The sequence below is a fragment of the Lathyrus oleraceus genome, chromosome 5, assembly GCF_024323335.1.
Source record: "Lathyrus oleraceus cultivar Zhongwan6 chromosome 5, CAAS_Psat_ZW6_1.0, whole genome shotgun sequence".
Taxonomy (NCBI): Eukaryota; Viridiplantae; Streptophyta; class Magnoliopsida; order Fabales; family Fabaceae; genus Lathyrus; species Lathyrus oleraceus.
In genome coordinates this window covers 465,715,006-465,859,184 of record NC_066583.1, presented here as the reverse complement: position 1 = coordinate 465,859,184, position 144,179 = coordinate 465,715,006, and positions in this window count along the sequence as shown.

Sequence of the window (144,179 nt, the reverse complement as noted above, 5' to 3'; positions counted from 1 at the left end):
TCTGCAAAATTCCTGTCTGTGCAGAATTGGATGTCATAACAACCCGTGTGACATCTAAAGTCTGATAACTAGAATTTCAATTGGTATCAGAGCAGGCACCCTGCCTGTGAATTTCTGGGTGAGATCTAGGGAAGTTACTTTCTAGTACCATGGACAAGGATTTAGGACACTCAAATAGACCACCCATGTTGGATGGCTCTAATTATGATGACTGGAAGCCTCGTATGATAGCCTTCTTAAGGTCTCTAGACAGCAAAGTCTGGAGAGCTGTCAACAAAGGATGGGAACATCCAATGAGGACAAGTGAAGATGGAGTCAGTGTGCAGATTCCTGAAGAAGAGTGGGACAAGGAACAAGAGGCACTAGCTCTTGGAAATTCCAAGGCCTTGAATGCATTGTTCAATGGAATCAGTAAGAACATCTTCAGGCTGGTGCACCACTGTGAACTAGCTAAGGAAGTTTGGGACACCCTCAAGGTAACTCATGAAGGTACTTCCAAGGTGAAGATGTCCAAACTTCAGATGCTGACCACCAAGTTTGAAAATCTGAGGATGAAAGAGGATGAGACTATTCATGACTTTCACATGAATATTCTTGAAATTGCAAACGCCTCTGGTGGACTAGGTGAGAAAATGGCTGAAGAGAAACTTGTAAGAAAGATTCTCAGGTCCTTGCCTAAGAGATTTGCTATGAAGGTCACAGCCATAGAGGAGGCGCAGGACATCTGCAACATGAAGGTGGATGAGCTCATTGGTTCTCTCCAAACCTTTGAAATGGGCTTGGGTGAGTATGCTGAGAAGAAGAACAAAAGTATAGCTTTTGTATCTAATGCCGAAGAGGAGTCAGAAGCAGGATATACTGGAGGTGATGAAAGTATATCAGAAGCCTTAGCCATGCTTGGAAGATAGTTCAACAAGTTCGTGAAGAAGATTGATCAAAGAGGGAGACCTAATGTCAAGAACATCCCATCTGACATTAAGAAAAGATCAACTTCTGATGAGAAGTTCAACCACGACAAGGGAATCCAGTGTCATGGTTGTGAAGGGTATGGACATGTCAAAGCTGAATGCCCTACTTACCTCAAATTGCAAAATAAGGGGCTAGCCATCACATGGTCTGAAGGAGATTCTGAAAGTGAATCCGAAGGAGAATCTGCCAAACATGTCACTGCACTAACCAGTGTTTGTGCCTCTGATGATGACTCAAGTGCAGATGAACTGACCTTTGATGAACTTGCTACAGCCTATAAGAAGCTGTGTTCCACCAGTGCAGAAGTGCGTGCACAAGGAGAAAAACAGAAGAAACTCATCAAGGAACTGGAAGATGAGAAACAGATGCAACTGTCTGTCATAGAGGGTCTAAATGGTGAGATAGCCCTGTTGACCTCCAAGCTAAATCAGATGACTAAATCCATCAGAATGATGAATAAGGGAACTGACACCTTGGAAGAGATTCTAAAGGTGGGACAGCAGTCTGGAACCAAATCTGGCCTTGGATTTGGGAAAAGATCCTCAACTGAACACAAATGCCCAAAGGCTAAAGTTCAGAAGTTCAAGCGGAAGTCAAAGCCAATGTCTCAACATCGAGGAACTAGGATGAATGATCATCAGAAGAGGAAATACCTGGAGTGGAGGTGTCACCACTGTGGTAGGCTTGGTCATATAAAAGCCTTCTGCTACTGGATTCATGGTTTCCCTAACCACTCCTCGCATGTCAGGCCTAAGCATAAAACACATAAGCGCTATGTTCCCATTAAGAAGCAACAATGGTATGCTAGGATAGCACACACTGCTCTAAGGGCTTCCACCAGAGAAGACTGGTACTTTGAAAGTGGATGCTCAAGACATATGACTGGTATGGAAAATCTACTGGTAGATATTCGACCTCACACTACCAGCTATGTGACCTTTGGTGATGGTGCCAAAGGAAAAATAAAAGGTGTGGGCAAACTGGACTGTTCTGGAGTGCCAAAACTGAATAATGTGCTATTAGTAAGAGGACTAACTGCAAACCTCATCAGCATAAGTCAGCTGTGTGATCAAGGGTTTCATGTTCAGTTTACTAAGGAGCTATGCATTGTGACAAATGGTGACACTCAGGAAGTTATGAGAGGAACCAGGTCCAAAGATAACTGCTACCTGTGGGAACCTGAAGTCTCTAACTTTTCCACAACATGCTCCTCAGCCAAGGAAGAACAGGATGTGAAACTGTGGCATAGACGTCTTGGACATCTCCACTTACGGGGAATGAAGAAGATTATATCCAAGGAAGCAGTCAGAGGAATACCAAAGCTTCTGATTGATGAAGGAAGAGTCTGTGGAGAATGCCAGGTGGGCAAGCAAACCAAGATGTCACATCCGAAGCTGGGACATCCCACAACCTCCAGAGTTCTGGAACTGTTGCACATGGACCTAATGGGACCTATGCAGGTTGAAAGTCTTGGTGGGAAGAAATATGCGTACGTGGTGGTGGATGACCATTCCAGATACACGTGGATAAGCTTCATCAGAGAGAAGTCCGATGCATTTGATGTCTTCAAAGACCTGTGCATAAGACTTCAAAGGGAAAAGGACAGTTGTGTGGTCCGGATTAGAAGTGATCTTGGTACGGAGTTCAAGAATTCCAAGTTTGATGAGTTTTGCTCGTCTGAGGGAATAAGTCATGAGTTCTCCTCCCCTATAACTCCTCAGCAGAATGGAATAGTTGAAAGAAAAAATAGAACTATTCAAGAATCTGCCAGAGCAATGATTCATGCAAAGAAGCTCCCCATGCACTTCTGGGCGGAAGCAATGAATACCGCATGCTTTGTTCACAACAGAGTCACCTTGAGAAAAGGAACCTCCTCCACTCTATATGAAATATGGAAAGGCAGAAAACCCACTGTGAAGTACTTTCATATCTTTGGAAGTAAATGCTACATTCTCACAGATCGTGAACAGAGAAGGAAGCTAGATCCCAAGAGTGATGAGGGTATATTTCTGGGATACTCCACTAACAGCAGAGCCTACAGAGTGTTCAACTACAGGACCAATGTCCTGATGGAATCCATAAATGTTATTGTGGACGATAAAGAGGAAGGAGCCGATGTCATGGAGGATGTTGAAACATTCCTTGACAGTTCAACTGACAGTCCAGTCAAGTCTGAAGAAGTACAGGAACCTCCTCCTGAATGTGAAGTAGATGCAACCACCAAAGTGCCATCTATCAGAATTCAGAAAGACCACCCTAAGGAGCTTATCATAGGGGATCCCACCAGTGGTGTAACTACCAGGTCACGGGGAATAAACTCAAATTCCTGTTTTGTATCCAAGGTTGAACCAAAGAATGTGAAAGAAGCCCTGACTGACGAATACTGGATCACTGCCATGCAAGAGGAACTTGAGCAGTTCAAAAGGAATGAAGTTTGGGAGCTAGTTCCAAGACCTGAAGGGACCAACATCATTGGTACCAAGTGGATCTACAAAAACAAATCTGATGAGAAAGGAGTAATTACTAGGAATAAAGCAAGACTAGTAGCTCAAGGATACACTCAAGTTGAAGGGGTAGATTTTGATGAGACATTTGCTCCTGTGGCCAGGCTTGAGTCCATCAGATTGCTGTTGGGGGTAGCATGCATCCTGAAGTTTAAGCTATTCCAAATGGATGTGAAGAGTGCATTCTTGAATGGCTACCTGAATGAAGAAGTATATGTGGAACAACCAAAAGGGTTCTGTGATCCTAACCAACCTGAGCATGTATACAAGTTGAGGAAAGCTTTGTATGGGTTGAAACAAGCACCTAGAGCATGGTATGAAAGGTTAACCGAATTTCTGACCTCAAATGGATACAGAAAAGGTGGCATAGATAAAACCTTGTTTGTGAAGGATGAAGAAGGCAAAATCATGATAGCTCAAATCTATGTTGATGATATAGTCTTTGGTGGAATGTCAGAGCAAATGGTTCAAAAATTTGTTCACCAGATGCAATCTGAGTTTAAAATGAGTCTAGTGGGAGAACTGACCTATTTCCTTGGAATGCAAGTAAACCAAATGGAGGACTCTATGTTTCTCTCCCAAAGCAAGTATGCCAAGAACATAGTGAAGAAGTTTGGTATGGATAATGCTAGGCACAAGAGGACTCCTGCTCCTACTCATCTGAAGTTAACCAAAGATGATGGAGGGCCTAGTGTTGATCAATGCCTGTATAGAAGCATGATAGGTAGTCTGCTATATCTAACTGCAAGTAGACCTGACATTTCTTATGCAGTTGGAGTGTGTGCCAGATACCAAGCAGAGCCTAAGGTGAGCCACTTGAATCAAGTCAAACGGATTCTCAAGTACATCAATGGGACTTGTGACTATGGGATGCTGTATTCACATGGGTCTGAGCCTGTCCTATCTGGGTACTGTGATGCTGACTGGGCTGGGAGTGCTGATGACAGAAAAAGCACATCAGGTGGATGTTTCTTCTTAGGAGACAACCTCATATCTTGGTTCAGCAAGAAGCAGAATTGTGTTTCTCTATCCACTGCAGAGGCTGAATACATAGCTGCTGGAAGCAGTTGTTCCCAACTGGTTTGGATGAAACAGATGCTCACTGAGTACAATGTCACTCAAAATGTCATGACATTGTTCTGTGATAATCTCAGTGCCATCAATATCTCCAAGAATCCCATCCAACACAGCAGGACCAAACATATTGACATTAGGCACCACTTCATCAGAGATCTGGTGGAAGACAAGGTGATCACTTTGGAACATGTAGCCACGAATTTTCAACTGGCTGACATATTTACAAAGGCTCTGGATGCTACTCAGTTTGAAAACTTAAGGAGCAAACTGGGAATATGTCTCTCTGAGACCTTATAGCAACCACTGATGTTTGGGATAAATTGTTTAATATCTCTCCCTATTAAACAATTTGTACTAGACTATGATTGGTCAACAGATCATAGCTATGCTACTTGCAACAAGGGTGGATACAAGAGGGTAAGGAGACACCCTACTGAGAGAAGGCCAATGTACCTGCAGGAGTTCAAGGATGCTGTTCATGCAGGAGTGGTTCTGGATGTCAGAAAAAAAATCATGGCATCTGATATGGTGGTACCTACTGTAAAGCAAAAGTGGGTGTTTACTTGATCAAAGCTGTGGATGGTAACTTGGTTGAAACTGTGAAGTCAAACCAAGTCTGTAACTCTGTCATTGTTCTCTGGTTTTGTTGTTGGCTTTGGCAACATTTTTGACAAAAAGGGGGAGTAATAACCACCATCCCTGACAAACAGAGTGGGTCTCTACAACAGACTCTCGTGACAGATTCCCTCCCATGCAGCTGCTGTGTGTTGAAGTTTAGATTTAACTTCTGTTTGTGTGTGCGGCTGTGTGAAGTTTTATTTAACTTCCATATGTGTGAGTGTGCTGCCACTCTAAGTGTTTTAGCTAGTATTAATTCCTGCTAGGTGTGTGATTCCGCTGCTATGAACTCTGTTATGGGGATCAAAGTGTTTTAGCCAAAAAGTTGCCAAAGGGGGAGTTTGTAGGTGTTTAATTGGCTGCATTATATGGTAAAACACTAGATGGTTACTAATGTCTTGACTGATGTCATGACATGTATGTGTGACTACATTGTAGTTACTGCAGGACTAGCTAACACAGGATTTAGTGAATGTCAAACTGGATGCTGTGACATTCATACCTGTCAACAGATACTAAGGAATAGAACAGCTGGTGTTCTGTTAGAACTTAGTATTCATTTGCAGTCTGGTTATCAAGGAAGAACCAGACCTGGCATAAGGCCTACTGACTGAATGTCAAACTGGATGTTATGACATTCATCATTGACAGCAGCTACTGAACATTAGACAGAGGGATGTTCTGCTATACTTCAGCATGGAAATTAGTTTGTTCTTCAAGAGAATAACAGAACTAACTTAAGGCCAAATGTGTAAATGTTAAGTTGGACACTTTGACATTTATTAATGTAAGCTGTTACTGTAGTATGGTCATTTTGATCATGTACAGGTCAGCAAAATTGTACAGTCTGTTTTCTGGAAAAACAGACTCAGCATATGGACCTTGATGTCAAGCTGAATGTCGTGACATTCATGCCTGACAGCATATGCTATATTGTAGGTTGTTCAGTTTTCTGTTTCAGCTTTTTCTCAGGCTATTCTTTAGGGATTCAACAGCTGAGAGAAAATCCAGGAAATCAACAACCAAGCTACATTCAATGAACCTAACAAATAGCCTATTTGTTAGTAACCTAAATGTTGAATTTGTGGGAACTCGTGTGACCTTAAATTCAGGAGAATACAGGTGCAAAAGCCCAGGTACTGCAATATAAAAAGGAAGGCGTTCCTTCATTCAGTTTCAGGGATTTTGAGGCGTGAAGATTAAGTGTGTCCATCATACTTCACTGCTGTATTTTTGTGAGTCTTGTATTAGACGTATCTTGTAAGCCAAGCCATTATCAAGTAGATGATTGTTGTGGCATAGGGTGTTCATTGAGTTGTAAGTGTTGTGTCACTCAAAGCTTTTAAGCGTGAGTGTTGTGTATCTTGATTAAAGCTGTGAAGCACAATCAAGAGTTGTTTGAAGTGTGACTTCAAGTTGTCTTTAATATTGATTAAAGGTAGTAATCACTGAGGTGATTGAGGGGGAGTGAGTAGGAACTCTGATCTTAGTGTAAGATTGAAATTGCATTGGGTAGGGATTAAGTGATAAGTTGTAAACGGGTGAGTTTAGCTTTGAATTGATACTACTAATAGTGGATTTCCTCCCTGGCTTGGTAGCCCCCAGATGTAGGTCATGTTGGACTGAACTGGGTTAACAATTACGTGTGTTATTTACTGCACTTACATTTAAGTTCTGCAAAATTCCTGTCTGTGCAGAATTGGATGTCATAACAACCCGTGTGACATCTAAAGTCTGATAACTAGAATTTCAGCTTCTTCTACTCAGCAAAAGCCACCTTCTCAAGAGCAACGGTCTCGAACGCCTGGCACAGAGTTTCATGGATCTCGCTATCCACCTCCACATACTTGAAAGAGGATAAATGGCTCACCAGAATGTCCTCCTCACCACACACAGTTACAATCTGACCATTCCAAACATACTTCAGCTTCTGATGGAGAGTTGACGAAACTGCCTCAGCCCCATGTATCTAGGGACGCCCTAATAAGCAACTATATGCTGGCTGGATATCCATCACATAGAAGACAATATCAAATACCTCCGGGCCAATCTTCACTGGCAACGTGACTTCACCAAAAACAGACCGTTTGGATCCATCAAAAGCACGGACAATGAGATCACTCGGAGTGAGGACAACCCCTTCAACATCAATCTTGCTCAGAATCTTCTTGGGCAGCACATTCAAGGACGAGCCAATATCCACCAACACATGTGACAAAACTGCGCCTTTACACTCCATGGTGATGTGCAGGGCTTTGTTATGGTTACGACCTTCAGGTGTCAGATCCAAGTCTGTGAACCCCAAACCGTGCCTTGTACTGACATTAGCAATAGCACCCTCCAACTGGTTGACAGAGATCTCCTGAGGCACGTAAGCCAAATTCAACATTTTTAGCAAGGCATTACGATGTGCCTCAGAGCACAATAACAACGAGAGGATAGAAATCTTGGACGGAGTTTGATTCAACTGATCTACAATCTTGTAGTCACTCTTCTTAATAATCTTCATAAACTCCTCCACATCCTTCTCAAAAGACCCCTCGGGCGCTTCCTTCTGCACAGGTTCTTCATCAACCATATCTTGCTTTCCCTTTGCTTTGGCGAGAGCCTCAACAAGGCTATCCCTCAAAGTCTGCGGTGCAAACAGACGACCGCTTCTTGTAAAACCTCCAGGTCCCCCTACATTGTCCACAGCAGGACCAACAGTCACTGGAGCTCTTCTTGGCAAACCAATAGTTACAGGGGTCTGATTCACCGGTCTGGTCTGACTTTCTGCCCTTCTGTTATTGCGGTAAGCGTTATCATACTTCCACAGCACTGCCCTACTATTCTCAACAGACCTTCTATCAGAAGCCACAATAGTAGCAGGAGCACCGACAGTTACTGGAGCAGATATGGTAACAGGAGTACCAACGGTTGTGGGTGCATTGACAGTTCTTGGCACACGTCCAGGACCCTCAGACGGTTTGAAATAAATGGTGACAGTTGACACCACTCCACGATCTTTCACAGCCCTAGCAAACTGTAAACAACCCTCGTCAATCAGTCCCTGGATACCATTCTTCAACTGCATACAACCATTCTCTGAATCTTCACAGTCTGAACAACCCTTATCACAGCCTGGGAACACTCCCCCTTTCAACAAACGCTCTTTCACAACAAACAACGATGTCTGAACCTCATCCACATCAACTACCAAGTCCACAGCTTCTCCATCTTCCACATTATTTACCTTGGGCCCACCATGCTGAGGCATAGGGTTGTTCACAACATTCGGAACAGGAGCAAAGTTGATTGTTTTGGCGTCAATCAAATCCTGGACCTTATGATGGAAAGCCCGACAGTTCTCAATATGGTGTCCCGGAGCACCGGAATGAAAGTCACAACAAACATTGGCATCATACCCAGCAGGTATCTTTGTCAACGGAGCCATTGTACGCAATTCAACAAACCCCAATCTGAGCAATTCGGGCAGCGACTCAGCATATGTCATAGGTAACGGGTCGAAACGACGATCCGGCATTCTCTGTCTCGGCTGAAATGGACGTTGCTGTTGTTGTTGTTGTTGTGGATGTTGGTGTTGTCTCTGTTGTTGCTGAGGTTGATGTTGATGTTGAGGTGCTGGAATGGTTACAGCAGCAATCTGGCGATACTGGCCTCTGTTCATACCTCTTCGATGTTGCACAACATTAGTCTCCCCCTCCCTCCTCCAGGGCGCCCCAGAAAATGGCTTCTTTGAAGACGAAGAACCAGCATCCTGAATCTTTCCTGCTTTAATGAGGCTCTCGGTTCTCTCTCCACAGATTACTACATCAGAGAAACTACCGAATGGGCAACTCCCCATCCGGTCCATAAACATGCCCTGCAGCGTTCCAATAAACATATCGGTCAACTCCCTCTCCAGCATCGGAGGTTGCACCCTTGCAGCTAACTCACGCCATCTCTGGGCGTACTCCTTGAAACTTTCCCCAGATTTCTGACACAAGCTCTGTAACTGAGTTCGGCTCGGAGCCATATCCATGTTGTGCTTATATTGCCTCAAGAAGGCTTCACCAAAATCTCTCCAACTTCTAATGGATTCTCTTTTCAACTCCATGTACCAATCCGAGGAAGCTCCAGACAAGCTGTCCTGGAAAAAGTACATCCACATCTTCTCATCGTCAGTGTATGCGGAGATTTTTCTGTAGTAAGCCTGCACGTGGGTGCGAGGACAAGAAGTGCCATTATATTTGTCAAAGGAAGGCGCTTTGAACTTATAAGGGATCCTCAGCCCTTCAACCAATCCCATATTTGTCACGTCAAACCCCAAAGAGTTCTGACACTCCATGGCTCTGATCTTCTCAGCTAGGGCATCAACCTTCCTATCCCTCTCTTCAATTCTCCCCACATCGTCTTCATCACTGAGCAGGGTGAACATATCTTCCTGCCTGTCAACCAACGGAGCAGGATGGCGCACTGGAGCACGGGTCACTCTGGCATTAACAGTCTCTGCAGCAAGAGGCTGTCCATTGATTCTTATACCCCTCAACTCATCACCCACAACATAGTCATTGACGGGAATAGTAGCAGCAGCAACATTATTATTAACAGGGACACCCACTGGTGAAGCACGGCTGGCAGGTGGAATCACCTGTCTCTGGGCTAAGGCACGCAACTCCTCTTGCCCTTGAACAACTCCTTGCATCATGGTCATGAATTGGGCCATGTTAGCCCTCATCTCAGCCAACTCAGCTTGAACTTGATCCATATTCCTCTGTTGATTCAGTCTGGTAGCGTAGCGATGCGGACGTTGATCAGCAATCCTGCCTAAAACAGGAACCAGAGTGAGAAGTCTCGTTCAAGAACACCTGTAATGCAAAATGATATGTGTATGATGCTTATGATGCGTATGATGCACATGATATGTTCATTTCTCGGGCATTCAAGAGCCTAATTCATCTTTCAAGAAATGGCAACCTGCGACAATGAACAACAAAGAAGCAACCTACACAGGATAATGAGCACAAGGTGAAACATCAACAATCCCATCTATAAACATGAGCAACAAGAATCATACAACATTATTCAAGCAAAGATCCAACTGATCAGAGTACAACAAATGAATCCCATCCAACAATCCTGGAGGTGATTCTCAACATAAACAACAGACATAATCTAAGAAAAATGTCCTCCAGGAATGAGAGTCTTCAGATACTGGCACTGGTCTATCAACAGGTCACACTCTGAACACTCAGGTAGAGGGGTGAGCTTCTCCTTCAGTTGTCTTCTGAGCTCCACAACTTCTCCTCCAAGTTGGCTCTCTGATGCACGTCTCAGGTCTACTTCCTTCTTCAACTGAATGTCTTTGTCCCTAAGCTGCTTTTCCAAGTCTCTTATCTTCTTCTGGTAATTAGCTTCAGCTTTCTGCAACCTCAAGCACTCATGGTGTTCTTCATTCAACAATGTCTCTATCTCCTCATAAGACCTCTTCTTGCTCTTCAATCTACTAGCATCCTCACCTTGTATGCCTTTGAGTTGATGAGCCAAATTCAACTTATCAGCTTTGGCTTTGTAAAGCTCCATCTGAGTATCTTGTTCCTTTTCTTTCAACCGACGATTCTCCATCAAGGCTTGTTTGTAATGCTCAGCAGGCACATTCTCAGAAAGGATCAGAGGCGGTTGCTCTTGCAATGACTCCATCCTATCATAGGGTAACAACAAAGTCTCAACTCTATTCCTGACCCAATCAATGTAATCAGGCATAACAAGGATTAACCCTCTAGGGAATGAAATAGGGATTACAACTACCTTTTTACTGGGTAGAAAACCACAAAGGAAGAATATCCGTCATCGATTAGGATGAACATATCAAGGATAGAGTGCTCGGGGAAACGTGAAAATGAATCCAATAGGGAAAATATAGGAAGTATATTATTTTTACCGAGTATTGGGCAAAAGTAAAGTACTCACAAATTGAGAAGAATATTACCAGTTACTGGGTAATAGACTCTCGGGGGACCAAAAGTATCTATCTAGGTAAGAGCTAGAAAGAAACAGTCAAACAAGGACTCAACCCAATGAGGATATAACTGTAGCGGTAAATTCATGACCATTAAACTATGGATAAACTTAACGTAAATAAAACCAGAGTCGCCACCGCGCTTTTATTGTTTCCAAAGGAAAAGCGAAAAAGTATGAACAAAACCCAAAGATAAGAAGTTTTCAAATCAAAACTAATAAAATGTCAGAGATTACAGGTATGGGGGTTGGTTACACAGAGGGAAGGTGTTAGCACCCAAAGTGTCCTAGGTACTCCTAGGGAGCCCTTTTTTATGTGTGTACATGTTTTTGGTATAAAATATGTTTGCAATAAGTAGAGTGTGGGGATGAGAAAAGAATTCATTAATTATATTTTTGTGTTTGACAAGACCTTCAGACTTATGCATACATACCGACATAAGAATGAGGGATCAAAACCTCGTAGTTCATGGTAACAATTTCAAAATGAGTGAATTTATTTTTAACAAAAATTTAAATTTAAAAGAGACACAAACGGAAAGTGGGTTTTATATATTACATTCTTGTTTATTGGATTGCATCCCATTGGTCAGATCTTTTCAACTCTTAACTTTTAATTTTATGCTTAGGATTAGTCTCTTCATCTCCTCCCACTTCTTAAATTTCAAAATCTCTTCCCCTTTTCAAAACCTTTCTTTGCTTGTGATTTTAAAACTTCGACTATATTACAAATTAGAAACTGCGGCCTTATGCCATTGCATTTTTAAACTCTTTTTTTAATCAAATTTGTAAATGAACTTAACCATATTGACTTAAAATTTCAAAAGACAAAAAGAACTAACACTCATTCAAACTCTTTTAGACTCCTTTATGCCTCTTTTAAACTTAATTTTTAATTAGAAGCAATCCACTCATTTTGAAATTGTTACCACGAACTACGAGGTTTTGATCCCTCATTTTTATGTTGGTACGTAGGCACAAGTCCGAAGGTCTTCTCAAACACAAAAATATAATTAATGAATTTTTTTCTCACCCCCACACTCTATTTTTTTCAAACATCTTTTATACAAACACATATGCACATATAAAAAAGGGCTCCCTAGGAGTACCTAGGACACTTTGGGTGCTAACACCTTCCCTCTGTGTAACCAACCCCCTTACCTGTAATCTCTGGCATTTTATTAGTTTTGATTTGAAAACTTCTTACCTTTGGGGTTTGTTTGTACTTTTCCCTTTTCCTTTATAAACAATAAAAGCGCGGTGGCTACTCTGGTTTTATTGACGTTAAGTTCATCCATAGCTTAATGGTCATGAATTTACCGCTACAGTATTGAAGTTGGTAGGGAGAATGGTGATCATTGTATTCAATGTAGCCCTTTTCCATGTAAATTACCATTTTTCAACTTTTGTAAAGATCTATGGAGTCTTGTCATTTACAGACTACCATTCTATTAAATAAAGTTGAGCTTTTTATCCAATTGTTTCTACTCTTATTAATTTTTCAGCTAAAATAAAATTGAATTTTTATGATGATAATTTTGAAATAAATTAATAAAAATCATTTTTTCTTAAAATAATAAAAGCAATAACTTTAAAAAGCAGTTAATTTCAGTAAGGAATATCAACATCAGTTTGAGAACAGGTAACTCTTGACAATGCGGAGCCTTGTTGGTCTTCCCCAAGCAGTTGTTCTGATAATTCCCAAAGCAGTTCATTATTTGTACCCAGTAGAGTTAAACTGGTGATCAGTCCATTCTACAAATCATTTTCCCAGCTGAGTTGAAGGCCCACATCCTTAGCGGTTTGCCTAGATCCCCCGAGCAGAGTTTCATCTCTTGTACTCCCCAGCGGAGTTCATCTTCAGATACGACAATTTTGATTCTGAGCAGTATTTGATTTGGTCCCTTGTGAGGTTGTCTCCCATTTGATATGGTGTTGACCTAAAAATCCCCGCAGAGTTGGCAACTCGAATCCTCAGCAGATCTTATCTCTTTCCCCTAGTCAGGATTGAGATATTCAGAGCCAGATTATTTGTGTTCATCCCCGGCATCTTCTCCAGTTGGTGTTTTCATCTTATTGAGATTATCCGAGTGTTGCAGCGATGATTCAAATTTGTGATAGTTGTATCATTTGCGATGGTTTTGCCAGCATAATCATCAATCATATATATACATATTCACGCATAAAACACAACATCAGATATTTCATTGTGTATTTTTATTGCATTTGATTCCTTATGTCAGATTCCCTTCTTTGGTGATATTATTTCCATATGCAGAATTGGTGTTTGTCCTCCTTCAATTATAGAGTGTTTGCCCCCTTAAGCAGAAAGAATTTAAGCTTTCTCATTTCCCCACTAAGTTATCTCCTCGTGGGTGATTATTGTTTCAATTTCCGCCCTAGTTAATTATCTGGATGGAACCACTCCCCTTGAGTCATGTCCTCATTGGGTTGAGTCCCTGTTTAACGGTTTCTTTCTAGTTCTTACCTAGATAGATACTTTTGGTCCCTTGAGAGTCTGTTACCCAGTAACTGGTAATTCTCTTCTCGATTTTTGAGTACTTTACTTTTTCCTAATACCCGGTAAATGTAATTTACTTCCTTCATTTTTTCCCAGTGAATTCGTCTTCACGTTTCCCCAGGCAGTCTATCCTTGATATGTTCATCCTAACCGATGACAGATATTCTCCCTTTGTGGTTTTCTACCCAGTAAAAAGGTAGTTGTAATCCCTATTTTCATTCCCCAGAGAGTTAATCCTTGATATGTTTATCCTAACCGATGACTGATTTTCTCCCTTTTTGGTTTTCTATCCAGTAACTGGAAGATATAAATCCTACTTCTCCCCTCAGAGTTAATCTTTGATATGCTTATCCTAACCGATGACAGATTTTCTCCCTTTGTGGTTTTCTACCCAGTGAAAGGTATATATAAATCCTGCTTTCCCCTGTTGAGTCTATCCTTGATATGTTCATCCTAACCGGTGACGGATATTCTCTTTTTGGTATTCTATCCAGTAACTGATAGATATAATTCCTATTTTTCCCCGACGGTCTATCCTTGATATGTTCATCCTAACCGATGACGAATATTCTTCCTCTGAGTATATCCTTGATATGTTCACTTTAACCAGTGACGAATATTCTCTCTTTGGTCTTCTGCCCAGTAGCCGGTAGTTGTAAATCTTATTTGATATTTCCCCCAGCAGGTTGTTCTTACCCAGTAACTAGTAACGAATACACATTCTTTTTTGCTTAGTGGGTTATCCATGATATGTTTACCCTAACCGGTAACGGATGTCCCTCTGTCAAAATACATTATCTTCATACCCAGTAACCGATATTAGATAATATATTTCTGGTACTCCTGTGTTGAAATTGTTTCTTCCCCAGTTGAGTTTGGTTCGAGTATCTCAAATTTGTTCTGATCTACCCGCTCCCCTGCAGATTTTCCCCTTATCCCCCAACCGAGTCCTTCCATTGATTTATTTTCATGGAATTCCCCTCCTGTCTCCAGCAGTTTTTAAGTCGTAGCCTGGCCTATGCATAATCTGTTTACCCCAGAGTCTCTATCTCCCTAATGAATGTTCCTTATCGAATGCATTATACTCCGGTGGACTTTCAGTTTCTCTGAATTCTTTTCCTTTGTGGCAATATTTCCCCACAAAGATTATTTTTAGCATTCATATCATATGCGTCATGAGGTCTCTTAGGGACCAAAATTTGTTTCTATATGTTGTTATTTAAGTCCATTCTACTGAGTTGATACAGAGATTTTAACCTTCACATCCTCAGTTAGAATGTTCTTAAAGAGGGGCAGTTGTAAGACCCCAATTTTGACCCTAAGATCCCCCATGTTATCTCATCATATGCATTGGTTTTAGGATCACACCTTGGCATCCTCCTTACCCCTCATTCATTGGGTTTGCATTGGGAGAGGTTACCAAGCACATTTGATTGTATCATACTTTGTTTTTCATTATTTACTAACCAAAATACCCAAAAATATGTTAATGTATAGTTTGTTGCTTTTGTAGGTAGTGTGTGTGTTCACCCATGCTCTATCAAGCTCATATCTAGGGTTTAAGACCCTTAGTGCAAGGATACTAATCAAGAGATGGTTTACATTGACTCTAGACATCATATATGGATCCCCATTTTCTTCATATATCATTTTGATCAAGAATCCATCAAGAGATTGAAGCTTGTTTGCCTTGGAAACCCTAATTCATCTGGGTATATTGTGTGATTTCTTCAACAAGTTTCCTCATCAATTGATCAAATATTTCAAGGGATACTTCATATTACATCACCTTATTCATATATGATCCTCCATGAGTCCCAAAAATCAAGATAATGTCAATCTAGCAAGATGGTTCATGGCGGTTGACTAGAGAAAGTCAAATGGTCAAAACTGGGGTTCCCTAGACCCTATATCCTACAATTTTTGTCATATGAAAATTATTCCAAGATAAAAGTAACTCCTTATGACATTTCAAACAACTTTCATGTTGAAGTCAAGATCTAGTTTGGCTTGGAAAGTTATTGTTTATGATATGAAAGCCATTAAATTTCCATGATCAAATTCAAGGTGTCCTTCTCAACTTTTATGTTTGGAGGAAGTTCAAATTCAACTTGCAAATGCATGTGCCAAGAGGAAAAATTATAGGTCATTTTGGGTAATTACCATTGAACAAGTGATTTTCCTCAACTTCTAAAATGCATAACTCCTTCATGCCAAATTCAAATGAGGTCAAATTTGTCACCAAATTGAATGGGTTTGAAAGAGATACAACTTTGATGAAGGAACGATTTCCATTTGAAGTCCATAGCAAAAGTTATCCAAGGTGGAAGAAGTGAACATTTGACTTGGTACTTAGAAAATTTTCAAATATGTTTGATTTTCCAAACTTCCACCTCAAAATTCATCATGATCCAAGCTTAAAATGGAAACGTGTTCAACATGAAAGCTTTTCCCCTTGATCTCACCTTTCCAAAACGTCCAAGATCATCTCATTTGGGTCAAAATTGAAGGAGTTGCGCATGGGTGAAATGCATGGCCCCATTTGGAATATTTTCATGACCAATTTCCATTCCATATTGCATGGCTTCATGAAATGCTTTCAGCATCACATGTGCATGATTTTGGACCCTTTGACATCATTCTTTAGGCTTTGCACATGCCCATACAAGCATGCATGAGTTCATTACTATTTTTCGAGTTTGAATGGAAGTGTGCAAAAAGAATTTCAAGAGCCTACAAATACAAGTGCCATGAGTTCAAAAATGCATCAACATCTTGCCCAAGCTTTGCCAAGACACCCCAGACCCCTCACTCCATAAAACTTCTTGAGGATTTCAGTGAAGTCGAGTTTGAATTTCACCTTCTGTTTTGAAGTTCAAACTCCAATAATTCATTGCCCTTTTCATCTCAATTGATCACTGCAAGCAAGAGGAGGAAGAATCAAGAAAATCCATATCAAGATCAAGCTGAATTGAAGTTACTCGAAGGTTAAATTTCAGAAACTTCATCTCTTTGATTCTCTCTCAATTCTTCACTTTTCTTTATCACTTTTGGTTGGATGAAGTCCTATAAATATAGGCAACAAGATTGAGTTACTTTGAGGTCAAATCGAAGCAACTCAATTCATGATCCTTAAAATTCAAATCCTTGTATCTTTTTAAATACTTGGAATTGGAGAAAATTGAGGCCAAATTCGTGATCTTGAGCATTTTCTCTTCAAATTAGTGTCCTTATTTTCCATTTTTCATGAAGTTTAGGTTGGACCAGTCTGGTGGTCCTCACCGGAGAAGATGACCGGAGTTAGGGCTCTGGTGGTGTGTTGGCAAGGTTTCAACCATCTGATCTTGGTCCAGCGTTCTAATCTTGGCCATTGGTTTTGATTACCACACGTGTGGCGCTTTGACTAAATCCACCATGGATAGCGCGTGCGTGACCATCAAATTTGCCACCTCAATTAATGTGGAAGATCTGATGGCCCTTATTTATTTTGTATTTTCTGATTTTTCATTTAATTGCTTTATTTTGTTTACATCATATTAATTTCATTTTTAATCTAAAAAATATGGGCCTTTCACCAAAAATATTTAAATATTTTTCTCTTTCATTTATTGAACTAAAATTATTTTTTGTGTTAATTTAATATTTTTCTTGAATTAAATGTTTTTGTGCGTATTTTTAATTGTTTAAGAATACTTCTGACTTTTCAAAAATCATGACATTTTTTGTATAAGGTCCTTTGACCTTGTTTGACCTAGGATAAATCTCTTGGCCATTTATTTGGTATTTTGAAGAGATTTTAGGTTTTGACCAAATTAAATTGAATTTTAATGTATTTTTAATTGATTAATTGTGTAAAAATTATGTTGAGCCATTTTTATGGTCTTGTGATGTTTGACTATTTGTTTGGGCCTTGGTCAAGGTTGATTTGAATTTTGTTAAATTAAAATCATTGGATTTAGGGGATTGATGAAATATACATTTCATCTCCCAAAATGAATCAATGATTTTAATTTGATAAAATTCCTCCCATGACCAATTTGTGTTTCTTTCACTTCCCCTCCCTCTTCATCTTCATCCCTATTCTTTCCCATTCCTTTCATTGACCAATGAAGTCTCAATATCCTAAGGCTAATTGGTTCATCAATGACTTTGTGTCAGATGAACAAATACAAGTATGGATGAGATAGGTCCATCCCTTTTGATCTTTTCTTTTAGTGTGTGGAATGTTTTATGAGTTTGGTTCATTATACCAAATCTCTAACATACACTAACACCTAAATTTTTATTGCCCGATCTCAGATAGTTGTGACTTCTACATAAGTCCAATTATGATTGCTTAACATAGAGCTAAATTTGACCCTAAAGGCATAGCATTCTAGTAAGTGAGATTGTAAGTCTCCCATCTTTCATGGTATCGTGTGGAAACTTAACTTTTTTTCCTTCCTATGGAAGATGTCTTGGTTCAAGGATTCATGCTTGTGAATAGATGGTTGAGTGTTCTCCAAAGAATGACTTAATCAATTGAAAAGCAAAACCCTAGTAACATCCAATTAACTTTGACTAACACTTGACTAACTATTGTTAATATTTCTTTACTTTCAAGTCATTTACTTTATGCAATTTAATTTATAGTTATTTATCAATCATTGCCATTTACATTTCATTTAACTTGTTTATATTTATGCCATTTTCATTTTTGCTCGTTTGAGCCATATTTTGTGATTGTAAATATTTTGTTTTTGTATTTTGATTGTGTTTGTGGTCTTAGGACCTTAAAATACTTAATAAACAACAAAAACCCTAAAAAAAATGTTTGGTGGACTGTTGATCTTGATCTGAACTTTTGGACTTAGAACTAGGCAACATTCCTTGTGCAAAAAGGACTTGGCCAATGCCAACATTTTGACACCAAGTTATTGAGAATTGAGCCTTCTTCTAATGCAAGTATTGGGATTCATTTAAGCTGATCTCCTACATGGTCTTGATGTAAACTGTTATTTTGATCGTGTATCTAATGCTTCATTCTAAGTGGATCAAAGAGTGTTTCATCTGATACATGAGAAGACAAAGAAGACTGCTAGCTATGGGATTTGCTTGCTTAGATGTGGCTATATTTATTTGATGCATTTCTCTTCATATTGCTAATTGCTTGATGATTATTGCTTGATTCCAAGTCCAAAGGGAAAATGGGTTTTCTATATGACACTCTTGTTTGTTGGATTGTATCCCTTTGTTCAGATCTTTTCAACTCTTAACTTTTAATTTTATGCTTAGGATTAGTCTCTTCATCTCCACCCACTTCTTAAATTTCAAAACCTCTCCTCCTTTTCAAAAAAAATATTTCCTTGTGATTTCAAATTTAGACCTATTTCAAATAGAAACTTTGGCCTTATGCCATTGAATTTTTAAACTCTTTTCTTAAATCAAACCTGTAAGTAAATCTACTCATATTGACTTAAAATTTCAAAAGACAAAAAGAATTAACACTCATTCAAACTTTTGGGCCCTTTGTGCCTCTTTCCATTTAAATTTTGTTAAAAGCAACTCACCCATTTTGAAATTGATATCACGAAGTACGAGGTTTTGATCCCTCATTTTTATGTTGGTACGTAGGCACAAGTGTGAAGGTCTTGTCAAACACAAAAATATAATTAATGAATTCTTTTCTCATCCCAACACTCTATTTTTCTCAAACATCGTTTTATACCAAACACATAGACACACATAAAAAGGGCTCCCTAGGAGTACCTAGGACACTTTGAGTGCTGACACCTTCCCTCTGTGTAACCAACCCCCTTACCTGTAATCTTTGGCATTTTATTAGTTTTGATTTGAAAACTTCTTATCTTTGGGTTTTGTTCGTACTTTACCCCTTTCCTTTGGAAATAATGAAAGCGCGGCGGTGACACTGGTTTTATTGACGTTAAGCTTATCCATAGCTTGATGGTCATGAATTTACCGCTACAACAAAGCCTTCTCTTCACGAACAACGACAAGCTTGTCATTCTGGTGAAGAGTAGACGTCACTGCTCCAGCTTCATGAATCCATGGCCTTCCCAATAGACAACTGTAGGCCGGGTGGATATCCATTACCTGGAAATTAATTTGGAAATCACTCGGACCTATCTTCACTGGAAGGTCCACTTCACCAATGACTATTTTACGAGAACCGTCAAACTCTTTGATAATTACACCATTATACCTCATTGGGGCGCCTTGATAAGAGAGTCTTGACAAAGTTGATTTTGGTAACATATTAAATGATGACCCTGTATCAACCAACACATTGGACAGAGCATCCTCCTTGTAATTCATAGAAATATGTAATGCCAAATTATGATTTCTGCCTTCCTCGGGAAGCTCTTCATCACAAAAACTCAGATTGTTACAAGAAGTGATGTTGGAAACAATGTGGTCAAACTGATTCATGTTAACACCATGCTTAACATAAGCCTATTCCAATACTTTCTGCAATGCTTCTCTGTATGCTTCGGAATTCATCAGTAGTGACAACACGGAGATCTTCGACGAAGTCTGGAGCAGCTGCTCTACAACATTGAATTCACTTCTTTTGATTAGCCTTAACACCTCATCATCATTGTTAGTCTTCAACTTGTTGGACTCACCAGAATGACACGTTGGAGCACTAACAGGATTCGCTATAGGAATCTCTGCCTTCTTACTTACTGACACATCTTCTACTACTTTCAAAAATACTGGAATGAATACACAACCACTACGGGTAACCTTTGCTATATCTGCAATGTTTACTACTGAGTCTGCAACTGGCAGAGGAACCTCTTGACCATTTTCAATCATTGTGGCATTATACTGATATGGCACAGCTTTATCGAATGACTAGGGGGCAGGGCCCACCAACCGCATAACCAACAGTGATACCGATCTATTGACATTATTATTGTTGCTACTATCAAACTGAATGACTACCCGCTCAGGGGTCTTGAACACTGGTACAATTACATTCACATCATCTCCCATATCCCTCGACTGTTGAATCTGAATTACATTCTCATCCATCAACTTCTGGATATATCTCTTGACAACCATACACCCGCGAGGGTTCATGCTACAGATCACACAACCACCATGGTCATGTTCACAGTCATTGATTAAGCATAAAGTCTTATGCATCTCCACCATAGATCTTCAGATACGTATCACGTCAAAAAATCTAAAATTCCCTAGACAGCCGTCAACCATGTTGACAGAAGCGTTACCATGAGCAGGCAACGGATTGGCTTTCACATTTGGCGCTTTGTCCTCAAAGGACACCATACCACTCTTTACCAGCTTCTGAACTTCATATTTTAGAGGATATAATTTCTCTATATCATGGCCAGGGGCTCCCTTGTGAAAAGCACAATAAAGATCAGGCTTGAACCACCATGGTGGTGGCTCAGGAATTTGGGGAGGATTTCTTGGCTGGATTATATTCTTGAGGACCAATGATGGGTACAACTTTGCGTATGTCATAGGAATAGGGTCAAAGGAGACCTTCCTCTTAAAATTTTGTTGGTGATGATTGTTGTTGTTGTTGTTGTTGGTTCTTTGTTGCGGTTATTGATGTTATTGTTGCTGAATTGGAACTGGTTGATTAGAATTGTTGGAAAAAACCAGAATTACTGATGAAACTTGATGTTAATGTTGACGACGTTGAGAACTCTTTCTGACATGAGGCCTCCTCTGCCTCCACACTCACACTGAGTTAGTTTCTCCTTCCTTCCTCTTGGAGAAATTCCCACCATATTTCTTGTTGGCTGATGCTTCTTCTTTAGACAAACGTCCTTCACAGACTCCTTCTTCTAGCCTCATCCCCATGTTTACCATTTCGGTAAAATCATTGGGGGAACTTGCAATCATGCGTTCGTAATAAAACAAACTCAATGTCTTCAAGATCTTCGTCATTTCTTTCTCTTCAAGAGATGGACTTACCTGGGCAGCCAGTTCTTTCCATATCTGGGCATATTCTTTTAATTCCACCTTATCCTTCTGAGACATAGACCTCAACTGGTCTCTATCATGCACGATTTCCATATGGTACTTATACTGCTTGACAAAGGCCTCGCCTAAATCATTGAAAGTACGAATGTTTGCATTGTCCAAACCCATATACCACCTCAAGGCAGCTCCAGTTAAACTATCTTGGAAATAGTGAATCAGTAACTGATCATTATCAGTCTGAGTAGACATTTTTCTGGCATACATCACAAGATGGCTCAGCGGGCAAGTATTCCCTTTGTACTTTTCAAAGTCTGGGACCTTGAATTGCACCGGGATCTTAACATTGGGGACCAAGCAGAGTTCAACATCGCTCTTCCCAAACAAGTTTTTCCCTCTCAGAGTCTTCAACTCTTTGCGTAGCTCGAGGAATTGATCATTCATCTCATCCATCTTCTCATATACATATGGGCCCTTAGATGGATCAGAGTGGTAGATAGTATTCTTAACATGAGGCATAGTGTGAACTACCAGAGGTGGCACTAACATGACCGGGCTAGATGCCAGCAGAGAAATAAATATGGGCGCATACCCTTCTGGCATAAAATTTGGTGGAATTCCCCAAGGGAACCCAACAGGCATAGAAGGAATGGATTTACTGGCAGCAGCAACAGGAACAATTGAGGTAGCAACCTCAGAAATGACAGTCCTCTAGAGAGGAGGAGTTGCAGGAGTTGGTGATGACTGATTCTGGGCAGCAATCACAGATTCCATTAGTGTTGTTAATATGGCGATCTCGTCCTTCAGCTCTCGATTCTCTTGCTCTAGATTCTCCATGATCTTTGGTTGATTAGCGCGAGTATTATAACGGTGAGTCAACTTGGTTGATGCACAGAAGAAGAACTAATAAGACATCTGGAGGAAGAAACCTCTTATGCAAATGATGCATGAAATGCAATGTTTTTTTATTGTTTTAAATTTCAAGGAGCATATGAAGTCCTGTTTGCAAATATATGTATTCAAGTAATAATAATAATAACAATTTGATTGACCATAAAATCTCTTTTTATTCATAAAATTTGGAAGGATTATATCGAGTACAATTTCAGAAACCAAAGTACAAATACAAGATAAAAGGAAACTATCATCCTAAGGATCCCTAGAAGTTGCATCAGATGATCTGGATATGGGTGCATACTTCCTTCGGATATGTCGAATATCAGATTCAAAGGATGTCTTCATCTGAGCCTTCTCAAGAACTAACTGATCAACAATCTTCATCCAAGCACCGAAAGGATGATGCATACTAGAGGAAGGTAAACCATTTGGCTCTCTCTGTATCTTCACTGCACGGTCTTCAAGAATCTCAATAAGTGCATCCTTGTCTTTTGACTCAAGCTGCAATTCTTCATGCTTTCAGCTCAAAGCACGAAATCGCTCTTCCCACATATCTTTTTCTTGTTTCATCTTGGTGAGTGTGTCTTCCAACTCCTCTATATCTTGGTTAAGGAGAGTTGATGGGTCATCCATAACCATATACATAGGTCTTTCACAAGCATACAACATCTTGAGATCCAAAGCTCTCTTCTTCACCCAAATAGTGTAAGCTTCCAAAGCTACACAATTGTGTGGACCAAGCTCGGATCTTTCTTTCCTATACATATTATGCCAAACATGTATCATCCTCTTCTTCAAGTGTTAGGGATCTTTACCCTCTTGATAAAATAGACCTTTTAACTGAGTGTTATTAGGTTTATCTCTCAATGGGAACCCCAGTTGACGACGGGCCAAAGCAGGGTTGTAGTTGATTCCTCCTTGCGTACCAATGAGAGGAACATTAGAGGACTCACCAAAACTATCAATAATGTCCATACTACTCAATGCCGAATCATACCAAACAATATCATCATTAGTGAGAGACATAAGTCTCTAAGACCATCGTAAACATTGTGTGTTCTCCAAAAAAGCAGGCGTCTGAGGCAAGTGCAAAATAAACCACTTGTACAGAAGAGGAACACATCACACAATAGTCCCATCACCTTTAGAATTCTCAAATCCAAAGAGAAATACATGTCACCCAAAAGAGTCGGAACAAGATTCCCAATCAAGAAGATTTTAATGGCGTTAACATCAACAAAACCGTCAATGTTAGGGAACAATGTTAAACCATAGACGAGCAATACAAAGATGGCTTCAAAAGCATCCATGCTACCGGCTTGAGCAAGGACATTATCTTTACCAATGAGGAACTCAGAAGTCAACCCAAGAATACCTCCATTCTTCACCAAATGAGCACCAGTCTCAGATTTCTTCAGATGAAGAGCTTCAGCTATGATATGAGATCTGGGAATTTCCTTCAATCCACTAAAAGGTACCTTATCAGATACGGGTATACCCAAGAGATGGACATACTCTTCCAATTTAGGCATAGACTGATAATCAGGAAAAGTGAAGCACCGATAGAGAGGATCATATAATTGAACCAAAACACTTAGAAGTCCTTCAACCACATCAGCAGATAATACAGACAAGATCTCCTATGACGTTGCTTGAAGTCCAAGGGATCTAATACAAAAGATGACAACTTCCTTAGCTTTTTCAAATCAGGACATCTAAAACTGTACTTCTTAGTGTTCCTTCGTCCATAATCCATGGTATGAAAATATTTACAAACAAGACCTCAATTTCCTTGATATTTACTTTTCTGTGATGAATGTTATGATGTGCATGTATGCATGAATGCAACAATCGCACACAAGGGATCACACATAAGGAAAACACAAACAAAGGTCAAGGGATGGATCAAGTTATCATCAAGATCAATCATCCATTTTGGTGGATTATGGTTTTCACCTTATCAACATCCAATTTCCATTGATATTTATGAAACTTAATCAGATCAACCGAGAATCAAAGGGTTTGTTGTGAGTCACGAGCACAGATTCAGGTTAAGAACCATCCCAAAGGAGTGTACTAAGAATAAAAACATGTAGATCATGTTCTAAGAAGTTCCCGGAGTCTTAATGTAATACCCCAAAATTTACCCTTCACTTTTTCATGGAAAGCATGGGATTGCATTAGCATCATACTAGGTCATACTCATTGCATACTGCATCAATGACTTGGGAAATCAGGGTTTGATTGACCACTCCTTAACCAGAAGGAGCCCACATAAGGCAAGACTGAGAATTGAACTTCATTCTCCAATTACACAAGTCTCAAGGAGTTCCATATGTCCTATTATGGTCCTCAGTTCATCAGTTGGAAGATTCAGAGCTCTCAGAGTGTGCATATGGATTTAATCAAAAATCAGGGTTTTAAGGCTACCTGCAACATGCAAGGTTTGGTTGGAGGTGAAGGGGTTCATTCATGTCATGATTATAGAGGAATCTTGGCCTAAGAAGATCCACAATTATCACAAAAACATCCATTGGCAATCAGTGCAATCAGATCCTAGTCATTTTTGCCCTAAAACTAGGGTTTGGTATAAAATCGAATTATTTCTGATTCCTTGAGTGAAACTCATTTCCATGGCCCTCCACATGTCCACAAGGATCTACATCCAAAAAATCAGCTCTTTATTTGAGCCAGAGGTGCTTCAATTGATCAATGGAATCGGAAATCAGACAGATTGGAAAAAGTCAGCTGTGGGGCCAGAAAAGTCAACTCCCGACATTTTGAAAGTGGAATCTCAAAATTCATGTCTAAGGAAGCCTACATGTGAAATTTGATCAAGGTTGGATCATGGATTCATCATTTAATCAGGAGTTGGAAAAATTACCAAATTTGGAAATAATTGACTTTCCATTTAAGGCAAGTTTTTATGGTTTTTGCACCCACTTTAAGCCTATATTCCATCAAGATACAAGCTCCATTTGAAAATTTCTCCAACATGAAAGTTGTTCCTCTTGTTCCAAGCTTTCTAGAGATATAAAGTTTGTTTCATTTGGATTAAAATTGAGAAAGTTATACTTGGTCAAAGTAGGGCTTTATTTTAGGACACTTAGAAAATTTTCTAAGTCCAAAATTTGCAAAATTTGTCAAGACTTATGGGCCATATTTCTTGAAATTCAAGACATATTTTGAAAACACTTTCTTCATAACAGTTGTACCTTGATATGTCCTCTTTCACACCTTTTTGGAACCACCCCATTTGGATCATTGGTTTGGAAGATACACTCATCTAAAGTTGGTATCATAGGCTGAATTTTTTGACAGCATTTAGGCCAAACTGGCCCAACCATTTTGCAGCCATGAGACCTGAACTTTATGGCCATTTTCACCTCTTTCCACTCACCATTTCAAGATGTGTTCAACATGAAAAATGTTAAGTTCCATGCCCTCTTTCTACTGTTTGCATTGCCTTGCCATTTGGACATGTATTCATCAAGATACAAGGTCTTAAAGTCACCCTGTTGGACCATTTTTGTGCTGCACAAGAAAATCAAGTCTAACCAAAAACGACCAACACACCAATTCTTACCTCATTTGGCCATTTGCTTTTGGTTCACTCACTAAAGCTTTGCCACATTTAGCCATTTCTTTCCACACCTCATTTTTGCACACTTTGTTCATGACTCAAAACCAACATTTCAAGCCCATTAGTCACATAAGACCTACATATATAAACTTCTAAAACCCTAATTAGAATGGAGGTTGCAGAACTTTAGGGCAAGGCAAGCAAAGGCAAACTTGGTTTTCATTTCAAGATCCATTCCTCACTTTTCAAGCACAAGCGTCAAAAGAGCATTTCCTTTTTCTTCCACCCTCTCCATCAACAAGAAGCAGTGGACTTTCTCCACTAGGTAATCTCTTTATTCCAACCTTCCATGACCATATTCCATGTTTGTTCACCATGTTTTTCATGCTATTGTCATATTCATTCATGTTTACTTCATCCTATTTTCCACTATGCCATGCTTGTTTCATTCAAATTTTTGTTGTTAATATCATGCTATGCTTGTCTTATGGACCCTTCATTGAAGCATGTTCATTAAACTTTAATTTTGAAACATTGAATTTTTGCCAAATCCTCGCCTGAAGCCCCCTTGTTGTTCACTTTTCTACATGTTAGAGTAATTATTTTTAACGAAACAAAGCACCATTGTGTTCTTCATGTTCCAAACTCAAACTTTGATTTTTACATCACCTCATTTGGAGCCCTGTAGCATTAGTTATGTTGATTTGAAAATGGAGGAAATGGGTTGCGTTTTTCATGTGTGCTGAATTTGGGTGCATGAAGCCCCCTTGTTGTTCACTTTTCTACATGCTAGGGCCACTATTTTTCATAAAATAAGACACCATTGTGTTCTACATGTTTCAAACTTGAACTTTGATTTTTACATCATCCCATTTGGAGCATTAGAGAGGGAGATATGCTAGTTGGAAGGTTGGTAGAAAATGACTGCATTTTTCGTGTCCTATTGCTGCATGCTGCATTTTTTCGTGTACTGTTGCTGCACGCATGGCTGTAGGGATTTTTTTCCATTTTGCATAAAAAAATAACATAGACATGGTTCAAACCCACACGCGTCCAGCCGTTCGCCCCTTGTTCTATCCGCTACTGCATAAGTGCGAACTTGTCCAATTGATGCACCACGTTAAATAACTCATTAAATTAAATGTTCAGTTTTTTTTTTATTTTGGTCATGCTGGGATTTTCGCTGGGTTGGGCCATAATATTTTGTTGTTCGCCCCCCACCTGCAAAGCCTTTTTTTTCCATTTCGTTTTATTTTCTTTTTCAATTCATTTTATTTTTCCGTTTTCATTTTTAATTAATAAAAATATTTTATTTATTCATAAAAATACCAAAAAATGTTTTTACTTTCCTTAATATTTTATTTAATTTATTTAATTTTTATTTTCATATTTTATTTAATGTTAATATTTTATTTTAATTAGTTATTTCAAGTGGTTCTTTTAAGCATACATTTTTTCATTTATTTTATTTTCTCGACTTAAAATTATTTTTAGGTTCTGATTTTTGGGATGAGAATTGACCAATGTCTCATGGTCAACCTGACCTTTTATTGGAATTTTATTTACCATTTTCAATTTATTTTGGAATTATTTTTGACCTAGTTTTCTTGGTTGACTTTTCATTTGACTTCTGTTTTATTTCATTTAATTTATACACTAATTTTCATTATGTTTAAAATCTTTTCGGGGGATGATGATGTCCTGACCCCACATCTTTTAATTTATTTTTTCATAATTTATTGAATTAATTTACTATTTATTTGATATTTTTAAGTTGACTTGACTTTTCGGTTGATTTTTCTATGATTGATGTTTGACATAGGGAATGCTTAGGGCAATTGAAGAGATCTTTTGATCCTCCCTTGTTCATCTCATGTGCCACATATTAGAGGCCTTTCATCTTGATTTTTATTTGATCCTTGCATCATTTCCCGATTAAATTATTCATTGATTCTTTGTGTGCATAATTTCACTTGTCTTATTCATCTGATATTTTTTATACTTGTTTCTTTCATCGATGTCTTTATTGTTTGATTGTTTAATATGTTTATACTTCTCATACATTGTTTAATGTCTTATTATTTCATTCTTTGATTATTTAATTTGACCATATGCATGTTTATTTACCTGACTGATTAATAACTGTTGCCTACTTGTATGATGTATGAGGCATTTATTCTTATTTGTTTGATTGCCATGAACAATCCCCATTCATAACAAATGTATCCCTCTCCCATGAAATGTATAATATTTATTCTTTCATTCTTTATTCATTTGTTAATACAAGAATTAAAATGAACATTCGATAACCATTTCAAAATAAGATCAAAACCTCGATTCAACGTCGAGTAATCATTTTTCAAAACTTAATAGAACCAGCACGTATTCATCCATTTACCTTGTATGTCGATTGCTTTATGCATCACCATCAACCTTGTAAGTCGATTGCTTTATGCATCGCCATCAACCTTGTAAGTCGATTGCTTTATGCATCGCCATCAACCTTGTAAGTCGATTGCTTTATGCATCGCCATCAACCTTGTAAGTCGATTGCTTTATGCATCGCCATCAACCTTGTAAGTCGATTGCTTCATGCATCGCCATCTACCCTTATCCCTAGCACCCCTCCTTGCTCCATTCGTCGATTCTTGTTCCGATTAGGTAGCACTCATTAGGTAGAACCCTTTGTATGATAACATAGGTAGGATTCCCATATCCTTTTGTATGATAACATATGCAGGATTCCCATATCCTTTTGTATGATAACATAGGTAGGATTCCCATATCCTTTTGTATGATAACATAGGTAGGATTCCCATATTCTTTTGTATGATAACATAGGTAGAATTCTCATATTCTTTTGTATGACAACATAGGTAGAATTCCCTTATTCTTTTGTATGATAACATAGGTAGAACTCCCTCATTACTTTGCATGCTAACATTAGGTAGATGTTCCCATTTGTAAATCCTAACATATAGGTCCACATTGCATGACAACTCTAGGGCAGAGCTTCCCCATCTTTAGACCTTTCCGAGCGTCTTCGATCTTGTGGCATGTAGTCCGTTCTATTGCAAAGAGGTAACTGCCTAAGACTCGATTCAGCGAGCTGCAACACCTGCTGCTAGGACGTGAATACAATGCCCACTCTCCTTTGACACAACTGGTGTCCTCCTTTTGTAAGTCCATGTTCAGATGGCAATCCCTATGTAGCCGAACTACGGAAACTCTGATTCTCATGTTCAGATGAGATACGTAGGCACAAGATGCGATGTCTTGCCGAGTTTGACTGACAACTAACAACTAATCCTTGTTTGTTTTCGCCCTCGTTGCGATTCTTTTCTCTCTCCCTCGTTGCGATCGAGAACTTCCCTTTCTCTTGCCCTAGTCGCAATCGAGACCCTTGTTCCCGTAGTTAGCTGAACTACGTTTTGCTCTGATTCTCATTCCCGATGAGATACGTAGGCATAAGACGCGATGTCTTAGCGAGCACACTTCTCTTTAACCCATAGGTAGCCGAGCTACGAAGACTCTGATTCTCATATTCAGATGAGATACATATGCATTGGATGCAACATCCGTGCGAGTCATTTTCTTTTGACCCCTCTTTTAGTAAATAGTACATTAGATAAACACACACCCTTTAGACAAGAACAACAAGAGTGGATCTCGTAGAGTACTACGGATGCGTAGGGGTGCTAATACCTTCCCTTCGCATAATCGACTCCCGAACCCAAGATTTGGTTGCGAGACCTTGTCTTTTCCTTTCCTTTCTCCAGGTTTACTTCGAGCGTTTCCTTTCCCTCCTTTGGGATAAATAACGCACGGTGGCGACTCTTCTGTCATTTCTTTCTCGCCGGTTGTTTTTTCGCATACTATATTTTTTAGGCTGCGACAGCTGGCGACTCTGCTGGGGAGTGTATTTCCTTAAGCGAGTCCCTCCTAGCTTTTGTAGGTTTCTTGTTTGTTGGGTGTTTATTTCTTTTGTACATTTATTTATTTACCTGCTTTACCTTATTGCATTCATGTACATATGTTTGTTGTATCTGTGGGTTCTATTGGGTTGTTTGTTTTTTGGGGTGGGATGTTCTATGAGATAAGCCCACTGCCCAGGCTTGAGCGTACACACAGGTTTTAGAGTGGATAATCATGAGGCTTGTGTGGCATGTTGCTACGTTAAGTCGTTCATGAGACCCACATTCCAGACGAGGTTTCTGTTGGATATATTTTGTCCTATGGGTGTTCCATAACGACAGATATTCCTTTAGAAATCATCGACTCTGGTGACCATTTCCCGAGAACTCAGTCGAGGCCTCTCCTCCGAGACGTGATTATGTTAGCTCTGGTGGGCGCATTCTCGCTGCTCAATCCGAGGACCCCGAGACTGGGAACTTGCTTTAGGATGTCCTGTTGAGGGGAGTCAGTGGAAGTCTTTTATTCCGTAATAATGCCAAACCTTCAGTGGTAAACGTATTATTCTCGACTGAAGGGCTGAAGCTAACAAACTTCTGTTCCTAGAACCTACCAGTGCGGGGCGGGCTAAATTCAGGGAACCTTAACCTCCAACCAATCCGGATTTCTGGAGCGGAGTTTTGATCTTGTATTATAATCCTCAGTGGGTTTCTTTTCAGACAGTGCAACCCGACAGATGTTTAAGCAGATACAGCAATCCTGATTTCCATGTCACTGCATTGCATCACATCATTCTACATTCATATCATTTAACACATGTTTATCCATTTCTAGGGGGTTTACATCTTCTTCTTGATTCCGGTCGGGGTTTTCTGGTTCTCCTGAGATGGATATTGGCGGAAAGAGACACGTCGCCTACAAGTTTCATGTGGTTTGTTTGGAGCCTATTCAACAACTGATGAAGTTAATGAATCACGATTATCTAGAAGGATTCCGGAAGGAGTACGGTTTGATTCTAAGTTTCGTCACAGTTCTTTCAAAGGATCGACATGATGCTCTCTTCACACTACTGCAGTTCTATGACCCTCCATTGAGGTGTTTCACATTCTCGGATTATATTGTGGTACCTACTTCTGAGGAGATTGCCAGTTTTCTCAGAGTCCCTATCAAGTCACAGTTGTTGTTCTACAATTCTGAGTTTCTGCCCGATCTCAGCATGGTTGCTTCGGCCACATATTTGGGGAAATCAGTCTTGAAGGCTAATATGTGTCAGAAGGGAGGAGTCAGTGGTTTTCATTTGAGTTTATTAGTGGGAGAAGCCAAGAAGAAGCTTGAAGATGGTGACCAGAGGGGTTTCAATGCTGTGTTGGCTCTTTGTGTGTATGGGATTGTCCTGTTCCCTAATGTTGCCAAATTTATGGACATGGATGCAATACACCTCTTTGTGTTGGGAAATCCAGTGCCGACCTTGCTAGGAGATTTCTTTCATTCGGTGCACCACAGGAATGAGAATAGAAAAGGAGGATTGTTGAATTGTTGTGCGCCTTTGTTCTATAAGTGGTTCAGTTCTCACCTACCCAAATCAGGAGCGTTCATTGATGTCGAGGACTCGTTGAGTTGGTCGAAGAGATTGATGGGGTTGAGAGCTGAAGATATTTCTTGGTGGTCTGACCGGAGCTTGCTTCAGGAAGATATTATTCACAGTTGTGGGAACGTCCCAAATGTACCGTTGGTAGGAAGAAGAGGAGGAATCAACTATAATCCTTCTCTAGCAGTTAGACAGTTTGGATATGCTTTAAGAACTCCACCTTTGGAAAAGGATGTGGAAGAATCTTTGTTTTTCGATTCTTCGCCTGATTTGACTGTATCCCGTAAGGCAACTGAGGCCTGGCTCAAGGTGATCAAGAGAGGAAGAACTGTGCTTGGAAAAGGAGATTCTAGAACTTACCCTCAGTATGAAGAGTGGCTTCAGGGAAGAGTCGAAGAGTTTGGTCTGCCGTTTCCTATTGAAGAACCTTTGTATCCACCTACTCCTGAGCAGTCAACAATGGTGAGCCGAGACAAGTATGACAAATTGAAGAAAGCCATGGAGGAACTTCAAACTGAAAACTCGGAGTTGAGTGTGAAATTGCAAGACTGTATGCATCAATTTCATGAGGGAGAATATCAGAAAGGGGAAGCCGTCAGATTGCAAGAGGAAGCGGAGAAGAAATTGGCTGTGGAGGTGGACTTCTTCAGGAAGACTGACAAAGCCTTGGGGTCATCCAGTTCTGAGTTGAGACGAGTCAAGCAGCAGTTGATGGATGCTCATGGCAAGTTAGCAGGGTGGCAAGAGCAATGGGATGCATTTTCAGCTTCTCGGAAAGCAAAAGAGGAGGAGATAATAGCCCAACTGACTGGTCAGATGGAGAAATTGAAGACTCAACTGAAGGAGAAGAACAATGAGCTTCTGTGCGCCCGTTCAACCAATGGTTACATCACGGATCAACTCAATGAGGCTCAAGAACAGATTGAAGAACTCAAGGTGCTGGCAGGTTTGAAGAGGTCTAGACTTGAAGAGGTATTCGAAGAGGATGATGGGAGTTACTACATAGAGCACATCAACAAACCGGATGGAGTTATTCACAAGAGGAATCTGCTTATCCGGCGTTTGATAGAGTTTCCAGATCATCCCGACACGGTGGCATTGCTGGCTGAAGTGAGGCGCAGTCCTTATGGGTTGTATACAGGAGGCTGATTCCTGATTTTTGTTCCTCTCTTTACTTTTTATATTGTTAATTTGTAGTGATGATCCACAAGCATGTTGTGGAGATCCTCTCTTGATGTACTATTGGCTAAGGCCTTTCTCCTTGAACTCGTTTATATGATGGTTTTCCTTATTGTATCTGGATCTCAAAAGCTTATCCACGACTCGGTCTTCTTGCACTTTTATCTGATGTGAGACTGGAATCAAGGGGATAGAATACCCTTTTGAATTGATAAACATGTCATTTCATTTACATATTCATTTGAATGTTTTGCATAGCAGGTACCGCAGCGGTGTTCTCATTTTGTTTGGTGTGCCACTAGTAGGATAGCTGATTCAGGAATTCACCGGTACGGTACCCGCAGAAACCAGCAGAGAGCTATGGAGGGCCTACAAGCAGAACTCGCCGAGATGAGGATCCGCATGAACCAATTCATGGATGTGGTTCAGGGAGTAGCTCAAGGACAGCAAAAGCTCAGACAGATGATGCAAAGGAATCCCTCCACTACTCAACCAGAGACGTTGACTGATCCTTCAGCTGGAGAGGTTAACGGACCCAGTCGACCGGGGCCTACCCCAATTCCACATGTCAACTCCGGTCAACAGCCCGTCCATGATGATCAGGACGATCAGTTCACCCAGATGCAGGAAGACTTTGGCATGGGCCATGGCATGGACCCCATGTTTAGAAGATTAGAGGAGAGGCTGAAGGCAGTGGAAGGACAGAATCCTCTGGGAGTAGACGTTCATGACTTGGGATTGGTCCCAGGTGTGAGGGTGCCACCGAAATTCAAAGTCCCAGTCTTTGACAAATACAATGGCAGCTCTTGCCCAAAGACTCATGTGCAAGCCTACTTCCGTAAAATGGTTGCATACTCTGACGATGAAAAGTTGCTTATGTACTTTTTCCAGGACAGCCTAGCTGGGGCATCCCTGGAATGGTATATGAGGCTGGACAGAGCCCACATCCGTTGCTGGAGGGATTTGGCTGAGGCTTTCGTGAAGCAGTATCAGTATAATGAAGACATCGCTCCGGACAGAACCCAACTTCAGAATCTGTCTCTTAAAAGCAATGAGTGCTTCAGGGAATACGCTCAACGCTGGAGGGAGACAGCTTCCCGTGTTCAACCTCCTATGTTGGAGAAGGAAATGGCTAACATGTTCATGAACACTCTTCCCAGACCTTACTTGGAAGGTCGGGTGGGTTGCAATGCCTCCAACTTTGCTGACATAGTCTCTACCGGTGAGAGGGTGGAGAACTACCTGAAGACCTGCAAGATCCAAAGTGGAGGTGGATCTTCATCAGGGGTGAAGAAGCCATTTATTGGAGGACAGAAGCAGAGAGAGGGGGGTGTGAATTATGTGTCTTCATATCAAAACAGAGGTGTCCGGAGGAACAGTTTTCAGAACTACCACCAACAACCGTATGTTGCAGCTGTGACTATTCCGGCTGCAGCACCACTACAACAACAACAACCACAACATCAACCAGCTCAGTACCAACAACAGCAACAGGGTAACAGACCCACCTACCAACAGAGGCAAAAGGCGATGGACCGACGTTTCAACACTCTTCCAATGTCATACGCTCAATTGCTTCCTAGCCTTCAACAACTACAACTTGTGCAGTTACGCACTCTGGCTCCTCCCGTTGGCAGACTTCCGGTGGGTTACGATGGCAACGCTAGGTGTAACTTCCACTCTGGGGCACCTGGCCACAATATTGAGAACTGCAAAGCTTTTAAGCACGTAGTTCAGGACCTCATTGATTCGAAGGCCATCAACTTTGCGCCCGCTCCTAATGTCGTTAACAATCCCATGCCGTAGCATAGTGGTGCAAATGTTAATATACTGAAAGGAGAAGCCAAGTCCATCAAGGATGTGTTGAAATTGAAGACTCCGCTGTTGGAGATTAAAGACTGCTTGCTGAAGGCCGATGTTTTCCCCGGTTGTGGGAAGGGTTGTTTGGATTGTGCTTCCAAGAGTGGAGGTTGTTTGAAGCTGCAGCAGGGTATCCAGGCCTTGCTTGACAATGGTATCCTCCAGGCTGAAGACTTGTCTGTCGAAGGGGTTGCTGAAGAGGCATTTGAAGATGCTGCTGAAGAGTTCACAAGTGATGATCCTGTTGATTGTGTAATTCCTGATAATGTATTTAATTTTGCTGATGTTGTTGCTGATATCCCAAACTATATGGTTAATTCTGATGTAATTGAACTTGATTCCGATGTTTCGGATGTTTATGTTTCAATGAATGAGATCTCTGAGTACGACTGTGATGTTGCTACTATCACCATTTTCTATCCAACTGCTCAGATCAATGTGCCAGAAGCGCAACCAGTGCCACCAGTGCGACCATCCACTATGACCATCACGACCCCTGGTCCTTTACCTTTCACCAATGAAAGGGCCATTCCTTGGCATTATGGGGGGAGTGTGTACACGCACGATCATGGAGTGGAGAAGCCACTGAAAATAGAGGAGAAGTCTGAATCTGAAGTGGAAATAGTAGATCCCGCGGTGGACAATGTTGGGGGAATCCGGCGATTCACCAGGAGTGGTAGACTGTTCTCACCACCCGTCACCCAAACTGATGATGCTGACGCCGCGGCGAAGACCAAAGGCAAACAAGTTGTGAATGAAGGTACCTCTGCACCCCAGGCTGGTTCTGAGCCTACTTTTTGCGAAGGATGTGGAAGAACTTCTGAGGATCATAAAGAAGAGCGACTACAAGGTGGTTGACCAATTGATTCAGACTCCGTCCAAGATATCCATTATCTCACTCATGCTGTGTTCGGAGGCACACAGGGAGGCACTGCTGAAGGTTCTTAATGCTGCATATGTGCCTCAGGAAATCTCGGTAAACCAACTAGAAGGGATCGTTGCCAATGTTCATGCAAGCAACGGGTTGGGTTTTACTGATTCTGACTTAACACTAGCTGGACGCAATCATAACAAGGCTCTGCACATCTCGATGGAATGCAGAGATACCGTGTTATCACATGTTCTGGTGGATACAGGTTCCTCTCTCAATATGCTACCCAAGAGAGCCCTGTCAAGGTTAGAAGTAGAAGGTTTGGTCTTGAAGCCTTCTAATATCGTAGTGAGAGCCTTCGATGGTTCTAAGAGGTCGGTGTTTGGAGAGGTAGAATTGCCAATTTAGATTAGATCACAAACCTTCAACACCGTCTTCTATGTGATGGATATCAGTCCCTCGTACAGTTGCCTGCTGGGTCGTCCTTGGATCCATAATGTTGGGGCAATCTCTTCAACTCTACATCAAAAGATCAAATTCCCAGCCAATGGAAGAATTATCACCGTCTGTGGTGAGGAGGACATCCTGGTAAGTAACCTGTCTACTTTCAAGTATGTAGAGGTAGAAGGTGAAATTCATGAGACTCTCTGTCAGGCCTTTGAGTCAGTTCAGATCAAGGACGCAACTCCGGTGGAAAAGGTTAAAGCATGTGCCTCTATCTCATCATTCAAGCAGGCACAGGCGTTGGTGGATTCAGGTGTTGCTCCCGGTTGGGGACGTCTGTTGGAGTTACCGATGAAAGAAGACAAGTTCGGGATTGGGTATCAGCCATCTCTGACTTCTATAACTTCAGAGCCTCAGACTCGTCAGGGGCCGATTACCTTCTCCAGCGCTGGCATCATTCAGTATGGCCAAATATCAACAATCAACGAAGAGGATGGGGATAATGATTGTGACATCGACAACTGGGTGCGTCCGAGGATCCCGGGTGAAGTCATCAACAATTGGTCTTCTGAGGAGATTGTCCAAGTCAATTTTCTGGAGGAGTAATTTTTCTTTGTTTATTCATGCATGTCCAAGTCTTACGTTCCACCCAGGGCGTAATGACTCATTGTAGGGCTCATCTATGTGATAACTGCATTTTTATCATAAATAAAGGACGTCTTTTGCATTCAAAATTTTGTTCACTGTCTTTCTATTTTTGCAATTTTCAAAAATCAAAAATATATTTGGCAATGTTTGTTTAATTTTCACTTTTTCACACTCATAAGCACATACCATCACTCGTGCAGATGCACATCACCGGATCCTATTGATAATGGTTCTGCTATGGCTCGCTTCGACTTCGAAAATCCAATCTTCCAAGCTGAAGAAGAGGGTGATGAAGACTGTGAACTCCCTGAAGAACTTGCCAGGTTGTTAAAACAGGAGGAAAGGGTCATTCAACCGCATCAAGAGACTACTGAAGTGATTAATCTCGGCACCGAGGACGTCAAGAAAGAAGTCAAGATAGGGGCTGCTTTGGAAGATGATGTGAAGAAGGGGCTGATTGAACTGCTGCAAGAGTATGTTGACGTCTTCGCTTGGTCTTATCAAGATATGCCAGGGCTTAACACAGACATTGTGGTACACCGTTTACCTCTCAAAGAGGGTTGTCCTCCGGTCAAGAAGAAGCTCAGAAGAACAAGACCAGAGATGGTTGTCAAGATAAAGGAAGAAGTGAAAAAGCAGTTGGATGCAGGGTTTCTAGCAGTTACCAATTATTCGCCATGGGTTGCAAACATCGTTCCAGTACCTAAGAAGGATGGAAAGGTACGGATGTGTGTTGACTACCGGGATCTGAACAGAGCCAGTCCTAAAGATGATTTCCCATTACCTCACATCGATGTTTTGGTGGATAACACGGCTCAGTTCTCGGTATTCTCCTTCATGGATGACTTTTCTGGCTATAATCAAATCAAGATGGCACCAGAAGACATGGAGAAGACAACTTTCATAACCCCATGAGGCACCTTCTGCTACAAGGTGATGTCGTTTGGCCTGAAGAATGCTGGGGCAACATATCAACGAGCTATGGTAACTCTTTTGCATGATATGATTCACCATGAAATCGAGGTTTATGTTGATGATATGATTGCCAAATCTCAGACAGAAGAAGAACATTTGGGGAATCTGCAGAAACTGTTCGAGTGGTTGAGGAAATTCAAGCTGAGGCTTAATCCGAACAAGTGCACTTTCAGGGTGAGATCTGGAAAGCTGCTGGGTTTCATTGTTAGCGAAAAAGGGATTGAGGTGGATCCTGACAAGGTGAAAACAATACAAGATATGCCTGAGCCAAGAACAGAAAAACAAGTTCGTGGTTTCTTAGGGAGGTTGAACTACATTGCACGGTTCATCTCTCACCTAACAGCCACGTGTGAGCCAATTTTCAAGTTGCTAAGAAAAGATCAGGCTATCAGGTGGAACGATGATTGTCAAAGGGCTTTCGAGAAGATAAAGGAGTATTTGCAGAATCCTCCTATCCTTATGCCTCCAGCCCCAGGGAGACCACTGATTATGTACTTGACAGTACTTGACAATTCTATGGGTTGTGTTCTCGGTCAACACGACGAGACAGGTAGGAAAGAGCATGCCATCTACTACCTGAGTAAGAAATTCACAGACTACGAGTCGAGATACTCAATGCTTGAAAAGACATGTTGTGCACTTGCATGGGCTGCTAAGCGATTAAGGCAATACATGCTGACTCACACAACCTTACTGATCTCCAAAATGGATCCAGTCAAGTACATATTTGAGAAGCCATCTCTCACCGGAAGGGTTGCTCGTTGGCAAATGGTTCTGACAGGGTATGACATCCAGTATACATCCCAGAAAGCCATCAAAGGGAGTATTCTGTCAGACTATCTTGCTCAGCAACCGATTGAAGACTATGAGCCAATGAAGTTTGATTTTCCAGATGAAGACATCATGTACCTCAAGATGAAAGACTGTGAAGAGCCAGTTGTTGAGGAGGGACCTGATCCAGATGAAAAGTGGACTTTAACATTTGATGGGGCCGTCAATGCCAAAGGAAGTGGAATTGGTGTTGTCATTACTACTCCGAAAGGTGCCCACATGCCTTTCACCGCTCGTCTGACTTTCGAGTGCACCAATAATGAAGCTGAGTATGAAGCCTGTATCTTGGGTATTGAGCAAGCCATTTATTTGAGAATCAAGACTCTGGACATCTTCGGAGATTCAGCTCTGGTGATCAATCAAGTGAATGGTGATTGGAATACTCTCCAGCCTACTCTGGTCCCCTACAGAGACTACACGAGAAGACTGTTGACTTTCTTCACAATAGTAAAGTTGTATCATATACCTCGTGATGAGAATCAGATGGAAGATGCTCTTGCTACTCTATCCTCCATGATCAAGGTGATTCGGTGGAACCATGCTCCCAGGATCGATGTTATGCGCCTTGATAGAGCCGCATATGTGTTTGCTGTTGAACTGGTAGTTGATGACAAACCCTGGTATCACGACATCAAATGCTTTCTGAAGAGTCAAGAGTACCCTGCAGGGGCATCCAACAATGACAGAAAGACCTTGAGAAGATTGGCAGGCAGTTTCTTCTTGAACAAAGACGATGTGCTGTATAAGAGGAACTTCGACATGGTTTTGCTCAGATGCGTGGATAGACACGAAGCCGACATGTTAATGCAGGAAGTTCATGAAGGCTCCTTCGGTACTCATGCCGGCGGACATGCAATGGCTAAGAAATTGGTGAGAGTGGGTTATTACTGGATGACCATGGAATCTGATTGTTTCAAATATGCTCGAAAATGACATAAATGCCAGATTTATGCTGATAAGATGCATGTCTCGCCAAATCCTCTGAATGTGATGTCTTCACCATGGACGTTTGCTATGTGGGGCATTGATATGATTGGAAGGATTGAGCCGACTGCTTCCAATGGGCATCGCTTCATCCTTGTTGCCATCGACTATTTCACCAAATGGGTCGAAGCAGCGTCATTTGCAAAGGTCACTAGACATGTGGTTGCCCGATTCATTAAGAAAGAAATCATTTGTCGTTATGGGGTTCCCGAAAGAATCATTACTGATAATGGTTCCAATCTCAATAACAAAATGATGAAGGAGTTATGCCAGAACTTCAACATTCAGCATCACAATTCTTCCCCTTATCGTCCTAAGATGAACGGTGCTGTTGAGGCAGCAAATAAGAACATAAAGAAGATTGTGCAGAAGATGGTCGTTACGTACAGAGATTGGCATGAGATGCTACCCTTCACCTTGCATGGGTACCGTACTTCAGTACGTACGTCGACCGGGGCAACCGCTTACTCCCTTGTGTATGGTATGGAAGCAGTCCTACCTGTTGAAGTGGAGATTCCTTCTCTAAGAGTCCTGTTGGATGTCAAGCTAGACGAGGCTGAATGGATTCGAACAAGGTTCAATGAGTTGAGTCTTATCGAAGAGAAGAGGATGGCGGCCGTTTGTCATGGGCAGTTGTATCAGAGTCGGATGAAGAGAGCCTTTGATCGGAAAGTGCGTCCTCGGTGTTTCCAAGTTGGAGATTTGGTGTTGAAAAGGATCCTTCCTCCTCAGACAGATCACAGGGGCAAGTGGACTCCTAACTATGAGGGATCGTATATTGTCACCAAGATTTTTGATGGTGGGGCCTTAATGCTTGCAACTATGGATGGTGAAGATTTCACTTCCCCTGTGAACTTAGACGCAGTTAAAAAATACTTCGCATAAAATAGACCCGCTGGACAATAAAAAGAATGGTCCAGGCAAAAATGGGCATCCCGACGAACCAAGAAAAGGAAAAAGGTTCGGGCAAAATTAGGGTTTAAAAATGAAAAGATTGTACACCCGGTAAGTTGAAAACCTGAAAGGGCAACTTAGGCAAAAATGGGTATCCCGGTGGATTGAAAACCCGAAAGGGCGACCCAGGCAAAAGTTAGGGATTAAGCGAATGACTGCGTTCTGAGTAGTTCTGAATCTCATCTCATGTCGATAACTGGAAACTTTCGAAAGGTAGGAAACATTCCAATCACCCTTTTCAAAAAGTCGATCATCTGGAGGATCTTGAAGACGAGTGAGTCATAGCAGAATTGGAACCCGATAGAAATCCATTTCACATTGCCATTAGATTAATTTCTGTTTTATCTTTTGTGCGATTACCTCTTTTCAGGGATTGCTTCCTGATGTAAATGCCTATTCAGAGGCCATTCAATCAATGAAATCATGTTATTCAGAATATCTCAGTGTTCATTTTCATTTTACTGTTTTGTTTGCAAAAATGACGTCCAGATTTTTTATAAACATTGCATCATGAAACATAAGAGCTTTACAGGTACATGCTTAATAAACATTTAAAGTTGCTGTAAGTTTTAAGTGCTTTGGATCGTCCATTCAGAACATGTACACTCGGGGCATTCCCTTAAGGTTCCCGACAGATGATCGCGGATGTTTGTCCTCAATAGTTTAGTACCTGGTACCTTATCCCTGCAAAGTTGGTCCAAGCATTGGATTCTTCAACCCCCAGCAGGTTCTCACTACTATACTTCCCCAAGCAGGTGTTTCAGACTATACATTCCCCCAGTAGAGTTGACAGTGCCAGACTTTATATCCCCAGCGGAGTTGACAGTGCCAAACTGTATCTTCCCAGCAGAAGCATTTGCTCCTCAGAGTTCGATGTCAGATCGATAATCTCGACGCCAGACCCACGGTCTCTTTCCTTGAAGCAGGGTCTCGGTACCGTATCGGTGTTTGCTTCCCCTATTGAGTCGTCTCTCTCGCAGATTATGGTTGCCAGAACCACTGTCGCTTTCCTCAGTAGCAGGCTTTCAATGCCATTCTCTCCCCAATCAGAGTCTCGTTATTATGTTATTGCCAGAACACTGCATGACCGGTCATTTCCCCAGCAGACTTCCTTGTCTCGGCTTGGCATTCTGCCCAGCATTTTGCATCCCTGCATGTAGAATCATATTGCATTACATCCTCCCAAATCGCGTAGCATTTCCATTTTCATGGAGCATTACACCATTGAAAAATTCGAACATACGCATGTGAAGCATAAAACATTCTCGGTATCCCAAGTGATAAACCAGAAGCTTGTTTCCAGTACTCAGACTGAAGGTTGTTCATGACTTATTATCCCCAGCATAGGTCGTTGGCCCACGTGCCGCCTCAATTATCATTTTTCCTATTTCTGCCGATGCTGATAGGCATGAAGTTTCCGGTATTCAGACCGAAGTGGCATTCAGGCCAATTTTTCGATATTCAGATCGAAGAAGTTTCCGACGTTCAGGTCGATGCAACTTGTGGCATCTAGGCCAATTTTCCGATATCCAGATCGAAGAAGTTTCCAACGTTCAGGTCGATGCAACTTGTGGCATTCAGGCCAATTTTCCGGTATTCAGACCGAAGTGGCATTCAGGCCAGTCTTCCGGTATTCAGACCGAAGTGGCATTCAGGCCAATTTACCGGTGTTCAGACCGATGTTAATAATCTCATATCTTTCGATGCTCAGATCAAAGTCATTTCCGGTATTCAGACTGATGAGCGGCATTCAGGCCATTACTATTTCTGTGATGCCATTTATTGTGGTATCCAGGTTAACATTCTTTTCCGGTGTTCAAACCGACTCTCACCGTACCAGACGGATTCTTTCTTTCAAGACCACATCTTTGCCGATCCTGACAGGCATTGTTACTTCACTTCACTTCAGTGTAAATTTCCGGGTTTTTGTTGTATTCAATCCCTTGATACCTCGAAAGTGTGAAAGTCGCTGCTATCTTCCTTTCGGGTCTCCAATTGATTGAATAGGGGCAGTTGTAATACCCCAAAAATTACCCTTCACTTTTTCATGGAAAGCATGGGATTGCATTAGCATCATAGTAGGTCATACTCATTGCATACTGCATCAGTGACTTGGGAAATCAGGGTTTGATTGACCACTCCTTAACCAAAAGGAGCCCACATAAGGCAAGACTGAGAATTGAACTTCATTCTCCAATTACAAAAGTCTCAAGGAGTTCCATATGTCCTATTATGGTCCTCAGTTCATCAGTTGGAAGATTCAGAGCTCTCAGAGTGTGCATATGGATTTAATCAAAAATCAGGGTTTTAAGGCTACCTGCAACAGGCAAGGTTTGGTTGGAGGTGAATGGGTTCATTCATGTCATGATTATAGAGGCATCTTGGCCTAAGAAGATCCACAATTATCAAAGAAAGATCCATTGGCAATCAGTGCAATCAGATCCTAGTCATTTTTGCCCTAAAACTAGGGTTTGGTATAAAATCGGTTTATTTCTGATTCCTTGAGTGAAACTCATTTCCATGGCCCTCCACAGGTCCACAAGGATCTACATCCAAAAAATCAGCTCTTTATTTGAGCCAAAGGTGCTTCAATTGATCAATGGAATCGGAAATCAGACAGATTGGGAAAAGTCAACTGTGGGGCCAGAAAAGTCAACTCCTGACATTTTGAAAGTGGAATCTCAAAATTCATGTCTAAGGAAGCCTACATGTGAAATTTTATCAAGGTTGGATCATGGATTCATCATTTAATCAGGAGTTGGAAAAAATTACCAAATTTGGAAATAGTTGACTTTCCATTTAAGGCAAGTTTTTATGGTTTTTGCACCCACTTTAAGCCTATATTCCATCAAGATACAAGCTCCATTTGAAAATTTCTCCAACATAAAAGTTGTTCGTCTTATTCCAAGCTTTCTAGAGATATAAAGTTTGTTTCATTTGGATTAAAATTGAGAAAGTTATGCTTGGTCAAAGTAGGGCTTTATTTTAGGACACTTAGAAAATTTTCTAAGTCCAAAATTTGCAAAATTTGTCAAGACTTATGGGCCAGATTTCTTGCAATTCAAGGCATCTTTTGAAATCACTTTCTTCATAACAGTTGTACCTTGATATATCCTCTTTCACACCTTTTTAGAATCACCCCATTTGGATCATTGGTTTGGAAGATACACTCATCTAAAGTTGGTATCATAGGCTGAATTTTTTGACAGCATTTAGGCCAAACTGACCCAACCATTTTGCAGCCATGAGACCTGAACTTTATGGCCATTTTTCACCTCTTTCCACTCACCATTTCAAGATGTGTTCAACATGAAAAATATTAAGTTCCATGCCCTCTTTCTACTATTTGCATTGCCTTGCCATTTGGACATGTACTCATCAAGATACAAGGTCTTAAAGTCACCCTGTTGAACCATTTTTGTGTTGCACAAGAAAATCAAGTCTAACCAAAAACGACCAACACACCAATTTTTACCTCATTTGGCCATTTGCTTATGGTTCACTCACTTAAGTTTTGCCACATTTAGCCATTTCTTTCCATACCTCATTTTTGCACACTTTGTTCATGACTCAAAACCAACATTTCAAGCCCATTAGTCACATAAGACCTACATATATAAACTTCTAAAACCCTAATTAGAATGGAGGCTGCCGAACTTTAGGGCAAGGCAAGTAAAGGCAAACTTGGTTTTCATTTCAAGATCCATTCCTCACTTTTCAAGCACAAGCATCAAAAGAGCATTTCCTTTTTCTTCCACCCTCTCCATCAACAAGAAGCAGTGGACTTTCTCCACTAGGTAATCTCTTTATTCCAACCTTCCATGACCATATTCCATGTTTGTTCACCATGTTTTTCATGCTATTGTCATATTCATTCATGTTTACTTCATGCTATTTTCCACTATCCCATGCTTGTTTCATGCAAATTTTTGTTGTTAATATCATGCTATGCTTGTCTTATGGACTCTTCATTGAAGCATGTTCATTAAACTTTAATTTTGAAACATTGAATTTTTGCCAAATCTTCGCCTGAAGCCCCCTTGTTGTTCGCTTTTCTACATGTTAGAGTAATTATTTTTAACGAAACAAAGCACCATTGTGTTCTTCATGTTCCAAACTCAAACTTTGATTTTTACATCACCTCATTTGGAGCCCTGTAGCATTAGTTATGTTGATTTGAAAATGGAGGAAATGGGATGCGTTTTTCATGTGTGCTGAATTTGGGTGCATGAAGCCCCCTTGTTATTCACTTTTCTACATGCTAGGGCCACTATTTTTCATAAAATAAGGCACCATTGTGTTCTACATGTTTCAAACTTGAACTTTGATTTTTACATCATCCCATTTGGAGCATTAGAGAGGGAGATATGCTAGTTGGAAGGTTGGTAGAAAATGGCTGCATTTTTCGTGTACTGTTGCTGCATGCTGCATTTTTTCGTGTACTGTTGCTGCATGCATGGCTGTAGGGATTTTTTTTCCATTTTGCATAAAAAAATAACACAGACATGATTCAAACCTGCGCGCGTCCAGCCGTTCGCCCCTTGTTCTATCCGCTACTGCATAAGTGCGAACTTGTCCAATTGATGCACCACGTTAAATAACTCATTAAATTAAATGTTCTGTTTTTTTTTTTTTTTGGTCATGCTGGGATTTTCGCTGGGTTGGGCCTCAATATTTTGCTGTTCGCCCCCCACCTGCAAAGCCTTTTTTTTCCATTTCATTTTATTTTCTTTTTCAATTCATTTTATTTTTCCGTTTTCATTTTTAATTAATAAAAATATTTTATTTATTCATAAAAATACCAAAAAATGTTTTTACTTTCCTTAATGTTTTATTTAATTTATTTAATTTTTATTTTCATATTTTATTTAATGTTAATATTTTATTTTAATTAGTTATTTCAAGTGGTTCTTTTAAGCATACATTTTTTCATTTATTTTATTTTCTCGACTTAAAATTATTTTTAGGTTCTGATTTTTGGGATGAGGGTTGACCAATGTCTCATGGTCAACCTGACCTTTTATTGGAATTTTATTTACCATTTTAAATTTATTTTGGATTTATTTTTGACCTAGTTTGCTTGGTTGACTTTTCATTTGACTTCTGTTTTATGTCAATTAATTTATACACTAATTTTCATTATTTTTAAAATCTTTTTGGGGGATGATGATGTCCTAACCCCACCTCTTTTAATTTATTTTTTCATAATTTATTGAATTAATTTACTATTTATTTGATATTTTTAAGTTGACTTGACTTTTCGGTTGATTTTTCTATGATTGATGTTTGACATAGGGATTGCTTAGGGAAATTGAAGAGATCTTTTGATCCTCCCTTGTTCATATCATGTGCCACATATTAGAGGCATTTCATCTTGATTTTTATTTGATCCTTGCATCATTTCCCGATTAAATTATTCACTGATTCTTTGTGTGCATAATTTCACTTGTCTTATTCATCTGATATTTTTTATACTTGTTTCTTTCATCGATGTCTTTATTGTTTGATTGTTTAATATGTTTATACTTCTCATACATTGTTTAATGTCTTATTATTTCATTCTTTGATTATTTGATTTGACCATATGCATGTTTATTTACCTGACTGATTAATAACTGTTGCCTACTTGTATGATGTATGAGGCATTTATTCTTATTTGTTTGATTGCCATGAACAATCCCCATTCATAACAAATGTATCCCTCTCCCATGAAATGTATAATATTTATTCTTTCATTCTTTATTCATTTGTTAATACAAGAATTAAAATGAACATTCGATAACCATTTCAAAATAAGATCAAAACCTCGATTCAACGTCGAGTAATCATTTTTCAAAACTTAACAGAACCAGCACGTATTCATCCATTTACCTTGTAAGTCGATTGCTTTATGCATCGCCATCAACCTTGTAAGTCGATTGCTTTATGCATCGCCATCAACCTTGTAAGTCGATTGCTTTATGCATCGCCATCAACCTTGTAAGTCGATTGCTTTATGCATCGCCATCAACCTTGTAAGTCGATTGCTTCATGCATCGCCATCTACCCTTATCCCTAGCACCCCTCCTTGCTCCATTCGTCGATTCTTGTTCCGATTAGGTAGCACCCATTAGGTAGAACCCTTTGTATGATAACATAGGTAGGATTCCCATATCCTTTTGTATGATAACATAGGCAGGATTCCCATATCCTTTTGTATGATAACATAGGTAGGATTCCCATATCCTTTTGTATGATAACATAGGTAGGATTCCCATATTCTTTTGTATGATAACATAGGTGGAATTCCCTTATTCTTTTGTATGACAATATAGGTAGAATTCGCTTATTCTTTTGTATGATAACATAGGTAGAACTCCCTCATTACTTTCCATGCTAACATTAGGTAGATGTTCCCATTTGTAAATCCTAACATATAGGTCCACATTGCATGACAACTCTAGGGCAGAGCTTCCCCATCTTTAGACCTTTCCGAGCGTCTCCGATCTTGTGGCATGTAGTCCGTTCTATTGCAAAGAGGTAACTGCCTAAGACTCGATTCAGCGAGCTGTAACACCTGCTGCTAGGACGTGAATACATTGCCCACTCTCCTTTGACACAACTGGTGTCCTCCTTTTGTAAGTCCATGTTCAGATGGCAATCCCTATGTAGCCGAACTACGGCAACTTTGATTCTCATGTTCAGATGAGATACGTAGGCACAAGATGTGATGTCTTGCCGAGTTTGACTGACAACTAACAACTAATCCTTGTTTATTTTCGCCCTCGTTGTGATTCTTTTCTCTCGCCCTCGTTGCGATCGAGACCTTCCCTTTCTCTTGCCCTAGTCGCAATTGAGACCCTTGTTCCCGTAGTTAGCTAAACTACGTTTTGCTCTGATTCTCATTCCTGATGAGATACGTAGGCATAAGACGCGATGTCTTAGCGAACACACTTCTCTTTAACCCATAGGTAGCCGAGCTACGAAGACTCTGATTCTCATATTCAGATGAGATACGTATGCAGTGGATGCAACATCCGTGCGAGTCATTTTCTTTTGACCCCTCTTTTAGTAAATACTACATTAGATAAACACACACCCTTTAGACAAGAACAACAAGAGTGGATCCCGTAGAGTACTACGGATGCGTAGGGGTGCTAATACCTTCCCTTCGCATAATCGACTCCCGAACCTAAGATTTGGTTGCGAGACCTTGTCTTTTCCTTTCCTTTCTCCAGGTTTACTTCGAGCGTTTCCTTTCCCTCCTTTGGGATAAATAACGCACGGTGGCGATTCTTCTGTCATTTCTTTCTCGCCGGTTGTTTTTTCGCATACTATAATTTTTAGGCTGCGACACTTAATCCCATCTATTGGATATTATAAGTTAGGATGACTGACTCATCAACCCATAATATTCTCAAGAGAAACTTGTCTGAGTGTAGTATCACGTAACAACTATTATTAGGTATACACCTAAACAGTCTCCGCGCTACGTCCTAAATAGGCCAAGTTGGGTTAAATGTTCTACGGTCCTCAGTTTCTCGGACCCCAAATCAGAGAAAGTAATGCCTATCCAAAAATAACATGTGTGACATCAATAACTCCAAAGAGGTCTCCACTAAGTAGATGTATCTCAAGCCAACTTGTTAAGGACTACTCCACACAAGTTGAACATGACTATACCATCCTCCTATCTTAATTGCACTCAAGTTCGGGTTAGAACTTATCTCATCACTCAAAGATCACCAAGCATAACAGACAGATTATATCATACAAACAATATACAAACATCAAATATACAAATATATACACATAAAAAAGTAGGCTAAACCCACTGAGGACTACTCCCCAGTAGAGTCGCCACTTAATTTCTGTAGCTGTAAATTCATGACCATCAAGCTATGAATAAGCTTAACGTCAATAAAACTATACTCACCGCCGCGCTTTTATTGTTTCCAAAGGAAAAGGAAAAAGTACGAACAAAACCCAAATATAAGAAGTTTTCAAATCAAAACTAATAAAACACCAGAGATTATAGGTAAGGGGGTTGGTTACACAGAGTGTGGGGATGAGAAAAGAATTCATTGATTATATTTTTGTGTTTGACAAGACCTTCAGTCTTGTGCCTACGTACTTGTAGCGGTGTATTCATCACTTTATGATTTATTGATTAAATCAAAAGCAAAGCATACAAAGATAGAGTCGCCACCTCACTTTTATTTATCCGAAGGAATGGCTAAAAAGCGAACAAAAGCCTAAGAAGTTTTACACATAGAAAACTAATGAAAAAGGTACAGAGATCTGGGTAAGGGGGTAGTTATGCAAAATGAAGGTGTTAGGCACCTAAAGCATCCTAGGTACTCCTAGGGAACCCTTTTCACAAATTGTTGCAAAAGAATATTGTTTATGAACATATTTATTGTGCAAACATTGATTGGGAGGATGAGAGAAGAATATACAATTTTTATTATTTTTGTGTTTGGATAGATAACCATTGCCTACGTACCTTTACAGGATCAAAACCTCGTAGTTCGGCTAAAAGATTTCCAAAACATGGGTGAATTCATTTTAAACAAAAGCACTAATGTCTTTCGTTATCCACGGGAGAAAACTCAACCTATACAACCACAAGTTCACCATGTGAGAAAAGCTTCAACTTGCTAGTGAGGGGTTAACCCTATAATAAGCAAGGAAGTCTTACAATTCAATCACTAAGGACAAAAGGTGAGATTAACATCAACCAACTAGGATAAATCAAACCTATGGCTAATGTATGAAAACTTATCAAGAAAGTGGACTTGAGCCACAAAACAATTGAATGAGTGGAATTAATCAATTAGAATTTATTCATAAAAGATGGTCAAAGTATGATTAGAATTCAATTCAAAATAAGTATTATGAAAATGAAACTTGAAAATCAAAGGCTTAAGGCCTAGGTTTCTAGTTTGAAAAGAAATGAAAATGTTTGCACAATATTTTTTCTGGTTTGAGTTAACATGCAAATGGAGGTTTAAAGAAACAAAAAGGGTGGGATGTTAAGGGATGTAAAACTTCTTAGATGTTCACCTCTTGAGATCATATGTAGATGATCCAAGTGATTCCTTTGGAAAAGGCAACAAGTGAATGACAGATAAACAACATAAATGGATACCGGATGCCAATCAATGGACTTACACCAATCTCACAAAACAAAATGGATACTGGATTCCAATCAATGGACTTATTCCAATCTCCTAAAATAAAATGGATACCGGACGCCAATCAATGGACTTATACCAATCTCACAGAACAAAGAGAAACATGGATACCAGATGCCAATCAATGGACTTACACTAGTCTCACAAAACAAAGAAAACAAAGGCAAGAAGCAAGAGGAAACAAGTTGCCAATAAATGGTCTTACACTCGACTCCAAAGAAATGGGATGCCAATCAATGGTCTTAGTCCCAACTCCCACCAAATCATAGGAAACAACTGCCAATAAATGGACTTACAATTGACTCCTCAATGGACAAAACAAAATGTCACAAAGATATGAACAATGATCATGAAATGATATACAATTAATACTCAAAGATGAAAACAATGCACAAAGGCACACTCAAACAATTATGCACATATGTGCAAACCAGCAAACAAGAAATCAATTAGCACACACTATACACAATCAATAGGCTCAAGCAAGGTTAGGCTTTACAGCCAACTGGAATGGGGTGTTTTGAGCTCTTAACCCTAACATTGAGAGTTAGGGTGAAGCAGATGAAATGGAGATGAGGGTTATGCCTCATAGCTCTTATCACTGGCCTGGGAGAGCTTTAAACAATAGAAAGTGTGTGAGTTCAGAATGTAGGAACTCTTCTCCACTAATGATTGACTCTATAAGATCTTGGGTTTTTATTCACAATGCATCAACACATGGTGTGAGAAAAGTGAATGACACAACTGAATAGCAGGGGATGTATTACACATCCCTTTTATCTGCCAATTACCTCTTAAGAGGACTTTACCTGCTTGGCACAAAAATTAAACAAACAAAAACATGGCCTCTTAAGGAGGGCTTCAGACAGGTGCCTGCCAAAGTAACATGACAGGTCTTCCAGACTACATGAAGATTAGAGATTATACCTAAGTGGTATGCCAACCACAAGCAAAAGCAAAGCAAAGTTCAAATGAACTTAAAGCAACTTAGGTACCTGTGGAAACAGCTAAACCAATCAGTACAACTTTCAGACAAACAGACAATAGTTAATAACCAACAGACAATCCCAATGCACAACACAAAAGCCATAAGGAAAACTCAAATGAGTTATCAACAACCTACAAAACAGAAAATGTTAGCAATCAAAAGAAAATATCATCATCCAAATGATGAAGCATCATTAACCATGGAACTTGGATGCTTAAACCTGAAATTCAAAGCTCACATGTAAGCAACAAATCACTAGGTCAAAGCCTAGGGTCAAAGATGAAGAAAAAATTCAAAACAGGAGCTGAAATTCAACACATTGCAACTTCAAGCACATATTAACATGTCCTAAAAAGGCTCACATAAAAATCAATCATCAAAGGCATTTCATGATCAAAAGAAGTCAAAGGCAATTTCAAAGCTCATATATGGACATCATGAATGAAAATTCCAAATCAAAACAGAAATGATTCAAATAATTCTGGAAAAATTCATGAACATTCAACACATTCAACATGATCAACATACAAAAAATCAGAAGCATCCAAGATCATTTGGCATGGAAATTAAATGGTACAAGTTGAACAACCAAATGTGTGACACAAATTGTTACACCATGCAAACACAAGCATAAAACAGAAATGGTAAATGAGAAAAATACCAAACCAAGCCTAAAACATCCAGCAATGTGTCTAGAATCAGCATGTAAAATTTCAAGTCCATTGGATTAAAAACAAGCATTTCATGATAGAAAGAGTAAGGCAATGTGACAAATGTACACATGATCAATCAACCTAGAGCCAATAAAATTCCAGCCATGCACAACTTTTGAACTCATCATGAAAAAATAATAGACAAACAGAGGATCATTGTGCAAAAAATTGGGAGTGATTTGATGCATTTTTCAATTTATTATGATTTTTCTAAGTTAGCATACCAAATGAAATTCAAAAATGATCAAGCATGGCAAAAGAGGAGGGAAAACATGAAAATGGAATGAATATTTGAATATTGCACTCGGCAGGAATCGAAGCATGTCCAAATTCAAAAGTGAGCGCGCGCCAATACACAAAACGACACCGTTCCCTAAAACCCTAAGCCTGCGTAGATTTGGACGGTTCAAACCGACGCTATTTGCCAAAACCGACGCAATTTTTCCAGAAACCGTCACAATGCATGCATCTTCATCTTCTTCATGATGAAGATGATGAATGTTCATCCTCAAATTTCCAGAAATTCCAGAAACTTCCAGAAATCCACAAAAAGCATATCATTCAAATCCTTATTCCATGTACATCATAGATCAACTAACAATTCATTCTAAAACATCATAACAAGTGTGAATCGAGCATGAGCATTTTTGGATGCAAAACTTCAAATGCACATAACTCAGTCAATAATGCTCCATTTCACACGATTTTTGGCTCAGAATTATCAACAAACAAAGATCTACACGAATATACTCATGAATTGAAGAATTATGAAGGTCGAAAATCATACCTCTTGAAGAGCAGGTTCTTGTTTTGCATGTTCCACAGCTTGTAATGATCCAAATTCACTCCACAATGCTTGCAATGATGTTTGATGAAGAAAAGGAAGCTTGGACACGTGTAGATCTAGCTTAATCTTGAATTTCCATTTTCAACTTCATGAGCTTCAACCGCTTGATTCTTGCACGAATTCAACAAACCAACATTTAATCTGCACTAAATCAAAGCTAGGGAACAAGAATATGAAGTAAAATTGGAATGCTATTTGAAGAAAAATTGAATTATGAATGGAAGAAAATTTTGGAGGGAGAGAGAATTTTGGATCTAGAAATGTGAATTGTGATTAACCTCCTTCAATTCTGTTATGATTAGAGTATATATATGCCTTCTTAATCAACTTGCTAATCCATAATTAACTTGGCTAATGAAAATGAGGTGTTTTGCAAAAAATCAAAATTTGCATGGTGCATGTACCAATTACACGTGAACAGTACCACTCTGTCGCATCCGCGAAAAACAACCGGCGGGCTAAAAAACAAAACAAACAGAGCCGCCACCGTGCGTTATTTATCCCAAAAGAGGGAAAGGAAACGCTCGAAGTAAACCTGGAAAAGACATGGTCTCTCGACCAAAGAGAGATGGGATCGGGAGTCGGTTATGCGAAGGGAAGGTATTAGCACCCCTACGCATCCGTCGTACTCGACGGGATCCACGCTCAGAAAGATAGAAGAAAGGTTGCTAAACGCTGCTCAAAAGAAAGCACACACACTGGAATAACACAGGTGGAAAGAGGGGGAAACGGGCTCGCTAGGATATCGCATCCTATGCCTACGTATCTCATCTGGAATGAGAATCAGAGCTACCGTAGTTCGGCTCACGCACGCCGAAACAAAACACACACAAACAGGCAAACATGGAAACCGAATGCCAATCGCTGGACTTACATCAGACTCCGAACCAACAAACACACACAGGAAACCAACTGCCAATCGCTGGACTTACGTCGGACTCCACACAACAAACACCAATAGGATACGGAATGCCAATCGCTGGCCTTATATCCATCTCCTGACACACACAGGAAGGTTAACAAACAAACAAGTTAATAGGGAGTCTGGCACTCGAGCCTAATAACTGTCAAGCAAACACACACAAAAAGAAAAAAAAGTGCCCGGAGAGATCTCGTACGATCTCCTGCCTACGTACCTCATCTGGTATGAGGATCAGGGCAACGTAGTTCCCCTTAATAGGGGAGAAACTTTCTCCTAACCAGAGACCGGTAAATGACAAACTAGAAGGGAGACTGACTCGAGCCTAATAGTTATCATGCAATCCACAATGGTCCTAGGTTGAGGTTTCTATCTAACTTGCACAGGCAGCAAGCTATCCTAAACATCACAAGCAAACATATACAAGCACAATAAACAATCACACACACTATATGCAATCAATTGGGCTCATACAAGGTTAGACTGTGAAACACAAGCCAACTGGAATCGGGTGTAGTTAGCTCTTAACCCTAACATTGAGAGTTAGGGTGAAGCAGATGAAATGGGAAGTGAGGGTAAGACCTCACAGCTCTTATCCCTGGCCTGGGAGAGCTTCAGACAAATGAAAGTGGGAGTTCAGAAAGTTGGAACTCTTCTCCACATATGACTGACTCAACAAAGATCTTGGGTTAATATCCACAATGCATCAACACAAGGTGTGTGAGCAAAGTGGATGACACACTGAATAGCAGGAGATGGGTTACACATCTCTTTTATCTGCCAATTGCCTCATAAGAGGACTTTTCCTGCTTGGCACAAAAATAAACAAACACAAGCATTGCCTCTTAAGGAGGGCTTCAGACAGGTGCCTGCCCAAGTAACAGGACAGGTCTTCCAGACTACATGAAGTCAGAGATATTATACCTATGTGGTTAAGAAACCAAGCAAAAGCAAGTTCAAAATGAACTTAAGCAACTTATGTACCTGTGGAAACATCAGACAAATCAGTACACAGCTCAGACAAACAGACAATCATGAATATCATACAGTCAAACCCAATGAGCAAAGGCATAAGCCAACAAGTCAAACTCAAATGAGTTAACAACCCTACAAAACACACAAAGTTATTAGTCAAAAGTCAACATCAAAGGCTTAAGTGATAGAGCACCAACAACTATGGAACTTGAGTGCTCAACCTGAAATCAAAGCTCAAACATGAGAGGCAAACCCCTAGGTCAAAGCCTAGGGTCAAAGATGGAGAAAAAATCCAAAACAGAACATGAAATTTCACATGAATCAATTTCAATCAATCAAGAACACAATCCAAAAGGTCTCATGTCAATATCATTCACCAAATTCATTTCATGAACCAAACATGGCAAGGTATGCAAGTTGTAAGCACATTGTGACATCAGAATGAACAAATGCACATTAAATCAAAAATTCCTCAAATAATATTCACAAAATTCATGGGTAAACAGAATATACAACATGATCATCACACAAAAAATTAGAGCATTTGGACAACATTAGGCATGGTAATCAAATTGTATAAGTCAAGGCAAGCATAACAAGCACATGTGTGACATCAAATGTCACACCAACTTAGCATAGGCCTAAAACAGAAATGTTAATTGGTAAAAACCCCAAACCAAAGCCAAAACACCATTCAACATGTCTAGAAATAGTGTGCAAAATTTCACATTCATTGGATAATCCACAAGTATTTCACAATCAAATGAAATTCAAGACAATGTAGAAGCTCAAATGTGACCAACCAGAAAGAAAAATCTCAATAAAATCATAAATTAATCCAAAAATTCCACCAAAACACATGAGCATTCACAACATCCATATCAAGCATCATACAAAAAATCACATCAATTGGAATTCATTTGGCATGGCAAATTCATCAATCAAGTTGAACATCACAAGGTGTGACCCAAATTGTCACACCTCCCTTAGAAAAATCATAAATCAGCAATGGCAATTGATAAAAATGCAAACTCAACACCAAAATGTCCAGCAAAATGTCTAGTTTCAACATGTAAAATTTCATGAGCACTGGATTAAAATTGAGCATTTCACAAATGAAGAAGCAAGGCAATGTCAAGATATGATACATGTACACAAACCCTAGCACCAAATACAATCCATCCATGCACAATTTGCAAAATAATATTCATAAAAAACTAGAGAGGATCAGGATCATCATGCAAAAAATCTCACAATTTTTGGATCATTATTTAATTTGTTATGAATTTCTAAAGGTGAAGAAAAAATAAAAAAAACATGAGAGAAGCATGTGGACATGAATGGAGGGAAATTGGAAAATACACAAGGCATTTGAAAAACCAGCATGGCTGAGGATCGAACTAGGTATGATTTCAAAATGGAATTGCGCGCCAGGCTGCTAAATGCAGTGTTTCACTAAACGCTGGTGAGAGCCAATGGGAGCGCTGCATGGCTAATGTTCATAACCAATCAGAATAGATCCCTAATAGAAACACATGAGCAACGAAAATGCGTGGCCTATGGAATCAAAACCGTTGCCAAAGAAAAGCTTCATCGTCTTCAACACGCGTTCATGCATGAACAGTAGGTGTTCATCCACCTCAAGAACATTTCTCCCAGAAATCAAAAGTGAGCAGATCAACATGTAGCACGTTCATCATAGATCACGAATCTAACATGGAAATGGCATGGATCATCACATATTGATGGAATCGAGAAAAATAAAAATCATTCATGAAACTTGAATCTACCATATCTCATTCAATATAGCATGGATTTCAGTGATTCAAAGCTCAGAACAACCACAACAACGAGATCTACAACATTAGCATAAGCAATTTGAGAAAAGAGAGAAACGATTTCGTGACCTCTTGAAGTGCAACTTTGGAATTTGCTTGATTCAGGCTGTGCAAAGCTCCAATGATCCTCTATAATGCTTATGCAAGTGAATGGAAGAGAAATTGAGGCTCTATTGCACACGATTCAACAAAATTTTTGAGTTGCCATGGATGAGTTTAAGCTTCAAGCTGCTCCAATCATGCACGAATTCATGTGATTCTTCCTTCAAACTTGCTCACAAATGCTACCAGATGATGAATGGATCAAGAAAAGTGCAAAATGTTTGAAGAAATTTGGAAAAAAAAGTGAGAGAGAATTTTTGAGATTTTGAGAATTCTAGATCTAGAATTGGGAATTGTGATGAATTCTGTTATGATTAAGCTTATATATGCAATGCTAAACATGATTAATTAAGCCTTAAACCAAATGCTAATGGAATTAACAAATATGAGGTGTTTTGGCAAAAATGAGTTTTTCATCCTATGCATGAAAATGCATGGTGAACAGTACGAATTTCCACTTAATTTCACTCAAAATGATGTTTTGGAGCCAATGGTGATGGTCACATGTGCAAATGATGTACAAAATTTTAAATTCACATTTTCCCTCCAAAAATCAAGTGAAATATCAAATGTCCATGTGATCATAATTCATGAAATGCAATGCATGATTTGGTAAGTAGAGGTCAAGAGAAGAATGTACAAAAAAGAGCCATCTCATTTGGATTTATGGTTAAGAAGTTATGCACATTTGAAGTTCCATGTTCACTTGGTCAAGTTTGATCCATATCTCCTTAACCACACATGAGAAATTGATGATCTTGGACTTTTTGGAAATGGGAGAGAAATATATACAACTTTCATATTCAACAAAATTTCATTTGAAGCTTTCTTAATGATGTAATCTTGAGTTGAAAACCTTTCCATTTTTGGCAATTTCAAATTACAGGTCACTTACTATTTTTGGAAAGTTTTGACCTGACTTTATTTTCTTCAAAGTTGATGTTTGAAATGTCAAATGAGACTTGTTTGAACATGAATTAAGTATTTCTAATCACTTCCCACCTCCAAATCCAACAGTTGACCATGCAGTTGATAGATGACTTGGCCATGCACAAATGATTTTGAACCTCAATCTCTTGATGAAATGGCACCAAAATGAAACCCTAGCTTATACAAGCTCACCAAAATCACATGATGATCTCCATCTCAATAAAAACCTCATCTCCTTGAAAAACCCTGATTGGCATAATGCAACTGATTAGGGTTGACCAGAGGTCAAAACCCTAATCCCAAGGCACATGATCAGAAATAATGAACCTCTTGGTGATGATAAAACCATGATGATGGTGATGTATCATTCCAACCAAAATAATGACCAATCTCCTTGAGGAACCAAGAACCCTAATTGAAGCACAAACCTCAGATGATTAGTGATCAATTCATGAGACCCTCAAGCTTGCATCTCTTAACCTCTTTATCTTCTGAGAAAGACCTTAAGAGGATGACTTTCTTATTGTGTCCACATGATATGCAAAGATGTAATGCCTAATGTCCTTAAAAGATGAAATGCAATATGCTAAGATAGTCCCAAAAGAGGAGGGCAAATTTTGAGGTGTTACACACTCCCTTCATCAAAGTCACTTAAAATGATCTTTTAAACACATTGGCAATGGTAGAAAATCCATACAATGCACCATTTTTGAATTTTGCAATTTCCCTCCAAAAAAGGCATGGAATAGCAAGTGATTATATGATGAGATTTTATGTAATGTTATGCATGATTTGGAAATTAGAGGTCAAGAGAAGAATATTGCAAAAAGAACCACTCAATTTGGAGCTTTAGTTCAAAAGTTATGCTCATTTGAAGTTCTATGCACACTTGGCAATGATTGGATCATATCTCCTCAACCATTCATCAGATGCTCATGATCTTGGACTTTTTGGAAATGGGAGAGAGAGATCTTCAACTTTCATGTTGGACAAAATTTCATTTTAAGCTTCTTTGATGTTGTAAAGTTGATTTGAAGTTGGATCAAAAACTTGCCATTTTTAGAAAGTTGAAATTATAGGTCACTTTCCATTTTTGGAAACTTTTGACTTGACTTCAAATTCTTCAACCTTGATCTTTGAAATGATGAATAAGCATGATTTGAACATGAATGGGATGAAGAAACTCAATTTCTCAATTCAAAACCCACAGTTGACTTTTCAGTTGACTGCATTGGCCCTTAGATGACCTGAAATTGTTTTGATGAATTTGGGGACTTTGCCACTTGGGAACTTGCTCCAAAATGAACCTATAGCTCAAATAAGCTCAATGAAATGATCACATGGTCCATAACTCAATGAAGACTTCATCTCTTGCACACAAGATTCACTTGAATTGCCTTGACTGTTGATTGCTTAAGCTGCAAGTAACAAAGATTAATGACATATTTTTGTACATTTTGGTTAGTGATAAAAAGAAAAACAATGATATACAAATGCAAGCAATGCTTGGTGATCAATAACCACTCTCAAGAAAGATCCCACCCACAGGGAAGGAAGCAAGGTGTCCAATGATCCTTGAGGCAATGCTATGTTATGATGTGATACCATGAGGGATCTTAGGGACAAAATTGGGGTCTTACTGCCCCTATTTAAGGTCATTCTAGCCGGAGAAGTGAAGGTTAAAATCTTCATCTCGACGCGGCAGAATGGGCTTAATAAACAGTAATGAGACAAATTTTGGTCCCTAAGAGACCTCATGATGCAAATGTATGCATGCAAAAGAAACAATCTCTGTGGGGAATACTGGTCCACAAAGAAGAAAAGACGATCCATCTGAGTAATACACTCACCAGGAACAGAGACTCTAACAGGACTCTTGTGGGGATAAGAAAAAAATGCGTGAGCAGGACACGACTCTGAATTAGGGGAAACAAAGAACTAGACACAGCGTGAGCAGGACACGACTGGGAGACTTTACCGGGGAGTAAAGGACTCAAACTGGGGAGAAAAGAGTTCCAAAGGAAGACACATCCATTGGAAAGACTCAAGCTGACTCAAACTATCCACGAAGGATACTTCGGATAAAACATCCGGACTCGGGCTGGGGAAAGATTCACACAGAAACTCACTGCCGGGGAAACTGCATATATTGGGGAAAACACCAATACAGCAAAAGGGTAAAAACACAACAGAAACTCCACTGGGGAATGTCTAACAAAGAGACTCCTGGAGAAAATCTGCAAGATGAGGTGTTACCGGCTACTGGGTAACAAACTCAAAGAGACATGTGATCTGAACACCGGTTACTGGGTGAAAGAACAACAAGCTCAGGAAGAAAGAATATCCAAGACCGGTATAAGGGTGAGAGATATCAATCAACCAAACATCTGAGAAAGACCTGAAAACGGTACATCAACTCAGGAAAATCTGACTCCACAGGGGACCAAAGTCATAATAGGGAGCAGAAAGGAAGGAACACCAGGGATACCGGTTACTGGGTATATAATAGGTGACCGACCAAAGCGTGAATTGGTATATATGCCAAAACACTCATCATCCGAAAGGAGGGCTTGAAAAAGCAAATCAACTTACAGGATGGACATTCGACTCCGCAACGGGAAAACGAATCTTACTCAAATGGGGAAGGACAAAAGACTTCAACCAAAGAGCGCATGAAATATAATATCTATTACCATCGGAACGTGGATAGTATACTCGCATGAGATATATTATCTATTACCGTCAGAACGTAGATAATATACTCGCATGGAAGGAACACCAGGGATACCGATTACTGGGTATATAATAGGTGACCGACCGAAAAGAGAAACAGTCGTTACCAACAACAACAGGGTAGACGAAAGATAACTCACAGGGGATAAATTGCAAGCATCCGGCAATTATCCAAGAGACATACCACCGGTTACTGGGAGATATGCTCAAAAAGGAGAACAAAGAATATTCGATTCCACAAAGGAAATACGAATCCTACTCGACTGGGGAAACACAACAGGTTTCGACTGAAGAGTGCATGAGATATATTATCCATTATCGTCAGAACATGGATAACACACTCGCATGGAAGATTATCCACAACCGGTTACTGGGTTAATAAAGGATAAATCAACCGAAGAGAAAGGCATCGGGATACCAAAACTAGGTATATAAAGATGACCGATCAAAGGGAGCAACAATCATTATCAATCAAACGGGTAAATGAAAGAGGACTCACAGGGATGCATTGATACAAAATCAATGATCCGGGGAACAAATCACTGGCAAACGGTGAAAGGACCCACTGCGGATAAAATTGCTAGCATCCGACAATTATCCACAAAAACTTGCTGGGAAATACAAGTTCTTACTCAGAGCAAAAACCCAGAAGAAAGGGAATATCAACATCGCAATACTGAATGAAGATAACCACAAAGAGTAACCATCATCGGTTAGGATGAACAACAAGGTTAACTCTGCAAAGGGGAGAACAAAGGATTTACAACTACCGAATATTGGGTAGAAGACCAAAGACTCTGGCTGAGGATAAAATTGCTAGCATACTGCAATTATCCACAAGCAAGCACAGACTCCGCTAGGGAGACAACAACAACATATGATTTACAACTACCGAATACTGGGTAGAAGACCGCAAAATCCACCATCAACCAGAATGAACCACAAAGGTTACCTCTGCTAGGGGAAGAGAGATAGGACTTATAACTACCGAATACTGGGTAGAAGCCACAACTCTGATGAGGATAAAAAGAATTAGGGTTTACAACTACCGAATACGGGGTAGAAAACCAAAGCCTCTGCGTGGGGAGTGAAAGGATCACAACTCCGCACGGGAAAACACAAATATGGTTTATAACAAACCACAAACTCTGCTGGAGAGCAAGGAAATAGGATTTACGACTACCGAATACAGGATAGAAAACCACCGACTCTTGTTGAGGAACAAAAGATGTTCACAACCACCTATTCCACAAAAGGGAAAAAAGGTATATACAGGATTTACAACTACCGGCTACTGTGTAGAAAACCAAAAAGATAGGACTTACAACTACCGGTTACTGGGTAGAAGGCCCAAAAGATTCCGCTGGGGATAAGATGAACTATTGCCGGTTACTGGGCAATTTATTCATTTATTCCACAGGGAAGCACAGGAGACAGTTGAAAAAATGGCCAATTCAGGATCAAACCAAAAAGGCAAACTGAATCAAGACTCGTCCTAATGAGGATATAACTCAATAGGGAAGACCCATCCCAATATATGTGTTGGGAGGAAACGGAAACAACCGTCATCCACGAGGATATATCTCAGTGGGGAACTGCAGAAGGACAGACAGACACTTTCTGCTTATGGGGCGGACTCTATATTGAGAGATTAAACACCCGACATATGCTTGGAGAGATCTACTGGAGAGATCTATATCACCCATAGCAGGAGACCACAAACAAAAGATATATGGCAAAAAATGCAACATGAATATCTGAATGTTGAAAGTATGCATGAATATGCGTAATTTATGTTTGATGAATGCTGACAAAACAGATATTTCTAACACAAACAAGTCCAGGAATCAAACGTCCGGTACTACACTTCCAGAGGAAAATCCAAGAAATTCAACTGGAAAGCCAATTTGCGGGAGATCTGAATGCTAAAAAGCAAAGATCTGCTGGGAAGCAAAAGATCATAGATATCAAAGAAATCACAAAATCTCTGAGTGATGGATCATCGATCAACCCAACTGGAGAACAGAAGTTCACAACAGGCAGCAACTGCCACAAAGACACATCTGTTGGGGAAATGGAGAAATCCCGAGATTTCTGCAAGGGGGATTATCAGTCTCAGCTGGGAAACAAGAGCTCACTGCACAAGCAAGAACCGCTGAAGAGAACAGAACACACAAGTAGAATTTGGCTGCATAAGCAATCCCGCTGAAGAGAACAGATCACACAAGTAGATTCTGCCACAAGCCACTCTACTGGGGATCAAAAGTATCAGGAAATCAACCAAATCTCTACAGGGGAGAAAATCACTCACAGGTACAATCCACCACCACCAATCTACTGGGGATTTATCTGAGGCAGAGAAGGAGAGCTGGGGATCAACCACCAAAAACTGAACCTTCCAAAAGGAACCACAACTGCTGAGGAGGCAAGAATCACTGCTCTGCTGAAGGGAAAAGAGGTATAAACCTCGACAAGCACCCTGATGAGGATAGGCAGCATAGATGAAGTACATCATACCAACAACTCCGCTGGTGACTTCACTGAGGAGAAGACATTGTATCGGGATGTCAACCCACCAACTACTTAATCTTCCAAAAAGGAAAACACCCATGCTGGGGAGAGAATGCTGCAAGAGAGGAAAACTGAAGTTTCCAACAAGCACTCTGCTCTGGGAACACAAAAATCTCAACAGAAACTCTGCTTGGGGAACAACCCCAACAACAATCTGGAGAAAGAGGATACAAACATGCCAGGAATATGAACAAATGTCTTACCCTGTTGGAAATCATGCCACCCTTGGGAGAGCACTGAGAAATTCTTAAGTATCCTTTTATCATTGTGAATGTTCACTTTGTTTAAAAACAATTTTGAAAAATTTGTTTGTTTAACAATGACATTTTATCAATTAAAACATGCAAAACATTTGTTGAATTGAAACAAACAAGAGTGTAAATAATTGGATAAAAGCTCAAATTTACTTGATGGAATGGTAGCCTGCAAATGGCAAGACTCCATAGATCTGTACAAATTTGAAATCGGTGATATATATTGGAAGAGGGCTACATTGAATATAATGACCATTTCTCTACCAATTTGAATCCGATGTATTTGAAGCTTCAGTTGACGACGAATCAAGAGTCTCTGACGAACAGACAGATGTGGAACAGAAAGTCTTGTCAGGATGCAGTTACTTGCCAAATCCCTAATTTTTGCCTAGATTGCCCCAGGGTGAGGTACTCAATCTAGCGGGATGCAAATACACTTTTTTCATGTCTCTAATTTTTGCCTGGATCGCCCTTTTGGGTTCTCCACCGACATGCTCATTTTTGCCTAAGCCGCCCTTTCGGGTTTTCAACTTAGCGAGCTATTCTATTTTTCTTTTTAGGCAAAGTATTTCTTGACTGCATCTGAATTCACAGGACGAGTGAAATCCTCCCCATCCATAGTTGTGAGCATCAGAGCACCGCCTGAAAAGGCTCTCTTGACAACATACGGACCTTCATAGTTTGGAGTCCACTTGCCCCTGGAATCGGGCGCGAAAGACAAGACTTTCTTGAGCACAAGGTCACCTTCTCGGAACACACGAGGCTTGACCTTCTTATCGAATGCTTTCTTCATTCTCTGCTGATATAACTGACCATGGCACATGTCGCAACCTGAAAAATACAGTGCGAAAAAAAACAACCGGCGAAAGAAAAAGACAGAAGAGTCGCCACCGTGCGTTATTTATCCCAAGGGAGGGAAAGGAAACGCTCGAAGTAAACCTGAAAAAGGAAAGGACAAGACGGGGTCTCGCAACCAAATCTTGGGTTCGGGAGTCGGTTATGCGAAGGGAAGGTATTAGCACCCCTACGCATCCGTAGTACTCTACGGGATCCACTTTTGTAGTTCTTGTCTAAAGGGTATGGGTTTATCTAATGTACTATTTACTAAAAAAGGGTTAAAGGAAAAGGACTCGCGCGGATGTCGCATCCACTGCATACGTATCTCATCCGAATATGAGAATCAGAGTCTTCGTAGCTCGGCTGACCTATGGGTTGGGGGATGTGTGCTCGCTAAGACATCGCGTCTTATGCCTACGTATCTCATCTGGCCTGAGAATCAGAGCAAAACGTAGTTCGGCTAACTACGGGGTTATGGATTGGGTTTTGGACGAACGACGTTACTACGCAATCTACCGGATGCTCGACCTTTGGAGACTTACTCGCCTGTAGTAGAAGGAGTTAGCGTGTTGCTTTGGGTTTTAGGGTTTGGGATGCTCAAGGGAAAAAAGGCAGTCCTTGACGAAGGAACCGCGCTACCTGCAGGGATATGAATACAAAACACAAAACATGTATCTCAAAGTAAAATGCCACCAAGGGGCTCAAACGTTGCCTCCTATCGAGGTCTTCCAACTAGGAAAGCAGTAAAATACGGGGAAAATGTAAAAGTACCACGCGGATAAAGATCCGAAGTAACAACAATTAGAGGAATGGGAAACCCTGAGATCCTTCCAAGCTAATGCCATCAAAGAAAAGTGAGTCAGTACAGGTAATCGGAATGAACCTCCAGGGGTTATCCCACAAATAAAGTGGGAAACCACGCAAGTTATCCCTGCAAAAGTCATGTGAGTCCTCACAAAAATTCAACAAAAGGGTTAGTGAAACACCATAAGCATTTTTTCATGAACAACAGTATGGTTTCAGAAACCTCAAACCCTGTGGCATACACTCAAAAATTAAAAGGTTAAACATTCAAGGCATTGTTTATACATTCATATACATATTAAACCCATGGGCAAAGGTAATGGGAATAATGGCAAACCTGATTGGAGAGCTTGATTGAAATTGAGTTGCACCCGTGAGGTTTACAAAGCAATCTTCAGGGTTTATGTGAGGCAAAGGTGATTCTGTGTAGTTGAGTTCCCTTCGGGGTTTGGAGGCTGCTCTGAACTCCGTTAGGTCTTCTCTCACTATCTTTCTCCTCAGGGTTTTGTTCCAAGGAAACCTCAGAGTATTTTGCTTCTCTTCAAAATCCCCCTTTGTTCTGTGTTCTCTCAAGTGAAGCCTTGGTATTTATAGACTGAATTTCATGGTTTTGTGGGCTCAAATGAGAGAGACCCGAGTCCAAAAATTTTTATTATATTTTATTTAATTAATTAATTAATTAATTAATTAAAATATTTTATTATTTTTTTTTATTTTTTTGTAAAAAATTATTTATTTTTTTATTTTTTTCGTTTTTTTTTTTTTTTTTTTGGATCTAATTCTGATTGACATGATGAAATGCAATATGAAATGCTAAATAAATGCATGAATGAGGAGGGCAAATTTTGGGGTGTTACAGCTGCCCTTATTCAATCATTAGCTAACCCGAGTAGGATGAAAGCGAACAGCTTATCAGACAAACGGGGTGAGCTGTGATTGAATACCAAAGACAGACCGAAAATTTGTGCTCCGAGAATACCACAAAAACGCGGAAGTACACCGCGTTGTTTATCTTTCTTCCGATCCTCTGGCTTAATCTGGAGTTTCGATCCTCTGGCTGAACCTATACTCAATTTAGTCCTCTGGTTGGATATTAATTTTGATCCTCGGGCTGGATACGATTTTGATCTTCTGGCTAGATCTTCTTCGATCTTCTGGCTAGATCTCCTTCGTTTCGATTCTCTGGCTGAATCTATTTCCTTTGATTCTCTGGCTGAATCTACTTCGATCTTCTGGCTAGATCTGAATTGTTGCGATTTTCGATCTTCTGGCTAGATCTTCTTTGTTTCGATTCTCTGGCTGAATCTATTTCCTTTGATTCTCTGGCTGAATCTACTTCGATCTTCTGGCTAGATCTGAATTGCTTCGATTCTCTGGCTGAATCTACTTCGATCTTCTGGCTAGATTTGGATTGTTTTGATGATAAATTCCCATCATTAGGATCCCGCATCTGAGGCATGTACTGGTTGACCCTCTTTCGAAACCTACACCCAATCTTCGTGTTAGATATGCAGCTTCAAGAAAATTCCCATTTTTTGGGCTTCATACATATTCTTTGAGCTAGAACATGTTGTAACGACTCCTCAATTAGACTTGCTGGGGAAATAAAGCTTGTAGGCGACTTCATTGGGGAATCTTCAAATTGAGCCTCAGGCTGACTCTTGGGAAAACGATTCTCAGGCTGAATCTTCAAAAATGACCCTCATGCTGGATCACGGGAAAACGATTCTCAGGCTGAATCTTCAAAAAGTGACCCTCATGCTGGATCACGGGAAAACGATTCTCAGGCTGAATCTTCAAAATGACCCTCAGGCTGGATCACTCACGCTTGATCCTCTGGCTGGATCTCAAGACCTTGGTTGTACAGTAATTCTTCAGTCTGCTTGGAAGAACCTGTTTATCAGCTTATGTGTATGCTTAATATGATATGCATGCGAATGCAAATGCTATGCATGGTGTAAAAAGAAATCTGCTTGGGGAAGCAAACTCCGGTAGGGAACAGATCGCTGTATCAATCCTTGAATGCTCTGTGGGGAATGATCCGTCTGCCGGGACCAATGAGCCACCAAAAATAAATTGGCTGCTTGAAAAGTTGACCTTGCGGGGGGAGTATCAACTATGGAAACTTTGTTCGGCGAGGCTCTGTGAGGAGAGTTTGTGGGGAAAACACTTCCTGGGGAAATGTCGTAGGAAACGACCTTTGCTGGGGATATGAACTTGCTAATCGTCCTCTAGCTGGGGATTAGAACAAATCTGTTAGAAATAATCTGTTGGGGATGAGATGAACACTGGGAACACCACCCTCTTGTCCGTTGGGTATGCAACCACTCCGCTGTTGCTAGGAAGATACAGTCTGACACCGTCAACTCCGCTGGGGATATATAGTCTGGATACTGTCAACTCTACTGGGGATAGACAGTCTGGATACTGTCAACTCTGTTGGGGAACATGCTCTGCTGAGGAGAGACTTTGTCAACCGCTTGGGGATGAGGATTCATGACTTGGCATCCGGTTCCTGTGACCTGCAACCAAAAATACACGTATGCCTCGGGGGAATTACTCGGTTTGAATTCACCGTCCGGGATTAAGAACATTCAAAGCAATTTTAAATGTTTTCCTGTGCAAATCATCTGCAAAAGCCACCATTATGTTCATATGCAATATGTTTTATCAAAAATTCGGACATTTTTGCAAACAAACTGATAAATGAAAAATAAAGAGGCTCTTTAACTGAATTATTTGACTCTTAATGGGGAGAAAATTTGTGCCAGGAATAGGCGAGGGTATCAGGAAGCTGATCCCTGAAAAGAGGTGATCGCTATAAAAAAAAGAGCTATCCTAATGGCAATGTGGAAACGGGGTCCCACTGAGTTTCGACTCTGCTATGACTCGTATGTCCTCAAGACGCTCTGCTCATCTTGCTTTCTGAAGTGGATGATTAGTCGATCTTTAACCTTCGAAGATTGCCGGATTGAATGAAACGGTGATATAACACTGATGAACTCAGATCACAGTCATTCGCTTATTCCCTAACTTTTGCCTGAGCCACCCCCTTTTCGGGTTTTCAATCCACCAGGATACCCATTTTTGCCTGAGCCGCCCTTTTTGGTTTTCGACTCACCGGGTGTACTCTTTTTTTATATATATCCCTAATTTTTGCCCGAACCTCTTTATTCTCTTTTTTTTGGTTCGTCGGGATGCCCCTTTTTTGCCTGGACTATTCTTTTTACTGTCCAGCGGGTCTATTTTATGCGAAGTATTTTTTAACCGCCTCTGAGTTAATAGGGGACGGGAATCCTTCGCCCTCCATGGTTGTTAGCGTCAAAGCTCCGCCATAGAAAATCCTTTTAACCACGTACGGACCCTCATAGTTCGGTGTCCATTTGCCCCTGTGATCTGTGTTGGGAGGAAGAAATCTTTTGAGTACCAATTCACCGACTCGATACTCCCGAGAGCGCACTTTCTGACCAAATGCTTTCTTCATTCGTCTCTGACCGAGATACGTCAATTCTGGGTACGTAGTTCCAGCATAGCACCATTTCCCTGTTGGTTTGATTGATGACCAAAGCTGAGTCCCCGTATACATCCAGGGATTTAATCTGTATTTTGACGGCTTCCTCAAGTCTTAGGATACAAGCTTCGTATTCGGCTTCATTATTGGTGCAGGGAAAAGTTATTCTGGCACCAAATGGCATATGAACCCCCTTCCGGTGTGATCAACACTATACCAACTCCGCGACCATTGACGTGGACCGCCCCATCAAACATCATAACCCATTTGGATTCAGGGTCAGGCCCCTCCTCCGGGAGTGGTTCCTCTCAATCTTTCGATTTGAGAAACATGATGTCCTCATCAGGAAAGTCAAACCTCATAGGTTGGTAATCATCAATCGGTTGCTCTGCAAGATAGTCTGACAAGACACTTCCCTTGATGGCTTTTTGTGAAGTGTATTGGATGTCATACTCTGTCAGTATCATTTGTCACCTAGTAACTTTTCCGGTAAGTGCTGGCTTTTCAAAAATATACTTGACTGAATCCATTTTTGATATCAATAGAGTCGTGTGAGTCAACATATACTGTCTTAGTCGGCGAGCAGCCCATGCCAAAGCGCGGCAAGTTTTCTCGAGCAATGAGTATCTTTGTTCACAGTCGGTAAACTTTTGCTAAGGTAGTATATTGCACGCTCTTTTCGACCTGACTCGTCATGCTGACCGAGCACACAACCCATTGACCTTTCTAACACAGTCAAGTACATGATCAACGGTCTTTCCTCTCGGCCTGTAGACTGGCCCCGATCTTGATCTCTTTCTTGTCGTCTTTGGTACCAACGTTGATGGTCTCAACCACCTCCTGATAAGGTGTAATAGCTCGGTCCTCCTGTTTCAACAATCTGGCTAACCCTTCAGGCAATTCACAATCTTCCTCAGCCCCTTCTTCGGCTTGATAGATAGGATTGTCGAAGTCATACTTGGCCGTAGCAGTGTCGTTAGCAGTGAGATCCGGGTGGTCGGCTCTGCATGATGGAGGATCATGCTTTACCTTAGAATGAGAGATTTTTTTTTGAAAGAAAGGAAAAACGAAAAAAGAAACATTGCCATTTTTTTGGTAAAAAGTAAAAAAAACTGAAAGAAAGAGAACACAAAATTGTTTGCAAAAGCCGTCCTTTATTGATGATGAAAATAATTGTGAAACGTAACTAAATGGATGGCCCTACAAATGAGCCGTTACACCTTGGGCCAAGTGTAAGACTTTATTATGCATGTAATAAAGGAAAACAATAAAAATCACTCTTTCAGTAGAGTAACCCGAACGGTTTTTTCAGACGACCAATTGTCGAGCTTTTCTCCCGGGACACACGGGCGAATCCAGCTATCTAAGTCACAGTCGCTGTCAGCCTTGTCTTCATCTGCAGCATTGACGGCGTGGGGAGAAACCAAACCCCCGCTGGAGAAAGCACCGGCTTCATTCTTTTGAGATCCCGGAGCATACCCCAATCCAAACTTGTCTTCTTTGATGACTGACTCCACAAATTTGCCCCAGCCTTGGGCATTACCAGCTTCAACCACTTCGACAGCATTAATCCCCTGCCCGCCGTGAGCCGGCATTGGGTTCTGGATAACATTAGGCACCGGAGCAAAATTGATAGCCTGGGCATCTCTCAAATCTTGTACCTTTAACTGGAGAGCCTTGCAATTATCTGTAGTATGGCCAGGTGCGTTGGAGTGAAAAGCACATCTGGCGTTGACATCATAACCTCTAGGCAAATTATTGGGATCGATTGGTGGAGCCAGAGTTCTCAACGTAACCAGATTCATGTCAATCAGCCTGGGAAGTAATACTGAATAAGGCATTGGGATTGGCTCGATGACCCGGTCCGTCTGCCTTGGACGTTGTTGATAGTGTCTCTGCTGACCCGGATTACCTCCTTGTTGTTGATTGTTGTACCTGGGTTGTTGTTGCGGATGATATTGCGGTTGAGGAACAGGTGTTGGAATAGTGACTGCGGCCACTTGATCTTGATAATAATTAGGGCGTCCTCTACCCCTGCCTCTGCCGGTATACACAGCGCTTGTCTCGCCTTCTTTTCTTCGCTGACCGTTACCAGCAAACGGTCTCTTGGGACCTGATGAGTTGGAAGCACTATTGTCTTGAATTCGGCCCATCTTCAACAGACTCTCGATTCTTTCTCCAGCAATTACTATCTTTGCAAAGCTGATTGACGGGCAAGCAGCCAATCTCTCAATATAATTGTCTTGAAGAGTGTTCATGAACATGTCCGCCATCTCCCTTTCAGACATAGGGGGTTGGACGGACGCAGCAATCTGTCTCCAACGCTGAGCATACTCTCTAAAGGTTTCCTTGGCAGTCTGAGACATACCTTGCAACAAGGTCCGATTTGGAGCCATGTCCAAGTTGTATTGATATTGCTTGATAAAAGCCTCTGCCAAGTCTTTCCAGCTCTTGATGGTAGTACGAGACAAATGAGAATACCATTCACGAGAAGCTCCAGTTAGACTGTCTTCAAAATAGTACATCCACAGCTTTTCATCTTCCGTGTGAGCTCCCAACCTTCCCAGATAAGATTGGAGATGAGTGCGTGGGCAAGAAGCCCCGTTGTATTTCTCAAAAGTAGGGGGTTTGAACTTGTGAGGAATCCTTACTCCCTGAACCAGACCAAGATTTGTGACATCAAATCCTAAGGAATTTTGAGACTCCAAAGATTTGAGCTTCTCAGCAAGCTCATCCATACGGCGAGTGGTCTCGAGGGCCTCGTCGTGCAAAGAAAATTGATCACACTGATAATCTTCAGTAACGGGGTGCCCGTTAATCCGAATTCCTTGATTCACATTGTACCTTCCGCCAATATCATTTCCAACATTCCCTGTGTTGCCAACATTACCCGGGTTTCCATCAGCATTTGCGTTACCCGCGTTACCAGTGTTCACAGGGTTATCAGCGTTCCCAGGGTTACCAGGGTTTCCCTCAGCATTTGGTATCTCCAAATCTGGATTGGGCCTCGGTTGCTCAACCAATTCCCTCAGCTTTTCTTGGCCTGCTGCCATACCAGTCATCAATGTCATGAACTGATCCATCCTTTCACGCATATCAGCCAGCTCTTTCTGTACTTGGTCCATCGCTAGTTGTGGACGATTTTCCTTTGTCGGGTACCTATGGACTCGCTTGGGACCAATAACTGCCTGATACAGGGAACAAACATTAGACACTGCGGTGACACCTGCAAAACAGACAAGGGTTAATATGCATGGTATGCGATGCACTGCTTGTTCAGTTTTAAGGCACCCCCGTTTTGAAAGGGAATACCCTCAAATGAATAAGCATGAGATGTTGGATGCAAATATGCAGATGATGTTATGCAATGCAAAGGCATGTCAATCAGAATTGATGGATCTGCTTGAACATTTGTCAGGTTGCACTTCCTGGAGAGAAATTCAGAGCACACCAAACAAAGGTCATGGGATGGATCATGTTATCCTTAATATCAACCACCCATTTTGGTGGATTATGGTTTACACCTTATCAACACCCGAGTTTCATTGATATTAAGGATACCTAATCGGATTAACCATGAATCAAGGGTTTGTTGCAAGTCACGAGCATGGAGTTTAGGTTAAGAACCACCCAAAAGGAGTGTACTAAGGTTTAAACCTGCCAAACATGTTCTACAAAAGGTTCCCATAGTCATAATCCCATCTTTCGGATATTATCAGAGGAACGACTACTCGTATTCCAACAATATTCTCAAGAGAGACTCTTATGAGTGTAGTATCGCGTAACAATCGTATCAAATCTCACACTTGAACGACTTTCGCACTACGTCCTACGAATAGGCCAAGATGGGTTTGGTAAACTAAGGTCCTCGGCTTCTAAGGTCTATATTGGAACAAGTAATGTCTAACCACAACTTACTTATGTGATATTATTGATCTCAACATGACCTCCACCAAGTGAATGGGCTTGCAAGTCAACTCGCTAAGGAATACTCCACACAAGTTGACAGGACTATGCCATTCTCCTATCTTAAGTGCACTCGAGTTCGGGTATAGAACTCATCTCACAAAGATCACCAAGCAGCCATAGCCAACCAACAGATACAACAATGATATGTACACAATGCAATAAGGTAAAGCAGGTAAATAAATAACTGTACAAAAGCATGAACACCCAATAAACAAACAAACTACAAAAGCTAGGAGGGACTCGCTTAGGGTAGTCGGACCAGCAAGAGGTCAACTTCTTAAGTCCCCAGCAGAGTCGCCAGCTGTCGCAACCTGAAAAATACAGTGCGAAAAAAAACAACCGGCGAAAGAAAAAGACAGAAGAGTCGCCACCGTGCGTTATTTATCCCAAGGGAGGGAAAGGAAACGCTCAAAGTAAACCTGAAAAAGGAAAGGACAAGACGGGGTCTCGCAACCAAATCTTGGGTTCGGGAGTCGGTTATGCGAAGGGAAGGTATTAGCACCCCTACGCATCCGTAGTACTCTACGGGATCCACTTTTGTAGTTCTTGTCTAAAGGGTATGGGTTTATCTAATGTACTATTTACTAAAAAAGGGTTAAAGGAAAAGGACTCGCGCGGATGTCGCATCCACTGCATACGTATCTCATCCGAATATGAGAATCAGAGTCTTCGTAGCTCGGCTGACCTATGGGTTGGGGGATGTGTGCTCGCTAAGACATCGCGTCTTATGCCTACGTATCTCATCTGGCCTGAGAATCAGAGCAAAACGTAGTTCGGCTAACTATGGGGTTATGGATTGGGTTTTGGACGAACGACGTTACTACGCAATCTACCGGATGCTCGACCTTTGGAGACTTACTCGCCTGTAGTAGAAGGAGTTAGCGTGTTGCTTTGGGTTTGAGGGTTTGGGATGCTCAAGGGAAAAAAGGCAGTCCTTGACGAAGGAACCGCGCTACCTGCAGGGATATGAATACAAAACACAAAATATGTATCTCAAAGTAAAATGCTACCAAGGGGCTCAAACGTTGCCTCCTATCGAGGTCTTCCAGCTAGGAAAGCAGTAAAATGCGGGAAAAATGTAAAAGTACCACGCGGATAAAGATCCGAAGTAACAACAATTAGAGGAATGGGAAACCCTGAGATCCTTCCAAGCTAATGCCATCAAAGAAAAGTGAGTCAGTACAGGTAATCGGAATGAACCTCCAGGGGTTATCCCACAAATAAAGTGGGAAACCACGCAAGTTATCCCTGCAAAAGTCATGTGAGTCCTCACAAAAATTCAACAAAAGGGTTAGTGAAACACCATAAGCATTTTTTGATGAACAACAGTATGGTTTCAGAAACCTCAAACCCTGTGGCATACACTCAAAAATTAAAAGGTTAAACATTCAAGGCATTGTTTATACATTCATATACATATTAAACCCATGGGCAAAGGTAATGGGAATAATGGAAAACCTGATTGGAGAGCTTGATTGAAATTGAGTTGCACCCGTGAGGTTTACAAAGCAATCTTCAGGGTTTATGTGAGGCAGAGGTGATTCTGTGTAGTTGAGTTCCCTTCGGGGTTTGGAGGCTGCTCTGAACTCCGTTAGGTCTTCTCTCACTATCTTTCTCCTCAGGGTTTTGTTCCAAGGAAACCTCAGAGTATTTTGCTTCTCTTCAAAATCCCCCTTTGTTCTGTGTTCTCTCAAGTGAAGCCTTGGTATTTATAGACTGAATTTCATGGTTTTGTGGGCTCAAATGAGAGAGACCCGAGTCCAAAATTTTTTATTATATTTTATTTATTTAATTAATTAATTAATTAATTAAAATATTTTATTATTTTTTTTTATTTTTTTGTAAAAAATTATTTATTTATTTATTTTTTTCGTTTTTTTTTTTTTTTTTTTTTTTGGATCTAATTCTGATTGACATGATGAAATGCAATATGAAATGCTAAATGAATGCATGAATGAGGAGGGCAAATTTTGGGGTGTTACAGCACATGGCAGTCAAACGCTTCTCTTCAATCAAATTCAGTTGGTCATAACGACTCTGAACCCATTCAGCATCAGTCAACTTGGGATTTGAGGGTGCTATTTTTTCCTTTTGTTTCTTTCTTTCTTTTTTTCTTTCTTTTGATTTTGATTTGATTTTGATTTTTCACCCTCCTCTTTCTTTCTTTTTTCCTTTTTTCTTTTTGATTTTTTTTATTACATTTGTAATGCCCCAGTTGGACTGTTTTGCTGATTCTCGAGATGCAGCAGAATGATCTTCTTTTCTTGCTCAAGAAGTCGGAAAATCTCGTCAAGAATCCTTTCAACATCATCTTCCCATTGCTTCGAATACAGGGAATTCAAAATTGGGAGATGGCGTTGGATCATTATGTTCAATGGGTTTAAGAATCAACCTGCATAATGATTTTGATATGAAAAGCTTTTTGAAATCAAACAAGGCAATCATCATGCAGATGTAAAGTTTGATTTTCTGCTTTTTTAGGGTTTTTTGTGATCACCAATTTCATGCAAAAAGCAAAAAGTGAAAACAAATGGAAAACAAATATTTAACATGAATTTATTGAATGAAAACATCATTGTTTTAAATGTTGCCAACAATGTCATTACTTCTCCTTTTGGCCTGGGAGAAGGGTTTTAAGCAAAGTGAACATATTACGCTGACTTATGAATGACCGTAGGAACATCCACAACGACCCAATTGTGGCAGATCCCGCCAGGGATAACAAAATTGTCAGTATCCTCTACATCCTCTTCTAGAATAGCAACAACTTCCTCAACTTGATCAGCGTGGATGAAACGTCCACTCGTGAACAACCCTTTCTCATTGAAGACCCTTGAAGAATAGCCAATGCCAGCCCGGGACTTATTGTCTTCAAGCTCAATCATCTTTCCTAACCCAGCAACTGCACCACATTCAATGGCCAGTTTCACATCACGATAGGAAGCAAATGAAGGAGACTTCTTCTCAATCGGCTCAGCAATAGACAAAGCTTGGAAAGGTGTTCCAACTTCATCCTCAGTATCAATATATGAGAAAGAAGACAAGTGGCTAACAAAGCACTCAGTCTGTCAAATTCCTCTTTGAATTCACAAATCTCTTGCTCAAGATGATCCATCAATCTCACAGAGTTGGCTCTATGTAGCACCGATGAGTCAGCGCGTCTTCAAAATAAATGAAGATCGCAGAGTTAAACCACAAGACCAAAGGCTGAGAACAACACCTGCTTATGCATATGATGCATGCAATGCTTGTGCATATGATTTATTTTTATTTCAAAGGAACTCGAGGGTATTATTTGCAAACTTTGAAATATTAATCATTTTATTGCATATTGTCGCATCACGCGAAAAACCGGCGGGAAAAACAAGAACAACAGAGCCGCCACCGTGCGTTATTTATCCCAAAAGAGGGAAAGGAAACGCTCAGAGTAAACCTGGAAAAAGCATGGTCTCGCGACCAAAGAGAATGGGATCGGGAGTCGGTTATGCGAAGGGAAGGTATTAGCACCCCTACGCATCCGTCGTACTCGACGGGATCCACGCACAATAGAAAGGAAAATGGTTGCTAAAACACTGCTCACACACACACAACTGGCTGAAAGAGACACAAGAAAACAAAAGAGACTGACTCGGCAGAATATCGCATCCTGGGCCTACTTAGTCTATCAGGCATAGACATCAGAGTCAAAGTAGTTCGGACTGGGGAAACGACACATGCTCGCTAGGATATCGCATCCTATGCATACGTATCTCCTCGGACGAGAGAAGAATCAGAGCATTCGTAGCTCGGCTGACACACACACAAACAAACACTGGCAAAGGCAAACGTGGAGCCTGAATGCCAATCACTGGACTCACATCAGCATCCGAACCAAAACACGCACAAAGAGGCAAACGTGGAGCCTGAACGCCAATCACTGGACTTACATCAGCATCCGAACCAACAAACCCACACTGGAACCCAAATGCCACTCGATGGACTTACATCAGCTTCCAAGCACACAACAAGACAAAACAAAGACACAGGCGCCCGGAGAGATCTGCTCATCTCCTGCCTACGTACCTCATCTGGTATGAGGATCAGGGCGACGTAGTTCCCCTACAGAGGGATAAAGGACTAGCCTAACCAGATAACAGAGGGAGACACAACTAGGGAGACTACGACTCGAGCCTAGATGTTATCATGCAAATCATCCCTAAGTTAAGGTTTCTAGCTAACTTGCACAGGAAGCAAGCCTATCCTAATCATGACTTGCACAGGAAGCAAGTCACACCTAACTTGCACAGGAAGCAAGTCAAACTAAACCTAACTTGCATAGGAAGCAAGCTAAAGCAAACACACAAGCACAAGTAGCACACACTATAAGCAAGCAATGGGCTCAAACAAGGTCAGGTTTTAGTCGAGGGGTCATATCAACCTCAACAAACAAACCACTGGAACTGGGTAGATGTTGCTCTTAACCTTGCCATTGAGGGGCTAAGGTGAAGCAGATGAAAGGTGAGTGAAGATAAGACTTCACAGCTCTTATCCCTGGCCTGGGAGAGCTTAAGACAAGAATGTGTGGGTTCAGAAGGTGGGAACCCTCCTACACATTTGAAACTGACTCAACTGTACAATTGTACAAGATCTTGGGTTTATATCTGCAATGCATCAACACAGTGGTGTGAGCAAAGCAGATGACACACAGAATAGCAGGGGATAGATTGCATATCCCTTGTGTCTGCCAATGCCTCTTCACTTAGGAGGTCTTTGACTCTGTACAAGGACAAATGTAAACAGTCACAAACATTGCCTCTTAAGGAGGACTTCAGACAGTTGCCTGGCCAAGTAACAGGCCAGGTCTTCCAGACTACATGAAGATAGAAAGTATACCTCAATGCAAATTGCTTAATAAGCAAAGCAAAGCAAAAGTTCACAAGGAACTGAGCAACTAAAAGCACCTGAAATAGTCAAGCAGACATTAGTATGTAACTTCAAAACAAAGCAAAAGGAAACAGACATCAACAGTTAATCATAAGCAAGTGAATGTGCAAGGCACAAGGCTCAAGGCATGTGTGCCAAGCCACCTACAAAACAAACAAGTTAATCAATGATATTCAAGCAAGCTCAATCAAAAATAATTGGTCTCATTGGTCATTTGTTGGTCAACCTGAAAACATGAGCTCAAAGGTGAGTAACAGGACCACTAGGTCGAGCCTAGGATCAAAAGGGGATGAGAAAGTCAAAACAGCAAATGAAATCCAACCAAAATCAAGTTCAAGCAATTAAGAAACAAACTCAATTGGTTCCACATTCATATCAATCATCATCATCATTTCATGAACAAGTTAAGTCAAAGCATGGCATTTAGAAGCTCATAGAAGTCAACAGCAAGACTTGCATCAAAACCAATCTCAAACATTTCCAAAAATCATTAAATAAATCATGATCAATCACAACCCACAGCAGGGTAAGCATGTCAAATTTCATCTCATTTGGACAAGTAGAAGATAGTCAATGAAAATCAGAAAGGCAAGGCAATTTTGAACATGCTCAAAGAAGTCAACCAAACATGCATCAACTTGCAAAAATCATAAATCAGGGATGGCATATGAGAAATGAATGGGACTAAAACCATGGCATATCTTAAGATGTCTAGTAATCACATATCAAATTTCATGTCCATCTAATAAAGTATGAGGATTTCACAAATGAAATGGGAACAAGTGTCACAAAAAGTCAACATAAGACCAAACAGGGGACAAAAATCTCAATCAATTGGAAAATGCCCTAAACAAATCCACAAAAAATCATATGTAAACTAGACATACAAGAGTACTTTCTTGCAAAAATTCAAACCAATTTGAGTTCAAAAAGCATGGTAATGAAAATCATGAAGTTGGACATCAATGGTGTGACACAAATTGTCACACCCTAATTCAAAAAATCATAACTCACAAACCAGCAATGATAAATTCACAAACTCTACACCAAAATCACCATGAATGTGTCTAGTTTAAGCACAAAAAATTTGGGAGCCATTGGATAAAGTATCACCATTTCACAAATGTTTTGGCAAAGGGTACAAAATATAGACACATGAACAAAACCCTAGCTCAATTAGAAATCCACTCATCAAAAAAATCTGGAAAAAATATGACAATTAAGTAGAGATTATGATGAATCAAATGCAAAAAACCCCATTAAAATTGGATCAAGCATGATGAACTTATGATTTTTACAAGATGATGATCAAAAATGAAATTGAAATTGAGAAATGACATTATTTAATGAGTCCCATGCCACGGCAGTGGCAAACTTGTAATATCCAGCACAACTAAATCAAACGCCGCGTTTTGGGCACGGAAACGAAATGTCCTGATTGGTTGTATGGGAATGAAACAGTATATTCATGCAAGGCACGTGAAGAATTTCTGGGCAAACATGAAAAATTAGGGTTTAACGCTACAGTGAAGCTTCATCTTCAACCCTCAATTCGAAAAAATATTTTTTCCAGAAATTCAAATCGACTATATCATTGTGACCATCAAACCAAGCACATCAAGAATCCATCATTCATTTTCATTGAATCAAGCCAAGCAACAAGAATCGAGCAAAAACATATTTCATCATCAAATTTTAAAACAGCATAACTCCACGAATACTCAACCATTTTCAGTGACTCAAAGCTCATTAGAATCAGCAATCTAAGATCTATCATAAGCATGGCATGGTTTTGGAAAATGAGAGATTCGAAAAACTTACCAGATTGAAGTGCAGTTGTGTAACAGTGGTTATTTGGCTTGATTTGCTCGAAACAGGTACTCAACAAACTTCCACAAGGTGAATGGTGAAGGAAGCTTGGCTCAGGAAAGCTTGAAACGGTCCAGAACTTGAACTGCCATTGATGAGTTCATGGAGAAAACAGTCGTGTGCTGTGCTTACAGTTGGTTTAGGATGATGGAAATGTGCTCACAATGAAGAGAGATGATGAAGCAAGTAAGGCCAGGTCGAGTTCTTTGACAATTTTTCAAGAACAGTTCCAAAATGCAAAAATGTGTTTTGAGAGAAGAATGGTTTTTTCTGTTTGTGATGTTGGCTGCTAGGGTTTCCTTCAGAGAGAAAATGATGAATATATACTCTGTTCAATGGTACTTAATCAAGGTTCATGAAAAAGTGGAATGGAGTTGGTGAAAAGTGTCCTTTTGCCAATTTTCAAGCAAGTTGGTAATGGGTGTATGTACTGCACGAAAATGGGCCTTGAACATGTCCAAAATATGATTTCTGAACATATTTGATTGGTAGAATTGGTTGGAAGTGGTTAATTTTGAAACTCATTTTTCAACCTCACTTGAAATTAATTCATGCAAGTCCAAAAATGCCATTTTGATTGGTAATGTTTTGGTGAATGATGGTTGCATATTTGGAAAGAGGGGATCAAATGTGACTTGTTGCAAAAAACCTCACCAAATTTGGCCAAATGGTTTGAGAGATATGGCCCTTTGAAGTTCAAGAATTTTTGAAAATAAATTTAATAATATATCTTGCCAACCATACATGGGAATTGAGAGTTCTTGGACTTTTTGGAAATGGGAGAACAAGATCTTCAACTTTCATGTTGGGAAAAAAATCATTTGAAGCTTGTATCATGATGTAAGTTTGGGATCAAGAAGTTTCCATTTTTGGCAGTTAAAATTACAGGTCCAGTTTCTATTTTTGGAAATTTCTGATTTGGCTTCAAATTCTTCAATGATGATGTTTGACATGATATATGAGGCCTATTTGGACATGAATAAGCTCTCTCAAACCAAATCCAACCAACAAAACCATAAAATCAGTCACAGTTGACCAAGTTTGACTTTTTAGGGTTTCTGGCAAACTGTGCATTGACTGATGACTTCTGAACATCCAATCCTTGACCAAAGTACTTCAAAAGGACCCCTAGGTCATGTGAACATGTTGGACAAACCCTAGGGCCTTGGCTCAATGAGAATTGGACTTGCTTGCTTGATTGACTGATCTCCTGACCAGTTTGACCTAATTCTTCTGATGACTTACACTTGGGGCAAAGGACAATGCAATGCTATGCAGTGGACTATGACCTAATAATGAAAATGTATGTACAATGATAGGTGCAAATTTGAGGTGCTACAGCTGCCCCTATTCAATCAGCTGGGAACCCGAACGGATGATAGCAACGGCTGTCAGACTTTCAGGGTAAACAGGGATTGAATACCAAGAACCGTAGAAATTTGCACTCTGCCGGATATGATACAAGAAGAACCACGTCATTTACTGATGACGCCTGCCATTGACAACTTCAGAAGAGCGAAACCATTTACCGATGGTTAAAAACTGGAAACTTGATATTTACCGATATCAACTTCAGCAAGACCATTTACCGATGGCTGCTGGGAAACAACTCTGATGTAAAAGGAAGCAAGGCCATTTACCGATGGTGGTTTCAAAGAAACTTGACATTTACCGATATCAACTTCAATTCGAACATTTACCGATGGCTACTGCAACTGGGGATCTGATATTTACCGATATCGAGGAAAACGGGGCCATTTACCGATGGTTGATAAAACTGGGCATTCAATATTTACCGATATCGAAGCATACGGGGCCATTTACCGATGGCGTCTCCACTTGGGGAGGAACAAAATCGTTGTGGTGTAATCAGCCAAGACGTTTACCGACGACTTCTGGGGATCTTGATTTTATCAACAAGGAAACAAAGCATGACCAGACATTTACCGATGACTGGGATGAGACTCGACGTTTACCGACATCGAAAGATGATGTTTACCGACATCAAAAGAAATGACCAGACATTTACCGATGACTGGGGATGAGAAATTTATTGGGAAGAGAAAAACAAATATTCGCAACCGGAAACTAGACAGGACATTTACCGATGACTCTACTGGGGATCTAGTTGGGGAATTATCAGACATTTACCAATGACTGAGGAAAAGACTCGATGTTTACCGACATCGAAAGATGATGTTTACCGACATCAAAAAATGACCAGACATTTACCGATGACTGGGGAGAAAACCCGATGTTTACAGACACCGAAACAATGGTGTTTACCGACACCAAAAATGATGACCAGACATTTACTGATGACTGGGGAGAATACCCGATGTTTACAGACACCGAAACAATGGTGTTTACCGACACCAAAAATGAAACACACGTGGGCGCTGGCATGACACTTACCGGTATCACAAGAACGTCATCTTAGATATGTCAAGGCAAGGTTGACCACTTGCTGGGGATCTCACTGGGGAGAAACAAACTTTCCGTCCTTGGACGGGTGAGGAAATAAACCTCTCTGGGGAATATCAATCCTGAGTGCTGTCAGGAGCCACTGTAGCAGGCGTGTTGCACCGATGTTGAACAAAATGATCCGCCTCTACCGGGGATATTGTCTGATTGGGTTAACACATGAATGCATATGTTTGAATTTTTCTATGGCGTAATGCTCCATATTGAATGGGAATGCTACGCAGTTTGAGGATGCAATGATCACTAAAATGCAAAAATGCAAAAATGATGAAAAACTCCGGCTGGGGAGCCAAAACTGATCGGGTACTCCAACTCTGCGGGGAGACTCTGCAGGGAGAGCAACGACTTCTCACTCATGTTGGAGAATAACACTGCTGCTGGGGAAAGGTAAGCTCCGCTAGGGATATCCTTCAGTCCACAGATAGGATAAATGCTGGAGATAAATTTCAATGAACCTGCCTCACTCGGGGAGGAAATCGGCAAATACATGCCTGCTAGGGGATAGGCAATCCTTAGATCTGTTGGGGAATAGAAGGCACTATCCACAGACGTCTCCGCAGGGGAACATAGCTCTGATAGCTTCCAAACTTGCTTGGGGAAAATATCTGCTGAGGAAACGTCCTCACAGATGCCAATCCTGAAAAACAGCACAACAAAATGCCCCCAGGGGATACATGGACAAGATACGCTCAAGTGTCCTCAACATTCAAAATGATTTTCAAATGTTCTGTCTTTTTGCACGTTATTGTGTAGCCTTCATGTTCTTATATGCAATGCTTATCAAAAATTCGGACATTTTTGCAAACAAAACAGTAAAAATAAAAACAAAAGAGCCATTTATCTGAATAACGACTTTTATTGATTGAAAATGTGCCTGAAAAGGCAAATACATTGGGAAGCAATTCCTAGAAAGAGGTAATTGCGCACAAAAGGAAAAATCTATTCTAATGGCAACGTGAACACGGCATCCACTATTTCCCAATTCTGTTATAACTCACAGATCATCAGTTTTCCTCCCAACTCCTTGCTTTCTGAGAAGAATGACTGGACGGATCACATCTTTCGAGATGGCAGACGACAAAGCTTGATGAAGTACAGACAACTCAGACTGTAGTCTTCGCTTTAATCCCTCTTTTGGCTGGATCGCCCTTTCGGGTTTTCAATCCACCGGGATACCCATTTTTGCCTAAGCCGCCCTTGCGGGTTTTCGACTTACCGGGTGTACAAATTCTTTTCATTTTATCCCTAATTTTTGCCCGAACCTTTTCTTTCTGTTTTTGGTTCGCCGGGATGCCCATTTTTGCCTGGACTCTTTTTTTCTTTTTGTCCAGCGGGTCAATTTATGCGAAGTATTTTTTGACTACATCTGAGTTAACAGGAGACGGAAAATCTTCACCATCCATAGTTGTAAGCATCAAGGCTCCACCGGAGAATACCTTTTTCACAACATATGGACCTTCATAATTAGGAGTCCACTTGCCCCTGTTATCTGCACCGGGAGGGAGGATCCTCTTCAAAACTAGATCACCGATCTGATAGCTTCGAGGACGCACTTTCTGATCAAAGGCTCGCTTCATCCTTCGCTGATACAACTGTCCATGGCATACAGCTGCTAGCCGTCTCTCTTCGATAAGGCTCAACTCGTTAAACCTTGTTCGAATCCACTCGGCTTCGTCCAGCTTGACATCCAATAAAACTCTCAGAGAAGGAATCTCCACTTCAACAGGTAGGACAGCTTCCATACCATACACAAGGGAGTAAGGGGTTGCCCCGGTCGACGTACGTACTGAGGTACGGTACCCATGCAAAGCGAAAGGCAGCATCTCATGCCAATCCTTGTACGTAACGACCATCTTCTGCACAATCTTCTTGATATTCTTGTTCGCCGCTTCTACAGCACCATTCATCTTCGGTCTGTAAGGAGAAGAATTGTGATGTTCAATCTTGAAATCTTTACAAAGCTCTTTCATCATCTTGTTATTGAGATTCGAACCATTGTCAGTGATGATTCTCTCAGGAACTCCATAACGACATATGATTTCTTTCTTGATGAACCGGGTAACCACTTGTTTGGTAACGTTAGCATAGGAAGCTGCTTCCACCCATTTGGTGAAATAGTCAATCGCTACCAAAATGAAGCGATGTCCATTCGAAGCAGTAGGCTCAATCTTCCCAATCATATCAATGCCCCACATGGCAAACGGCCAAGGCGAATTCATGACATTCAGAGGGCTTGGTGGTACATGCACCTTATCAGCATAAATTTGACACTTATGGCACTTCCGAGCATACTTGAAACAATCGGATTCCATAGTCATCCAGTAATAACCCGCTCTCAACAATTTCTTAGCCATTGCATGTCCGCCGGCATGAGTACCGAAGGAACCTTCATGAACTTCCTGCATTAACATGTCCGCCTCGGGTCTGTCCACGCATCTGAGCAAGACCATGTCAAAGTTTCTCTTATACAGCACATCATCCTGATTCAAATAGAAGCTTCCAGCTAGCCTCCTCAGGGTTTTCTTGTCATTCTTCGACGCACCTTCAGGATACTCCTGAGTCTTGAGGAAGTTCTTGATGTCATAATACCACGGCTTCTCATCAATCCACAACAGACTCGGCTGCAAACACATACGCAGGCCTCTCGAGTCGATTCACCGCAACATGTGGCACATGATTCCACCAATGAACTTTGATCATAGACGACAAAGTTGCCAAAGCATCAGCCATTTGATTCTCATCCCGGGGGACATGATACAACTTCACCTTCTTGAAGAACGTCAGTATTCTTCTGGTGTAATCTCTATACGGAATCAAATGCGGCTGATTCGTATTCCAATCTCCATTGACTTGATTGACCACTAGAGCGGAATCTCCATAAATGTCAAGCGTTTTGATCCTCAGATCAATGGCTTCTTCTATCCCCATGATACAAGCCTCATACTCAGCTTCGTTGTTGGTGACGTCAAACGTCAATCTGGCAGAAAAAGGTATATGAGCACCTTTAGGATTGATCAATACTGCCCCAACACCGTTACCGTTCATATTCACAGCCCCATCAAACATCAGTGTCCATTTGTCATCCGGATCCGGTCCTTCCTCGACAAGAGGCTCTTCGCAATCTTTCATCTTAAGATACATGATGTCTTCATCAGGGAATTCAAACATCATAGGCTGATAATCTTCAATCGGTTGCTCGGCGAGGTAGTCTGACAGAATACTACCTTTGATGGCCTTTTGTGACGTGTACTGAATATCATATTCTGTTAGAATCATCTGCCAACGAGCAACGCGTCCGGTGAGAGCCGGTTTCTCAAAGATGTACTTCACTGGATCCATCTTAGAAATCAATAAGGTAGTATGGTTCAACATATACTGCCTCAGTCGGCGAGCAGCCCAGGCCAAAGCACAGCAAGTTTTCTCGAGCAGTGAATATCTTGTTTCACAGTCGGTAAACTTTTTGCTAAGGTAGTATATGGCATGCTCTTTTCGACCAGACTCGTCATGCTGTCCCAATACACACCCCATCGAGTTCTCAGTCACTGACAGGTACATTATCAGAGGTCTCCCTGGAACTGGAGGTATAAGGATTGGAGGTTTCTGTAAATACTCTTTATCTTGTCAAAAGCTTTCTGACAGTCATCATTCCACTTGATCGCCTGATTCTTTCTGAGCAGTTTGAAAATTGGTTCACATGTGGCAGTTAGGTGAGATATGAACCTTGCAATGTAGTTCAACCTCCCTAAAAACCCACGGACTTGCTTCTCCGTTTTCGGTTCAGGCATCTCTTGAATAGCTTTGACTTTCGCTGGATCAACCTCAATCCCTTTCTCACTGACAATGAAGCCTAAAAGCTTCCCTGATCTCACCCCAAACGTACACTTGTTCGGATTCAACCTCAGCTTGAACTTTCTCAACCGGTCAAACAGCTTCTGCAAATTAACCAGGTGCTCCTCTTCTGTCTGCGACTTCGCAATCATATCATCTACGTACACTTCAATTTCTTTGTGCATCATGTCATGAAAAAGAGTCGTCATTGCCCTCTGATAGGTAGCACCAGCATTCTTTAGCCCAAATGGCATCACCTTATAGCAGAACGTGCCCCAAGGTGTAATGAATGTCGTCTTTTCCATGTCCTCTGGCGCCATCTTGATCTGATTATATCCAGAGAAACCATCCATGAAAGAGAATACCGAGGATTGAGCCGTATTATCAACCAATACATCAATGTGAGGTAATGGGAAATCATCTTTCGGACTCGCTCTATTCAAATCCCGGTAATCGACACACATTCTGACTTTGCCATCCTTCTTCGGCACAGGAACGATGTTGGCCACCCATGGGGGATAACTTGTAACAGCCAAAAAACCCGCATCCCACTGCTTCTGAACCTCTTCCTTGATCTTAGTTGCCATATCAGGACTCGTTCTACGAAGCTTCTGCTTGACCGAAGGACATCCTTCTCTAAGAGGTAATCGATGCACCACAATGTCTGTATCCAACCCAGGCATATCTTGATATGACCAGGCGAATATCTCCACATATTCTCTCAGCATCTCAATCAGCCTCCTCTTGACAGAGTCCTCTAAAGCAGCCCCAATCTTGATTTCTCTTTTGGCGTCCTCAGTACCCAAATTAACAACCTCCAACTCCTCCTGATGAGGTTGGATGACCCTTTCCTCCTGCTTCAGCAATCTGACCAATTCTGCAGGGAGTTCACAGTCTTCCTCACTCTCCTCTTCAGCTTGGTAGATGGGATTGTCGAAATCATACTGAGCCATAACAGAACTGTTCATAGTGAATGCCATAAGATCGCTTCTGCATGTTTAATGCTTTGTTTTAGAAAAAGAGTTCAATAAAGTCACAAAAAACAAAAACATTGCCATTTTTATTGTTTTTGAAAAAAGATGAAAACAAAAAATAGAAAGACAGGGATCACAAAGTTTGATTGCAAAAAATGTCCTTCATTAATGATAATCATTAAAACATGATGAGGCCCTACAATGAATCACTACGCCTTGGGCAGATCGTAGGATTTTCATGCAAAATGAAAAAACAACAGAAAATTACTCTGTCAGAAGAGTAACTTGAACCACTTCTTCAGCCGTCCAGTTGTTGATAGACCCCCCTGGTGCACACGGGCGAACCCAGTTGTCCAAATCACAATCACTGTCACAGTCTTCACTACCGGTTGCAGAGACGTCGCCATGATTCATCAGCCCAGCGCTGGTAAAGGTACTCGGACCCGCTTGACCATTCTGCTCTGCTTGGAGAGGCTCATAACCAACGCCAAATTTGTCTTCTTTGACAGGCAAGTCCACCATCTTGCCCCAGCCTTCAGCTTTGCCAGAATCAACAACCTCCTTAGCCTGCTTGTAAGAAGTAATTGAAGCACCTGGCTTCCTCTGCTCAGCGTACGCCACTTTCTCAAGAGCCACAGTCTCAAACGCCTGGCATAAGGTTTCGTGGATCTCGCCATCCACCTCAACATATTTGAACGAGGATAGATGACTCACCAGAATCTCTTCTTCACCGCACACGGTCACAATCTGACCGTTCCAGACATACTTGAGCTTTTGATGGAGAGTCGACGAGACTGCCCCTGCTGCATGAATCCATGGACGCCCCAATAAACAACTATAGGCGGGCTGGATGTCCATAACATAGAAGATGATATCGAATACCTCAGGACCTATCTTCACAGGCAAGGTAACTTCCCCACACACAGAACGTTTGGAGCCGTCGAAAGCACGAACGATCAGGTCACTGGGAGTAAGCACAAACCCTTCCACATCAATCTTCTTCAGAATCTGCTTAGGCAACACATTCAGCGACGACCCGGTGTCTACCAATACGTGAGACAACACTGCCCCCTTGCACTCCATGGTGATGTGCAAGGCTTTGTTATGGTTCCGCCCTTCAGGCGGTAAGTCCAGGTTGGTGAATCCTACACCATGCCTGGTGCTCACATTGGCCATCACACCCTCCAGTTGATTGACAGAAATCTCCTGAGGCACGTAAGCCAGATTCAACATCTTCAGCAAGGCATTACGGTGTGCCTCAGAGCACAACAACAGTGAAAGTATAGAAATCTTGGACGGAGTTTGATTCAACTGATCTACAATCTTGTAGTCACTCTTCTTGATTATCTTCATAAACTCCTCCACGTCCTTCTCAAATGACCCCTCGGGCGCTTCCTTCTGGACAGGTTCTTCCTCAACCACAGCTTGCTTACCCTTTGCTTTGGCGAGAGCCTCAGCATTATTGTCCCTCAAAGGCTGCGGTGCGAACAGACGACCGCTTCTGGTAAAACCTCCTGGACCCCCTACATTATCCACAGCCGGACCAACAGTTGCAGGAACTCTATTCGGTAAACCAATTGTCACTGGAGTTTGATTCACTGGTCTCGTCTGACTTTCAGCCCTTCTGTTACTGCGGTAAGCATTATCATACTTCCACGGCACGGCTCTACTATTCTCAACAGCCCTTCTTCCAGACGCAACGATAGTAGTTGGAGCACTGATGGTTACAGGCACGGAAATGGTAACTGGGGTACCATTTGTTGCAGGTGCACTAACGACCCTTTGTCCACGTCCTTCAGACGGTTTAAAGTAAATGGTGATAGTTGACACTGTCCCACGATCTTTTACAGCCCTACTGAATTGCAAACAACCCTCATCCATCATACCCTGGATACCGGCCCTTAACTGGTCGCAACCATTCTCAGATTCTGCACAGCCCAAACAATCCTCATCACAGCCCGAGTAGACACCCCCATTCAGCAGACGGCCCTTCACAACTAGCAGAGAAGTCTGAACATCATCAACATTAACAACCAGATCTTCAGCTTCTTTCCCCTCAATATTGTTCACTCTATGCCCACCATGCTGAGGCATAGGGTTGTTTACGACGTTAGGCACTGGAGCGAAGTTGATCGCCTTGGCATCGATCAAATCTTGGACCTTGTGCTGGAGAGCCCGACACTTCTCAGTATGATGCCCTGGTGCCCCAGAGTGAAAGTCACAACGGACGTTGGCGTCGTACCCAGGAGGCAATACTGTAGGCGGAGCCATTGTACGCAACTCAACCAACCCCAACCTGAGTAGTTCGGGCAGCAGTTCGGCGTACGACATGGGTAGCGAATCAAAACGTCGATCAGGCATCCTTTGTCTGGGCTGATACGGACGTTGCTGTTGTTGTTGTTGCGGTTGTTGAACTCTTTGTTGTTGTTGTTGACGAGGTTGAGGTGCCGGAATGGTCACTGCAGCAACTTGACGGTATTCACTTCTGTTCTGATCTCTGCGGTGTTGAACAGCATTAGTTTCACCCTCTCTTCGACGAGGTGCCCCAGCAAACGGCTTCTTAGAAGAAGAGGAACCAGCATCTTGGATCTTCCCAGTTTTAATCAAGCTCTCAGTCCTCTCTCCACAAATGACAACATCAGAAAAACTACCGAATGGGCAGCTCCCCATCCGGTCCATAAACACACCCTGAAGAGTACCGATAAACATATCTGTCAACTCCCTCTCCAGCATAGGGGGTTGAACTCTAGCAGCCAGTTCACGCCACCTCTGGGCGTACTCCTTGAAGCTCTCTCCGGATTTCTGACATAGACTCTGCAGCTGAGTCCGGCTAGGCGCCATGTCCATGTTATGTTTATATTGCCTCAAGAAGGCCTCACCCAGATCCCTCCAGCATCGGATCGAATCTCTCTTTAATTCCATGTACCAGTCCAAAGAAGCCCCAGATAGACTATCTTGGAAAAAATACATCCACATCTTTTCATCATCGGTATACGCAGAGATTTTTCGATAATAAGCCTGCACATGGGTGCGAGGGCAAGAAGTACCGTTGTATTTATCGAAGGACGGTGCTTTGAACTTGTAAGGGATTCTCAAACCTTCCACCAACCCCATATTGGTAACATCAAAACCGAGAGAATTCTGACATTCCATAGCTCTAATTTTCTCAGCAAGGGCATCAACTTTACGATCCCTCTCATCAACCCTTCCCAGAACGTCTTCGTCTTCACTGAGCAGAGTGAACATATCCTCTTGTCTGTCAACAATCGGAGCAGGATTACGGGCCGGGGCACGGACTGCTCTGGCATTAGCGGCATCTGGAGCAATAGGTTGACCGTTGATTCGAATACCCCCCAACTCATCACCTACAGCATAGTTGTTGATGGGTACAGCAGCAGCAACATTATTATCATTGACCGGGCCTCCCTCTGGCGGAGCATGGTTGACCGGTGGAATTGCAGCCTCTTGTCTCTGAACCATGGCTCGAAGTTCTTCTTGACCTTGTGCAACCCCTTGCATCATATTCATAAACTGGGCCATGTTAGCCTTCATCTCAGCCAACTCAGCTTGAACTTGATCCATACCTCTCTGTTGATTCAGTCTTGTTGAGTAGCGGTGCGGACGTTGATCAGCTATCCTGCCTGAACAGGAACCAAGAGTGAGAAGTCACGACCAAGAACACCTGTTATGCAAAATGATATGAGTATGGTGCTAATGATGCGTATGATGCACATGATATGTTCATTTCTCAGGCATTCAAAGAGCCTGAGTCATCCTCAAAAGATGGCAACCTGCAGCAAGAACAACATAGAAGCACAGAAACAACATACACAAGAGTGATGAGTACAAGGTGAAACCAACAACCTCATCTATATGAGTAACAGGATCATACAACAAAGTCGACAAAGAAAATCCAAACAATCGGAGTACAACAATGAATCCCATCCAACAAGCCTGGAGGTGATTCTCAACATACATATCAAAGATACAAGCTAAGACAAACGGCCTCCCGGAATGAGAGTCTTCAAGTACTGACACTGGTCTATCAACAGGTCACATTCTGAACATTCTGGCAAAAGAGTGATCTTCTCCTTCAGTTGTCGTCTAAGCTCTAACACTTCTCCTCCAAGGTGGTTCTCTGATGCCTGTCTCAAGTCTACTTCCTTCTTCAACTGGATGTCTTTATCTCTGAGTTGCTTCTCCAAGTCTCTGATCTTCTTCTGATAGCTGGCCTCAACTCTCTGCAGCCTCAAGCACTCCCGGTGTTCTGCATCTAACATGCTCTCCATCTCCTCGTAGGATCTCTTCTTGCTTCTCAGTCTGCTAGCATCTTCTTCTCGCACTCCTCTGAGTTGATGAGCCAAGTTCAACCTATCAGCTTTGGCTTTGTACAGCTCCATCTGGGTATCTTGCTCCTTCCCTCTCAAACGGCGATTCTCCATCAGGGCTTGCTTGTAGTGCTCCGCAGGCACACTCTCAGCAAGGATCAAAGGTGGTTGCTCCTGCAACGGCTCCATCCTATCGTAGGGTAACAACAAAGTTTCTACTCTCTCCTTGACCCAATCAGTGTAATCGGGCATAGCAACGGCAAACTTCTTCCCTAAGACAGATCCATCCTTCATACCAATAGACTTCCAAGCTCTTCCTATCTGCTCCAATCTATCCGGGTCACTCTGCTTCTCAAAATACACACTTTCTGCTACCTCAGCCTCAAGTGGTCTTCCCTTCATCACAAACCCCAACTGGCGGAGAGAAAGAACCGGGTTGTAATTGATGCAACCCCTAGTCCCTATGAGTGGCACATTACGGAATCCTCCACAGCTCATAACGACGTTACGCACATCCATCCGGTAAGATTGCCACCTGATATCATAGGAGGTCAGAGACATAACCCTCTGAGTCCACTTATGCGTGCTCTGAGCATCCACAAAAGGTCCACTGACTGGCAGGAGAGACAAGAACCATCTGAGCAAAAGCGGGAGACAACACCTGATAGCCCCACCCTTACCATGCCTACTGTGAATAGCATAGTAAGTGTCAGCCAACAGAGTAGGAACTGGATTTCCTCCAATGAAAATACTGACTGCAGCATAGTCAACAAAATTGGGCATACTCGGAAACAGGACGATCCCATAGATCATGACGGCCAACTGAGCATGAAAGGCTTCCAAACTTCCCTTCTCTGCTTCTTCTCTAGCTACTCTCAACAGAAACTTCAAAGGCAATCCTACAACATCCCCACTGGACTTCCAACTATCACTGACTTCCTTGATACCCAAATGGAGAGCTCTGGCAACAACTCTGAAATCAACCTCCTTGGGCACATCCAAGAAAGGAACCTGATACCGGACCGGGACACTCAGCAGAATGGAGTACTCCTCAAGAGTAGGCGCCAACTGATAATCTTGAAAGGTGAAACAATGAAGCTCTGGGTCGTAGAACTGTAGAAGAGTCTGCAACGGCACCGGATCGACTACCATCTTCAATAGTGTCAGAATATCTCCATACTGGTCAACAAACCCCTTCTGGTTACCACTGGTCATAAGGTTACTCAACTCAATCAGAGACGTCAAAGGTTCACGGTGAAAGCTGTAGGAACAAGTCTTCCGCTTCAACCCTGAGACTGTTGCCATCTCTATCAGTGAACAAGCTCTGGAATGTACCTGAGAAATGATATGCATGCAGGGATTAGTTTTTTTTCTTTTCTTTTTCCCCCTTTTTTTTTTTTATTGCGTATTTTTTGAAAATAAACATGCTATGATGCAAATGATGCAGACACGACTGGTTGGCTGTGTCTCTCAGAACACAGGATCAAAGCTTCGGCTTGAACTCGGAACCACAAATTCATCTGAAACCCAAAGTCATCTGAGACCCCAAACTTCTGAACCAATAGTCACCAACAGGATCACAAGTCACCAACAAGTCACCAACTGTACCTGTAATAATGATCATTCCCCCCCCCCCCACTCACGGGTGTCATCTAGGCCAGGGTAAGGTCGAGAGAAACGCAGCATAAATAACCTTTCGCAGAATATCATCATATACACACCCGAAGTATGTAACGATAATATCCCACCAGGGTCTGAACTGCTCGTGATATCAATGTTCCGCTAAGTGGCGCAATACCACCCGCTTCCCATGAATCACTCTATTCCTAATTATCCTAGATTTCACTCATGACCTGGGTATTGGGCCTTTTACCTCATGTAACTCCCACCCCAATAGAGAGAAACAGACAACCAACCAGGTGAACAGATGAATAAATGCAAACATTAATGCAAACAATAAATGAAAACGATAAATGCACATATATACAAATGAATGCAATAAATAACAGCAAAAGCGACCAAACCCTATCCTAGAGAGCGCTAGGAGAGACTCGCTTAGGGAAGATGGACCAGCATAGGTCAACTTCTCTTATATCCCCAGCAGAGTCGCCAGCTGTCGCATCACGCGAAAAACCGGCGGGAAAAACAAGAACAACAGAGCCGCCACCGTGCGTTATTTATCCCAAAAGAGGGAAAGGAAACGCTCAGAGTAAACCTGGAAAAAGCATGGTCTCGCGACCAAAGAGAATGGGATCGGGAGTCGGTTATGCGAAGGGAAGGTATTAGCACCCCTACGCATCCGTCGTACTCGACGGGATCCACGCACAATAGAAAGGAAAATGGTTGCTAAAACACTGCTCACACACACACAACTGGCTGAAAGAGACACAAGAAAACAAAAGAGACTGACTCGGCAGAATATCGCATCCTGGGCCTACTTAGTCTATCAGGCATAGACATCAGAGTCAAAGTAGTTCGGACTGGGGAAACGACACATGCTCGCTAGGATATCGCATCCTATGCATACGTATCTCCTCGGACGAGAGAAGAATCAGAGCATTCGTAGCTCGGCTGACACACACACAAACAAACACTGGCAAAGGCAAACATGGAGCCTGAATGCCAATCACTGGACTCACATCAGCATCCGAACCAAAACACGCACAAAGAGGCAAACGTGGAGCCTGAATACCAATCACTGGACTTACATCAGCATCCGAACCAACAAACCCACACTGGAACCCAAATGCCACTCGATGGACTTACATCAGCTTCCAAGCACACAACAAGACAAAACAAAGACACAGGCGCCCGGAGAGATCTGCTCATCTCCTGCCTACGTACCTCATCTGGTATGAGGATCAGGGAGACGTAGTTCCCCTACAGAGGGATAAAGGACTAGCCTAACCAGATAACAGAGGGAGACACAACTAGGGAGACTACGACTCGAGCCTAGATGTTATCATGCAAATCATCCCTAAGTTAAGGTTTCTAGCTAACTTGCACAGGAAGCAAGCCTATCCTAATCATGACTTGCACAGGAAGCAAGTCACACCTAACTTGCACAGGAAGCAAGTCAAACTAAACCTAACTTGCACAGGAAGCAAGCTAAAGCAAACACACAAGCACAAGTAGCACACACTATATGCAAGCAATGGGCTCAAACAAGGTCAGGTTTTAGTCGAGGGGTCATATCAACCTCAACAAACAAACCACTGGAACTGGGTAGATGTTGCTCTTAACCTTGCCATTGAGGGACTAAGGTGAAGCAGATGAAAGGTGAGTGAAGATAAGACTTCACAGCTCTTATCCCTGGCCTGGGAGAGCTTAAGACAAGAATGTGTGGGTTCAGAAGGTGGGAACCCTCCTACACATTTGAAACTGACTCAACTGTACAATTGTACAAGATCTTGGGTTTATATCTGCAATGCATCAACACAGTGGTGTGAGCAAAGCAGATGACACACAGAATAGCAGGGGATAGATTGCATATCCCTTGTGTCTGCCAATGCCTCTTCACTTAAGAGGTCTTTGACTCTGTACAAGGACAAATGTAAACAGTCACAAACATTGCCTCTTAAGGAGGACTTCAGACAGTTGCCTGGCCAAGTAACAGGCCAGGTCTTCCAGACTACATGAAGATAGAAAGTATACCTCAATGCAAATTGCTTAATAAGCAAAGCAAAGCAAAAGTTCACAAGGAACTGAGCAACTAAAAGCACCTGAAATAGTCAAGCAGACATTAGTATGTAACTTCAAAACAAAGCAAAAGGAAACAGACATCAACAGTTAATCATAAGCAAGTGAATGTGCAAGGCACAAGGCTCAAGGCATGTGTGCCAAGCCACCTACAAAACAAACAAGTTAATCAATGATATTCAAGCAAGCTCAATCAAAAAGAATTGGTCTCATTGGTCATTTGTTGGTCAACCTGAAAACATGAGCTCAAAGGTGAGTAACAGGACCACTAGGTCGAGCCTAGGATCAAAAGGGGATGAGAAAGTCAAAACAGCAAATGAAATCCAACCAAAATCAAGTTCAAGCAATCAAGAAACAAACTCAATTGGTTCCACATTCATATCAATCATCATCATCATTTCATGAACAAGTTAAGTCAAAGCATGGCATTTAGAAGCTCATAGAAGTCAACAGCAAGACTTGCATCAAAACCAATCTCAAACATTTCCAAAAATCATTAAATAAATCATGATCAATCACAACCCACAGCAGGGTAAGCATGTCAAATTTCATCTCATTTGGACAAGTAGAAGATAGTCAATGAAAATCAGAAAGGCAAGGCAATTTTGAACATGCTCAAAGAAGTCAACCAAACATGCATCAACTTGCAAAAATCATAAATCAGGGATGGCATATGAGAAATGAATGGGACTAAAACCATGGCATATCTTAAGATGTCTAGTAATCACATATCAAATTTCATGTCCATCTAATAAAGTATGAGGATTTCACAAATGAAATGGGAACAAGTGTCACAAAAAGTCAACATAAGACCAAACAGGGGACAAAAATCTCAATCAATTGGAAAATGCCCTAAAGAAATCCACAAAAAATCATATGTAAACTAGACATACAAGAGTACTTTCATGCAAAAATTCAAACCAATTTGAGTTCAAGAAGCATGGTAATGAAAATCATGAAGTTGGACATCAATGGTGTGACACAAATTGTCACACCCTAATTCAAAAAATCATAACTCACAAACCAGCAATGATAAATTCACAAACTCTACACCAAAATCACCATGAATGTGTCTAGTTTAAGCACAAAACATTTGGGAGCCATTGGATAAAGTATCACCATTTCACAAATGTTTTGGCAAAGGGTACAAAATATAGACACATGAACAAAACCCTAGCTCAATTAGAAATCCACTCATCAAAAAAATCTGGAAAAAATATGACAATTAAGTAGAGATTATGATGAATCAAATGCAAAAAACCCCATTAAAATTGGATAAAGCATGATGAACTTATGATTTTTACAAGATGATGATCAAAAATGAAATTAAAATTGAGAAATGACATTATTTAATGAGTCCCATGCCACGGCAGTGGCAAACTTGTAATATCCAGCACAACTAAATCAAACGCCGCGTTTTGGGCACGGAAACGAAATGTCCTGATTGGTTGTATGGGAATGAAACAGTATATTCATGCAAGGCACGTGAAGAATTTCTGGGCAAACATGAAAAATTAGGGTTTAACGCTACAGTGAAGCTTCATCTTCAACCCTCAATTCGAAAAAATATTTTTTCCAGAAATTCAAATCGACTATATCATTGTGACCAGCAAACCAAGCACATCAAGAATCCATCATTCATTTTCATTGAATCAAGCCAAGCAACAAGAATCGAGCAAAAACATATTTCATCATCAAACTTTAAAACAGCATAACTCCACGAATACTCAACCATTTTCAGTGACTCAAAGCTCATTAGAATCAGCAATCTAAGATCTATCATAAGCATGGCATGGTTTTGGAAAATGAGAGATTCGAAAAACTTACCAGATTGAAGTGCAGTTGTGTAACAGTGGTTATTTGGCTTGATTTGCTCGAAACAGGTGCTCAACAAACTTCCACAAGGTGAATGGTGAAGGAAGCTTGGCTCAGGAAAGCTTGAAACGGTCCAGAACTTGAACTGCCATTGATGAGTTCATGGAGAAAACAGTCGTGTGCTGTGCTTACAGTTGGTTTAGGATGATGGAAATGTGCTCACAATGAAGAGAGATGATGAAGCAAGTAAGGCCAGGTCGAGTTCTTTGACAATTTTTCAAGAACAGTTCCAAAATGCAAAAATGTGTTTTGAGAGAAGAATGGTTTTTTCTGTTTGTGATGTTGGCTGCTAGGGTTTCCTTCAGAGAGAAAATGATGAATATATACTCTGTTCAATGGTACTTAATCAAGGTTCATGAAAAAGTGGAATGGAGTTGGTGAAAAGTGTCCTTTTGCCAATTTTCAAGCAAGTTGGTAATGGGTGTATGTACTGCACGAAAATGGGCCTTGAACATGTCCAAAATATGATTTCTGAACATATTTGATTGGTAGAATTGGTTGGAAGTGGTTAATTTTGAAACTCATTTTTCAACCTCACTTGAAATTAATTCATGCAAGTCCAAAAATGCCATTTTGATTGGTAATGTTTTGGTGAATGATGGTTGCATATTTGGAAAGAGGGGATCAAATGTGACTTGTTGCAAAAAACCTCACCAAATTTGGCCAAATGGTTTGAGAGATATGGCCCTTTGAAGTTCAAGAATTTTTGAAAATGAATTGATCATATCTTGCCAACCATACATGGGAATTGAGAGTTCTTGGACTTTTTGGAAATGGGAGAACCAGATCTTCAACTTTCATGTTGGGAAAAAAATCATTTGAAGCTTGTATCATGATGTAAGTTTGGGATCAAGAAGTTTCCATTTTTGGCAGTTAAAATTACAGGTCCAGTTTCTATTTTTGGAAATTTCTGATTTGGCTTCAAATTCTTCAATGATGATGTTTGACATGATATATGAGGCCTATTTGGACATGAATAAGCTCTCTCAAACCAAATCCAACCAACAAAACCATAAAATCAGTCACAGTTGACCAAGTTTGACTTTTTAGGGTTTCTGGCAAACTGTGCATTGACTGATGACTTCTGAACATCCAATCCTTGACCAAAATACTTCAAAAGGACCCCTAGGTCATGTGAACATGTTGGACAAACCCTAGGGCCTTGGCTCAATGAGAATTGCACTTGCTTGCTTGATTGACTGATCTCCTGACCAGTTTGACCTAATTCTTCTGATGACTTGCACTTGGGGCAAAGGACAATGCAATGCTATGCAGTGGACTATGACCTAATAATGAAAATGTATGTACAATGATAGGTGCAAATTTGAGGTGCTACACATATGGAAATACCTCATTGAATAATTCTTTGTATTTCCATGTTTGAAATTTTTTGCAAAGAAACCCCTTAAGTTCCTTGAAAAAAAAATCTCATTTTTTGAGGATATGGATGCGGATGAATGCATGAATGCATGAATGCAACAATCACACTCAAGGATCAAGCAAATCACACCAGACAAAGGTCATGGGATGGTTCGTATTATCCTTAATATCAATCATTCATATTGGTGGATTATGGTTTTCACCTTATCGACACCCAAGTTCCATTGATATTAACGATATGTGAACGGATCAACCATGAATCACGGGTTTGTTGTGAGTCACGAGCATGGAGTCTCGGTTAAGAACCACCCAAAGGGAGTGTACTATGGTTTAAACCTGCCGAACATGTTCTACCAGAGGTTCCCATAGTCATCATCCCATCTTTCGAATATTATTGGAGGAACGAATACTCGTATTCCAAAAATATTCTCAAGAGAGACTCTTATGAGTGTAGTATCGCGTAACAATCGCATCAGATCTTACATCTGAACGACCTCCGCACTACGTCCTAAAAATAGGCCAAGATGGGCTTGGTAAACTAAGGTCCTTGGCTTCTACGGCACATATTGAAAGAATAATGCCTAACCACAAATGACTTGTGTGACATTATTAATCCAACATGACCTCCACCAAGTGAATGGACTCGGAAGTCAACTTGCTAAGGAATAACTCCACACAAGTCGACGAGACTATGCCATTCTCCTATCATAGGGTGCACTCGAGTTCGGGTATAGAACTCATCTCACAGATCACCAAACAAGCAAGCAATTGATATATCAAGCAAATCAATCATTACACACAATACAGTAATCCCAAATTTGTACAAAAATATGTCATAAACAATATATCACAACAATTGTGAAAAGTTGGCAAACCCACTAGGAAAGGTTACTTCCCCAGCAGAGTCGCCACTTTTCTGTAGCGGTGTATTCATCACTTTATGATTTATTGATTAAATCAAAAGCAAAGCATACAAAGATAGAGTCGCCACCGCACTTTTATTTATCTGAAGGAATGGCTAAAAAGCGAACAAAAGCCTAAGAAGTTTTACACATAGAAAGCTAATGAAAAAGGTACAGAGATTTGGGTAAGGGGGTAGTTATGCAAAGGGAAGGTGTTAGGCACTCAAAGCATCCTAGGTACTCCTAGGGAACCCTTTTCACAAATTGTTGCAAAAGAATATTGTTTATGAACATATTTATTGTGCAAACATTGATTGGGAGGATGAGAGAAGAATATACAATTTTTATTATTTTTGTGTTTGGATGGATAACCATTGCCTACGTACCTTTACAGGATCAAAACCTCATAGTTTGGCTAAAAGATTTCCAAAACATGGGTGAATTCATTTTAAACAAAAGCACTAAGGTCTTTCGTTATCCACGGGAGAAAACTCAACCTATACAACCACAAGTTCACCGTGTGAGAAAAGCTTCAACTTGCTAGTGAGGGGTTAACCCTATAATAAGCAAGGAAGTCTTACAATTCAATCACTAAGGACAAAAGGTGAGATTAACATCAACCAACTAGGATAAATCAAACCTATGGCTAATGTATGAAAACTTATCAAGAAAGTGGACTTGAGCCACAAAACAATTGAATGAGTGGAATTAATCAATTAGAATTTATTCACAAAAGATGGTCAAAGTGTGATTAGAATTCAATTCAAAAGAAGTATTATGAAAATGAAACTTGAAAATCAAAGGCTTAAGGCCTAGGTTTCTAGTTTGAAAAGAAATGAAAATGTTTGCACAATATTTTTTTTCTGGTTTGAGTTAACATGCAAATGGAGGTTTAAAGAAACAAAAAGGGTGGGATGTTAAGGGATGTAAAACTTCTTAGATGTTCACCTCTTGAGATCATATGTAGATGATCCAAGTGATTCCTTTGGAAAAGGCAACAAGTGAATGACAGATAAACAACATAAATGGATACCGGATGCCAATCAATGGACTTACACCAATCTCACAAAACAAAATGGATACCAGATGCCAATCAATGGACTTATTCCAATCTCCTAAAACAAAATGGATATCGGACGCCAATCAATGGACTTATACCAATCTCACAAAACAAAGAGAAACATGGATACCAGATGCCAATCAATGGACTTACACTAGTCTCACAAAACAAAGAAAACAAAGGCAAGAAGCAAGAGGAAACAAGTTGCCAATAAATGGTCTTACACTCGACTCCAAGGAAATGGGATGCCAATCAATGGTCTTAGTCCCAACTCCCACCAAATCATAGGAAACAACTGCCAATAAATGGACTTACAATTGACTCCTCAATGGACAAAACAAAATGTCACAAAGATATGAACAATGATCATGAAATGATATACAATTAATACTCAAAGATGAAAACAATGCACAAAGGCACACTCAAACAATTATGCACATATGTGCAAACCAGCAAACAAGAAATCAATTAGCACACACTATACACAATCAATAGGCTCAAGCAAGGTTAGGCTTTACAGCCAACTGGAATGGGATATTTTGAGCTCTTAACCCTAACATTGAGAGTTAGGGTGAAGCAGATGAAATGGAGATGAGGGTTATGCCTCATAGCTCTTATCCCTGGCCTGGGAGAGCTTTAAACAATAGAAAGTGTGTGAGTTCAGAATGTAGGAACTCTTCTCCACTAATGATTGACTCTATAAGATCTTGGGTTTTTATTCACAATGCATCAACACATGGTGTGAGCAAAGTGAATGACACAACTGAATAGCAGGGGATGGATTACACATCCCTTTTATCTGCCAATTACCTCTTAAGAGGACTTTACCTGCTTGGCACAAAAATTAAACAAACAAAAACATGGCCTCTTATGGAGGGCTTCAGACAGGTGCCTGCCAAAGTAACATGACAGGTCTTCCAGACTACATGAAGATTAGAGATTATACCTAAGTGGTATGCCAACCACAAGCAAAAGCAAAGCAAAGTTCAAATGAACTTAAAGCAACTTAGGTACCTGTGGAAACAGCTAAACCAATCAGTACAACTTTCAGACAAACAGACAATAGTTAATAACCAACAGACAATCCCAATGCACAACACAAAAGCCATAAGGAAAACTCAAATGAGTTATCAACAACCTACAAAACAGAAAATGTTAGCAATCAAAAGAAAATATCATCATCCAAATGATGAAGCATCATTAACCATGGAACTTGGATGCTTAAACCTGAAATTCAAAGCTCACATGTAAGCAACAAATCACTAGGTCAAAGCCTAGGGTCAAAGATGAAGAAAAAATTCAAAACAGGAGCTGAAATTCAACACATTGCAACTTCAAGCACATATTAACATGTCCTAAAAAGGCTCACATAAAAATCAATCATCAAAGGCATTTCATGATCAAAAGAAGTCAAAGGCAATTTCAAAGCTCATATATGGACATCATGAATGAAAATTCCAAATCAAAACAGAAATGATTCAAATAATTCTGGAAAAATTCATGAACATTCAACACATTCAACATGATCAACATACAAAAAATCAGAAGCATCCAAGATCATTTGGCATGGAAATTAAATGGTACAAGTTGAACAACCAAATGTGTGACACAAATTGTTACACCATGCAAACACAAGCATAAAACAGAAATGGTAAATGAGAAAAATACCAAACCAAGCCTAAAACATCCAGCAATGTGTCTAGAATCAGCATGTAAAATTTCAAGTCCATTGGATTAAAAACAAGCATTTCATGATAGAAAGAGTAAGGCAATGTCACAAATGTACACATGATCAATCAACCTAGAGCCAATAAAATTCCAGCCATGCACAACTTTTGAACTCATCATCAAAAAATAATAGACAAACAGAGGATCATTGTGCAAAAAATTGGGAGTGATTTGATGCATTTTTCAATTTATTATGATTTTTCTAAGTTAGCATACCAAATGAAATTCAAAAATGATCAGGCATGGCAAAAGAGGAGGGAAAACATGAAAATGGAATGAATATTTGAATATTGCACTCGGCAGGAATCGAAGCATGTCCAAATTCAAAAGTGAGCGCGCGCCAATACACAAAACGACACCGTTCCCTAAAACCCTAAGCCTGCGTAGATTTGGACGGTTCAAACCGACGCTATTTGCCAAAACCGACGCAATTTTTCCAGAAACCGTCACAATGCATGCATCTTCATCTTCTTCATGATAAAGATGATGAATGTTCATCCTCAAATTTCCAGAAATTCCAAAAACTTCCAGAAATCCACAAAAAGCATATCATTCAAATCCTTATTCCATGTACATCATAGATCAACTAACAATTCATTCTAAAACATCATAACAAGTGTGAATCGAGCATGAACATTTTTGGATGCAAAACTTCAAATGCACATAACTCAGTCAATAATGCTCCATTTCACACGATTTTTGGCTCAGAATTCTCAACAAACAAAGATCTACACGAATATACTCATGAATTGAAGAATTATGAAGGTCGAAAATCATACCTCTTGAAGAGCAGGTTCTTGTTTTGCACGTTCCACGGCTTGTAATGATCCAAATTCACTCCACAATGCTTGCAATGATGTTTGATGAAGAAAAGGAAGCTTGAACACGTGTAGATCTAGCTTAATCTTGAATTTCCATTTTCAACTTCATGAGCTTCAACCGCTTGATTCTTGCACGAATTCAACAAACCAGCACTTGATCTGCACTAAATCAAAGCTAGGGAACAAGAATATGAAGTAAAATTGCAATGCTATTTGAAGAAAATTTGAATTATGAATGGAAGAAAATTTTGGAGGGAGAGAGAATTTTGGATCTAGAAATGTGAATTGTGATTAACCTCCTTCAATTCTGTTATGATTAGAGTATATATATGCCTTCTTAATCAACTTGCTAATCCATAATTAACTTGGCTACTGAAAATGAGGTGTTTTGCAAAAAATCAAAATTTGCATGGTGCATGTACCAATTACACGTGAACAGTACCACTCCCTTCATCAAAGTCACTTAAAATGATCTTTTAAACACATTGGCAATGGTAGAAAATCCATACAATGCACCATTTTTGAATTTTGCAATTTCCCTCCAAAAAAGGCATGGAATAGCAAGTGATTATGTGATGAGATTTTATGTAATGTGATGCATGATTTGGAAATTAGAGGTCAAGAGAAGAATATTGCAAAAAGAACCACTCAATTTGGAGCTTTGGTTCAAAAGTTATGCTCATTTGAAGTTCTATGCACACTTGGCAATGATTGGATCATATCTCCTCAACCATTCATCAGATGCTCATGATCTTTGACTTTTTGGAAATGGGTGAGAGAGATATTCAACTTTCATGTTGGACAAAATTTCATTTTAAGCTTCTTTGATGTTGGAAAGTTGAGTTGAAGTTGGATCAAAAACTTGCCATTTTTGGAAAGTTGAAATTATAGGTCACTTTCCATTTTTGGAAACTTTTGACTTGACTTCAAATTCTTCAACCTTGATCTTTGAAATGATGAATAAGCATGATTTAAACATGAATGGGATGAAGAAACTCAATTTCTCAATTCAAAACCCACAGTTGACTTTTCAGTTGACTGCATTGGCCCTTAGAGGACCTGAAATTGTTCTGATGAATTTGGGGACTTTGCCACTTGGGAACTTGCTCCAAAATGAACCTATAGATCAAATAAGCTCAATGAAATGATCACATGGTCCATAACTCAATGGAGACTTCATCTCTTGCACACAAGATTCACTTGAATTGCCTTGACTGTTGATTGCTTAAGGTGCAAGTAACAAAGATTAATGACATATTTTTGTACATTTTGGTTAGTGATAAAAAGAAAAACAATGATATACAAATGCAAGCAATGCTTGGTGATCAAGAACTACTCTCAAGAAAGATCCCACCCACAGGGAAGGAAGCAAGGTGTCCAATGATCCTTGAGGCAATGCTATATTATGATGTGATACCATGAGGGATCTTAGGGACAAAATTGGGGTCTTACAGTACCAACATAAAAATGAGGGATCAAAACCTCATAGTTCATGGTAAAAATTTCAAATAAGTTGGTGAATTGCTTTTAATAAAAGTTTAATAAGAAAAGACACAAAGGGCCAAAAGTTTAAATGAAGTTGTTAGTACTTTTTGTCTTTTGAAATTTTAAGTCAATATGATTAAGTTTATTTACAAATTTGATTTAAGAAAGAGTTTGAAAATTCAATGGCATAAGGTGAAAGTTTCTAATTATTAAAACAAAGTCTAAGTTTGAAATCATAAGCAAAGAATTTTTTTGAAAAGGGGGAGAGATTTTGAAATTTAAGAAGTGGGAGGAGATGAAGAGGCTACCCTAAGCACAAATTTAAAAGTTAAGAGTTGAAAAGATCTGACCGATGGGATGCAATCCAACAGATAAGAATGTCATATAGAAACCCATTTTCCTTTGGACTTTAAACAAGCAATGATCAATAGGCAATGAGTAATATCTAGACATCATGAAGATCAAGGCATCAAATTAAGATAGACACATCCAAGCAAGCAATTCCAATAGCTTGTTGCTTGCTAAAGTCCAAAGGGAAAATGGGTTTCTATATGACATTCTTGTCTGTTGGATTGCATCCCATTGGTCAGATATTTTCAACCCTTAACTTTTAATTTTTGTCTAGGATAGTCCCTTCATCTCCTCCCACTTCTTAAATTTCAAAATCTCTCCCTCTTTTCAAAAACTTTCTTTGTTTGTGATTTGAAACTTAGACATGTTTTAATGATTAGAAACTTTGACCTTATGCCAATGAATTTTATAATCTTTTCTTAATCAAATTTGTAAATGAACTTAACAATATTGACTTTAATTTCAAAAAAGACAAAAAGAACTAACAACCCCAATCAAGTTTTTTGCCCTTTTGTTCCTTTTCTTTTAAACTTTTGATTAAAATCAATCCACCAACTTCTTTGAAATTTTTACCACGAACTACGAGGTTTTTATCCCTCATTTATATGTTGGTACATAGGCATAAGATCGAAGTTCTTGGCAAACACAAAAAATATAATCAATGAATTCTTTTCTCATCTCCCCACTCTATATTTTATCTGTAGCACCTCAAATTTGCCCCCCTCATTCATGCATTCATTTTTAGGTCATTTAACACTTCATATTTCATTTCATCATGTCAATCAGACTCAACTCAAAGAAGCTTAAATATCATCCAAGACACTGTGTGGGTTCTATCTGGGTGATCAGTCAACACAAGGGAAAGACTTGAGTCACTTCCAACATGTTCAAATGGGGTCTATTCATCATTCAAAATGCTAATCTTGAAGGAGCAAAAGATGACATGAACTGTCATGCTCGCTAGGCGAGGAACCTGGTTCGCCTAGCGAATCTTGAACTGTCATGCTCGCTAGGCGAGCCAATCCTTCGCTAGGGGAAGCGCACGCGTTTTCAAAATATAACAGAAAATTTGGGACTTGGACCTCCCTCATTTGAGCCCACAAAGCCACGAAAATCAGGTTATAAATTCTAAACTTCAGTGGAGAAAAAGGGGAGCAGAGAAAGAATAGCAGAGAGAGAGAAGAACAAATTCAGAGCAGCCTCCAGAGACTGAAGGAACCCATCTGCAAAGAACCCCATCCACCTCATATAAACCCTAAGATTGTTCTACACACCCAACGGTGCAATTCAATTTCATTCGATCTCTTCAATCAGGTTTGCCCTTATTCCTATTACTTTATGCTTTCAATTTGAATTCTCTGAATGTATGAGGTATGATGGATGAAGTTGGAAGGGTGGGTATCGTTAGGTTTTGCATGTGGGCTTAGATGTGCATGAATGTGTAAACAATACCTTGAATGTTTAGTCGTTTCGTTTCTGAGATGGATGCCATAGGGTTTGGGTTACCGAGATCGGAATGTTATCAATGAAGAACCCAGAAGTCGCAGGCATTTGCTAGCACCATCGCTAGGCGAGTCTGCAGCGAAGCTTCGCTAAGCCTTCGCTAGGCGAAGCAGTAGCGATCGCAACAGTAGCTGTTTTTTCTGTTTTCTCTCCAATCTGTTTTGTGTTTGTTATGACATGCTCTCTATTGCATCCGGGCACATGTTTTGGTATGTATGTCATGTCTTGATGTGTGGGTCCTTGCCCCCTGACTTTGAGTTTTGATGCTTTGTTTGACAAGAGGTTTAGGCCTCCTACCCTTGGTTGCTCTTGCTCTTTGTGAGCTTTTTGTGAACTTTAATGGCATGATTCCTGTGGTTACATTTTGATTCCCTTACTTGGTGCAACTCTTGATTGCACCCCATCTTGTTTCTCTAACCTGTTTGTTGAGTTTTTTGTGAGGGCTCACATGACTCTTGAAGAGACGGCTTGCTTGGTGTTCCACTTTATTTGTGGGATACCATTTGGAGATTTATTCTGATTGCTTTGCTGACTTGCTTTCTTTGATGGTGCTAGCTTGAGAGATCACCGGGTTTCTTGCTTCTTTAGTTGTTATTACTTCGGATCTTTATTCGTGTGGTAGATCTCCTGATCCCTTTTACATCTTTTCAGCATTTTACCGCTTTCTTAGCTGGAAGACCTCGATAGGAGGCAATGTTTTTGTATGTTTACTTTTGTGCCTAAATACCTCCAAGAAGAGGCACCAGTGCTAAAGACCTCCATGAAGAGGGAATTGACGGATAAAAGGGATTAGTAGTCAATCCCCCGTTATTCAGTGTGTCGTTCTTTATGCTCGCACTACGTGTCGATGCTTCAGAACAAAAGCCCAATATCTTTTGTCCGGTCAGTCAGTGGAGAGGGTTCCACCTTTCTGAATCCCCACTTTTTGTCACGAGCTCACCCTGTCCAGGGTTAAGAGCTATGAGGTCTTATCCTCATTACCCTTTTGATCTGCTCACCCTGACGTTCAGTGTCAGTGGTTAAGAGCCCATTTGATTACCCTCCCATGGCTTGTTTGTCGAGGTTGATATGACCCCTCTTGACTAAAGCCCTACCCATGTATGTTTGAGCCCCCCTTGTTGGAGTGTTTACTTTATGCATGTTTGTTTTGTATGGTGTGATCGTCTTCCCATAGGATTGCTAGGCTTCGTATAGTCTCCCGTTTGCATGTTAGTTAAGGTAGCACGATTCCTTCGTCCAGGACTTCCTTTTTGCATGAGCATTCCTAAAACACAAATAAATTCATTGATTTTTCTTCCCCTAACAACACGTTAACTCCTTCTACTACAGGCGAGTAAGTCTCCAAAGGTCGAGCATCCGGTAGACTGCGTAGTAACGCCGTTCGTCCAAAACAAACCCCTAGTTAGCCGAACTACGTTTTGCTCTGATTCTCATTCCCGATGAGATACGTAGGCATAAGACGCGATGTCTTAGCGAGCACACTTCCCCTTCACCCATAGGTAGCCGAGCTACGAAGACTCTGATTCTCATATTCAGATGAGATACGTATGCAGTGGATGCGACATCCGTGCGAGTCATTTTCTTTTGACCCCTCTTTTAGTAAATAATACATTAGATAAACCCACACCCTTTAGACGAGAACAACAAGAGTGGATCCCGTAAAGTACTACGGATGCGTAGGGGTGCTAATACCTTCCCTTCGCATAATCGACTCCCGAACCCAAGATTTGGTTGCGAGACCTTGTCTTTTCCTTTTCTTTTTTCAGGTTTACTTCGAGCGTTTCCTTTCCCTCCTTTGGGATAAATAACGCACAGTGGCGACTCTTCTGTCATTTTTTTCTTCGCTGGTTGTTTTTTCGCAGGTTGCGACAGCTGGCGACTCTGCTGGGGAACGAACCCAGAATCTTTGGTTTCCCTAATCGAGTCCCTCCTAGATTTTGTAGGTTGTTTGTTTATTGGGTGTTTATTCTTTTGTACGGTTATTTATTTACCTGCTTTATCTTATTACATTCATGTACATATGTCTGTTGTATCTCTGTTGTTGGGTTGTTTGTTTGTTGGGGTGGGATGTTCTATGAGAGATAAGCCCACTACCCAGGCTTGAGCGTACACGCAGGATTTAGAATGGATAGTCATGAGGCTTGCGTGGCATGTTGCTACGTTAAGTCGTTCATGAAGACCCACATTCTAGACGAGGTTTATTTTGGATATATGCTGTCCTACGGGTGTTCCGTAACGACAGTATGGTCCTCTAGAAACCGTCGACTCTGGTGACCATTTCCCGAGAACTCAGTCGAGGCCTCTCCTCCGAGACGTGTTTATGTTAGCTCTGGTAGGCGCATTCTCGCTGCTCAATCCGAGGACCCCGAGGCTGGGAACTTGCTATTAGGATGTCCTGTTCAGGGGAGTCAATGGAGGTCTTTTGTCTCGTAATAATGTCAAACCTTCAGTGGTAAACGTATTATTCGACTGAAGGGCAAGAAACTAATGAACTTCTGTTCTTAGAACCTACCAGTGAGGGGAGGGCTAAATTTAGGAAACCTTAACCTCCAACCAACCCGGTTTTCTGGAGCAGAGCTTTGATTCCGTATTATATTCCTCAGTGGGTTTCTCTTCAGACAATGCAACTTGACAGATGTTCAAGCAGATACAGCAATCCTGATTGACATGCCACTGCATTGCATTCACATCATTTGCATTCACATCATGTGCATTCATATCATTTAACACATGTTTATCTATTACTAGGGGTTTACACCTTCCTCTTGATTCCGGTCGGGGTTTTTCTGGTTCTCTTAAGATGGATATTGGCAGAAAGAGACACGTCACCTACAAGTTTCCTGTGGTTTACTTGGAGCCTATTCAACAACTGATGAAGTTAATGGATCATGGTTCTCTAGAAGGATTCCGGAAGGAGTACGGTTTGATTCTAAGTTTCGTTACAGTTCTCTCCAAAGATCAACATGATGCTCTCTTTACGCTGTTGCAGTTCTATGACCCTCCCTTGAGGTGTTTTACATTTCCAGATTATATTTTGGTCCCTACTTTGGAGGAGATTGCTAGTTTTCTCAGAGTTCCTATCAAGTTGCAGTTGCCATTCTACAGTTCTGGGTTTCTGCCTGATCTCAGCATGGTTGCTTCGGCCACATATTTGGGGAAATCAGTCTTGAAGGCTAATATGTGTCAGAAGGGAGGAGTCAGTGGTTTTCATTTGAGTTTCTTACTGGGAGAAGCAAAGAAGTAGCTTGAAGATGGTGACCAGAGGGGTTTCAATGCTGTGTTGGCTCTTTGTGTGTATGGGATTGTCCTGTTTCCTAATGTGGCGAACTTTGTGGACGTAGACGCCATACGCCTCTTCGTGTCGGGAAATCCGGTGCCGACCTTGTTGGGAGATTTCTTTCATTCAGTGCATCACAGGAATGAGAATAGAAGGGGAGGATTGGAGAATTGTTGTGCACCCTTGTTTTATAAGTGGCTCAGTTCCCACCTACCCAAATCAGGAGCATTCATTGATGTCGAGGACTCGTTGAGTTGGTCGAGGAGATTGATGGGGTTGAGAGCTGAAGATATTTCTTGGTGGTATGACCGGAGCTTGCTTCAGGCGGATATTATTCACAGTTGTGGGAACTTCCCGAATGTACCATTGGTAGGAAGAAGAGGAGGAATCAACTATAATCCTTCTCTAGCAGTTAGACAGTTTGGATATGCTTTAAGAACTCCACCGTTGGAAAAGGATGTGGAAGAATCTCTGTTTTTCCATTCCTTATCTGATCTGACTGCATCCCATAAGGTAGCTGAGGCTTGGCTCAAAATGATCAAGAGAGGAAGAACTGTGCTTGGAAAAGGAGATTGTAGAACTTACCCTCAGTATGAAGAGTGGCTTCAAGGAAGAGTTGAAGAGTTTGGTCTGCCGTTTCCTATTGAAGAACCTTTGTATCCACTAACTTCTGAGCAGTCAACAATGGTGAGTCGAGAGGAGTTTGGCAAGTTGAAGAATGCCATGGTGAAGCTTCAAGCTGAAAATTCGGAGTTGAGTGTGAAACTGCAAGACTGTATGCACTTGTACCATGAGGCAGAATATCAGAAGAAGGAAGCTGTCAGATTGCAAGAAGAAGCAGAGAGGAAATTGGTTGTGAAGGTGGACTTCTTCAGGAAGACAGACAAAGCCCTGGGATCATCCAGTTCCGAGTTGAGGCGAGTCAAACAGCAGTTAACTGATGCTCATGGTAAGTTAGCTGGTTGGCAAGAGCAATGGGATACATTTTCAGCTTCTAGGAAGGTAAAGGAGGAGGAGATGGTGGCCGAATTGACTGGTCAGATGGAGAAGTTGAAGATTTTGCTGAAGGAGAAGAACAATGAGCTTCTGTGTGCCCGTTTGACCAATGGCTACATCACAGATCAACTCGACAAAGCTCAAGAATAGATTGAAGAACTCAAGGTGTTGGCGGGTTTGAAGAGGTCTAAACTTGAAGAGGTATTCGGAGTAGATGATGGGAATTATTACAGAGAGCACATCAACGAGTTGGATGGAGTTATTCACAAGAGGAACCTGCTTATCCGACGTTTGACAGAATTTCCAGATCATCCTGACACAGTGGCATTACTGGCTGAAGTTAGGAGCAGTCCTTATGGGTTGTATATAGGAGGTTGATTCCTGATTTTTGTTCCTCTCTTTACTTATTGTATTGTAGTGATGATCCACAGGCTTGTTTTGGAGATCCTCTCTTGATGTACTGTTGGCTAAGGCCTTTATCTTTGAACTTATTTATATGATGGTTTTATCTCTATCGCATCTTGATCTTCGAAGTTTATCTATGGCTCAATCTTCTCGTGAGACTGGAATCAAGGGGTAGAATACCCTTTGAAATTGATAAACATGTCATTTGCATTTGCATATTCATTAGCATGTCTTGCATAACAGGTACCGCTGCGGTGTTCTCATATTATTTGGTGTTCCACTAGCAGGATAGCTGACTTAGGCATTCACCGGTACGGTACCCGCAGAAATCAGCAGAGAGCAATGGAGAGCCTACAAGCAGAGCTCGCCGAGATGAAGATCCGCATGAACCAATTCATGGATGTGGTCTAGGGGGTGGCTCAGGGACAGCAAGAGCTCAGGCAGATGATGCAGAGGAATCCCGCCACTGCTCAACCAGAGACGGTGACTGATCCTCCAATTGGAGAGGTTAACGGACCCAATGGACCGGGCCTATCCCAATCCCACATGGCAACCCTGGTCAACAGCCCGCTCATGATGATCAGGACGATCAATTTCCCCTACTGCGGGAAGACTTTGGCATGGGCCATGGCATGGACCCCATGTTTAGAAGGTTAGAGGAGAGGCTAAAGGCAGTGGAAGGACAGAATCCTCTGGGAGTAGACGTTGCTGACTTGGGATTGGTCCCAGGAGTGAGGGTGCCACCGAAATTCAAGGCCCCGATATTTGACAAATACAATGGCAACTCTTGCCCGAAGACCCATGTGCAAGCCTATTTCCATAAAATGGTTGCATACTCTGACGATGAAAAGTTGCTTATGTACTTTTTCCAGGATAGCCTAGCTGGGGCATCTCTGGAATGGTATATGAGGCTGGACAGAGCCCACATCCGCTGCTGGAGAGATTTGGCTAAGGCTTTCGTGAAGCAGTATCAGTATAATGCAGACATGGCTCCGGACAGAACTCAACTTCAGAATCTGTCTCTTAAAAGCAATGAGTGCTTCAGGGAATACGCTCAACACTGGAGGGAGACAGCTTCCCGTGTTCAACCTCCTATGTTGGAGAAGGAAATGGCTAACATGTTCATGAACACTCTGCCCGGACCTTACTTGGAGCGCCTAGTGGGTTGCAATGCCTCCAACTTTGCTAACATAGTCTCTACCGGTGAGAGGGTGAAGAACTATTTGAAGACATGTAAGATCCAGGGTGGAGGTGGATCTTCATCAGGGGTGAAGAAGTCGTTCGTTCAGGGACAGAAGCGGAGAGAAGGGGATGCAAATGTCGTATCTTCTTATCAGAACAGGGGTAACCGGAGGAATGACTTTCAGAACTATCATCAACAACCGTATGTTACGGCTGTGACCATTCCAGCTGCAACACCACTACAACAACAACAACCTCAACGTCAACCAACTCAGTACCAGCTACAACAACCAGGTAACAGACCCGCCTACCAACAGAGGCAAAGGATGATGGATAGGCGTTTCGACACTCTTCCAATGTCGTACGCTCAGTTGCTTTCTAGTATTCAACAATTACAACTGGTGTAGTTACGCACTCTGGCTCCTCCTATTGGTAGGCTTCCGGTGGGTTACGACGCCAACGCTAGGTGTAGCTTCCATTCTGGGGCACCTGGCCACAATATTGAAAACTGCAAAGCTTTTAAGCATGTAGTTCAGGACCTCATAGATTCAAAGGCCATCGACCTTGCACCGGCTCCCAATGTTGTCAACAATCCCATGCCACAGCATGGTAGTGCAAATGTTAATATGCTGGAAAGAGAAGCCAAGTCCGTCAAAGATGTGTTGAAGTTGAAGACTCCGCTGTTGGAGATTAAAGAATGCTTGCTGAAGGCCGATGTTTTTCCCGGTTGTGGGAAGGATTGTTTGGATTGTGCTACACAGGGCAAGGGTTGTTTGAAGTTGCAGCAGGGTATCCAGGTCTTGCTTGACAATGGTATCCTCCAAGTTGAAGACTTGTCTGTCAAAGAATTTGCTGAAGGGGTTGCTGAAGAGGTGTTTGAAGATGCTACTGATGAATTCGCAGATGTTGTTCCTACTGATTCTGTAATCCATGATGATGTATTTAATTTTTCCAATGTTGTTGCTAATATCCCAAATAATGTGGTTGATTCGGATGTAATTGAACTTGATTCCGATGTTTCGGATGCTTGCATTTCAATGAATGAGATTTCAAAGTATGACTATGATGTTGCTACTATCACCATTTTCTACCCAACTAATCAGATCAATGTGCCAGGAGCGCAATCGGTGCCACTAGCGCGACCGTCCACTATGACTATCACAACCTCTGGTCCTTTACCTTTCACCAGCCAAAGGGCCATTCCTTGGCATTATGGGGGGAGTGTGTACACGCACGATCGTGGAGTGGAACGGACACTGAAGGTAGAAGAGGGTCAGAAGTCTGAACTTGAAGTTGAAGGTCCCGCGGTGGACAATGTTGGTGGAATCGGGCGATTCACCAGGAGTGGTAGACTGTTCTCACCACCTGTTACCCAAACTGATAATGCTAATACCACGGCGAAGACCAAAGGCAAACAAGTTGTGAATGAAGGTACCTCTGCACCGAAGGATGTGGACGAGCTTCTGAGAATCATAAAGAAAAGCGACTACAAGGTAGTCGCTCAGTTGATTTAGACGCCGTCTAAGATATCTATTCTCTCACTCCTGTTGTGTTTGAAGGCACACAGAGAGGCACTTCTGAAGGTTCTTAATGCTGCTTATGTACCTCAAGAGATCTCAGTAAACCAACTAGAAGGGATCATTGCCAATGTTCATGCAAGCAATGGGTTGGGTTTTACCGATTTTGACTTGACACCAGCCGGACGCAATCATAACAAGGCTCTGCACATCTCGATGGAATGCAGAGACACCGTGTTATCTCATGTTCTGGTGGATACAGGTTCCTCTCTCAATGTGCTACCCAAGAGAGCCCTATCAAGGTTAGAAGTAGAGGGTTTGGTCCTAAAGCCTTCAGATCTTATTGTGAGAGCCTTCGATGGTTCTAAGAGGTCGGTGTTCGGAGAGGTAGAATTGCCAATTCAGATTGGATCACAAACCTTCAACACTGTCTTCTATGTGATGGATATCAGTCCTTCGTACAGTTGCCTGCTGGGTCGTCCTTGGATCCACAACGCTGGAGCAGTCTCCTCGACCTTGCATCAGAAGATCAAATTCCCAGTCAATGGAAGGATTATCACTGTCTATGGTGAGGAGGACATTCTGGTCAGTAACCTGTCTACATTCAAGTATGTAGAGGTAGAAGGTGAATTTCATGAGACCCTATGTCAGGCCTTTGAGGCAGTTCAGATCAAGGACGCAGCTCCAATGGAAGAGGTTGAAGCGGGTGCCTCTATCTCGTCCTTCAAGCAGGCACAAGCCTTGGTGGATTCAGGTGTTGCTCCCGGTTGGGGGCGTCTGTTGGAGTTACCAATGAAAGAAGACAAGTTCGGGATTGGGTATCAGCCAACTCTAACTTCTACAACTTCAACACTTCAGACTCGTCAGGGGCCGATTACTTTCTCCAGCGCTGGCGTCATCCAATATGGCTAGGTCTCTGCGGTCAACGATGAAGACGAGGATAGTGATTGCGACATCGATAACTGGGTGCGTCCGAGGATCCCGGGTGAAGTCATCAACAATTGGTCTTATGAGGAGATGGTCCAAGCCACTTTTCTGAAGGAGTAATTTTTTCTTTGTTTATTCATGCATGTCCAAGTCTTACGTTCCGCCCAGAGTGTAATGACTCATTGTAGGGCTCATCTATATGGATACCTGCACTGTTTATCATAAATGAAGGACGTCTTTTTGCATTCAAATATTTTGTTCACTATCTTTCTATTTTTGCAGTTTTCAAAAATCAAAAAATATCTGGCAATGTTTTCTTTAGTTTTCACTTTTTTTTCACACTCATGAGCACATACCATCACTCATGCAGATGCACATCACCGGATCCTATTGATAACGGTTCTGCTATGGCTCGCTTCGACTTTGAAAATCCAATCTTTCAAGCTGAAGAAGAGGGTGATGAAGACTGTGAACTCCCTGAAGAACTTGCCAGGCTATTAAAGCAAGAGGAAAGGGTCATTCAACCGTATCAAGAGTCTATCGAAGTGATTAATCTCGGCACCGAGGACGCCAAGAGAGAAGTCAAGATAGGGGCTGCTTTGGAAGATAATGTGAAGAAGGGGTTGATTGAATTGCTGCAAGAGTATGTTGACATCTTTGCTTGGTCTTATCAGGATATGCCAGGGCTTGACACAGACATTGTGGTACACCGTTTTCCTCTCAAAGAGGATTGTCCTCCGGTCAAGCAGAAGCTCAGAAGAACAAGACCATAGATGGCTGTCAAGATAAAGGAAGAAGTGCAAAAGCAGTTGGATGCATGGGTTTCTAGTAGTCACCAATTATCCGCCATGGGTTGCAAACATCGTTCCAGTACCTAAGAAGGATGGAAAGGTACGGATGTGTGTCGACTACCGAGATCTGAACAGAGCTAGTCCTAAAGATGATTTCCCATTACCTCACATTGACGTTTTGGTGGATAACACAGCTCAGTTCTCGGTATTCTCCTTCATGGATGGCTTTTCTGGCTATAATCAAATCAAGATGGCACTAGAAGACATGGAGAAGACAACATTCATAACCCCATGGGGCACCTTCTGCTACAAGGTGATGTCGTTTGGCCTGAGGAATGCTGGGGCAACATATCAACGAGCTACGGTGACTCTTTTCCATGATATGATTCATCATGAAATCGAGGTTTATGTTGATGATATGATTACCAAATCTCAGACAGAAGAAGAACATTTAGTGAATCTGCAGAAACTGTTTGAGCGTTTGAGAAAATTCAAGCTGAGGCTTAATCCGAACAAGTGTACTTTCGGGGTGAGATCTGGAAAACTGCTGGGTTTTATTGTTAGTGAGAAAGGGATTGAGGTGGATCCTAACAAAGTGAAAGCAATACAAGAAATGTCTGAGCCAAGAACAGAGAAACAAGTTCGTGGTTTCTTAGGGAGGTTGAACTATATTGCAAGGTTCATCTCTCACCTAACAGCCACGTGTGAGCCAATTTCCAAGTTGTTGAGAAAAGATAAGGCTATCAGGTGGAATGACGATTGTCAAAGGGCTTTTGAAAAGATAAAAGAGTATTTGCAGAATCCTCCTATCCTTATGCCTCCAGTCCCGGGGAGACCACTGATTATGTACTTGACAGTACTTGACAATTCCATGGGTTGTGTTCTCAGTCAACACGACGAGACAGGTAGGAAAGAGCATGCCATCTACTACCTGAGAAAAAAATTCACAGACTGCGAGTCGAGATACTCAATGCTTGAAAAGACATGTTATGCACTTGCATGGGCTGCTAAGCGATTGAGACAATACATGTTGACTCACACAACTTTACTGATCTCCAAAATGGACCCAGTCAAGTATATATTCGAGAAGCCAGCTCTCACCGGAAGGGTTGCTCGTTGGCAAATGATACTGACAGAGTATGACATCCAGTATACATCCCAGAAAGCCATCAAGGGGAGTATTCTGTCAGACTATCTTGCTCAACAGCCGGTTGAAGATTATGAGCCGATGAAGTTTTATTTTCCAGATGAAGACATCATGTACCTCAAGATGAAAGACTGCGAAGAGCCAGTTGTGGAGGAGGGACCTGATCCAGACGAAAAGTGGACTTTAACGTTTGATGGGGCCGTCAATGCCAAAGGAAGTGGAATTGGTGTTGTCATTACTACTCCGAAAGGTGCCCACATGCCTTTCACCGCTCGTCTGACTTTCGAGTGCACCAATAATGAAGCAGAGTATGAAGCCTGTATCTTGGGTATTGAGCAAGCCATTGATTTGAGAATCAAGACTTTGGACATCTTCGGAGATTCAGCTCTGGTGATCAATCAAGTGAATGGTGATTGGAACACCCTCAAGCCTAATCTGGTCCCTTACAGAGATTACACGAGAAGATTGTTGACTTTCTTCACAACAGTAAAGCTGTATCATATACCTCGTGACGAAAACCAAATGGCAGATGTTCTTGCTACTCTATCCTCCATGATCAAAGTGACTCGGTGGAACTATGCTCCCAGGATCGATGTTATGCGCCTTGATAGGGCCGCGTATGTGTTTGCTGCTGAATTGGTAGTTGATGACAAGCCTTGGTATCACGACATCAAGTGCTTTCTGAAGAATCAAGAGTACCCTGCAGGGGCATCCAACAGTGATAGAAAGACTTTGAGAATATTGGCAGGCGGTTTCTTCTTGAACAAAGACGATGTTCTGTATAAGAGGAACTTCGACATGGTTTTGCTCAGATGCGTGGATAGACACGAAGTAGACATGTTAATGCAGGAAGTTCATGAAGGCTCCTTCGGTACTCATGCCGGCGGACATGCAATGGCTAAGAAATTGTTGAGAGCGGGTTATTACTGGATGACCATGGAATCTGATTGTTTCAAATATGCTCGGAAGTGTCATAAATGCCAGATTTATGCTGATAAGGTGCATGTGCCGCCAAATCCTCTGAATGTGATATCTTCGCCGTGGCCTTTTGCTATGTGGGGCATTGATATGATTGGAAGGATTGAGCCAACTGCTTCCAATGGGCATCGCTTCATCCTTGTTGCCATCGACTATTTCACCAAATGGGTCGAAGCAGCGTCATTTGCAAAGGTCACCAGACATGTGGTTGCCCGATTTATTAAGAAAGAGATCATTTTTCATTATGGGATTCCCGAAAGAATCATTACTGATAATGGTTCTAATCTCAATAACAAAATGATGAAGGAGTTGTGCCAGAACTTCAACATTCAGCATCACAATTCTTCCCCTTATCGCCCTAAGATGAACGGCGCTATTGAGGCAGCAAATAAGAACATAAAGAAGATTGTGCAGAAGATGGTCGTCACGTACAGAGATTGGCATGAGATGCTACCCTTCGCCTTGCATGGGTACCGTACTTCAGCACGTACATCGACCGGGAGAACCCCTTACTCCCTTGTGTATGGTATGGAAGCAGTCCTACCTGTTGAAGTGGAGATTCCTTCTCTAAGAGTCCTGTTGGATGTCAAGTTAGACGAAGATGAATGGATTCGGACAAGGTTCAATGAGTTGAGTCTTATCGAAGAGAAGCAAATGGCGGCCATTTGTCATGGGCAGTTGTATCAGAGTCGGATGAAGAGAGCCTTTGATCGGAAAGTGCATCCTCGGTGTTTCCAAGTCGGAGATTTAGTGTTGAAAAGGATCCTTCCTCCTCAAACAGACCACAGGGGCAAGTGGACTCCTAACTATGATGGACCATATATTGTCACCAAGGTTTTCGATGGTGGAGCCTTAATGCTTGCAACTATGGATGGTGAAAACTTCACTTCCCCTGTGAACTCAAACACAGTTAAAAAATACTTCGCATAAAATAGACCCGCTGGACAATAAAAAGAATAGTCCAGGCAAAAATGGGCATCCTGACGAACCAAGAAAATGAAAAGGTTCGGGTAAAAATGAGGGATTAAAAATGAAAAGATTGTACACCCGGTAAGTTGAAAACCTGAAAGGGAAACTTAGGCAAAAATGGGTATCCCGGTGGATTGAAAACCCTAAAGGGCGATCCAGGCAAAAGTTAGGGATTAAGCGAATGACTGCGCTCTGAGTAGTTCTGAATCTCATCTCATGTCGACAACTGGAAACTTTCGAAAGGTAGGAAACATTCCAATCACCTTTTTCAGAAAGCTGATCATCTGGAGGATCTTGAAGACGAGCGAGTCATAGCAGAATTGGAACCCGATAGAAATCCATTTCACATTGCCATTAGATTAATTTCTATTTTTATCTTTTGTGCGATTATCTCTTTCCAGGGATTGCTTCCTGATGTAAATGCCTATTCAGAGGCCACTCAATCAATAAAATCATGTTATTCAGTATATCTCTGTGTTCATTTTTCATTTTACTGTTTTGTTTGCAAAAAAATGATGTCCGAATTTTTGATAAACATTGCATCATGAAACATAGGAGCTTTACAGGTACATGCTCAATAAACATTGAAAATTGCTGTAAATTTTAAGTGCTTTGGATCGTCTATTCAGAACAGGTACACTCGGGGCATTTCCTTAAGGTACCCAGCAGATGATCGCGGATGTTTTCTTCAACAGTTGGAATTTGGTATCTTATCCCTGCAGAGCTGGTCCGAGCGTTGGATTCTTCAATCCCCAAGCATGTGCTTCAGACTATATACTCCCTAGTGGAGTTGACAGTACCAAACTGTATATCCCTAGTGGAGTTGACAGTGCCAGACTGTATTTTCCCAATAGGAGCGGCTGCTCCTCAGAGTTCGATGCCGGATCGATGATCTCGACGCTAGATCCATGGTCTCTTTCCTTGAAGCAGAATCTCGGTATCGTATTGGTGTTTGCTTCCCCTACTGAGTCGTCTCTCTCGCAGATTATGGTTGCCAGAACCACTGTCGCTTTCCTCAACAGCAAGTTTTCAGTGCCGCTCTCTCCTCAGTCAGAGCCTCAGTATTTTGTTATCTGCCAGAATACCGTGTGGCGGGTCATTTCCCCACAGAGTTCTTTATGTTGTGCATCTCCAACAGCCTTGCCAGGGTCTAGAAGATGGTGATCATTTCCCCAGCAGAATTCCTTGTCTCGGCTTGGCATTCTCCCCAGCATTTCGCATCCCTTGCCTGTAGTATCATATTGCATTGCATCCTCCCAAATCGCGTAGCATTTCCATTTTCATGGAGCATTACGCCATTGAAAAATTCAAGCATACGCATGTAAGGCATAAAACATTCTCGGTATCCCAAGTGATAAGCCAGAAGTTCGTTTCCAGTATTCAGACTGAAGATTGTCCATGACTCATCCTTATTATCCCCAGCATAGGTCGTTGGCCCACGTGCCACATCAATGATCATTTTCCCTATTTCTGCCGATGCTGACAGGCATGAAAAGTTTTCCGGTATTTAGACCGAAGTGGCATTCAGGCCAATTTTCCGATGTTCAGATCGAAGAAGTCTCCGACGTTCAGGTCGACGCGACTTGTGGCATTCAGGTCAGGTTTCCGGTATTCAGACCGAAGTGGCATTCAGGCCAATTTTCCGATGTTCAGATCGAAGAAGTCTCTGACGTTCAGGTCGACGCAACTTGTGGCATTCAGGCCAGTTTTTCCGGTATTCAGACCAAAGTGGCATTCAGGCCAATTTTCCGATGTTTAGATCGAAGAAGTTTCCGACGTTCAGGTCGACGCAACTTGAGGCATTCAGGCCAGTTTTTCCCGTATTCAGACCGAAGTGGCATTCGGGCCAGTCTCTCGGTGTTCAGACCGATATTAATAATCTCATATATTCCGATGCTCAGATCGAAGTCATTTCCAGTATTCAGACTGATTAGCGGCATTCAGGCCATGGTTATTTCTGTGTTACCATTTATTTTGGTATCCAGGTTAACATTCTTTTTTCGGTATTCAGACCGACTCTCACCGTACCAGACGGATTCTTCTTTCAAGACCACCTCTTTGCCGATTCTGACAGGCATTGTTACTTCACTTCACTTCAGTGCAAATTTTCAGGCTTTTATTGTATTCAATCCCTTGATACCTCGAAAGTGCAAAAGTCGCTGCTGTCTTCTTTTCGGGTCTCCAGTTGATTGAATAGGGGCAGCTGTAGCACCTCAAATTTGCCCCCCTCATTCATGTATTCATTTTTAGGTCATTTAACATTTCATATTGCATTTCATCATGTCAATCAGACTCAGCTCCAAGAAGCTTGAATATCATCCAAGACACTGTGTGGGTTCTATCTGGGTGATCAGTCAACACAAGGGAAAGACTTGAGTCACTTCCAACATGTTCAAATGGGGTCTATTCATCATTCAAAACGCTAATCTTGAAGGAGCAAAAGATGACATGAATTGTCATGCTCGCTAGGCGAGCAGCCTGGTTCGCCTAGCGAATCTTGAACTGTCATGCTCACTAGGCGAGCCAATCCTTCGCTAGGCGAAGCGCACGCGTTTATAAAATATAACAGAAAATTTGGGACTTGGACCTCCCTCATTTGAGCCCACAAAGCCACGAAAATCAGGTTATAAATTCTAAACTTCAGTGGAGAAAAAGGGGAGCAGAGAGAGAATAGCAGAGAGAGAGAAGAACTAATTCAGAGCAGCCTCCAGAGACTGAAGGGAACCCATCTACAAAGAACCCCTTCCACCTCATATAAACCCTAAGATTGTTCTACACACCCAACGGTGCAATTCAATTTCATTCGATCTCTCCAATCAGGTTTGCCCTTATTCCCATTACTTTATGCTTTCAATTTGAATTCTCTGAATGTATGAGGTATGATGGATGAAGTTGGAAGGGTGGGTATCGTTAGGTTTTGCATGTGGGCTTAGATGTGCATGAATGTGTAAACAATACCTTGAATGTTTAATCGTTTCGTTTATGAGATGGATGCCATAAGGTTTGGGTTATCGAGATCGGAATGTTATCAATGAAGAACCCAGAACCCGCAGGCATTCGCTAGCACCATCGCTAGGCGAGCCTGCAGCGAAGCTTCGCTAAGCCTTCGCTAGGCGAAGCAGTAGCGATCGCAACAGTAGCTATTTTTTTCTGTTTGCTCTCCAATCTGTTTTATGTTTATTATGACATGCTCTCTATTGCATCCGGGCACATGTTTTGGTATGTATGTCATGTCTTGATGTGTGGGTCCTTGCCCCCTGATTTTGAGTTTTTATACCCTTTTGATGCTTTATTTGACAAGAGGTTTAGGCATCCTACCCTTGGTTGCTCTTTGTGAGCTTTTTGTGAACTTTAATGGCATGATTCCTGTGGTTACATTTTGATTCCCTTACTTGGTGCAACTCTTGATTGCACCCCATCTTATTTCTCTAACCTGTTTGTTGAATTTTTTGTGAGGGCTCACATGACTCTTGAAGAGACGGCTTGCTTGGTGTTCCACTTTATTTGTGGGATACCATTTAGAGATTTATTCTGATTGCTTTGCTGACTTGCTTTCTTTGATGGTGCTAACTTGAGAGATCACCGGGTTTCTTGCTTCTTTAGTTGTTATTACTTCGGATCTTTATCCGTGTGGTAGATCTCCTGATCCCTTTTACATCTTTTCAGCATTTTACCGCTTTCTTAGCTGGAAGACCTCGATAGGAGGCAATGTTTTTGTATGTTTACTTTTGTGCCTAAAGACCTCCAAGAAGACGCACCAGTGCTAAAGACCTCCATGAAGAGGAAATTGACGGATAAAAGGGATTAGTAGTCAAACCCCCGTTATTCAGTGTGTCGTTCTTTATGCTCGCACTACGTGTCGATGCTTTAGAACAAAAGCCTAAGATCTTTTGTCCGGTCAATCAGTGGAGAGGGTTCCACCTTTCTGAATCCCCACTTTTTGTCACGAGCTCACCCTGTCCAGGGTTAAGAGCTATGAGGTCTTATCCTCATTACCCATTTGATCTGCTCACCCTGATGTTCAGTGTCAGTGGTTAAGAGCCCATTTGATTACCCTCCCATGGCTTGTTTGTCGAGGTTGATATGACCCCTCTTGACTAAAGCCCTACCCATGTATGTTTGAGCCCCCCTTGTTGGCGTGTTTACTTTATGCATGTTTGTTTTGTATGGTGTGATCGTCTCCCCATAGGATTGCTAGGCTTCGTATAGTGTCCCGTTTGCATGTCAATTAAGGTAGCACGGTTCCTTCGTCCAGGACTTCCTTTTTGCATGAGCAATCCTAAAACACAAATAAACTCATTGATTTTTCTTTCCCTAAGAACACGTTAACTCCTTCTACTACAGGCGAGTAAGTCTCCAAAGGTCGAGCATCCGGTAGACTGCGTAGTAACGTCGTTCGTCCAAAACAAGCCCCTAGTTAGCCGAACTATGTTTTGCTCTGATTCTCATTCCCGATGAGATACGTAGGCATAAGACACGATGTCTTAGCGAGCACACTTCCCCTTCACCCATAGGTAGCCGAGCTACGAAGACTCTGATTCTCATATTCAGATGAGATACGTATGCAGTGGATGCGACATCCGTGCGAGTCATTTTCTTTTGACCCCTCTTTTAGTAAATAATACATTAGATAAACCCACACCCTTTAGACGAGAATAACAAGAGTGGATCCCGTAGAGTACTACGGATGCGTAGGGGTGCTAATGCCTTCCTTTCGCATAATCGACTCCCGAACCCAAGATTTGGTTGCGAGACCTTGTCTTTTCCTTTCCTTTTTTCAGGTTTACTTCGAGCGTTTCCTTTCCCTCCTTTGGGATAAATAACGCACGGTGGCGACTCTTCTGTCATTTCTTTCTTCGCCGATTGTTTTTTTGCAGGTTGCGACATTATCAAACATCATTTAGACCAAATCACTTTCACATAAAAAAGGGCTCCCTAGGAGTACCTAGGACACTTTGGGTGCTAACACCTTCCATATGTGTAACCATCCCCCTTACCTGTAATCTCAGACATTTTATTAGTTTTGATTTGAAAACTTCTTATCTTTGGGTTTTATTCGTACTTTTTCCCTTTTCCTTTGGAAACAATAAAAGCACGGTGGTGACTCTGGTTTTATTGACGTCAATTTTATCCATAGCTTGATGGTCATGAATTTACCGCTACAGTTTCCCTTAAGTACAACTGGTGTGAGGGGTGCTAATACTTTCCCCTTGCATAATCGACTGCCACACCCGAATTTGGTTGTGACGAACATTCTCTTTTTATTTTGAGGGTTTTATCGATATTTTCCCTTTCCTTTTGGAATAAATAAATTTTGGTGGTGACTCTATTATCATATTGAGCATCGAGTGATCCAGGTTATTTTTAGCATCGCGACAGCTGACAACTCTGCTAGGGACGAACACTTCAGCTAGAGAGTCAAGCCTAATTTAGTTAACTTTGTGATAAATGTTGGCATTGTTTATTTGTTTTCTTCCATGTGTTTTATTATCTCTTATGTGCTACTATTGTTGCTTGCATACCTCTTATGGGTTTCTCTGATTATTGGCATTGTATGTTATAGGCTGTATACCCGAGTCCAAGAAAACACTTAAGCATAAGATGGTGGTTGTGTAGTGTTTAATGTTCAAGACGTAGGACTCGTTTGGTTAGCATGAAAATCCCGCCTAGAGTATATCATATTTAGAGTTTTATTTTTTAACGAGTAGTTGTTATGGAAATGATATTTTCAATCAGGATCCGTGACTCTAGGGACTTTTTTAGAACCTTGGAGTTGATGGTTTTGTAGTATGGACCAGTGAGATGTAGGACTCATTGGGTCGATGTGAAAATCTCACCTATAATAAATTCTATTATAAATATGGAAATCTAACGAGTAGTCGTTATGGTGTTAATATTTCTGAGAAGGATCCATGACTCTAGAAACCTACAACCATAGAGCCTGCCTAAGGGGTTCCACTAATTAGAGATACTTTTATTTTCTCCTATTATTACTCTGATTGATCAAGCATGATATACCCATGATCCTAAGCCATGCATATGCATTACATTCGCATAAACAAAATATTTAGCATTTGCATTTTGTTTTCATGGATCTAAGAGACTCCAATTGTTGTAAGCATTCAAAAGTATGAGGTCAGATAGAAAAAGAATATACTCATTAAAATTTCAAGTCTCCTAAGTTGGAAGGTTTGAAAGAAATAAGCTCTCAGCTAACCCCTATCAAAATAATAATTTTAAGAAGGATTATGGGAATCTCCTTGCTCTATTAAATGAAGAAGTAGATCCATGGGCTTTGCTGACTCTCTCTCAATTCTATGACCCTCCACTAAGATGCTTCACATTCCAAAACTTCCAGTTAGCTTCAACACCTGAAGAATTGGAGCATAGTATGGGTATCTCTGTGAAGGATAAGACTCATTTCACTGGTTTGGAAGATCTTCCAAAACCTGAAGTGATAGTTGCTTACATGTGCATGGATAAGAAGGATGTAACTGCAAATCTAGGGTCTAAAGGAAACACTCATGGTTTTCCTGACAAGTTCTTAATGGAGAAAGATTCAGCCTTCGCAGATGAAAAAATGGGATGCCTTCAAAGTAGTGTTATCCTTGCTCATTTATGTAATTGCTCGGTTTCTCAATATCGACGATTTTATTGATATGCATGACATTTGTGTCTTCCTGACCAAGAACCTGGAACCAACCTTGCTTGATGACATTTACTATTACCTCACCTTTAGACATGAGAAGAAAGAACTGACGATTTTGTGTTGTGCTCCGTTACTACACAAATGGTTCTTATCCCATTTGCCAAAGAAATGAGCCTTTATAGAAAACAAAGACAACTTCAAGTGTTTGCAAAGGGTAATGTCTCTCACTGCAAGGGATATCTTTTGGTATTCTCGTGAGTATGATGGTATCAAAATTATCTTCAGTTGTTGTAGCTTTCCAAATGTTCCACTCATAGGGCCTAGAGGTTACATAAATTATAATCTTGTGTTGGCACTCTGGAAACTTGGCTATCCAATAATTGACAAACCAGAAGAAAGGTTTTTAGAAGGTTTTGTCTTATCTGAAGGGTCCAAAGATCCTAACATGCTGAAAAGAGTCAGGCGAGCATGGGACAAAATTCACCGAAAAGGGAAGGAACTTGGTAAGAAAAATTTCATTACCAAGGAGTTGCATACATAGTGGGTTCAGGAAAGAGTTCTCAGAGTTAAATTACCATATCCTTATGAACACCCCATGCATTCAAACTCACCTGAGACCACTCACACTCCCATAGAGGAAGTCGAGGAACTCAAGGCTACTATCTCCAAACTTGAGAAAGAAAATGAAGAGTGATATTTGAGGCTCGACTGGGTTATCCATGATAGAAATGAGCTCATATTTAATCTTAAGCAAAGGGAAAAGCAACTTGGCCAAAGTGAGGAAACAATTGAAGATGAGGGGAAAGAGAGAAAAAGAGTTGGTGAATTCCTTTCAGGGGTAGGACTCGATCTTATCCAACAAAACCAAGAGCTCAAATAAGCCTAGAAGACGAATAGTGAGTGGAAGGGCCTCTAAGAAAGGACCTTGAAAATCCAGAAGGCAATGAGGGAAGGGTTCAAGGCGCGAATCCTAGAACTCACTCGACTGCTCAATACACTTATTTCATGCGAGCTCAGAAAGCACCTCAAATGACACCTATTACTAAACCTTTACCTAATCCTGCTGGCAAGAGGCTTTGTGCTCTTGGAGAGAAGTTTAAAGCCATGGAGGTGCATGACACTCTAGGAATTAACGTTATTGACATGTGCTTGGTGTCATACCCCAATTTTGTCCTACTAACTAGTCATTTTAACCTGTCGCATTGCATAAAACTAGTTGCTTTCATCTGCATTCGTATGGGCATTCATAACAAACAATTTGGCCTTTGGCCATGGTTAGTCATGTCTAGGCCTGGTGTTTGGTTCTATCTAATAAGTCTTTATTTCAATTCCCTTACACTTGGTCATGTTTTGAACTTAGTCTAGGTTCTCATTAGGACTATTTTTACCCTTGTTAATAGTTGGTCATAATGTGTTTATTTGATTCATGGTTCAAGGTCATCATAGTTTCATTTGGTTCACACTTTTACATTACTAAGTGCATTACATTGCTTATAAACATTTGCTAAAGGGGTTGAGTTCTTTTCTTCATGTATCCACTTGTTCCATAATTTTGGAGTTTAACATATATAGTGTTATTGCATTATTTTTTATTACACAATTAAATTAAGAGGAAAATAAAAAAGAACTTTGTTTTAATGCAATGCACACATTACATCATCTGTTAAAAACAAGTTTTTATTACAAGCTATTGTTTTACATTTTTTAATAAAAATAAATTACAAAGTTTAGAAAAAAATATAAATGAACTCCAAGCTTGCTGGAGGCCCCACGCCTTTCCCCGTATCATGCTCATCATCTAGCTGATGCCCTTAGCATGCCATATCTTCACCCTCATTACATATACCCTACAAAAATAAAACCATTCCAAAATCCACGCATCATGATCTTCATAATATTCCATATCCATGTACACATATATGATTGAAAGGCCAAACATTGGAAGAAAACTTAGCAGGCCCATACATATGACACACCCATACAACATATCATCACCAACACTATCCTATCATACACACAAAAATCATATCAACATACATGTTATTCATTTAAAATGGAATTAAAAATTAAACAAACTAAACTCAACAAATATGTGAGTTCTAAATCATTACAATACATTCCAGCAATAAAACATCCATACTCATATACACATACTGTAAAACAAAAATCAAATTGAAATCAACAAGCATAACGTGTGACCATTCAAGTATACTCTCATCAGTGTTGCTACCGGAGGTAACGAAACTGGGGAGTGACTGTTTGCAAAGAAACAGAAGAGTCGCCACCAAATTTTATTGGATTCCCTCTTAAAGAGAGAGAAGAGGGAAAATAGTCGATAAAACCCTCGTGAAAAATAAATGCACATGGGAAGTTCAAAAGGTATGGATAAAGAATCAGTCTCACAACTGAGACTTTGGTTCAAAATTCATTTGCACAATGGGAAGATATTAGCATCCCTCACATCCATGGTACTCCATGGGAACCATTTAAGTTGTCTGTGTGTGTGGGTATTTATCTCATTTATTGATATCTTTATTATTTCTTTTTAAAGTTTGAAAGATTGGGATTTTGGATTTTTACTATTGTGCTCGCCAAGGATTATGGCCCTTATGCCTACGTATCATTCATCGGGTGATGAAGAATCAGAGCTTCGTAGTTCGGAGTAGAAAATGTTTGTGAGTTGGTTGATTTTACCTTTGAGAAAAAAGGTTTTTGGAGTGATTCCATAAGGCACATAAACTGAGTTTGATGGGTTATGCTGATTTTACCTTGAAAAAGGGTTTATGAAAAGTTTTTTGTGATTAGATTGCCCTAAAGTCTATGGGCGGAGGTGAATATTCTAGACAAACAAGTCAAGTGTATTTTGTCCAAAATAATCAGAGTAAGGGTAGGAAAGCTCCATTCTTACTCATTCTCCACCACTTAAGGCTCATGGTTCACAATATTAATCGTAGTTTTATTGTTTTTTGAGTTTGATTATGAAAATGCCACTTGATATTGGATCAAGGGTTTATTGGTTTGATTATGAAATTTGTGACATATAATGAAAATACAAAGTAACCAAGCAAGAGAGTAAAGGGTATCATTGTAAGGTAGCCCAATAAAAAGCCTTGTGTATGAAAAATTGACCTAAGCTAACAAAGGATAATGGTCTTACAGCCATGTCTCCCTAGGGTAGTGCCATGTTGTCATTCTTACAACACGTGTGTAAGTTACAGATGAAATCCAAAGTTGAAACAAAGTATCACAAGATAAGGGTAAGGTCCTCCAAGCAAATGTCCTAAGTGAGATCCTCTAAGTCCAATGATTTATTACAAGTTGAATGAATATTTTCGGTCTTATCATTTTATCATGTTTTTTATTTTATTTTTACTTGTATGATGACAATAAGGAGATAACAATAATAAACATGCATGAAGAGTATATACAATGATGATGATGATGATGATGATGATGATGAGCTTGAAAGTAAATTATAATGCAATATGATTGACATAAAATAAATCACAAGGTAATAATAAAAATACCACGATAACAATGGTTAGTGAGGTATATATGACATAAAATAAACCACAATACAATAGTAACAAAATCACAATAATGGTTAGTGATAAACAAAGTTAGTAATGTATAGTTAGTAGTTAGTAGTAATGTACAAGGTAACCACTTGAGGATTATCTATCCATAGGTCAAAAGATTCAAAATATGGCGCATCAGGGGATAACTTATCACTGATGTAAAGTATTGAATATGATCAATTATCATCTAACAATATATTTGTAACAATGAAAGTTATACAACCCCAAGTCCATATATCAATAGTTTCACCAACGGAAGATTGTATCACTCAATGATTAAAGATTAACAAGTTGACTAATGGTTAAGTTATGGATTGATTAAGTTATGTACAAGTTAAACAATGGTTAAGTCATGTAAAAGGTAAACAAGGAAGCAAAACAAGTCAAATAGAAACACAAGTTAGTATCAAAACAAAGGCTTCATCTATGTGTCAGATGACCCAAGTTTGGTTGATATAGAGGAAACCTATCTATGCCTCAAAGTATCATGAATGATCCATTGATAATTCATTAATAGATTTGAAACATAGAAGGTTTTATCAACCCTAATCAACCATTAGCCATGACCTAATAGATCTCATTAGCCATTAATGTTCAGGGCCTGAAAACTCAACCAAAAAATGTCCAAATAAAATGAAACAAAGTGTAATAAAATAAAAGGGAAGAATAATGAGGGTTTGTGTTGGAAATATTTTAATCATAATTAAAATGAAGGGTGAAAAAAATAAAATCAGATGGAAAATAAATGATGGAAAAATAGAAAAAATATGAAAAGGAAAAATGGGAAAACATAACATGAGGGCGCTGGGGGTTGAACCCCTGATCTTGGGGTGATGGGGTTAACCCTCATCCACTGGGCCAAGCTCCCTTGGTGTTCAAAATGAAATTTAATGAAATAAAATATTAAATCAAATGCCAAAATAGTGCGCAAGGACCACTAAGGACACACCAACATATATTTTTGAATTCGATCAGAAAGAACACACGCGATGAACATCGTCTTCAACCTTCAACCATTTAAATTCCAACCTTTAGAACTCATGTTCTTAGAGGGAATCACTCATGGATTCAACCGCCTCACACTTCAATGTTCTCATCCCCACACTCATGAGCCATTGATTGGCTCTGAGTGTGGAGTATTTTTAAAAAGTTCAGAAAAATAGTTTGACCTAAAATAAAAATTAAATGGTTGATGATGGACAAACAAGACTCAAACCATGGGGTTAAGCTTCAGTGAATGATTTCGAGCAAGATGTTAACTTGTTTGATGAAGGGGAAGAGTGAAACTACCTGATCGGAATCGATTTCAGAGTGGAACTTCGATGAGTATGAGCAGCTCAGGGGAGGTGTTTGCAATGTGAGTTAGTGTTTGGGAAATATTGAGTGATGTTAGGGGATGGATTGTGGGTGCTTGGTTTGAGCTGAAAGGACTAAGAACTCGAAAATGGGAACTCTGTTTTTGAAGGTGAAACATGGTTTTGTAGCATAAGTTTTCTGGCTTGAAAAGCTTGGTCCATGAAGGGAATACCTTCCCCTGTTTATAAGGAAGTTGTTGGGATTGTTAGGTGAGAGAATGAGAGGGCTTTGTTCAGAGTTTGGATGTGGCTTGAAGCATGCTCGAAAGTGGGATTTTTGGGACAAGGGTTGGCATGTTCTGACCTGGTTTGCACTCCCAACCATCTGGTTTTGCTCCTTAGCATCAAATAAGTGCAACAAAGTGCCTTTATCTGACCTGTTATGGCTTTGTCACTTTATCCATTTTGGGAAATTCTGAATTTTGGCACATGGCTCGGGTTTGATCATATGGGACATTGTTGCAACCAAGTTGACTTTCATAAGTGTCTTTCAATGTTGTGTAACATGTTAGGGGTCAAAATGAATCAGATTAATATGGTTAAATGGCTTGGTGCATCAAAATTCAAATTTTGACTGGTTTGGTGCATCATGATAAAATCCCAACTTTGAACTTGGGCCAAATGAATTTGGCTCATGCATTTTTCATGAAACTTGTGCAAAAAACTCTTTTCCATGTCCTTGATCAAATTCACAAAGAAAACGGTCAAAAAGATTTATGGTTTGGAAATGGCAATGTGGTAAAGTGGGGGTATTCGGCATGATTCTTGGTCTTGCTAGGCCATTGGACCAGCTTGGCCAATGCAAAAATGGAGGTCCTTTCTTAATGAATTAGGTCTTCGACCTTAAGACAAAGTTGAAGAGGGACTCAATTAAGAAATTTTGCACAAACAAGATATTGAAAAGCTTGAAAGGTGAAAAAGTTATGGGCTTTGGACCAAGTGATAGGCCATTCTTGCCAAAATGTGACCAACCAACATGACCTAGAAATGCCACTTTGTGATTTCTTGATTTTAAGGTACAATGATGGATGTTTGGAGTTCATATTATCACATTATGACGGAAAATGATGCTTGGGGATTTGTGGGATGATTTTAGGTCAAGTCCATGGGTGGAACCAATACATTGAAAGTTCAAAGTTCATGATCAAACCAAGGATTTATACCATGAATGAAATGAGTGTTCGATTGATGGAATATGGTTGAAAATGACTTGAATTGGAGGTGAATGAAGTGTGTTATGATGGGATGATCACAAGAGGCAAGACCATGAATCAAAGGATGCACAAGCTAGGGTTTCTTGGACCACAAGTTATATCAAGAACCAAGGCCATACAAATTAGGGTTTTGAGGTTCAAGGGATGTATTGATATGATTCAAAGGGGTGTGGTATGAAAAAACTTTGGATTTTAGGGGTCCTTATGGCATGTTCAAGACTCAAGGTGAACCATGACTTATACAAGCCAAAAAGGATCAAGAACTAAGGTTGAGGTCCTTGGGTGACCAAATGAATCTTCATATGTCTTAAAGGGGGACTCATCATCCAATTAGGGTTTTAGAGAGTGAGTGAGATGATTTGATTGATACTCCAAAATCCAAAGATGCCTGAGGAGGTAGATTAGGGTTGAGGTGGCTTAGGCACGCCTTAACATGATTATAGGGTCTTAAGGCTTCATGGATGAACCCACATGCTTTGAGTTTGTACTTGTGGATCATTGTGGGTATGAATGTATATGATATTATGTATGAGGGTTGCAATGCTCATGTATTAGGGTTATAGAGGGTGATTATTTACCGTGAAATTGGTAAACAAACTCTGGTCTCCAAAAATGGTTTACTTTAAAGGATCAACCAGTGAATCCTAGGACATGTGCTCTTGTTAAATTATATTTAAAAGTCTATGAACACTTCGGCAATGCCCATGATTTGAGAATATTGTTTAAAGTTTAAAAGTAAATGCAGAATTTGTAAAGGAGTTGCAATAAAGAACTTCAAAGTAAATTGCAATAAGAAAAAATAATTGATAAACTACAAATGACTTCAATTGAATTGAAAATATGGTGATTCATACGTACATTCTCAACGAACTCGTTTCTCAAACACAATTAGATACTTAGAGTAATTTGTGAGTATTTATACAATGATTGAACACACGGAAATTCTATACACTAAGACCCTTATTTATACTAAGTCGAAAATAACTGCTATCAACGTTCTTTTCTCCAAAAAATGAAATGTTTCGCTTGCATGCCTTCACTTCTCCATAGCTTTACATGCGTCGTTTTAGATAAATGGATAAGGAAAAAAGACAGTTATCATGCTTATTCAAAATTTAAACCCTTTTGTTGAATGCAACCTCAATATTGTTTTCGTCGAAGTTGCAGTCTAAACTCAGAAATGTTTATAAGTCCTAAAACCAGCATTTCCTTCTTATACAAAGGACCTCTTCGAATAAGATATCCCAAAATACTTAATGTCAAAGTCAAAACATCTTATAAATATTTATTTTTCCCATCATACTTAATCCAACCTTGGCGTCGAAATCTCAGCTAACAAATTGCCCCCCAAAAATGTCATTTTCGACCAAATGGAGAAAAAGGCATTTTTTGAAAGTCTCTTTCGATGCCACATACTTTCCATCTGCTATGACGTCATGATCTTCATGACACAATCTCTCAAACGTCTTCTCAAAACCATACGAGAATATTTATTGCAATCATCAGGCTCCTAGCTCCTAAGAGATCGTGGGCTAGCTCAACTGAGAAAAGTCCTAATACTTCAACAGTGTCAGGTGGCCAATCTACAAGTAAATCTGGTGATGAATTGCTCCTCAAAATCAAAGAAAAATTCTTCGACATTGATCTGCTCCAACTCTTGGAGAATGGCACTTCTTCTTGCTTTGGGATCAATGATATCTTGAAACAAGTTTATGTCTTGAACGCTTCCCCAGAAGTTGCAGATGTCATCATTGATCTAGGGTTGTTGATTAATCAAGTTGTTTCGGAACTTAATCGTATAACGGAAACTTCAAACAAAATCCAAAACAAATCAGATACCCGAGCAGCCGAATGGGACGTCACCATTGAATCTACTGCAAAAGTTGCAAAATTGGAGAAGGGCTCTGAGCAGAATTAAGAAGAGGTTGAAACCTGTGACAAAAATATTGAAGTTTGGGAACAACAAATAAAGGAATTACAAGACAAGATTACCAAGGCCAAGGAGCACAAGGATAAATTCCAAAAGCTTGATAAATACGAACTGGCCAAGGAAATCCAAGTTGGCATGCATCATGTCGAAAGGGCTCAGAAACTAGGAAGGGTAATTGATAACCTCAATTCAAACAAATTTGTTTATGAATGGGGCTTGAGACTTCAGTAGTCGAAGTACCACAAGATGAAGGATTCTCTTCCATTTTAGTTTAGTTGTAATTGTTTACCTTTTGACTTTGAAGGATTTTGGTTTTTTATGTAATGACTTTAAGACCTTCGTGGCATTTGCGTAATGACTTAGACATCTTGGCATTATCTATTTCGACTTTCCATTTTGGCTTCGATTGTTGTGGATGAATTATTTTGTCATTATTTTTACTTCCTGAAGCACCGACCTATATTTTTTCAAATATTTCCCGTTTACTCTTAGGACTCTTCGTTCTTTATTTAATTCTTCGATATCGTATGCACCATTAGAAAAGACTTTGATAATTTGAAAAGAGCCTTCCCGCTTAGGGGATCATTTACCCAATGCTATATCCTTTCGATCCATGGGTAGGATTACTTTCTAAACTAAGTATTTAGGCAAAAACGTTTTAAGTTTAACCTTTTTATTGTATGATTTATCTACTCTCTTTTTCTTCCTCTTTAATAACTCTAAGGCTTTTAACCTTTCTTCGTCTAAGTTAACTAACTCGCCCAACATCATGTTCCAATAGGATTCAGATAGAATCTCATTTTGCCTTTGGACTCTAGTTGATTGAAGATAGATTTCGACTGGTAATATTGCATCATGACCATATGTCAGTCGAAAAGGTGTAGTATTTATAGCCTATTTAGGGGAGGTTCGACATGCCCACAAAATATGATCCAATGTATTATGCCAATTCCTTGGCTTTTTCCCCATGTGTTTCCTAATCAATCCAATAACTACCTTATTTGCTGCTTCGACTTGACCATTTTCCTGAGCATAATAAGGTGTAGATGTCAATAGCTTGAACCCTATTTCTTTAGCAAACTCCTGAACCTTTCGACCAGTGAAAACTGATCCTTGATCAGTTGTAATAGTTTTTGGGATTCCAAACCTATAAATGATATGCCTTTGGATGAATTCGATCACTGCTTCTTCATCAACATTCACCAAAGGTATAACCTCAATCCACTTAGTGAAATAATCTATATCCACTAGAATGTATCTTTGACTTTTAGATGATGCTGGTCGAATTTCTCCAACTAGATCCAACGCCAAACCGCTAAAGGGCCAAGGCTTTACAATGGAGTGTAGTTCATTTGCAGGGACATGTTATATGCCTGCATGTGTCTGACACTCTTGGCACCCTTTAGTGAATTCAATACAATCCTTAGCATGGTAGGCCAATACATCCCTTGTTGAAACAATAACCATTTCATCTTATGGCCTACCTGATGTGCCCCACATGCCCCACTATGGACACTAGAGATAGCTAAATATGCCTCAGATTCAGTAAGGCATTTGAGTAAGACTCCTTCAGGCATTTTTTAAAATAATTTGTTCCCCATAAGAATATAACTTAAAGCGTGATACCTGACTTTTCATTCAGCAGATGTTGTTGAATTTTTTGAGTATTCTACTATTGGCTTTCTCCAATCTTCATCTGTCAAACTGTCTATGGCTAGTATCTCAAAATTATCTTCGTCAGCATACCCTAACTTTGTTGTTTCCAAATCTGTTGGGGACAATCTAGTTGACACAACTCTTCCTCTGACTTCGATTGCATCTTGCAATTTTTCTTTTGAAATCTTATATCCATAAGCAATTTGGGCCAAGTCATTGGCCTCTTGGTTCTCAAGTCGAGGTATGTGTTGAATGGTTACCATATCGAACCTTCATAATAGTCTATTGGCTATTACAAGGTACATTATAATATTTTCTTTAACACACTTATACTCCTTTGTAGATTTTTTTATAACTAACTCTGAGTCACCTATTATTTCGACTCGAGTTACCCCCAATTCCAACAAGATCTCAAGTCCGGCTAACAAAGCCTCATATGCAGCCTCATTGTTTGAACAAAGGCCTTCAACCTTGTACTTGAATTTTATTGGAATTTTGTTAGGATAAATAATCAATACTCCTACACCTGTTCCATCTTTATGACTTAAACCATCAAAGTATAATTTCCAGGGTTCAAGCTCCAGATAGTTTAGGGAGTTTTCGACTATAGAGTGGTCAAGTATAAAGTTTGCTACCACTTATCCCTTAACAGCCTTTAAAGGAATGTAGGTTAAAGAATACTCAGTTAAGGTCATTGCCCATTTACCAATTCAACTATGTAAGATGAAACGTAAATATCACTTGACTTTATATAATGCTTCAATTTTGTACATGAGAAATATAGACATGGACATAACTTTTCAACTATATTATATCTAGTTTTTGCATCATTTAAGACTCTACTAAGGTAGTAAATGGCTCTTTCGACGCCATTTTCATCCTCTTGATCCAACATGCTCCCTAAAGTCATGTCAGATTCAGATATGTACAATCTCATACTTATATTCCTACAAGGAGGCGCCAAAATTATAGTATGAATAGGGTAGTCTTTGATCTTGTTGAAGCCTCTTGTTGCGCTTTCCCCTATTCAAAAACTTCCTTCTTGATTCGAAGTAGAGGTGAGAAAGCTTGAGTCTTTCCAGTTAAGTTTGAGATGAACCTATTAGGAAGTTGATCTTTCCTAGCAGCGACTGCAGTTCCTTCTTCGTCGATGGCGCTTTCGCTTTCATGATGGCCTTGGTCTTGTTTTGGTTAATTTTGATTCATTTTTTATGGACCATTAAGCCTAGAAAAGATTGAATTGATTTGAGGGTTTGGTGAATGGAAATGAAAAATCTATCTTGACATGTCTGATTTGGCCAATCAGGATGATCATCAATGCCTGAACGTAGGCCAAATGAAATTGGCTCGTGCATTTTGCGTAAAACTTATGCCAAATGTTATTTTCCATGTCATTGATTGAATGTAAGTGGTTTGGAAATGGCAATGCGGTAAAGTAGTGGTCTTGGTCATGTTTTAGGGCATGATAGGCATGTTGGATCAGTTTGGCCAATGCAAAACTTGAGGTCCTTCCTCAATGAATTAGGTCTTGGACCTTGAAACAAAGTTGGAAAGGAACTTATTTAGGACATTTGTCTCTAAGTGTAACTTAAAAAGCTTGTGAAATGAGAAAGTTATGGTCTTTGTAACTTTCCATAGGCCATTCTTGCCAAAATGTGACCAACCAACATGACCTAAAAATGTGATTTTGTGATTTCTTGGTTTCCAAGGCACTATCATGATGGTAAATGAGATTTGGGGCTTTGTGGGATGATTTTAGGTCAAGTTCATGGGTGGATCAAAGCATTGAAAATTCAAAAATCATGACCAAACCAAGTACTTGTAAAATTGATTGAATGGATGTTTAAATGATGGATTTTGATTGTAATGGACATGAATTGATGTTGAATGAGTTGTGGGGTGATTGGATGATTTAAATTAAGCAAGGTCAATGATTAATGGATGCCCAAATTAGGGTTTCTTGAGTCATAAATTTTGTCAAGAACCAAGGCCAGATGAATTAAAGTTTGGTGATCCAAGGGTCATATTGAGATGTTTCAAAGGTGTGGGGCATAGACAAACATTGACTTTGAGGTGTCCTTAATGACAAGGTCAATATCCATGGGGAATCATGATTTGTACAAGTCAAATGAGGGTCAAGAGCTAAGGTTGGAGTCCTTGGGTGACCAGATGAATCTTGAGGCATCTTCAATGAGGACTCACCATCCAAATTGGGTTTGGAGAGTGAGTTATATGCTTGTGGGTGAAATTAGGGTTAAGGTGGCTTCGGTGCACCCTAACATTATTAGAGGGTCTTAAGGCTTCACAGATGAACCCCATGCCTTGAGTTTGTGGATTCTTGTGGATCATTAGGTATAAATGCATATGAGATGACATGTATGAGATGTATGCTCATGAGTTATTTTTGAACTAATTACTTATGCTATGTTTTTTAATTAAAAAATTCATTTGGAGTTTGAAAGTTGAATGTTTTGTCAATGTGACACCCTTTTTTATCTTCAAATTTTCCATAATATTTTTATAAATCATATTTGGGTCTTAGGGTTTTACATCAACCATGGACTTTTGTAAATAATTTAAACCCTTTAATATTTTTAATGAATTTTACACCTTTAGATCTTAACGGTATATTAATTATAACGGTACACCGTCAAAACCTAATATTTTTTAACTATCTTCATCTTCTTCCCTCTTTTTCATCTTCATCTTCATCATCATCTTCATTAAACTTCATTAAAATTCGATAAAAAAATTCTAAAACAGGTATACCCCAGATTCAATTCCTTTGCTCAACTCACATCTTCTCTCATCTCCTTGCTAAAGTAAAAAAACTTTAAAACCAACAAAACCACAACACAAACAAAACTCAGATTCAACTTGTCATTGTTTTTTAATCTTCATAAAAAAAAAGAAAAAAAAATCCCTATTATTTATAATTTTAATTTGTTTAATAATAAGAGAATTCAATAACTAAAATAATACTTATTTCATCATTGTAGGACATCGAGATCTATCAAACTCTCTGACTACATAAACTAATGCAAAAGTAGAATTTCAACACCTCCAGTACAAACATTTGTTAGAAAATTTGATTTAAATTGAATGAATCGAGGCTAGAATCGTGAATGAAATCACTTTCCTTATAAGTATTTCAAGAACTCTCAAATGTCTTACAGTTCGAACGCAGGAATATCCAGGATAATTCAGTCTATACTCGAGTTTGCATAAGACCGATGAAAACTCGAATGTAAGGAAGATGAAATCAGAAATTTTGTGTGAAGAAGATAGGCATTTTTTGTTGTATTTTTCTAAATCCGTGCTCAATTTCTAGGCCAAACTAGTGTGCTTTCATAAGGTTGCGACTCTTGATGAAACACACTTTCAGCAACAGTTTTATCAAATGTTGCATTATTTTGCCTACAGCAGCATTTTTACAAAATGTTGCATTGTTTCGTCTACAACAACACTTTTATCAAATGTTGCATTGGTTCGCTTACAATAATAGTTTTCAAAGGCTGCATTGTTTCACATTTTGCAACACTTATGCAACACTTCACAAAGTGTTTCCTAATTCTGAATTCAAAATACAAACTGCCTAATGCAACACTTCACAAGTGTTTCCTATTTTTGAATTGAAAAATTAACATTCACTTGCATATCTTCTTGTCATTTTGAAACACACTAAATATTATTAATTGTTAATAATTTACAATAATCTCATACTTTTTCTAATAATGACAAGATCAATTCCAGAAAAGAGAGAAAAATAATATTAATACAGTTAAGTATCTTTTGATTTGAACTTATCTTTAGTATGGATAACACAAAGTTTAATCAGAATGTTAGGTAGCTATGTTTCAAACCATTATCCCTTGTAGTTATACCGACATTACCTTACACACATTCTTTAATGATTCTTCGCCCATATCTCATGCCTATCACTATTTATGGACATGTGTTTTTCGAAATTTCATGTATTTTTCTTGAGAGAATCTCCAACTCTCATTTTAAGACAACACCATCTTGAAATTCATATAGGTGAAGTTCACTGTGTACCTATTTCTTGAGATACATATCCTCAATATATAACTTCATTAAGAGACAAAGGAATATGATAATGTTCTCACACAACTTTGTACAAACACATAGTTATGTTCACTCGTCTCAAATCTTCACTTTAACTTATATGTTTAACCTTCTTGATCAACTTCATCATTAATGTGCATGACACTTTTCTTCCATTTCTTCTGTGATAATCTTTGTCTTCATCAAACTGAACAAGATATAAGATGTATTCTTCATAATCTTCCCCTTTTGATGATGACAAATTCTTGTGTGTCTCCCTTTAATTAGTGAATCTTATAATGACGGATACGGAATTTTGATGTCATTATTTCGGTGCTTGTGTTAATCCATTCAAGGATTTGACAAGTTTGTACAAATTTTATCATTACCAAGAAATACATAACCTTCTGGTTACTCCATTTAAATCTCTCATCAAGATATCTATTTAGGAATATTTCTTTGACATCCATTTGATGAACTCTAAGATTATGCAAGGAAGCTATTACAAACGAAACTCTAATTTTGTTATGCTTGCTACTAGTACATATATGTCAAAATAATCAACAATTCGTGGAGAACCTTCCTCACGAGGTTCTTAACTTGTGCCAATCTCGAATTCCTTATCCTCCGTGATAAGGTTATCAAAATTCCACATCTAGGATTTAATAATTACACTAGACTTCCAAATTCAAAAATTTATATGCTTTAATGTTAGGTGTATAGCCTACAAAAATATATTTGATCCCACGATGACTCAACTTGTTCCTTTTAGGGTTCATGTTCTTATAATGAGCTACAAACCTCACACTCTAAAATAACTAATATTTTACGCTCTACCTTTTCATACATCATATGTAGAAATATCATTTTTTCTTCAAAAGAATTATATTCATTATATGACATAACTTTGTGACACAACAAATTTTACGTCATTCTTCCATTGGTAATAAAATATTTAATAATAATTATTTTACTTGGAAGTTACACTTTTAATTGAATATATCTAAAATATATTTAATGCATAAATATTTATAGCAATAGACAATAATGATCAGAACTTTTATTTTATAAAGAGGTTTAAAACATAAATATCATATACACCATATTAACTAACACTCGTTTATTTATATTCTCTTAAAATAAATATTTTATTGCATAACTATATTATACATAATGAATTATATTTTTTAACTTCATATTTAACAATGTTCTATGTTATATCCATATAAGAATCACTTTATAAAATAAATAATGAACCAAAATCATTAATATTTTCTATAACTTTTTTCATAAACATTTATCAACTTTCAATAATAAAGAAAATGTATAAATTACTTTTAATATCAAGATGATCAAAAAATAACTTTTTTATATTAGCATGCACATATAATATGAAATAAATAATTTTAAGTTTAATTAGTTATTGCACAAACAACAATACAATTAAGACATGTCCTTCAAATTATTATTATTATTATTATTATTATTATTATTATTATTATTATTATTATTATTATTATTATTATTATTATTATTATTAGTTTTTATACCATTTTATGTTTCCAATCCATGAACCATAACTTCACATTCATAATATTTTTTATAAAAAAATATTTTATTCACAAATAAATGAATTATTCATTTTATGACATTTTAAGTATTATTTATAAGTCAATATAATTTTCTTATAGAAGGAGACACAAACAAATGTGAAAATAACAACTAAAGTCAAAGGATTAATTTATTTTAATGTACATGGAAATTATTGTCTCATGAATATATGATTCATTCATCATCCACTTGTGGTTATTCATTTTTGTAATGCATTAAACATATTAATAACATCTTAATATATTTAATATTAATATTAACTTACATATAAAATAACTAATAATCAAGAAAATTTATTTGTATGAAAGAGTAATCTAATATCACCTATTAAATATGTACATTTCACTATGATTATGAATAAACAAGGATATTTATTTCTCCATAAAATTGTATCCATAAATTAATCACAAAAAATCATAAATTAAAATTTTATAAATTTTAAAATATTATATGAATTAATTATGTACCTTTCAACATCATAGAGAATTGCCATAAAATTTTTAGAGTAGCAACCTTTAATATTAATCACGAAAAAAAAGATCTTCATGACAATTAGGAGGAAGAAGATCTTGTTTTGGTTCAACACTTTGATGCTTGAAACATAAGTCTCGGTTTCCATTATATGAATTACTTATAAGATTGTTAGAAAAATTGATTTAAAATGAATGGATCGAGGATAAAATTATGAATGAAATTACTTTTCTTATAAGTATTTCAAGCACTCTCAAATGTCTTAGAATTGGAATGCATGAATACCTAGGATAATTCAGCCTATACTCGAGTTTGCATAAAACCGATGAAAAATCATATGTAGGGAAGATGAAATTTGGAATTTTGTGTGAAGAGGATATATGCATTTTTTGTTGTGTTTTTATAAATTCGGAATGATCAACTTATATACCAAAGTAGTTTTGTTTCCCAAGATTGCGACCCTTGATGAAACACACTTACAACAACACTTTTACTAAATGTTGCACTGTTTCACCTATAGTTGCACTTTTACAAAATGTTGTATTGTTTCGCCTACAACAACACTTTTACCAAATGTTGCATTGTTTCACCTACAACAATAGTTTTCAAAGGCTTCACTATTTTGCATTTCACGAAGTGTTACTTAATTTTGAATTCAAAATACAAACTGCCTACTGCAACTAGGGACGAAGCCAGAGATTTTAAATTGTGGGGACGACATATTAGTTTATAAATTAGTAGTATAATATATGAAATTTATATTTTTAAAGAAAAATTATACATCTTTTTTTTATGATATTTAATTTTTAAAAAAGTATTTAATAATTTTCTTAATTTTTTATTTGTGTAATTTTCTCAATTTTATTATTAACAAAATTAAATATGTATCTCTATATATAAATAATTAATGTAGTATGAGTAATTATGGGTGATATTTAGTGATGATATTTTAATATTAAAATAAAAATATATAAAATAATATTATTTTTAAAATTTTTACTAAAAATATATTATAAAATTAAGCACAACCGATTTTACTATATTTTAATTAATATAAATAAATAAATATATATATATATATATATATATATATATATATATATATATATATATATATATATATATATATATATATATAATGGTAATTAAAAAAAATTAAAAATATTGTGGGGGCACATGCCCCCACTTTCAGACACCTACCTCCGTCTTTGACCGCAACACTTCACAAGTGTTATCTGTTTTTGAATTAAAAAATTAACTTTCACTTACATATCTTCTTATCTTCTTGTCATTTTGAAACTCACTTAATATTATTAATTGTTAATAATTTACAACAATATTAAATTATTAAAAAAAAGGGATTAATTATAATGTTTGGAGTTAAAGCAAATCAAGTGACCATAGAGGAAGAAATAGAGACAATAACAAAGAAAATTTTAGAGAAGAAAGTGAACATTAGAAAAAGTAATTTATTAAAAAGGTTACTTTTTATGCACACGATCTTATAGTTTGATTTTGTAATAGATGGATTGGAGCATGACAATGAATTCGGCATTTCAAAGCATATGGATTATGTGTAGTTATATTGGTACATCACCATTTTATCTTGTTTTTTTTTTGCCGAGGATGAAAAAATAGTACTTTCAACAAAGACAAATTGAATCGGGTTTATATAATATTTGTGTTGCAATTTGTTAGTTGCAAAGCTTTTTTACTTTAGCAAGGAAATGAGAGAAAATGCGAGTTGAGGAGAGAAATTGAATATCTGATAAATTCTAAGAATAAATTCATGATGTTTAATTTTAATTTTTATTGAATATTTTTGGAATTTTTATGAAGTTTAATGAAGATGGTTCTGAAGATGAAGAAGGGTGAAGAAGATCAAGATAAGTAAAAAAATATTAGGTATTAGGGGTGTGATGTTATCATTAATAGGTCGTTGAGATTAAAATGTATAAAATTAGGATTAAAAGTTTTAATATATATATATATATATATATATATATATATATATATATATGGACACTCAATAATTATATCTCACCTAAAACATTTAAAATCAAATTAACGTGAATGTGAGATTGTCCTTCTCAACTTCAAGGAAAATGTCTCTGCTAGGGAAAACCAGCAAAATAACCAGAACGAACAAGGAAGAAGACAAGATCAAGGAACGAAACACTAAGAAGATGAAAGAGATTGAGAAGATCCTCTCAAGTGAGACTGGAGCAATAAGTAGAGAAAATGTCAGAGTGGGGGTGCGGACATGAGATAGTGAGGTGATCTTATTAAAGAAAGTAGAGATATCCTACAGGAAAATGGTTATGGGGACTGAAAAACTAATGATGGATGATGACAGTGGCACAGAAGATGGAGTAAATGATATAGAAGAGAGCATGAAAGAGGTGGTATACATGAAAGTGGAAGAACACATTGAAGGCATATATGTGTGTCCTGATGTGCGGGGTCCTTGGCTCGTAGCAGGTGATTTTAATGACATAGCTTACACACATTGAAGAAGGAAGAGTTAGCGTGGTTCCAAAGATCTAGAGAAAAATGGTTTATTGACGGGGACATGAATATGAAGTGCTACCATTTGAAAATTATGCAACGGAGACAGAAGAATAAGATTGTTACCAGTAGGAATGATGATGGCAATTTGGTGGAAGATGAGAATCAAATGCATGAGCTGCTTAATATGCACTATAAGAGGCTCTTCGCTCTGCATGATTCTAGGAATGATTGGATTCAAACTCATTACACATTTCCTAAGTTGAATAGTGAGGATTTGGAGAAACTTCAGATGACTGTCAAAGAATAAGAGATTAAAAATGTTGGTTTCGCTATGAATTTGTGTAAGGCGTCGGGCCGATAGTTTACCAGCTGGTTTCTATCAGAAATACTGGAAGGTGGTAGGCACCAAGGTTTGTGATTTTGTGAAGAAAATTTTGAAGAATACCAGTTTCATTGCTTCAGTAAACCAAACCGACATTTGCTTAATCCCAAAAATGCAGCAGACTGAGTACGCGCATCAGTTTCGTCCAATATCTCTCTACAACTCCATCTAAAAGGTGGTTAGCAAAGTTATTATTGAGAGACTAAAGGAATACATCCCCATTCTAATGTCTCTTTACCAAACTGGTTTTGTGCCCAAAAGGAGTATTCAAGAGAATGTCATTGTAGCCCAAGAAATGGTCCATAGCATGAGTAAGATGAAGGGCAAAAGAGGTTCCTTTATAATTAAAGTTGATCTTTCTAAGGCTTATGATAAGTTGAGCTGGGAGTTCATCTGGAGAGTTTTGGAGGAAACGAAAATTCAATCTAACTCAGTGAATATAATCATGCATGGAATCACTAGTGTGGAAACTAACATTAAGTGGAATGGTTCCCGATCATAGTATTTTCGTCCTTCGAGAGGTATCCGGCAGGGTGATCCCATTTCTTCCTACCTATTTGTGTTATGTGTTGATAAACTTTCTCATCTTATCCTTCAAGCGGTAGATAATGGTGACTGGAAGGCTCTGAAAGTTGGTAGACATGGTCCAACGGTGTCGCATCTTATGTTTGTCGATGATATCCTTCTGTTTGGAGAAGCCTCAAACAAGCAAATCATCTGTGTTAATAAGATTCTCAATACATTCTGCAACATGTCTAGGCAAGAAGTGAGTCAAGAAAAGACAATAATCTTTTTTTCGAAGAATGTCAGTAATAACGTGCAGAATCAGTTGGTGGATATTTCTTCTTTTAGTGCTACTACTTATCTGGGTAAGTATATAGGGATTCCTTTAACATGGAAAACACAGAAGAAAGAAGACTATTGCCATATTATTGATCAAGTGAAGTCGAAGCTTACGTCATGGAAAGGAAATCATTTAGCCTTTGAAGGAAGGGTGACACTTGCCAAGAGTGTGATGGAAGTTATGCCCATTCATCCTATTATGACAAATATCATTCCAAAATCCTGAATCAATGAGATTCAGCGCTTGAAGAGGGATTTTATATGGGGTGATAGCAATAATGGAAAGAAGTATCATGCGGTTAAGTGGAGTAATATAGTTAGACCGAATGAGTTAGGTGGTCTTGGTTTAAGGAGACTTGATGACATGAATAAAGCTTGCCTCTTTAAATTGGGGTGGCAACTTCAAACTAGTGGATGCAGGTTGTGGATTGATGTTCTTCGGGGAAAGTACCAGAGGAATATTAGTAATGGTGCTTTTAGCATGAAGAATACTTATTCAAATTTTTGAAAAAACCTTGTGAAACTTTGGCCATTGGTGGACGATATTTGTGCTTGGAATATCGGTAATAGCGAGAATATGGATGCTTGGAGGTCGAGTTGGATTGCTCAGAGGATCAAGATTATAGACTTAAACATTCCAATCCCTACATGATAATTAATGCTAAAATTTCAGAGTTGGTTGATGGAGAAGGTAATTGGAATTGGTAGTTCTAACACATTGGATTCCACATGAACTTTTACTAAAGATAGCTAGTATCCTCCCATCTTGCATTGATGCGGAACCTGACAGTCGTATTAGGTTGGAAGAGATGATCGTGGGATATAGTGTGAGAAGCATGTATCGAGCCATTATTGAGTAAGATCACAGTATCAATGATGATTATTTGATGAAAGTTTGGAAGGTTCAAGCTTCTGAGCGAATAAGATGTTTCATATGGATGTTATGTTATTATGGGTTGCTCACTAACTTGAAGAAG